Here is a 126,785-nt window from a genome sequence, read left to right on the forward strand (position 1 = left end):
AGTGTGCTGGAAGCTACTGTAGGTATTACATGGGAAAAACCACTTTGAACATGCCCAGAAGCAATTTAGGGCTCCCACAATCCACTGCAAAGTTCTTAAAGAGTTTTCCATCTGCTATTGAAACCCAGTTACAATATTTTTCCTCCAAAAACTTGTCCAATCCCCTTTTAACGGCATCCAGGCCAGACGCCATCACCACATCCTGTGGCAAGGAGTTCCACAGACCAACCATACACTGAATAAAGAAATATTTTCTCTTGTCTGTTCTAACTCTCCCAACACTCAGTTTTAGTGGATGTCCCCTGGTTCTGGTGTTATGTGAGAGTGTAAAGAGCATCTCTCTATCCACTCTATCCATCCCCTGCATAATTTTGTATGTCTCAATCATGTCCCCCCTCAGGCGTCTCTTTTCTAGGCTGAAGAGGCTCAAACGCCATAGCCTTTCCTCATAAGGAAGGTGCCCCAGCCCCGTAATCATCTTAGTCGCTCTCTTTTGCACCTTTTCCATTTCCACTATGCCTTTTTTGAGATGTGGCAACTAGAACTGGATACAATACTCCAGGTGTGGCCTTACCATAGATTTGTACAACGGCATTATAATATTAGCCGTTTTGTTCTCAATACCTTTTCTAATGATCCCAAGCATAGAATTGGCCTTCTTAACTGCGGCCACACATTGGGTCAACACTTTCATCGACCTGTCCACCACCACCCCAAGATCTCTCTCCTGATCTGTCACAGACAGCTCAGAACCCATCAGCCTATATCTAAAGTTTTGATTTTTTGCCCCAATGTGCATGACTTTACACTTACTGACATTGAAGCGCATCTGCCATTTTGCTGCCCATTCTGCCAGTTTGGAGAGATCCTTCTGGAGCTCCTCACAATCACTTCTGGTCTTCACCACTCGGAAAAGTTTGGTGTCATCTGCACCTCACTGTTCACCACCTCACTGTTCACCCCATCTCCAGGTCATTTATGAAGAGGTTGAAAAGCACCGGTCCCAGGACAGATCCTTGGGGCACACTGCTTTTCACCTCTCTTCATTGTGAACATTGTCCATTGACACCCACTCTCTGTTTCCTGGTCTTCAACCAGTTCTCAGTCCATGAGAGGACCTGCCCTCTAATTCCCTGACTATAGAGTTTTTCAGCAGCCTTTGGTGAGGGACTGTGTCGAACACCTTCTGAAAGTCCAAATATATAATGTCCATGGGTTCTCCCGCATCCACATGCCTGTTGAACTTTTCAAAGAATTCTATAAGGTTCATGAGGCAAGACTTACCCTTACAGAAGCCATGCCAATTCTCCCTCAGAAAGGCCTGTTCATCTATGCGTTTTGAGATTCTGTCTTTGATGAGGCATTGTATTAGCCTCATTCTCAATAGTTTCTGAAATGAACTTTCCCACAGGAAACTGAGAGTCTACATAGCATTAACTCTAAAAAGCATTCAGAAACATCCATGAAAATGTTGCTGGTCAAAGGCACATATTACTCCAATGGTGTTTCACCTGTACTTGTTACCTCTTTATTTCCAGGCTCAATATAAAATGTTGATCCTTATGTTAAAGGCCTTACACGTCTTGGGCCCAGGATACCTTAAGGCAGTTGTTCCCACTGTAAGCCATGGTTCCCTGGAGAACTGCAGAAACCAGCCAGGAGAGCCATGGAATCCTTGTGAAAAACCTACTGTGCCCTATGTGTTGGACTGCAGCCCTAAATGGGGAGCCGCACCCAATGGCCCAGTAGGTCAAGGGAGCCACCAATTGAAAAAGTTTGGGAACCACTGTCTTAAGTCATTTCTGCTCAATGCTGCATATACGCAACAGGGACCAAATGTGTACACCTCTGGGCCGGGCAAAAATGGATTAAGACCTTACACAACTGATTCATATTTCTGCTTTTCTCTCTCTCTTACACACACAACACACACACCCCGCAGTGTGAAATTCTAAAGGGTGCAAGAAACAGAACTTTTTCTATTGTTCCTGTGCTGTAGAATGCCCTCCCAACACTATGCTTTTGCCATACCAACTCTTTAGGAGGACTTTCAGAGGACACTAAGGGCCCAATCCTATCCAACTTTCTAGCACCAGTGTAGCCACAATGCAGACCTGAGGTAAGGGAAGAAATGTTCCTGTACCATGAGGAGGTCTCTATGGCTGCCTCCCCCCCACAGGATGCAGTGCACCTCTCATTGGCATGGCTGCACCAGTACTGTAAAACTGGATAGGATTGGGCCCATAATCTGCTATTGAATTTGTGACCAATTTTCTTCCTGATGCTGTTGTTTTTATGGGTTCCTGCGATATTCATAGCATTTGGTTGATCCTTGCAGAAAAGCACATATATGCAGACACTTATTTGCAGTGATTTTTGTCTGCCCTTGGATTTCATCTCCTGAGAGCAAGGTGGGACATAAGCTTTTCAATTAAATTAACTGGGCTGGTCTGTGACTGAAATAAAGTCTTATCTAATTAAATTAATAAATACAACAAAGAGGAAGATATTCCTGAGGTGTTTATTTAATTTCGTTCTGCTCAGTGGCGTTACAGTCCAGCCCTGTGAAAAATGAGGGATGAGAAGATAAAATACACAAGAACTAATTTGTAGTCAAGATAATCATAACCACATTCTGCAGAGAATAAATGGTATCTAGTTGTGGAGTGCCATTTTTTCCTGCCCCACCAGAGGAGGGAAACATAAACATCAAAATGACTTGCACATGTGAAGTTATTTCTCACTAACACATAAGACGAAATCAAGAGCGTTTTATAGAAAATTGATTTTCCATTCTGGGAACAAGGAATCAAAGACTGCAATCCTAGACACACTGTTACCTGGGAATAAGTCTGCCTGAACTTAACAGGACTTACTTCTGAGTACACATGCGTAGGATTGCACTGTTAAAACAATAAAACTGGATTTCTCCATAGTAAGGATAAAATGCAACTTTAGAAAAAACTCTTGCTCCCAATTTTCATTTCCGCCATGGGTCTTCCTACTCCCCACTGGTAACTCACAATGGGCCCAGGAACAGGCAAGACGGCCATGCACAGATCAAGACTACACTTAGAGGTTAGTGGAAGGAGCAGGAGTCTGAAATGCAGCAGGTAGAAGATAGCATCTATGACATCACCAGAAGACTATCAATTGCAGGGGGCCAATGTTACATACCCCTATGTGCTCCTGTGATAGTACCCCCGGGATGCACAGACCATAGTAGCCTGGTTCTGGCTGTGTCAGGTTTCCTGCTCAGACTATGGTGCTTCTGGTTCAAAATTCCAAAGAACCTGCTAAAAGTGATGTAGAAGCTGAAGATTAATCATTCATTTTGTATAATGTTTTGTTCACCACAGCAGTTTACCGACAATATACCAAGGAAAGGGTGAGAACTCAAAAGATGATTCTGACTGTACAGGTTGAGACTAATCATTCGCGCAGGTTCCGTTCCAAGCACTCACGTGGATTAAAAAAAATGAACTATCGCAAATCAGTTTAAAAAATGAAGTTTCTTTGCTCCAGTGATTGAAAAACAGCCTTGGTGACCTTTTGACTCTAAGATAAGAGTCATTAAGAAGACAATCCATCAGCAATTCACTCAGTCCCTCTCTTCACCAATGCAAAATGATCCCTTTCTTTCTTGCTCAGGGGGAAGGGAGGGGTCCCAAGGAGAGAGTAGGATTGATGGATTGTTAGCCTGCTGCCCTCTCTCTCTCATTAAGGAGGCTGTTGTTAAAGGACTGTTCAGTTTTTAAAAACTGATTTTAAAGGGATGCATTTTTCCCCTTCTCCAGGGATCGGCACATTCCTTCTCATTCGCAGGGGCCATTCGTGTTGAGTCAAATCCGTGTATAAAAAATCTGTGTATAAATAGGCTGGACCTGTACAACCTTGGAAGCAAATGAAATGTGTATAAGACACAGGACAAATTTGTGGGGAAAAAATCATAACATGACTTCTTGGCTAAAAGAAGAGGAACTTCTCTCTTATGTGGTCCAACTCTTCACTATTTACACTGAAAAAAATGTTGTTTTAGGCTGCAATCCTATTCATAGGATTCATGCAATCCTATATTCATTTACACAGAAGTAAGTCCCACTGAACTCAGTGGTGCTTACTTCCAAGTAAACATGCAAAGGATTGTGCTCTAAATGACTGAGGTTCTTAAGGTAACTTACATCCTATTTGTGAAGTAAATTACAATATCCTATTAAGTTTTCGTTGTAAGTTATATTAGATACCCAGAATATAATATATACAGCTAAATATAGTGGAACGAAGGCTCCATGTACACTATGCAAAATACATACAAGGAGTGCCATTCTTTATCAGAAAAACATACAAATCTTTTTGTTTTAATTCTACAAAGAAAACTGCACCACTAAGGTTGAATTCAATAGCCAGGAGTCAAAGTACTCTCAGCTAGTTCGGCAGGCCCATGGAGGTTTTCAGCTTGTGTTTCTCAAAGAGCAGCCTCCTTCCCCATTAATGCCACAAGCACAGCTAGCTCCCCCCCCCCATTAGCCCCCTTGTAAAACCCTGAAGCACATGGTGGCACAATGGTGGCAGCAGCAGCAAGCACCATCCTGGCCATTCCACAATTACTAGTGGTAGCCAAAGCTGCCACCACCAGCTGCTCCTTTCTCTCCACCAGTAGCCACCATTTCCCTGGCCACTTCCATGCTTACCTGGAGGCTGCCAGCTACTCCAGTCTAGCTCCTGGGCACCTGCTGATGAGGACAGGGGTCTATCTGACCAAATGCAACTCTTTATTCCAGTTTGCATTCCCACCCTATGCTTGACAGAGCAAGGATGGGAAGGAGAAGAAACCATGTGGTGGCAGCACATATTTCTACAGCAGCAGGCAGGGTGCTGCCATTGAAAAGGATGCGGCAGCAGCAAAATTTCTCAAGAAAAGAGGTGAAACACCCTGAGTCTTGGCGCATTCTGCACAGAAAAGAAGGGAAGGAAAGACTGGAGTGAGGAAGTGGCACCTTGCCTTGGGTCTGGCCACAGGGCAAAATTACCTTTGAAATGGAGAGGACTTTAAAAAGCAGATATGAACATTTGCTTTTTAAAAATTAAAAAAAAACCATAGCACTCAAGTTCTTAGGCACACTGAAAAGAATTCTTTGGATCCTCGCTAACATGTTGATGTATGCAATGCGTGTTTACTGACTACAAAAAAAAAAAATTAATCTTATCCGCTTTGCTAGTAGTTAGACTGGGCCACTGCAGTTTTAACGTTCCAAGGCAGTTAAAAATTGAATACATACAACTCAATTACGATGATGATAATGATAATGACAATGTGAGAATGAGGCATACAGAGAACTAGAGCCACACTATATGTAGACTTAGGGTGTGTACAGACAAACCCACCCAGCCACCCCCAATAAATAAGTGTGCAAATTTCACCAATGGGTTGAGCCCAGGTTCATACCACATTTGGAAAGCAAGTAACAATTAGCAACCGAGAGCCAGTTTAGTTGATTATATAGATTCCATTGTTTTCTTCTTCTTTTTTAAGTCCATTTTTAAAACGTTCATTTTGAAAAACTGCTCAACAGAGGACACATGGCATCTAAGGCAGTCAACGCTGTGCACAGCTTCAGTTCCAAACAGAAAAAACAAATCTTCCTTAGCTCAACACTTCAGAAGAGTCAGTATGTGATCCAAATGTCACAGTGGTAAATATCCCACAGTGGGCTCCCTGCTCAAATTATGTACACCAGGACACAGACTTTATGTGTCTCTGTTTGTAGCATCCTTCTTGTGCTGGCTCCGAAAGTGGCGCTCCAGATTCTGTGTCACTTCCCTTTGCAGGTTTCTGCTGCTGTTTTTCCCCGCGGTCTGGATCCATAGATGCTGAAGAACTTGCTGAGCAGTGTAACGCTTTTGGGGATCCACCACAAGGAGTCTGCTGATCAGGTCTTTTGCGGCTATTTCAGGCAAAGGCAAAAAAAACAACAATTATGGTTGACATGACTTTGCTTAGGATAGCTTCCCGAGCAGGCGGAAAACAAAAATGGATAATTGATGCTCAGTGCAGGACAGCATCATGAAACACATTGTGGATTTATAAATAATAAAAGTATGCCACAGATGTGGTGGTTGTAAAACGGCACTGCACACACAGGCAGATCTCAGGAGTCATTTCTGTTGCCCATTCTAACTTCAGGATTCAATAACTGCCTGAAGTTTTAATACAGGGTACACTTCTTTGAGATTAAGCCCACTGAGCTTAAAGGGACTTTAACAGGACTCCTTAGTAAATATGCACAGGAGAGTGTGCTGCATGAGTAGTTTGGAAAATGCAGAGCAAGATCTGGCAAAACTGACTTTCAGAGTCAGTGAAAATGGGAGTGGAGAAGTTCTCTCTCTCTCTCTCTCTCTCTCTCTCTCTCGCACACGCACACGCACACACACACGAAATTTGGGATATAAAATGCTGGGTAACTATTGCAATGTAAATATATAATTCAACCCTGTGGTACTCCAAACACAGTACAATAAGCAACTGTTAGCCCAATGGATCAACTTGGCCCTGCACCAGCAATATCGGCGGTACAAATCTGTGTGTACCCATGAAGGCAGTTCAAGCCCAGGAAGGGGATTTTGGCAAATGCTCCTTTCCCATTCCTGATCCAACCTCTTTTCCGCCACTGTTGCCACCCTGGCACAGGCACAGGGGTTGGATCCAGCCTTGGCAAGCCTGCACAAGCCTAGCCAACTCCCAAGTCATTACAAATGTGTCTTTTGGCACATTTGTGACATTCAGGAGCTGGAGTAGGCAGCCTGCACAGGCTCAACACTGGGTCTGGATCAGGCTGTCTGGCAGCTTCAAAAGAACTTTAAAAGTTAAATCAGATTGTCAGCATTCTTTATGAGATACCATATTTCACATTGCTTCAGTCACAGAATTAGGAATACATACAGCCCTGGTTAGCAAATTCTCAAACTGTTTATATGCAGAAAACTTACCTGCTGAAATATTGTCCCAGTATGGCGAGAGAAACTCATAATGCCCACGTTGAATGATTTGAAACAGTTCCTCTTGATCTCGTTCATGGCTTCGGAATGGCGGAAAGCCACAAAGCAAAATGTAGAGTATCACACCTGTAGCCCACATATCCACTTCTAGTCCATAGCCTAGGGAAACAAGCGTTGAGATATTATTATTATTATTATTAACAGTATTTATATAGCGCTTTTCAACTAAAAGTTCACAAAGCTGTTTACAGAGAAAAATCAAATAACTAAATGGCTCCCTGTCCCAAAAGGGCTCACAATCTAAAAAGATATGCAAATACTCTGTAAGGAACAGGTATTATTTAAAAAATTGAATAAAACTGGATTTAGAAAAAGAACTGGCAACATCAATTTACATTTTAGTTTTCACGAAAACCAGAAGTGCTTTTCTAAGGCATCCAGAATGCCTTCTAAGGACCGGGAGGCCTCACATGGCCTCCCCAGGCCTCAGAAAGCCTCCCTGATACAAGAGATGGACACTATCTGCGGATTCAATTATCTGCTGTTTCAGTATCCACAGGGGGTCTGCAACAGAACCCCCACAGATACCAAGGTCGACCTATAAATGTTCCTATATTAGAAAAAAAAAATTGGTCAAGTTCTTAGGAATCATATGAAATTCCCATATTCCTTCATCTCAAAGGAATATGAAAGAAAGCCTCCCAGACATGGGGAGCTCATGGGAGCCCCTTCTGGACCTGTGCAAAGGTTCAGAAGCTGCAGTGAGTCAAATCTGCAGGTTCTGAACCCACAGATAAAGGGGGTCCACCTGTATTGGTTTTCTAAACACACACCCAACAACCCCAATACAGCACATACCCCAAATATGCTCTCCTCACAATCCTATTTCAAATATCTGGGAAACCTTTATAAGAAACTTCTAGAATTTCAACTCTGTCCTGTTTCTTTATCTTCCCCTCCCCCCCCCCCAAGTACTGGAAAATATGGATTCTCATGAACAGTTCCAACTCATTAAATAAATAAAATGGTGAAAGACTAGCAAGGGAAAGATAAGGTAAAAGGAAGCTGGGGGTATTAAGTTCCTAGAACAAATTTACACATTTTAACAAATGCCATCTGCCCTACATAGATTCTCATCTGGATGCAAGCAGAGCATGGAAAAACAGTGAGATGTTTAATGAAATGCCACTTGTTAGACAAGGCAAGAGACAAATATTGGACAAATGTTTGCATAATTAGACAATGCACAAAGCTACTTGATGGAAATAAAAAGAGTTATTTATATTCACCATTCTCAGCAAGTATTTCGGGGGCAACGTAAGTTGGAGTTCCGCAGACAGTAAATATAGGTTTTGTCACCTGTTTTGCTAGACCAAAATCTGCCAGTTTCAGTGTAGTCGTTTTATCTGGATTCCGCTGAACCTATGCAAAGAAACCCAAATTCAGATCAAATTATGCCTTAGGAGTATAAGAAAAGGAAGAGCTGAACATATGTGAACATAGCCGAACATAGGTCTATAGGTGAAGACTGAGAACTTAAGCACAAGATTATTATTTTTTCCTAAATGAAGTATACTACATATTGGTAGCATTAAGCAGATCCTGGTTGTTGTCAGCCTGTCACCTGTGAGTCTAACTTCACTATTTTATTTATTCTATTTTATTTATTTATTTTATAAAAATCTCTATTACTACACTAGACATTCGCTGAGCTACTGTGATGTCATGGAATGCTTCAAAAGATTTGAACTTGCTGAGCTGTGTGCTAGAACTCTATATACCACAAAGCTCCACTGTCAATACAGACCATCTCCCCTAAAGACCCATGTCTTCTTCCCTGGAATGGTGCATAAATGGGTAAATGATTACCCAATTCAAGTCGGGCTTTGAATAGCAAAGGGAGAGGGGATAATTGAAGCCATTGTCACACCATAGTAGTAAAGTAGATGCTTTGCCTGCAAATCCTAAACTTGGCTTCTCCAGTTGAAAAGAACTTCATAAGGAGGACTGGGATCCTATCTGCCTGGGATAATGCAAAGATCAGCTTCAGTCATAGTACACTGCTTCCCCGTCCAAAAGCAACAGTTCTCCCCGTCCCCCCTTAAACTGCTTCCTTGTCTGGCCACATTGACATCATAAGGCAGGTCGCTTCTTAAGCATGGCCCAATAGCCCATTTGGGAGCAGGCCCGTGGCTGCATGTGTGGCTTTGGTTCCCCAGAGATACATCAGGCCCCCAATCTGAAAGTTGGCCTTTCTTATTAAAAAAACAAACAACTCTCTAGCCCAGTGGTTCTCAAACTGGTGGGTCGTGACCCAGCCATTTGTGTAAAGGGTCCCCTGTCTCTTTAAGGGCAGGGGAAGGGGCAAGGGCAACAGCACAATCCCCAGGATTACATTGCTAAGGGGAGCATGGAGGTGTTCATACTCGCTTTCACTTAGTTAGGGCCGCTGGAGCCTCCAGGAGGTGCGGGGAGGTCAGCGCAGCTTTCCACAGGGCTCCCCAAGGCTTTTAGAATCTTCAGAAAAGGAGCTCAAAGCAGTTTGAGAACCACTGCTCTAGCCCTTTTCCTTACAGAGGTATAAGAGAAGACATACAACCTGGATTCTACACCATTACTCCACTAAAGGGGGGAAGCTGCAAGACAGCTCTGAAATTGGCATTCATCCTGAACTACTTATCCCTTATGAAACAACCGCATCCACAGGTACCCTGTAGTGCAGAATATGCCTCAGAAGTAAGTCACGAGAAGTGCCTTTCACTCGCCATTGAATAACTATGGCCTCTGACCTCACCTCTTCCAACATCTGGGATTAGGGCCAAAGGACTGAAGAGAGCCAAATGTTTAAAACTTTTGTGAAAGAAAGAATAGTGAAAGTTTCCTGTCCACCAAGACATTATCAGAGACTCTGCTTCTCATCCTGTTGCCATAGGATTTGCAGTTGGCCAGAATGAACCTTTCCAGCAGTGGAACTCCCCACCACAGAAGGCCTGGTTGCCCCCCCCCCCCACCTTCTTAGACAGCATGCCAAAGCACCAAGATGCTTTTTGCTTCTCCACATATTTGGTTTGGTTTTTTCTTCTTCCCCATTCTGTGATTGTAACATCTGGCTTCTGGGGTTTTTTTTTTTGTTTGTGTTTGTTTGGATCTTCATTTAAATGAGACTGTTTTTGCTTTATGGAGTGTATTTTGTTTTAATTGTTTTGTGAGCTGCTGTTGGTCCATGGAAGATCAGGAGGTGGGATATAGACATTTTAATAAACAAACAAATAATGGCATGCTGTACCAGGCTAAAGGGCTGAGCCAAGGAGCTCTTTTATGCTCTTTTATGTTCTTATTAGACACCTTTAAAAGGGGATTGGACGAGTTTCTGGAGGAAAAATCCATTACAGGGTACAAGCCATGATGTGTATGCGCAACCTCCTGATTTTAGAAATGGGTTAAGTCAGAATGCCAGATGTAGGGGAGGGCACCAGGATGAGGTCTCTTGTTATCTGGTGTGCTCCCTGGGGCATTTGGTGGGCCGCTGTGAGATACAGGAAGCTGGACTAGATGGGCCTATGGCCTGATCCAGTGGGGCTGTTCTTATGTTCTTATGTTCTTAAGCCTTGCTCTCAGTACCAAGATTACACAGAGGTAAGGTGAGTATCCCCATCTTTGCAAGGATGCAGGCATCCAGCCACACAGAAATTACTGCATTCTGGGAGCCCCTGCATTTCCCTCTGCTATTATCTCTTTGCAACACAAGATGGCAATGTAACATTATTGTTTCAGGACATTTGGCTAGGAGGAACAAGATTCCCCAAGTGTTTCCAGGGTCACATGAAAACCAAGAGACAGAACAAAGGCTGCAATCCTAACCACACTTTCCTGGGAGTAAGCCCCACTGAACAAAATAGGACTTACTTCTGAGTAGACCTGGTTAGGATTGTGTCCAAAATCAAACTCTCAGGACAGCTATTTTTTTCCTTCTTTTGCTAATTCTATGTAAATATTCTCCACTCCTAAGCAGGCAGTTTGCCAAGAAAAATACAAATCTCTCTTTTTGATTTTTAGGGCTGAAACTCTCTTCTTTCAAAACTCTCCTCAAAAACCCACCTTTTCTATGAAGCCTTTGGTAGAAAGTCTTGGTCCTCATATCTTAAATTAAGCCTGGTACAAACAGAAACAGAATGCATATTCTTCAGCTGCTTGTCCTCTCCTATACAGTCCTATCCCTTTATTATTTGTCCAAGTTTAGACTGTTAACTGTTTACAGATCTGTGGTTTTTATGTTGCTACTCCCTAAAGAACAAATGGAAAATTTATAACGTTAAGGCCCTAACCTGTCGTGCCCCCCCCATGCCAGAACAAGCATTTGAGTGATAGTGCACACTATATGGCTGTAGCAAACAGCCTTCTGAAAGTGCGTGGAGCCATGTGCTTCCAGTATGCCGGCAGCGAGGCCAGAGTACATGGAGTGCCAGCCAACTCAAGTAAGTTGGGGGCAGAACAGGGCAAGTCAGGGGAGGGTGGGGTGGCACCCAGTGCAGGCAACTTGATCAGATATCCCTTCCAATAGCAGTCGGTATGTCCCTTTCCTCAGCAAGCCACCTGTTAGCACAGATCTGAGGAGCTGGCGCAGATCCGAGGAGACCCATTGCCAGTCAAGGGGCTTACAAGGAAGCAAGGGAAAATGTATGCCCCAAGCAATCTCTTTGGGGCTGGCCAAATTAGTATTAAGAATAATAATATTCTGTTTTTAGCAAAAAGTAGTTCACAGAGTGGTAGGACAAATCAGTAAATGGCCTCCTGTCCCCACAGTGCTCACAAAAAAAGATGCAAAAGGGGCATTAGCAACAGCCACTGGAAAAGACACCATGCTGGAGTAATGAGAAACGGCTTATCCCCCCTTGCTGGATATAAGAGGACACTATTTTAAAAGGTGCTTCTTTGCCCAGTTAACAAGATGAAGTGCAATCCAGTCAAGGTCGTCTGGCTAGTTTTATATGAATGTTAGTCACTGCACACATGATACAGAGGCAAAACCAAATTTGTCACTATGAACTATCAAATGTACCTATACAGTACATAATTGTCATACTAGTCACATGTATTCACACAAGACTAGTGGTTCCCAAAGTGCGGGTCGCTACCCACCACTGGGAAACAAAACTGGGTCATTCCACCTTTACGGTGAGTGGCCCAGGAACGGGTCCTCAATACTGCTGCAGCGATCGTGGTGCTGCAGGGACCCAGGGACATCCCCACATGGCTGCACCAAACTCCGTTCTGTTCTCGGAGCTCACATGTAGTTTGTGATAACAAAAACCGGAAGTGAGCTCTGAGAGCAGAGCAGAACTTGTTACACCCTCATGGAGGGTCATGGAGATGGCTGCAAGCCTCCAGGACCTCCAGGGAGGCTGCAGGACACCCCCAGGTACATGAAGATGTCCTGGGTCCCCACAGTGCCACTATCGCTGCAGCACTGTTGGGGCCACTCCCCCTGCTCCCACCCCATCCCCACAACAACTCACAGCTGTCCCAACATCCAAGAAGGACTTTGGGAACCGTTGCACTAGACATACTAGATATGCCCTAAAATGTGGGAAATGGCCCTTGAAAATAAAAATGTTATGGAAACAAACAAGCTTATCAGAGATCTTACAGATTTTCATTTTTCAACAGCTGGCTCAAAAAAAAAAATGAAGACTGGAAAGGAGGAGGAGCCAACAGTGGACGAACAGACATGTTCCCAGGAGCTCCTGGGAGACGGTTTATTTTCCCCCAAATACTGCAGGTCTGAAGAGGATCTGAAGATTTTTGTTAGGAGAGACAAGATCTTCATTGGTGCAGGTATCTAGGAAACTGAAAGCCCGACTTGGGGGGGGGGGGGCTTTCTTCTCAGAGGAATCTAACCATTTGTGACACTATTGGGGGAGGTGCCATGATCTGCAGTCAAGCTGCTGGCTCCGTGCTGAGATGGCATATGGAGGGGGAAAAAAGCGTGAAGTGTAAAGTTTAAGCTGGAAATTTAAGATAAGCAAGTGCTAATATTGTCCCCGGCTCTGATTGACTGATTTGGCTAAAAGCCCTGGATATATTGGAGGTGTTAACGAAATGCTTTTTAAGGAGGTTGAAAGTGCTCTTTTTCTCTGTCATGGAATAAATTAGTGGTGGATTATAATTACAACTATAACTTGGATATGAACTAAAATCCAGAATTATTCTTGGACATAATTGGATATAAATATAATTCTCATTAGATTTGAAAGAGCTTTGTTTTCTCTTCACCAGAGACGGTGAGACTGTTTTCTTTCGTTTTGTTTTTCTCTCCGTTAACGCACTGGACTGTTATCTGCAAGAGGTGTGTAAGGAATGCAGATGACAGAGTAGTAAAGACATGGTGGAAGTAAGGAGAATAATATTTTGTGGACATCTAGTGGACTAGAGAGAAACTGCAAAATGGACTCTGTTCCAGAAATTTGGATACAGAAAATCTTGATTAATACGGAGAGATTGCTTGTTATGGAGCGACAACAGCTGAATTGGTCCTCACAGATTCAAGCCAGTCTGGAGACTCTTTCCCAATAGATAGATGTCTGTAAGGAACAATTGGAAGATGTGAAGAAACAAGCTGAAGATAAACAAGGGAGTGAAAAAGCGGACAAGGAGGAAAATCAACAGGATGATCAACAGGACAAAGAAGAGGCGCTGATGGAGATCAAAAAAGATAAGATGGACAGAGTAACAGGAGTGCACAAATCATAAAATTTGTTGGAACAAGAAGGAGAAAATATATCCCAATTAACTGGAAGAATGAACACACCCTATATAAGAAAGTGTGGATTTATCAGATTCTGTTATAGAGATAAATTATTAAAGATATTACAGGAGAAAAAATGGAAAGTAAGAAAGAAAAAGAACCCTTAGGGGTAATCTGAGGGTTAAAGAAAATTGGAGGATTTATTCAGCTAATAACAATGGCCCAAATTTATTTGAAGAAGAAAAAAAAAGAATACATATGAAATTGATAAATATGAATTAGAATGTATTTTAAAAATATAGCTGGAAATGTAAACGTGTGGAAGAATTGTTTTATATTTGGTTATTATGTCAAAGAAAAAAAGTGTAATTAGATTGGAGAATTAGATTGGAGTTGAAATAGCTGAGGTGATAATTTTGGTAATTAGATTGTTTTAATATTAATGAGTAATTGAAGTTAGTTTACGCTTGGTAGAAAGTGAATATTTAGAAAATATAGTATAGGGCATTAGGGAAAATTTATTCTATATTATATAAATAAATGGATAAATCAATAAGAGGTAGAAATAGATGAGTAAGTAGATTAGGAGATATAGTATGATTAATTAGTAATGGTATATGGTATTTAGCACTCCTAAATGTATGTTATATGTTTGTATGTCTGTGTGTGTTAACAAAAATGAATGAATGAATGAATGAATGAAGACTAAGCAACACCTACAAAAGCAAACAACCCAACAGGTAAGTTCCAGTTTCTGGACATATATCATACAGATCTGCATCCTGGCAAAAATGGGATGGGGGTCTGAAAATGCAAAAGGCGAGTGGACACCAGATTTCATTGGTCTGCCCAGGGCTGGTCCATCTATGAGGCCAACTGAAGCAGTTGCTTCAGGAAGCAGATTGGTAGGGGCACCCATCTCTGTCCGCCTACTTGCCTCCACTGCTTCTCCTTCTCTTTCCACCCCCTGGACTGGGAAAGTAAAAGAGGAAGAGGAGACGTGGAGGGGATGGGAGGGGACAGCTGAGCTAGAACATTGAAGAGTGGAAGGAGCTGAGGCTGGCACATTATTGGGTAAGGGAGGCAGCATTTGACCAGCCCTGGGTCTGCCTTCTCCCAAGCTATTCAGTATTGGGTTCAGATTCCTTTGAAGTCTGGGTCAACCTGAACACAGGATCTATTCAAGTTACTCCAAGTAAACGCTTTTCCATCACTCCATTTTTCCTGCTTAAGTTTCCTAACAAGATACTTTAAGGAGAACGTGTAGCAGGTGGTATGGCAGGGCTTCCGTTCAACCAGTAGGTCAAATTACAATCAAATATTTGTCTCTTTTGAATATGTTCACACCTTTACTTCACAAAAAATAATAGCAGTAGCAATTCAACCTGAAGGGGGTGCCTAGACCTGCTGTCAAGTGACGCGGTATGAAACCTTGATATCTTCTTTGGTGCTCAGAAATGCTGAAATGTATGTGACTTCAATCAATCAGAAAAGGAGTTCCAGCAATGCAAAGTTCCCAGCGTGTTCCACATGAAAGGAACAAAAGTGAGGTAGGCATTGAAGAAAAAGCCCAGGTTACATGCCTGTCTGACAAGATGGATGGCAATTAGGTTGATGCACATAAGGAGTAATTGGGAAGAGGAAGATTCAAGAGGAAAGATGAACGGTCCAGGCATGGACACGTTGCGTCTAAGATGGCAATGAGACACCCTGGTAGAAATAGCAAGTAAGGGGGCGAAGAGGTGCCGTTGCCTCTTCTTTCTCTCACCCGCTGGTGTCACCACCACCTTCTCCACAGCCACCAGTTACACAATAAAAGGAACTTAGAGCAGCTGCCATTTAACCCTATCCAATTCCAAGCTGCTATGGAAGTTCTAACACAGCAGAGATGAGGGGAAACTACCGCCGAAGTCTGTCTGCTCTCCCTCCCTTCACAGAACACAGTTAAATCCCACTCATTACTCATAAGCATCAAGTGGGATTTTTTTTAACGTATTTCTTATTTGCTAGTGCAGAAAGTCTCCAGTCTGCGAGCTGTAAATCTGTTATTTTAAGGGGGTGGAAAATGCATGACTGTGGGTTTGGATGTGTGGGAGGAAAAGAGATGAAGCCATCCTCATACTTCAGTATCACAGACTAAAAAAGGGAGGGAGGGAGGAACAAGTGAGAAGCCAACATCCAAAGTGCCTATCAGTTGTATTAATTGTAGCTTCTTTGCAAATAATAGTTATCTTCTTGAACTTGTGTAATTTTTCACCAAACAGCCACACAAAAGGGCTTGTTCTGTTTAAGGTGCCAAATTACAGTGCAGCCTGTTGTTTAATGAATGGATGTGGTTCAGCTCTCCACAAATATACTCCCCAAATCCTCACTGCACACGTGCCACTCTCCTCACTAGCAGCACAACCTTCTACAGGTCTACTCAGAAGTAAGTCTTATCGAGTTGAATGGAGCTCACTCCCTAGTAAGGACCCAATCCTAATGGGGGCCTGCACTGGCAGAATGAGCGTTCTTTCAGTGTGTACTGTCACTAAAGCACTTTGCAACAGCACAAGGCCCAAGTGCGCTAGTGAGAAATCTGAAGCCTTTTCACTGGTGCCAGTAGTCATCAGGAGACCAGCCAGAGCAGGTAGGTTTGGCACAAGGGCAGGGGGAAAGGATTGAATGGGATGAGGGGGGCAGAACGGTGCAGTGACAGAGCAGGTGGATTGGGTCCAAGATGGAACAAAATAACTGGTATTGGACTGTGCCGTATCCAAACCACTTTTCCAGGCCTCATTGGCCTGCATGGATCAATGCAGACCTGTGACAGCAATATCACCGGCACAGGTCCATGTTAACCCATTGCGGCTATTGGGGCTTACCCTGGGGCAAGGGGAAAAATGTCCCCTTACCCCACAGAAATCCTCCAGCAGCCAAAAATCCCCCATAGGACGCCATTGGTAGCCACTGCCAATGCTGCTGCATCACCGTGTGGGGATTTATGTTGGATTGTGCTGTGTGATTAGAACTGCAGCCTAGTACTGCCAGGCAAGAAAAAAAAATAATGCCTGCTGGGGGATCCTTTTCTACATTATGGCCAGAAGGTTCAAGTCTCTCCATGTGGGTATACAAAGCAGGAAACCAATCAAGAGCTCCCTGTTGCACACACCCATAACATATTTGTGCCTGCCTACTTATCACGACATTTCTGTTGACAGGAGAGCAAATAAGGTTACAAACACTGGTAGCTTTTGTGGCCTTATTTGCTAGGCTGATTTATAAATACCATGCATTACATTTGGTGTGACTGATATAGACGCATGCTAAAAATGTAACCTATGACTTAGCCATGCACCCAGAATTTGATTCAAAGTCAGCATTTGTGTCCCAAATAGGCAAGGGTGTCAGGGGTGTTCAGGGCACTTTCCAAGCAGAGAAAAACACAATCCAGAGACAGACATTTGTCATGCCATCCACACATTACATGTGTCCAAAAAATAAGTAAAGTAGGCTACTTTATTGTATTGGCAACCTTCAGTCTCGAAAGACTATGGTATCGCGCTCTGAAAGGTGGTTCTGGCACAGCGTCTAGTGTGGCTGAAAAGGCCAATCCGGGAGTGACAATCCCTTCCACACCGGGAGCAAGTGCAGTCTGTCCCTGGTCTGTCTCCCTGACTATGGGCCTTCCTTCTTTGCCTCTTAGCCTCAGACTGTTGGCTACTAGCTGATGGCTTTACACAGATCTCTTTGTGACCATATATTTACAGATCTCTATATCAGAAAGAATAATAATTCATTATCTTCCTTTCTCTATTTCATAATCTTAACATTTTGCTATTTTTCTGCATTTGAAAGTCACCAAACTTTTCACTCATCGATTACACATGCAAACACAAAAAATATGTTCAAAAATTTCAAGTTATTAAAAGTCATAACTTTTTAAAGCACTTACCAGAAGGTTTTCTGGCTTGAGATCTCTGTGGACGATGTTCTTGCCATGAATATAAACTAGAGCTTCACATAAATCCGTCATCATAACGGCGGCATCCCGTTCAGTGAATTTCACGCTTTCTATGATGGCATCAAACAGGTCTCCGCCCGCAACATACTCCAAGATTAGATAGATCTCCGCATCCGTTTCAAACACCTCAATCAAACTGACAATGTTGGGATGAGAAAGGCTCTTGATGATCAAAATTTCGTTCTCTAGCATGTCTTCCTTTCCTTTCAGTTTGGACTTGTCAATGATCTTCATGGCGTAATTCTGATTGGTGCTGCGGTGGTGACATTCCATCACAACCGCAAAGTTCCCATCGCCAATGGTTCTGTCGATCTTGTAGCAGCTCTCCACATCCGCTCTACTAGAGACATGACGCTTCAGCCTTGCATCACTGGACCTACGAGACTTGCTTGCGTCTTTGTTGGCTTTCGGTTCTGCTTCCTTTTCATGTCTAATCTGCTCACCCTCATCACGCCTCACTTTCTCTTCTCCCCCAACAGTCTCCTCCTTTGACTTTCGACCCTCTTCTCTCTTCCCCTGTGTTTTTGGTGGTTTCTCAGCATCAACCTGAGACCCCTTAATCAGCCAACAGCTTTGATTCACTCTGGAACATTTCCGGTGTTCCTTTTTCAGTTCGTAAGCATCTCCTACTATCGTACGCTGACTTTCTATGGGCTTCATCTTCGTCCTGCCTAATTCTTTGTCATGATTCTCATGGCTTTCTGAGGTTTGTTCTCTCTCAACACTCCTCTTTTGCTTCTCTGGTTCTTTACTGACACTTCTGTGCAAGGTTGTCCGGGAACTCTGACAACCAGCATCACTCCAGGTTATGTCACTCTCTTCCACTGAGTTTTCTGAGAGTCTTCTGCAATTTCTCAGTTTGGCAGGCCTTTCAACACTGTATCTTTGACATGGTCTCACAGTCAAGTCTCTGCTCTCAAATGGAAGTTCAGTCTGTCTTTCCTTTTGCAGCTGCTGCCTGAGTTGCCTCTCTCTCTGGCATTTCTCACATCGGACAATCGTGTCTGAAGTCTTCTCTACTTCACTTTCAGGTTGCTTCTCCTGGTTATAGTATCGGTCAACTTGTCTAGCTTTTCTAGAAAGCTTCACATCTTGCTCTCCCTCCCAGTTGTCTCTGACCCACTTCTTTTTGGTTCTTACTTTCTCCTCCTGCCTGACCTTGGTTTGAGCTTTTACTTCATGCCTGTTGATTAGTTTAGGAGACACAGGATCTGTGCAGTTCTTGGCAATAATAGGTTCAAGGCTGTGTTCTACCTTTGCAGTCTTCTCATAGACCCTATTTTTGGATTTTTGAGGCTGTTCCCAGTTTTGTGTAGTTCCAGTACGCGGCGCATAGGGGTTTTCAGGAAAAAGTTCTTGGATTGCCATTTCAAGGTTCTTCAGCGTTAGCTGCTCTTTTCCCATAGCTATAAATGCATCACCCTCTCTAAAGAAATCCGAAACACTTCTGATTTCCCTTCCCTTCAAATTATACAGCTTTCGCACACGGTCATTCTTCCATCGTGGAAATCCCAGGGCTTCTGAGATGTCAGCCATCAGTTGTTCAAACGACTGAACAGAACGTCGATTGAGAAGCAATGTGATCTTTCTGACCGAGTGCCCACAAGGTTTTACTACAGTGACAATCCTTGGCTTTACCGGGCTGTTCTCAGAATGGATAGTGTGGAAACCAGTCCGAGAATTTATAAACGGGGAACTGAAACAGCTGGAACCAAAGAACGGCTTTCCAAAATTCCCACGGCCAATCGGTAGGCAAGTACCTTGCAATCTCCTTTCAGTTATACTTGAACTTATACAGTTTAAAGTGTGATCAAAAAATCCTCGTGGTTCTGCAAAAAAAAAAACACACATACACACACAAATTACTTTTTTTTTTTTTTGCTGTGAATCTCTGGGTAGAAATTACAGTTGCTCCAAAAGCCCATGTCAACAGAACAATGCTTTGCAGCACACACTGGAGTCATACAACTATTAAGTACCATGTAATAGAAATAAAGATAAACACCAATATAATTGCACGTGCTAAGTGTTGCTCGTGTCCTACCAGCTATCAGCTAAATTTAGCTATAATCTCCATTACATATTTGCTATAGTCTGAGAAAAGACGAAGGATATAGAAATAAAGAGATCTACCTAAAATATAGAGATCAGTAGTTCACTTAGCCTTTTTTTCTTGATTGGTATAGCAGTTACAAAAACTAGCATGACTTAGCATTTCAGTGAACAAAACGAAGACATCTTGAGTGACTGACAGCCCAATCCTGTCCAATTTTCCAGCACCAGTGCGGTCATGCCAACGGGGTGCGAGCTGCATCCTGTGGTGGGAAAGCAGTCACAGAGGCCTCCTCAAGGTAAGGGAATGTTTGTTCCCTTATCTTGGGGCTGTATTGTAGCTGCACTGGTGCTGAGAAGTTAGATAGAATTGGGCCCTGAGTCACTATCCATTCACTGTTCCCCAATAGCATGTTAAGTGACAATACCAGTCACTTAACATGGGCCTTTAGGTGTTCCAGAACAGATATTTCTCAAATGCTTTAGAGCCCGTGTTTTCAGGGAAGAGATTGCTGTATGTTGACCCTTACCAATAAGATGCCTACAGGCTCCTGGATACTGCAGAAACTCACAGATACACAAGTTAGGAAACTAGGTTTGTGTGGGCTTTTTTTTTTTTTTTTTTTATAAGAAGAGTTGATGACTAAATGCTGCTTTCTGGTGTTCCTGCCAATTTGACTTGCTGTTTGATTGTGCTAGGCCATTCACGTAAAAAAAAACCTGTAAAGCATGTGACAGCATATTTTAATATGAATGTCAACAAATATGGAACGTAGCCAATGCTGTCTGACAAGGGCTGCTGGATGAACTGTAGCTGTCATCCAGTCGGGAACAGAAAAGTTTGTTATGAAGCTAACATGGCTGAATCATTAAAAAAAAAAATTCTTTTTGCCATAACATACAATGTCCGCAAAGCAGCAACAGAAACATCTACCATCATTAAAGAAAATTTGGACCATGCTATTTACTGGCTCTGACAGGAGGGGTGATTCACAACTAGGTGAATAAGAACAAAATCACAAATAGCAACTTTTCAGACACAAACATGTACCATTCATTTAAATCAGTCACTGGAGGTCAGAGAGGGTACTGTGTCTTTTGAGTTATTTTTAGCTCCAAGAGACTGGGGAACGTTGGGGGCCGGATTTGTCCCCTAGGACAGGGTTTGGACACATTTGGTCTAGGGCAGTGGTTCTCACACATTTAGCACCAGGACCCACTTTTTAGAATGAAAATCTGTCAGGACCCACCGGAAGTGATCTCATGACCAGAAGTGACATCATCCAGCAGAAAATTTTTTAACAATCCTAGGCTGCAATCCTACCAACACTTACCCAGGAGTAAGTCCCATTGACTATCATTGATAAAAACATACACATGGTAGCCTGTTAAAAGTACAGATCTGTAACATTTCCCCAAATGCAGTCACATACCATGGCAGCATCAAGTCTAATATATTAAAAATTAAAAATTGAAATTAATGGGGACCTACCTGAAATTGGCTCGTGACCCACCTGGTGGGTCCCAACCCACAGTTTGAGAAACACTGGCCTAGGGTATCCCTAAACTTCCCTGAAAATCACTTCTTTTCCTACTTTGTCCCTTCCTCCTCAAGTATTAATGCAGTATATTTTCTTATTATATTCACTATATTTCCCATACTATTTATTTTTCACATTTTTATACCACCCTTCCTCCAAAGAGCTCAGGGTGGTTTACATAGTTCGTCCCCTCCTTTTATCCTCACAACAACCCTGTGAGGTAGGTAAGGCTGAGAGCAATGATTGGCCCAAGGTCGCCCAAGAAGCTTCATGGCTGACTGGGGACCTGAACCTGAACCACTACACCATCCTGGCTCTCAGTACTATACTCTCTGTACTATAATTCAAAGAAATTATTAGTTTCTTCAAACAAAAGACAGGTAATGCATGGACAAGCTTCATTAACTGAAATCCAAAATCATGCTGGCTGCTCAACATTTCATGGGCATCTCTAGCTGAAGGTCATCTGCACACACACAGGTAGCATCCATTCTTCTGCAAGAAAACAATGCAAACAAACGGGCTGAAGCCATTTTCCCAACACAGCATGACAAAAAATTTAACTTCCTACACCCCACAGTCATTCTGGTCTATTATTTATATGACTATAAATTATATATTAGGAACCCAAGAGTTCTTTGTTGTTTGATCAGCCAATATAAATTCAAATTGGGATAAAAGAAGCCTCCTAAGAAGGCAAAAGTGGAGGGACATGGCTGGCCTGAAGCAGGGCTATGATTATGCTACAGTGCCTAAGGAGCACTGAAAAGTTGTTGTGTTTTCATGTCCAAGTTTCTAGACCTTACCTTTGCAAAGAGCCACTTTGAATGCTGTGAGGGAGATAAAGTAGGGTATAAATTTGTAAGTAAGTAAGTAAGTAAATAAATAAATAAATAAAATGTGTAACCAATGCCATGCAAAATGACTCAGACGCCATAGAGACTGTTCAGTACATTTTTCTGTGGTTGGGAGAGGGTTTAAGGACTGCCATAGATCATTGCCCTTACATATGATCAGTGGCGTTCCCAAGGGGGGGCAAAATGAAGTTCTGCAGGCACCCCAACGCACCATGTGAGTGACCCCTCCTCCTCACCTTCAGAGACATTCCAGGTGGCAAGAGCTACAAAGTCCGCAGATACGAATACATTATTAGTATAATACAGGGGTGCTCACACTTTTTTGGCTCGAGAGCTACTTTGAAACCCAGCAAGGCCCGGAGATCTACCAGAGTTTTTTTTACAATGTTCGCGCCATCATAACATATAACATTTATGTGTACAATGTATGTTGGTGTACCTTGAGCCCCACTGAGTATAACAGGACTTACTCCTGAGTAGACATGCCTAGGATTAGGCTGTGAGGCTGCAATCCTAGCCACACTTACCTGGGAGTAAGCTCCATTGAGTACAATGGGCCTTACTCCCGGCGTTTCCTCCCAGAGGCACCTGAAGGGGGGGTCAGCACTCCGCGATCTACTCATTTTGCCTCGCGATCTACCGGTAGATCGCGATCCACCTATTGAGCACCCCTGGTATAATACTTAGTCAGGTTTTAGAAGGAAAATGTCGAACAAAATGGTCTTTGCATTTACATTTCTAGTGATCCATAAACTGCCAAATTATCATGCAAAAGACCCTTCACTGTTCGATTTGTGAGGCTGATGATTAAACTGCAAGTTGCTATGCTAAATTCCTTTGATCTTTCCCAAGAAACCATATTAATCCTAACAATACTAAAATTAGTTTCAAAAATACTAGAATTAAAGTACAGAAAGGATTCCATTGTGGCAGACTCACAAATCAATGCACAGAGTATGCACAAAGGCTAATGGAGAGCCACACTTTTGTTGAATGTACAATAGATGCCATATAACTGCGCTCCGTTCAGGGCAGTCCTTAGCGCACACTGGTTTGCATCGCAATAAAACCATCATTATCTGTAGGACGTAACTTGAATCTTTGAGAACTGTATTAAGGAGCTCCTATTCCTTAAAGTAAATTATTCACTGTGGCAACTTGCAAGGCCAATGTCTATGCATGAGACTGTACAAAAGGGAGAGCAAAGAACGTAAGACACTAAACAACAAGTGTATTAAATTAGTCAGATGGAAACAAAATGTGATCACGGGCATCCTTTTACACCAGGTGAATGTTACATTGGCATTAGAAACAGAAACCCGTCTTCTTACTCCAGCTTAGCAAAATGGAAATATATGCAGGCAAGGAGAGTTTTAAGGGATTAAAAATGATTGTAGAGTAAAAATGGAGGGAAATGCACATTTTACATGTGTTTTACACTCCCTTATCAGATACAAGAAATTGCAGAATATGCAAAACTGAAATTAGCAAGGTTAATTTACAGGAGTTTATGAACACGTCCCAGGTTTTTTTAAACTATTTTTTTTCTATTTTCAAAGGTCAGCTGAAACTTAAAGTGGGCCTTCTCACCTTTGCTAACCATTTTGCAAGCCCTTCTGTGTGTAGGGAAGGGCTACAAGCTCAGTGGAAGAGAACATTCAGTGAAAGAGAACCCTGCTAACTGGGTAAGAGGCACTTTTCAAGTGGGTACTCCTCTTTTATTTAACAGGGGGAGAGTAAATGGCGCTCCTCACCCCAGCAATGTCTTTTTAGTGGCTGTCGGTGTTCTTTTGTTGTTTTTTGTGAGCCCTTTTGGGACAAGAAGGCATTAGTTATTTGATTTTCTCTGTAAACCGCATTGTGAACTTTTCATTGAAAAGTGGTACATAAATACTGTTAATAACAACAACATATTTTGCATGCCCCAGGTCCTGGGTTCAATCCCTAGCATCACCAAGCATGACAGAGAAAATATCCTATCAAACTCTGGAAATCTGGTGCCCATCAGTATTGATAATGCTGAGCAAGATGGGCCAATGACCTGATCCAGTATATTGTCCTCACTCCTCATAAATGAAGTGAGGCTATGTTTTGAACACAGAGGATGCCTCCAGACCTTCTTTAGATTTCTGGATGCAGAGAAGAACACTGAAACTGCCAAAAGAGTTCAGTTCACTCAGTCTTTGTAAAGCACCATAACACAAAGATTTCTCTCTGTCTCCCCCTCTCCCTACACACACACACACAGAGTATAAGCAAGCAACAATTTACTATTTCAGTCTAAAATTATTGTATATGGGATTCTATCTTGCATATAAAGGTGGTACTGCTTTAACATAAAGGATCTCATCTGAATTTCAGATATCGGGAAGAAGCGAAGGAATGTGTATCCATTTCCACACTAACAACTTTAACCCAGTGGGTCCCCAACTCACCAGGTTGGGGTGTCCTTTGCACTCATGGGGTACTGCGCAACCTCTTCTTCCCAGCTTGTTGAGCCAACATCATGTGAAATCTTGTAAGAATACCACAAGACCTTGTGCTATTCGCACAAGATTCCGCATGATGTCAACCCAGTAAGTGGGAAGAAGAGGCTGTGTGGTGCCACACGGTGTACCTGCGAGTGTGCTGCATCACCCTGGGGCACCACAGCACACATGTTGCTAACTTCTGCCTTGAACTCATGGTTAAAGACATACATCTTGTTGAAGTTAAGGCACACCCAGTTCCTTGCTTAACCAGGATCCCCAGCCAGTCTCAAATCCTTTTCAGGAATCCTGATTCAGTAGAAACCTGAGAAGGAATTTGATCTGGAGAGAGAAGATGGTGCAAGTATGAAGCATAGAATTGCACAGCCCCACTCAAGATCTCTTAATCACAGTTGAGAGCCTTGACATTACACGTGTAGCAGCTCTCAGAGATAAATGCAACCACTCTTGCAATACCTGTGAAATACCAAAATTAACTCTTAAGAAACATCCAAAATTGAAGATTCCATAAAGTGGTAAAACTGTGGAGATACTGATCAAGTACCACTGAACAAGGTGGCTGAATACAAATGAATGTCAAATGTATGCGTTAGCTTGCAAAGTGGTTCTTTCCCAAATTGATCAGCTCCTTCCTTTCAATACAGAACTAGCGGTTTTTAAGTTGCAGACAACATGCAAGTTTGTTTTTTGTTTTCTTCCTACTCCCAATGGGCGCAGATTTTTACTAGATTAATAAAAACAGCCAGAGAGAACACATCTGCCAATAGGGAAAATGGGCTCCTACACAAAATACTTAACAAAATATGTTAAATATTTTTAGTCACCAAAATTATATGTTAAAAAAAGAGCTATTCATAAGAAGGCTTATTTCTGTAAGCCCTTAAATTCAGCAGCGTGATCCCACTAGCTAAGCAAATGACAGTTTAAAATGTATCACATTTGTACAGTATCCTGACTTTCTCCAAAGATCAAAAGACCTACAGCTTATATGGGATATTTTTGTCCTCCCAACCATTTTGTGAGGCACAGTGGAGTCACATAAGGCAAAAATTGCATATAGTCAAATTTACCCTTAACAGTAATATGACAACTATGACGATGAGGATGATGACATCTTGCATCTCACGCTCACTCCAAGACATACATTCATTGAGTGGAATGGTGGGCAAAATCACCCACACAATTTAAATTACTTTTTTCTTTCGGCCCAATACTGTTTCCCACTTGCCCTGGTGGAACACATACTCCATTGGCACAGGCTGTTGCAAATGTGCCATAAAGCACACTGTGACAACACATAAGTTAGTAGCAGGAAGACCTGCACCATCCCACTGGTTCCAATACAGGCCACAATACGCACTGGAGCAGATAAATTCCACACCAAGTAGCAGAAGGGTGGGGAAAGGGGAAGGAGGAGTGGAATGGGGCAGGGAAGGGTAGTGATGGGGGCTGGGGTGGGTGGATCGGGCCAGGAAGAGGACGGGATTAGTGGCAGCATAGCAGACCATACCTTATTTCCTTTCCCCGGCATGATCTGCCAACACAGAACAACATGAACTTGGGCCAGCAATAAGCAGGCACAAGTCCAAGTTGACCCATTGAGGCCCAAATCCTAACCAACTTTCTAGCACTGGCATAGCTGTGTCAGTGGGGAGTGTGCTGCATCCTGCAGTTGGGTGGCACTCACAGAGACCTCCTCAAAGTAAGGGAATATTTGTTCCCTTCCCTCGGAGCTGCATTGCCCTCATGTTGGTGCTGGAAAGTGGGTTAGGCTTGCGCCCTGAGACAGATGGGGCTCACTCTGGGGCTGGGACCTACCCAGCTGGTGCTTACCTTACCTTGAGGAGCCTGCCAGCACTCCAACTATCCCCATAGGCTGCAGCAGAGTCTGTGATGTCACTGCTGCGTTGGCAATGGGAAGGTTGGCTAGGATTGGGCTGCTCACTGAACACAATGAGTCTTACTTCTGAACAGACATGCCGAGGATTGTTCTGTTTTGCTGTTTTTTGCTAAGCACATAAAATTGAATTTGTGTAAGTTAAATGCACACATTATACAATTCCGCTGTACTTTAGGTTGAGAGATAGCATCTCATCCTCTGTCACAAATACGTTTCATGCCTAAGAAGGGATTTGAGCTTGGGTTTCCCACATCCAAATCCACCTGCATACATTGGTTTGGTATTCCATACTGACAACTCTAAAGGTAATTAATAATCCCAAACCACTAACAACCAGTCTGCTGTGGTTGGCACTCAGCACACCTAAAGGTATGTTTCGAATGCAGCCAGGATTGCTGCAAAGAGCTGTTTAATTCTGCAACCGATCTACCTGAGTGACAGAGAATGAGTACTGAACGCCTCCTCATATGCATGCAGGTAATTGCTTACATTAGCGTCATAATTAGACTAAATAAAATTACACTAGCAACAGAAGGCAACAGGAAATGTTCCCAATTTCAATTTACAATGAAGCAAGCCACTTTGGGGGAAATAAAGGATTTGCAGAAACTCAATGCAATAAACTATTGCTTTTCTCTCTTCCCCCCCCCCCCCCGCTCACCCCCAAGTAAAAAAGAACACAGGAAACCTGCGTTTGTGGCAGACAGTCCCATTTTGTGAGGCCAGCATTCATTGGGTTTATTTAAAAACAAAGCATGTCAGTGCTTCTAGCCTGTTTTGGGAAAGCAATCACCCCACTCTGTCAGACACCGCCATCTCACAGTGACTTAAAGCAGAGGCTCGTTCTAAAGGCGTCTGTTCAATTTCCGGCAATGTTCTACAACTAATTACACTGACAAGTGGAGACAAAACCACCCTTATGAGCGATACAAAATGATTTCGAGAGCATCAAGGAGAAGCCTGGAAAATGAGGCTGAGGGGCAAGATCATGCTTTGGTGCCACCAGAGACAAGCTTAGCAATTTTTTTAAAACCCTTTTTCATCATGTGGGAGTTAGCAAGATACACAAAGCAGTTGAGGGTCAGTGCTCTGGCTAAGTGGAAACAAGCAAAAGGACCCAAAGCCGAGGGAAACTACATATCCTAGCAATCCTTTTAATTTCTCGGTGACATTGGGAACATGCCTTGGGAACACAATGCTACTAACCACAGAGGATAATCTAAGACACAGTCCCTCATGGGCTTTACATTTACGTCAGCCTGGATGTTTCAGAGCCTGTTCACCTTGAATCAACAGCTCTTATTTACCCAGGTTAGGAGAATCCCATGTTACATAGCTCTGCTCTAATGTAGGCCCTGAAAGCACCTTCATGCAGTAAAGATAATGTCCATCTATTACTTGATCTTATAGGAGCTTTTCCTCCTTTCCTTTACTTAAGCCTCTGATCATGTAAACATAATCGGGTGCTAAGGCTATGTAGTGGAGGCTGCAATCCTATGTACACTTACCTAGGAGCAAGTCTCACTGAACATAGTGGGACTTACTTCTGAGGACACATGCAGAAGATTGCACTATAAGGTACTGCTATTTCAGTATAATGGATCAAGGAAGACAAATCTAGACAAATCTTCTGTTCCTTCAGATATTCCTGCATCTGCCTCAACAAGTCTCCAACACCCTCCTACTCATTCTATTATGTATAAATTGTCATTCTGCACAAAGAGTTTTCCAAAACAAAGAATATGCAGGCATATTCACCCACTCTGCAAAAGAAAGAAAAAAGCATTTTATGGAAAGGTGAAACAAACGAACAAAAACAGAGTAGCTACCAAAAACAACAAATGCACAAATAAAGCGTGCAGGCCTGGACCCTGAAATTATAGGGGTCCATGCAAAACCACAAAACACAGGTTGGCTTGTTATTTTAAAAATTGAATGGAAAACTGCCTTCATGGCTTTTTTACTTGACATCTACTTAAAAAGAAGAAAAAAGGTTAGAAAACCTTTTTTCCTTTTAATGAAAGCTAAAAACTCTGAAGAGAGGTTTGGAATATCCTTAAAGTGACCAGGCACAAGCGTCTCAGCCTTGCTGCTACTCAGCTACCAGCCCAAATGTCAACCAAAGCCCACTGCCAGGTCCAAAACTCAATTGTCCTCAAGATTCCACCTAATCAAACTGCTTCAAGAGAAGAGAGTCACAAGTGTGTGTGTGCATGGAGTTTGGGGGGGGGGAGCAGAATCAATTTTTTTAAAGGGAAGAAAATGTCTAGAGGCAAGGTGAGAGAAAAAAGCATTTAACATCTTCCACATGTAATGACAGGCATCATTATGCTAATAAGTTATATACTAATTAGCTTATTAACAGAGAGGCCTCATTATCCTAATGGAAAACCACAGTGCACATATATTAATTTTCAGCTAAACTATCTCCTTTTTTTCTTGCTCCTTTTCCCTTTTTGCCAAGAACTATTTCCTTGGAAACCATTAGAGCTTCAGAATTTTTTTTTTTGATTCGTAAATGTTCCTTCTAGGCTTCCAATTCAATAGGCACAAAAAGGGCCAATATGCTTTACTGGTTACACCAATTTACCTGGGCTCTTTCCATTTCTTTGTTATCGCAATATTTGATGACTAATTCATTCAAACTTTTCCCGCAGGAAATGCTGCACAAAACATATAAACAAGGAGCACAGTTAAGCCCAACTGAAAATTATGACAGAATAGCAACAAACACATGCGGTGGATCACCATTTTTGGTTGGCAATTAACTTTTAATAAAGTGACGCTGAAGTATATTACAAACCAACGCTTATTTCCAGGTAAGCGTGGCTAGGATCTCACCCAAAATAAAGCTAGGGGCCCATCTAGTTTACTGCAACCTGGTTCAGACCCCTCAAGTACTTAACTCTTACCTTCCAAGAATTTTGGTGTGATGGATCAACTTATTTCCATTACAAGTTCTCCAATCATCAGACAAAATGTTTGCAATACCATGTATCAGGTCAAGATCTAAAGAAACTGCATAAACGTAATGAAGTTCTCCTTGATCATACATAATTTCTAGTTCTGATCATATTCATGGGTCTTATTTGGAGTTGCATTCAAAGGTCACATGTTAGAAACAGCCTGCCTGGTAAGGTAGGTGCTGCAAACAGACCAGGGCCCTCTGATACCTCACTGCACTTACGGAAGTTTTTTTTGCAGCATTTTGAGGTCTGAACCAAGTTCCTAATTGTCATGATGCCTGAAATGATGCATGTTTTCAAAAGTCTTCTACATTCAGGGCCAGCCTTAGGGTAATTCGGCCGATTCAAACGAATTGGGCTCCGTGCTTGGGAGGGACCCTGTGCCACCGCTGCCACTTGCTCTATAGCTGATGCCTCAGCATGGAATCATCCATGCCAAGGTGTGGTGAACAGAGCTCCGTGTGAGCCCTCCTGCTCACATAATGGCCCAAAATCGGTCTCCAGGAAGCAGTTGTAGCAACATCATCCTGTCACCCTATCCTGTTATTCTGTCTACAGAGCAGCCCATCCACCCCCATCCAGGCTGGGCAGAATTTAGCTCCATGGTGCCACCTCCCTCTCCTTCCTTCCTTCCTTCCTTCCTTCCTTCCTTACAAAGAATCTCTAGGATAGAGATTTCTCCTTTCTTCTCCACTCCTGAAGGCTGTCCTGAAGAAGGAAGGCAGGCAGATGGTCAGAGGGGCAACCTCACAGAGTTGAGCCCTGTTTAGTAAGCAAGGGGGCTGGCAGATGGGCAGGGTTAACCGGCCACCCACACTCCCCACTGACGCAGGATAATAAACCTTTCACTGCACTCGATTTTCCTCGTAACCCTAACATTTAATGACAGTGTTAGAAAAAACCTCTCCCCCTCTCTTTTTCTTTTTCAGTAGGAAAAACTCTTTTAACACAACCTACACAGAACTGAACTCCATTTTTCTGTCAAGAAATTCCTCCACCCTTCATAGCAAGAGTCTATCACAAGTCTCCCCCAAAGTGTTGACCCCCTTCAAGTCCTAAAAGGCAGTAATACAAATAATTGGGGAAGGTAATTGGGAACACACAATGCTGAACATAAGCAGAACTTTGGTAGTTATTTCAAAATTATTTGTATTATGATTAATTAAGAAAATTTTAATACTGCTTTTCAAACCCCCCAAAAAGTTCTCAAGCGGTTTACACAGCAAAAGGAAAGAGAAGAGGTTTTCTGTCCCAAAGGAACTCGCGGTATAAAGGAACACAAAAGAGACACCAGCAAACAGTCGCTGACAGAGATGCTACATGGGATTGAATAATGTGAAAAAATGCAGAAGTGTCAGCTGGAGGCGGTTATCACCAACAAGGGGACAGAAAAATGAATCCTCTTCCACATTAACTACTTTGCTGAAGAACTATCTACATGCTTCAGCCCACGCTAAAGGAGCTATCAGTGAAAGCAACATCCGCTGCTATTGCAGAGATGGAGGGATTCAATCCTGCCTCCCTGTCCTGGGACTGGGAGAAGACAACAAAACAATTCTGCAGGAGAAGTGTGAGAGGAAGCAGCTTTTCCATAGAAATTAAACAATTCGAGAAGAGAAACCCATCTAAAGCAATTAAATTCCTTTCCCCACCCTCCCAAGATCTAGGTAGGCAAGCCAACCCTTGCAGAAGACCCTTAGGTTGCAATCCTATATGTATTTTTCTGGACGTAAACCTCAATGAACATAATAAACTTACTTCTGAGTAGACATGCCTAGGATACCACTGTTGGTGACCCACAATGGATTTCTAGGGAAACTGCCCCATCGTTCCATCCTCATTCACGAGACACCTGACCTACTGCTCTGTTCCAATGAAGCTGTAGATAGAATGCAGGATTTTTTTTATTTCTCAGATTTTTATACCACCATTCCTCTAAGGAGCTCATGGTTACTTCCCTCCTTTTGTCCTCACAACAACCCTGCAGGGTGGGTTAGGCTGAGAGATAGTGAATGGCCCAAGGTCACCCAAAGCTCAGCAGGGATTTAAAGCTGGATCTTCTGGGTCATCCAGAACCACTACACCATCCTGGCACATTTTAGGAGTGGGTCAGAGATATACTACTCTCTAGTGTTAGATTAGTGCTCTAATCCACAAATTCCACAAACAGAACCAGTCTCTGTGCACCAAGATCTCTGTATGTTCACCCATGCAACGGATAACTGATGCAAAATCAGGCAGGGGGGAAGAAGGTGTAGTAAATTTAGAAGGACGAGACCCCCTTCTTTAAAAATTTTGGGAAACATTTCACTAAGGGTCAGGCACCTACCCCACACCTTAAGTGTGAAGAGGTAGAAGAGAAGTAACCTACCACAGGAGTAGGCTGAGTTTCAGTTTGTTTTTCAACCAGTATCCCAGTGGTATAGCAAGGCATTTTAATTGTACTAAGTAAGAGTGCACAATCAGAATCTCCCTCACACTTAAGGCATAACTTATCTGTGTTAAGTAAAAGTATGCACCCATGTAAAAGCACATACATGTGCACTGATGGAAAAGACAAGCTCCACCTGATCTGACATTGTTTTATACGTAACAACCAACCAGCAACCAACCATGTCCCTACCTAGAGCCATCCCTTGGGTAGGGTAACAGGGTGGCCACACTTGGCCCCACGCTTTCAAGACCAATATATGGCCATAATAGGGGGGCCACCCACTAGTTGAGTTGCACTGGTCCCACACCCCGCCTGCACCCTTCTAGGGACAACTCTGACCCTACTACAACCATTTGAAACATGTGGTCAAGAGGGAGCAGAGCTCTGGGTCTTCTTGTATAGCAGGAGCAGTGAAAGCTTCAGCAGAGTGCTCAAACACTGCCTCCCAAACTTTTTTCAAAGGCTCAGCCAAGAAGAAGCATTCGCCTCAGTAGGAGGCAAACTGAGAAATTTGCCTAGGGGCATATATTTATGTCTAAGGCAGCACTTCTCAAACTATCTGACCAGCAATTTTTTCCCCATGTGCCAGGATCCAGTACGATATCTGTGCTATATGAATACTATTGTTCCTTTCCTGGAAATTCACCACGTATCTGTAGCCAATGGCTCATACGCTTTCTGTGGAGCACAACTCTGAGTACCACCAGTCTAGGGCATTTCAGGAGCTGCCTGAGAAAGAGTATGCAGCTCATGTATTAAAGATCCATTCCTATGCTAATTTAATTGGGAGTAAGCCCTACTGAACACATTGGACTAGGACTGTAAAATACATTTTCACAGTTTCAGTTTCTAGGCATATGTTTTGCAACCTGCTCCAGGAATTTGGGGTGAAATGAGCAAGATCTTTAAATGGTTTATACTACATTTCAAAATAGGCAGGAAAAGAAGAAAAGGTAAGGGGGGGAAATAAAGATGATTTTTGTTGTTGTTGCATAATCTTAATGGGATTATTTGGCTAAGTATGAGCTCCATCACTTCAAAAATTTACCACCATCCTGCCTCACCCCTAACTATCTGACCTACAATATGTACCAGCACTAATCAACAGGAGGAAGATGGATCTATTTGCTGTCTATGAATGATGAGAAGCTGGAAGGGGCATACTGTTTCTTGCATTCCAAGATATTAGCAATCTCCCAGGTCTGGAAGGGGATACCAGACACAGACAGACCTCTCCAGCCAACAGCACAGCACTGGAAGAATAAGAAAGCACTGGAGCAACTAAGTCTACAGTCCTATCCACACTTTCCTGGGAATAAGCCCCATTGACTATATTGGGATTTCCTTCTGAGTAGACATGCCTAGGATTGGGCTCTAAATGGCCACTTTCCTTTGTGCAATATGCAGGTCTCTGGAAGTATTTACAGTGTCATTTTAGGGTCATTTTCCCTGCCAAAATGAGGCAGGATTTTTCCTGCGGGGGGGGGGGGGGGGCGCCAAGATGGGAAACCTCAGTCAGGTCTCTCCATGTGAGGTCTATGTTGACAACCCAGGCAGGAAAAAAAGTGGAGCCCAAGGGTTGTCCAGGGTGGAAACGGGAACTCTGATTTAACCCATCTTTTCCCGGCCCACAGGTGTACACATCTGGTTCCTGTTGCGTATATGCAACGTTGGGCAGAAATTTAACAAGAGATCTTTGCCTTTCAAGATCTTCGCCTCCCAAGAAAGGGAGTCCAGTGATGGCAGAAACCAACCCCCCCTTCATTGCATTCCCACACAGGAGTCAAGCGCCCCATCAAATGCGATCGCCAATGTCTTCTCCCCTGGTTTCTGGCAAGATGCTGCTGAAGCCTTGCTAGGGGCTCCCCCATCTCTCGCAGCAGGAGTCCATCATCACTTCGGAATCCGGATGTCATACAGAAGGTGCCTTTGGAAAAGCGAGGGGGGGGGGACGCCTGCCAGCCAGACGAGACTCCGAGAGCGAGGAGGGGGAAGGCGAGGGAAGGGGCTGCGAAGCCATCTCGCAGGAGTGGGCGGCCGGGGACGGACTCAGACACGTTTTCCCCCGGCACGTTGTCATCTCCCCGAGCGCGGGAACCAGACCAGACAGAGAGCCCGATCCTCTGCACGCCTACTCAGAAGGAAGCCCCATCACAGTCAGCAGAGCTTCCTGCCAGGTCAGGGCGGGCAGGATTGCAGGCAGACAGCCCCATCCTCTGCATGTCTACTCAGAAGTAAGTCCCACCATAGTCAGTGGGGCTTACTCCCAGGGAAGTATGGATCTCTCTCAGCCAGAGAGCCCAAACCTCTGCGTGCCTACTCAGCAGTCAGTCAGTGGGGCTTCCTCCCAGGGAAGTGTGGCTAGGATTGCAGCCAGAGAGAGCCGACTCCTGGGTAGGGCAGAGCAAAAGCCACGCAGCAAAGACTGAGCCGAGAGGGCGGCCGGCCGGCCGGGGCCACACACACTCACTCACTCACCCGGGTGGTGCGCGCAGGGGCAGCCACAGGGTCCCCCCGGCCCCGCGGCGGGGTGCAGAGGCGGCGGCGGGGCGGCGGCAGGCATGGTCCTGGTCCCTCCCTGGACTCCTGCCTGGGTCCCGCAGCAGCTCTGGCGACGGCGGCGCAGGCTGCCGAGCCGAGCCGAGCCGAGCGACGCCCCTGCTGCCCGGTGAGGAGGCTGGTCCGCCGCTCGCCGCCCTCCCAGCCTCGCCCTTTGCAAGCCCAGCCCAGGCGCGCTCTCGCCCAACCGCGCTGCACCCGAACTTCCCCGCCCGCCTAAGCCACGCCCAGCCAGGACCCAGTCGAAGGCGCCTTTGCTCATCTAGTCGTCGCTGCTTGTGGCTACAAGCACGCCCTTTCCTGGGAGTAAGCCCCATGGGCTATAATGGGGCTTACTTCTGCGTACTCGTGCAGAGGATTGGGCTCTTAGAAGGGCATTGAAGGGGGGAGGAAGCATACAATCACTGGCACCTCGGGGCAGGGACCTGTCTGCTCTACTGTGATAAGGCACTCAGCATATAAACTCATCACCATCGTCTTCATTGACTTCTTATTAGAACCGTCGCTTCCAAGTTGGAAGAAGTTGGGGCTCTGCTTTTGCCTGCGTTGGTCAGACCTCCCCTGGAGTCCTGTGTCCGGTTCTGGGCAGCCCACTTTAAGAAAGATGCAGCCAGACTGGAGCAGGTGCAGAGGAGAGGTGGAGAACAAGCCCTTTGAGGACTTGGTATGTTCAGCCTGTAGAAGACAAGGCTGATAGGGGATATGATAGTGCTCTTCAAATACCTGAAGGACTGGCATATGGAAGAAGGGACAGATTTGTTCTCAACTGCCTCTGAGAGTAGAACCACATCCAATGGGTACAAACTGCAAGGGAAGAGATTCTGGTTGGACATCAGGAAAAAATTCCTGATGGTAAGGGTACTTCAGCAGTGAAACAGATTGCTGATGAAGGTGATGGAAGGTCATCTTCAAGCACCTGCTGGAGATGCTCAAGGTCAGGATTTCCTGCTACATGCGAGAAATGGACTAGATGACCTTTTAGATACCTTCCAGCTCTAAGATTCCATGATTCTATGACTCCATGCATTCCTAACCCGCCTTTCCTAACCTGCTCCAATAAGGTGGTGTGTGCCACAAGGAGAAAGCACAATAAAATCAACACAGTGTATTATAGTGAATCAGTGAAAAGCAGAGCAACACTCTGCTTCACAGTGGATAATCATCCAATATATGCATAGCTATAGCCAAACCAGTCCTTCCCTCATAATTTTCTTTAGGTTACTTCTTATTCCAGAATAAAACAAACCAGTTGCCGTTACTCCTGAAATCGAAGAGTGAAGTCACAGTTTATGTCCATTCATTGTTGCTCTCACAGTATCTGTAAGCATGGTGCACTTTACCTAGCCACCCCCTAATGCTGAGAGTTGACTTGCTTCCAGCATTTAGCACTTAAATTCAAATTAATAATTTCCAGTCATGAAATAAAAAGATTGCCAGTTAAACACCCAGTACGTTTACTCTGAAGTAAATCCCATTATGTTCAATGAGCTTATTCTCAGATAAGAGTGCATGAAATCACAGCCTCCAAGTACATTTCTACATTTCGAACAAGCTTGAACATAAGCAGAATTCCAAAATGATGAGAATCTCCTTGCTAAAAACTAAGCAGGTCTGGTTGTTGGCAATACCTGGCTGGGAGCAGCTATGCATCACTGTCTGAGTCCCATATTTAAAGTATGGTGATATATAAACACATTTATGTGATAAGATTGCCACATTTCCCCCATCTGTACTTCAGTCTTTAATAGCTCTATGACTAGTAGAAAGTCAGGATCTCAGAAGTGCCACTTTCCCCAGCACAGAGATGCAAAGGGAGCTTCACCTTTGAGTTTCCCCCCATTTTCCAGTTCTTAAAGGCAGGCATCCTTTCAGAGGAATAAATTCACTGTGGCAACGGTGAATTTAGCAGACAGAATAATTTAGTCATGCCAGGAAACCTCCTTGGGGGTGGGGGGGAGGTTGAAAAAGAGTTCATGTATTTAACAACTTCCAGAGAGGTAGCTGTATTGGTGTCTTGCAGATCAAAACAAACAAACAAAGGTCTTGTAGCACCTTCAGACTAACCATTTCTTTCAGTACAAATTTTTATGGACCCCAGTCCATCAGATGCATAAACCGAAACTGTCAGTGGGCACACACAGAGGGATAATGAAACAGAAAAAAAGTTATGAAAGGTGGGGTCAAAGGGCTATAGCAGGGGTAGCCAAACTGCAGCTCACAAGCCACATGTGACTCTTTGACATATAATGTGCAGTTCTCAGAAATATGTTGGCTGAGCTCCTTTATGTATCACAGTTATTATAAAAGGTAAATAAAAAATTGTCCAACTTTAGAATTACTTATCAGGTATAAACAGTGAGTGTGTTGGATTGAAACCTAAGTTAAAGGTTCATGGTGAGTAAAATATTTGAAAATGTAAAGCTTCTTCAATATTGTGGCTCTCAAACATCTGAAGTTTATCATATGTGGCTCAAGTTAAGCACGTTTGGCCACCTGTGGGCTATAGGATAGAAGAGGTGAAGTCAGTGACCAGTATTATGTATGGTCCAGTGACAATTCACAACAGCTGTAACAGCTCAAGCAATCACCCTGGCTATGTGGAGTTAATTGGAGTACTAAGGAGGAACAATAGTTACCCAGTAGAGCCAATACTATGAAATGTGAGAAATGCAGTGGATGATTGTTCTTTTCTTACATGAAGCCAAATGCATGAGATTTGGCTGAACTCAGTAATTCTACAATGCTGGGAGACAAGAAGCCTTCCTCTTTGTTCAAGCCAAGATTGAATGGAGTCAAGTTTAAAGTCAAGTTGAGTAGCTTAACAACAACAGGACAGGCAAGCATTTAGCAGGTGCAGCAACCCTTCCTTAGAAAGCCTTCCTTTTTGACAGCCTACCTGTTGCATCGCCATTAAAGATGGGTGGACTTAGGGTGAAAGTGCAACTCCATTTCTTCCCCTCCTTTGCACTCTTTTGTTCTCTAGCAGCCCTGTCATTTGGAAACCACATGACTGCCAAGATGCCACACCACAGGAAATCCTTGAGCCAGTTCATTAGAAATTGGATAAATGAATAAACATGATTGCCCTGTTTCAGGTTGCAGAGGTATTTGGTGCTTGAGATAAAAGGTCTGAAATGAAACTCTAGGTCAGGGGTGCCCAAACCCTGGCCTGGGGGCATTTCCAGCACTCGGGGACCCCCAATCCGGCCCACAGGGAGCCCCCAGTCTCCAATGAGCCCCTGGCCCTCCAGAAACTTGCTGGAGCCTGTGCTGGCCCGACATGACCGCTCTCAGCATGAGGGCAACTGTTCAACCTCTTGCATGAGTTGCTTGGCCAAGGACTCCTTCCAGTGCTTGTTGTTTCACATTTGTGATGCATTAGTGGCAGCAAAGGAAAGGCTGGCCTTGCTTTGTACAAGGCCTTTTATAGGCCTTGAGCTATTGCGAGACCTTTATCCATTCATATACGTTCCATCACTAATATATTCATTTATATAAATTTATGTAAATTTATTCAAATTTTAAACATAAATTAATTCCTTTTATCCTGGCCCCCAACACAGTGTCAGAGAGATGATGTGGCCCTCCTGCCAAAAAGTTTGGACACCCATCCTGTAGGTAAACACTTTGCATTAATTAAAGGCCAATCCTAACCCCACCCTCCACCCTGCTGGTGCAGCTGCACCCAAAAGGCGTGCAATGTATGCAGCAGGGGGAGGAGCAGGAAGCTTCAAGAGGCAAAGGGGATTTAAATCTCCTTTCCCCTTCGTAAGCTTCCTGCCCCACATTGGGTCTTCTTGGACCTGTGCTATTTCACTGGCACAGGTTCAAGGGAAGAAAGGGGGTGGGGAAGCTGCTGCCAGAGGGAATAGGATCTGATGTGCACAACCACCACCAGATTCACCTCCTCCCACAGCTTCCCCACCCCCATTCCCCCTTCCCACCCAGTTTCACCCCCTCTTTGCCCCATTCCACAACCCCCACCTCCCCTCTGACTATCTTACCTGCTTCAACAGGTAAGTGGACCTTTTGGGTCCACTGATGCTGGCAGGAAGGCTTCAGCCTTCCCACCGGCATGCGGGCAGTGTGCTACACAGCGCGCTACCAGAGAGTGCTTTATGGACATTTTATAGCAGTTGCCACCAGCAGCACATACATTCTGATACTCTTCAACCTGCTTCCTAGAGTGGGCTGCCTCACCCTGCCTAATGATAGGGCCAGCCCTGCTCTTGTTTGGCCTACATTGTTGCTATAGCGATCGTTATCTGCCATTCTTTCTCTGTGTAGCTTTTCACAGTCATTTTGTTACTCTCATTTCCTTTCCCAAGATGACTAATGACAGTTTTGTTACTCCCCCATTCTGCACTACACAGTCCAACAGGGAGTAATGTGATGACAGAATAATGTTGCCTTGTGCTTTCCTGCTCTTAAAGGGCTGGAATGAAAGCACCTGACACACTTACTGGTCAATGTCAGCGTCACCTGGTTAATTTCAACCCTTCAAGGTTCACCCTCTCTTTTCATCCATTCTTTGAATCCTTCCAATTCTCTTTGGTTATTTTCACCCATGGTTTGTTTTCCCACACAGTAGTCAGGATTTCCGCCCCCCCCCCCCATCACATCGTTTAAGTACTGGTTGTATTATGCACACATATTCCAAAGCAGACCTGAATATTTCCACAAAATTATTGACAAAGACAGGAGCAGGAACTGACTGAGCTTTCCCAAGGATGAACAGCTCCATTCTCTCAACTTTGAGCACACTTGCAGCGGAAGACAACCACACCCCAAATGAGGAAATTCCACACAAAAATTAAACATTTGTTCTGGCTCAAAGAAACGGGGGCCAAAGCTGGCACAGGACCTATCGTTTGCCAACACCATCACTGAGAGACCATAGGCGCAATCCTAACCCACTTTCCAGCACTGACATAAGGGCAATGCCCTTATGAGGTAAGGGAACAAACATTCCCTTACTTTGAGGAGGCCTCTGTGAGTAACACCCAACTGCAGGATACAGCACATGCCCCATTGGCACCACTATGCCAGTTCAGGAAAGTGGGTTAGGATTTGGTCCCATGTCAGATATCGGAGAGGCTCAGCCAGGAAGATTAAGAAGTATCAATGAAGCTATAAAACAGATTTACACCCTGGGAAGCTGTGACTGTCCTAATTCCTACTCCACTCAATTCCAACTACACCTCTTGTAAACAGTTATTTGGAAACAGAGAAAAAGCAGCTTGCCCAGATCAAATCTACAGACTTAGCTGGGCCCAAAATATGTTTATTTTTATTTGTTTGTAAAATACGCTGCAGCTGCCTGGGCCAGCAAGATGCTACTTTAAAGCTAGCCTATTTATTTTCAACCGCTCTTAGGGACTACCATCTGTCTTGCTGATTCAGAGACACCTGATGCATAAGAGAATGCCTGAACAAAAGTGGTCGTCATGTCCATAATATGTAGGAAAATCAATTCATACTATCTTTTACTATTTTACTCTTTTTAAAAAGAATATTTCACAGTGGGGAATTACATTGTTATATAACTGCTTTTCCATGCTTTCTGTGCAGTTGTCATGCCTCTACAACTTGTAATATAATATTATTGTCTGCTCTCATCCTTCTTGGTGCTGTTCCTCCATTGACCACAGCAGTAATAAGGTCCCCAATGGTGATAGCACATTGGTTGTTATTGACCTTTTGCAAATAATGTAATCTTCTTGTTCAAAGCAAATATAATCAACATGTTCACAGATGAGGTTGCAGCCAGTATGTAAAGTGCATGTCATATTATTAGGACTCATCATTCATTTTATGAGGAAAGGCTACGGCGTTTGGGCCTCTTCAGCCTAGAAAAGAGATGCCTGAGGGGGGACATGATTGAGACATACAAAATTATGCATGGGAAGGATAAAGTGGATAGGGAGATGCTCTTTGCACTCTCACATAACACCAGAACCAGGGGATATCCACTAAAATTGAGTGTTGGGAGAGTTAGGACAGACAAAAGAAAATATTTCTTTACTCAGCATGTGTTTGGTCTGTGGAACTCCTTGCCACAGGATGTGGAGACAGCATCTGGCCTGGACGCCTTTAAAAGTGGATTGGACAAGTTTCTGGAAGAAAAATCCATTACAGGTTACAAGCCATGATGTGTATGTGCAACCTCCTGATTTTAGAAATGGGCTATGTCAGAATGCCAATGCAAGGGAGGGCACCAGGATGCAGGTCTCTTGTTATCTGGTGTGCTCCCTGGGACATTTGGTGGGCCACTGTGAGCTACAGGAAGCTGGACTAGATGGGCCTATGGCCTGATCCAGTGGGGCTGTTCTTATGTTCTTACTTTAAAATATCTATGCCCCACCTTTCCTCCCAACAGATCGGATACCCATGTGGCTAACAACAAAAAATAAAATAAAAATAGTTACAATAAATACATTGAAGACAATTGCTTGAAGTAATGGATGATGACTTCCAAAATATCCCCGTAGAGACTGCTTAGTAAGTAGAAAAGGCCATTTTGAAGTAGTGTACAGAAATAATATTGAAGTAATAGTCAGCAATGAGATCATAAGGAACCAGCAGCTTGATAATAAAATTAGAAGAGAACTCTACGTTATACAGACAAATACATATTTTTAAAGTCACATTTTCCAAGGTTACACAGATACATGGGCAGAAAGATATTTGTAGGCATGTGTAACTCCTCCTTGCTTGCCAATTTTCCCCTGCAAACATACACGCCCTGGTCACTTGTCCGTCCAAGCTTATTTCCATTGTCAAAACCTAGATGTAAAACAACTGATGGGCACTCCAAGCTTGAGCTGCCCAGAGTGTGGGGCTGCCTCAGCGGCAAAAACAGCTGCTGTGGCATTATTTATTATTATTATTATTATTATTAACAGTATTTATATACCGCTTTTTATATGCCGCTTTGTGTGGCATCCAGCACACAACAGGGCAGCCGCCACTGCCTCCTCAGGAGACGGGAACATTCGTCCCCTTCCCCCACGTAAAGGAAGTAGCCCCACAATGGGGCTGTTTGATTCTACGGCAGCTCTGGAGCTACCACAGAATCTGAGAGCTTCGTGTCTGGCCATGGGGCCCGACACGGAGCTCAGGATCTGGTGGAGCTGAGCTCCTCCTGCCCCAATCCCTCCCCCAGCACACCTCCTCCTTTCCCTCTCCCCACCCTCCCCCACCTCCCCCCTCCCAAGAACACCTCCTCCCGGCCTCCCCCCATTCCCCACCCTACCTCTCCACCACCCAGTGGTTCAGGCAACCACTAAACAGCAGAGCATTGGCTTTCCTTTGGCACTGGGCTGGTGCTGAGGACTCGCAAACATGCTTTATGGCACATTTGCAACAGTGCGTGCTGTTGGTGAACTGGCACACTGTTTAGGATTGGACTCTAAAAACAGCCTGGGAGAGAGAGATTATTTGTAAAAGAGAAGTTGTGAATATGGGAAGGGTTGAGCATCCTCTTTCTCTGTTCTGATTCTCCCATACAAGTGCTTCCCCCCCATTTGCTTCATGAGAGCTTAGTGTTTTCTTTAAAATGTTTTAGTTCTGCCCTTAGTAGTGCTAGTGAAAAAAAAATACCTAGGTGAGCTCACCAAATGTGTTCTTGAACTTAAAAATAAAATTATTACATCAACGTCCCTTGCAGTATCCTTTCAATGACAAAAGGGCTTAGAATCAGGGCGGAAAATGATCAACTGTTATTTGATTGCCCACATCCACACCTTTACAGGAGCAACGCACCACTGTTCCTGGGTGCAGTACAGACATGCAGGAGCATGTAATCAAGCACATAATCAAGGACACTTATCACACAGTGTATACCCTTGTAAACAGAGAAGGACATACAGTGAATATGCTCTCCCTTCACGCTCTGTGTTCTCCACTGTGGTACACAACAGTGTGTACATGCATGTCTACTCCGTTAAGTATGAATAGGCTCAGTAAAACTGCGGTTTTTGCTGCTTGCAAACAAAGGGGAACTGTCAAGCACTTGGGAGACGAGAGGCCACACGACATACTAGTGGACTGCATTGGGGTCACACTGTACAGGCCTATACTAGACCAAACAGCTCCATGTCCTCCATTCACAGAGCAGTAACCCTCCTTCCTATACTTTAGTGGCACTTCAGCATGATCAAAACAGCCAATGGATTGGGATGAAAGTGAATTGGTGGTGGTGGTGGTGGTGATGATGATGATGATACATTTATATAGAGCAATCAACGTTTGTAGTGCTTTACAAAGAGTAAGAAGATATGCCCAGGGGTGGGATCTCAATGGCAAAAGAGAGCCAAGACCTCTCATGTGGTTTGAAAGAGCAGGAGTTCTGCTGCTTTCATAAAGTAACAAAAGAGAAAGCGGCCCAAAAACTGCATGGCACCAGAACCAACGTGACAAGAATACTACATTGAATACTACATATACTAATGATACATACATACAGTATCATTATCGTTATGCTGCCACTGCTGATGTACATAGCAACCACAGCACATTTGGCAAAGCCTGCTACACAGCAACAGCTTACATACAGAGGACAGCCTGTGTCACACGCAGATCCACAGCCATACACAGATATACCTGCAATAAAGTAAAAGAGCATAAGCGGAGTGCCAACAATATGCCTTAATACAACCTGGGAGAAAGTGATGCATTGACCAGGGAGAGACTGCAGAGGATGCATTGCCCTCATCATAGCATTCAGGTCAAAACTCATCAGGGTCTAGCTGAACAGAAGCAGATGAAGTAGCCTCCTACTGAATCAGGCTCCTAATCCATCAAGGTCAGCATTGCTTACACTAATTGGTAGCAAGTTTGAAAGATTTCAGAAAAGGGGGCATCCTTTCCAACCGAACCAGGAGATACCAAGTATTGAATCATCCGGCGCTTTCTGCATGCACTGTACCGCAGAGCTGTGGCCTGTCCCTCCTAGGTCACGAAACACAATCAACCCCAGTTTTGTGCTCACAGTGACAAATAGAACAAATAGGAGTGTTCATTTCTCTTGGAGCGAACAAAGTATGAGTGCAAATCAGGCCCATTTGGGTCCCATTTTCAGTCATTATGAAACAAATGGGAAAAGTTTCAAGTGGAACCAAAGTTTATACCATTTGGCTCTAGTGGAAATGTATTTTCATAATGGTAACCGCAGTGGTGGAGTGGTAAATGTTGAAGAGCAGTGGCTTTGCAACAACCGTAGCCCACCCCTCGAGGACTACGACGATAACGAAATTAACTTTCAATGTCCTCATTCGAGTGCTTTCTTCTCCTGCCACTTTTTTCCTGCTTTGAAACATCTTATATGTCATTTAAAAGCTCATACACACACACACTGTATATATAGAGAGAGATAGTATATAGAGTAACTCCTGTGATCCAAGGAGGAACAGGAGTAATAGTGTGTGGAATAGATGCATGTAGGATCTAGGACTCCTTAGCAAGAGGTATGAATTGTTAATACTATTAGCTATTGATGCTTGTGCCAGCCCTTTGCTTCATATCTTCAGTGGCTGAATGCTGGCATAGAAAAGTTGCTCTCCAGGTTACACAGCTCAAATTAGGCCTTCCAATGGCATCAACAGGATAAAATATCTAAAAAACACATTGAAGCAAGATCATCCTGAACAGTTATGAAGGATTCGTGCTTTATGAATTAAAGCTCTTGACCTTGTCAGTAACTTTTAACTAATTAATCCACATGAATGCCGCATAATTGGATGCCAAAATGCAGCAAGGTTGTCTTGATCACAGCTGTTTTATCAAGAGTGACCAGACAGTTACATTCTTTTTTAAAACGACAAGACTGTCATCTTCAAGAACCCTTGTCAGAGCAAAATGAGCAGAAATTATTACTGCTTAGCATTTTGCGCTCATTGGCATCGTGCATTTTATTATGTGTGATTCGTGTGGCGTTTTAGTCACTGCTTAGAACCGACAGACTGCACTTGCTCCTGGTGAGGAAGGGATTGTCACTGCCGGATTGGCCTTTTCAGCCACACCAGACGCTGTGCCAGAACCACCTTTCAGAGCGTGATACCATAGTCTTTCAAGACTGAAGGTTGCCAATATATATAGAAATGAAATGGTTGTGGTGTCCCATCCCATCCTTCCACCCCCCCCCCCACCCCAGAAAAGATGTGTCTACTTCAGGAAGCATGCCACAGATTAAATAGTATGGTACAATAATAATAATTTGCATGGACTGGGTCCTAAGACTTTTTTTTTAAAGATAGTTAAAGCACAAGTGAAAAGTAACATATTATACAGCCCTGCCTTTATATAGGCTATACAATCTATATATAAACTGAAAAAAATAAATGGAGCTCTTAATCCAGAGAGGTGTGTGTAGGTGCTTTAATTAAGTCAGACCTTTGTCTATCTAGCTCAGAATTGTCTCAACGGATTTACATCAGTTCTCTAGAATTTCAGACAGGTGGTCATTTCTAGTCTTACCTGGAGATTGCAGGTACTTCCCTGTAAACTTCTGTGAGCAAAACATGCACTTTTCCACTAAGCTAAAGCCCCATCTGAAATAGAATGTCTTACAGCCCAATCCTATTGGGCTGGCGGATTGCTTATTCCTCTAGCAGAGATTGCCATACAACAGTCACAAAAGCCTCTCCAGCAGCACAAGAAGCTATGAGCTGCCAGAACACCAGTGGGGAGGCCAAAGCTGCCTTGTTCACAGTGACCCACACTAGGTGGATCACGAACCAATTGCAAGTGGGTCCCCATTCATTTCAATATTTTATTTTTAATATATTAGACTTGATGATACCATGGTATATGACTGCATTTGGGGAAATGTTACAGACCTGTACTTTGAACAGGCTACTATGCATGTGCTTTTAACAATGATACTAAATGGGACATTCCTGGGTACATGTAGGTAGGATTTCAGCCTAAGATTGTTAAAAATTTTCATGCTCGATGTCACTTCTGGTCATGACATCACTTCCGGTCGGTCCTGACAGATTCTTATTCTAAAAAGTGGGTCCCAGTGCTAAAAGACTGAGAACCACTGCCTTAGAAGTTATCCCAAATATTTAGAAAATGAAAATTTCATAGGAAGACCATCAGAATTGTGAAGCAGTACGGTATAGTGGATAGAATGCTTAACCACTGAGAAACCGTGGTCAAAATCCTCTTTTGGCAATGAACATCACAAGATGATGCTATGTCAGTCACCATCTGACAGCTTAGGCAGCAATCCAAAACACTTTTACATGAAAGTCAGGCTCGCTGAGCAAAACCGAACTTCTGAGTAAACATCTATAACAGTTTTTCTCAAACTGTGGGTCGAGACCCATTTCAGGTGGGTCCCCATACATTTCATTAATATATTAGACTTTATGTTACCGTGGTATGAGACTGCATTTGGGGAAATGTTACAGACCTCTACTTTTAACAAGCTACTATCTATATTCTTTTAACAATGAAAGTCAATGGAACTTACTCCTGGGTAAATGCGGGTAGGATTGCAGCCTAGCATTGCGAAAAATTTTCCTGCTTACTGATTTCACTTCCAGTAGGTCCTGACAGATTCTCATGCTAAAAAGTGGGTCCTGGTGCTAAATCTGTGAGAACCACTGATCTATAAGATTGTGCTGCTAGCTGACCTCACAGGGCTGTTGTCAGGATAAACAGCCTGGGTAAACCTCTAAAGATAGCCAGAACCCCTTGCATTCTCAGAGAGGTTATCAAGGTGATGACTTCTGTTTGTCCCCAGTATCTGGTATTCAGAGGTGTACTGCCTCTGTACATGGAAGTTCAATTTATACCTAACATGAACTAGATATAAAGCTCTATACTAGGTACAAACCCTATAAGGATTGAGAGGAGTACAATGACAAGTACACTTACAATGACATGGAGGGCACGCTGCATTTGGGATAACTAGGAGTCTCAGATAACCAAAGCTCAGGTAACGGCCACTCTACTACTCTATCGGTGAATAACATGGTGGGGGAAAAAAACTGTTTACCCATGGTTTATTTATATAAACCAAGTAACAAACTCTGAGTAAGATTTATTATTTATAATGCATTGGTATACACAGACAACTCTCAGTTTCATTAAAAGTATCACAGTATTTGGGGGTCTCATTCTGTATGTTGTGAGCTTTAATTTGTATCATCAGTACAAAAAGTTCAAGTAATGTTGACACTCTGAAAATATATTTGTATGGGCTATAGACTGCATGAAGCCCAAGCCATGTGTACACATCTAATTGCTGTGTATCTGTTTACTCACTGCTCCAAGGTAGATGATAAAACATCCTTGGGGGAGCAGCTCATGGGAGAGATTGTTTTTCAGTCTTATTAATGATCTCAAAAAACGAATATACCTGCTAACATCATGAAATGCTGTTAGACACCAGCATTAGTAGAGATAAAATGAAGGTGCCTAGGATGATCTCCTCACAGATAATATTATCACATTTTCCCCATAATATTCAGGGAGAACATTTCTCAGTTTGTCTCACACCTTCATTCAAAGTGCGTACATTCAGTATCTGATTTGTCGCCATGTTCAACGGAGGCGAAATCAAATGGAAAGTCAGAAAAAGAGCTCCATAATCTTGACAAGGCTTATGTAAAACGAGCTGTGAGTCTGGCCCTTTCCACTTTGCCACCATTTAGCAATGCCGAGGCATTCTTCTTCCGCAATTTCCTGGAAGCAGGATTAATTGAGGTTCCACACAGAATGTAATAAAGCACTGTGCTCCCCATCAAACTCCCATAATATCTCACCCCCACATGCTAGATTGCAAGGATGGTTGCTCAGGAGTAATTGTCATTTAGTTCAATGGGACTTGTGCTTGGGATCACAACCTGCAATCAGCGAACACTTTTCCCCTTCTGATGCGATTTACAGTGGCTCCTACTTCCGCGACTGAAACGGCCCTTTCATTAGTTATTCTATGTTCTCTGCCAGTCACAGTTTCTTTAATTACCCTTCTCTTCTTTGCTGTCAGAATAACCGCTCACTCATTTAAAAATGCTAAAATTTGCACGTCATTAAAAAATGGTTTGGTTTGGTTTTTAAATTTAATTTAAGTCTGGGAATTGCTCCAGGCGGTGGCATGAAGGAGGACTTGCATCCATCCTGCACCTGGTTGCTGGGAGAGGTAGCTAGCTGGCATATACAGAAAGCATGCAGGGAGCTCACCAGTGGGAATTTTGCTCCTGCCTCTCCCCCCCCCCAACTGGAGCTGCGGTTGGTAAGCCCCAATAGGGAAAGAGCCTGCACTGAACCTTCTATGGCACCTTCACCTTCTTCCTGATGATGCATTGGAAGCTACCACTGCCACTGGTACTGAAGGTTCAGGTGTCATTCCAGCTGGGTAATCCCCAAGCCTTGGGCTCTTGGATCAATTTCCAACCTGGCCAACCAATGAAGCCATCACTGGTGGTGTCAAAGTCTGAATGGATGTTGTAGATTTTAAGGACAGTTAATCTTGCATAGAATGATTGTAAGAAGGGTTCTACATAACCTTTCTATGCAGTGTCACCCCATTATGAGGCCAACCAAGGGCATTGCCCCCCCTCCTCCTAGAGACGCTGTAGCCCACCAGTCTCTTTTCCTTCACACTCCTCTTCCACTCCATCCCTCTCTTGCTTTTCTAATGCAGGGAGTGGGAGTGGCAGGGGCTGACACGACATGTCACTGTTCTGTAAGGGGAATAGAATTTGGCAGGCCATTTCAGGTGCTGGGAGGCCTTGAGCAGTGCTGCTTCTGTTCGCTTAAGAACATGCATTGGGTGGCACCTTCAATGTTGCACAGGTAAGCAGAAATGAAAGACCATGATTTTCCAAACTCTCTGTCAAAGTCTGCTAAAGAAAATCCTTATAGATAGCAAGACAGGAAAGTTCCTGACTATCACTTAAGGTGCAGCATTCTAAAAAGGTTGTCTTCATTACCTTTTCTTTACCCATCCCCTTGCATCTGTGTAGGACTTTGTCCTTTGCTGATCTTACCTGTGGCAGTTACAAAAATCTCAAGGGAAGCTCCTCAGGGGCAAAAAGGAACTGGAAGGAACACCTTTCTGTTTGCGCAGGCAAAGCCCTAGGCCGGATTTGCCTTTGCCTAGCTTATTTTCTGCTGACACACACAACAGTAAAAGTATCACCAGCACCGAGTTCCCACATAACCAGCTGGAGAAGAACTTAGCAAGGAAGATGTCTATAGCAAATAGGTGAATGGTGACAGAAATGCAGCAATATTTTTTTAAAGAAAAAATGGTGACATAAGGAACTTCCTGTGCATTTTTTTTTTTCAGGCCGGGCAATGGCCTGGAAAAGGCACTGCAAACAAACTTCTATTCAGATAAATCATGAGAAAGTGTGTGCTCTTTAATTGGATACAATTTTATGCACATAATAAATAGTGAAAGGATTTCAGGAAGTTGAAGTAACAGGTGAGTGTGCTGTATTTAGCGGGGGGGGGATCGAAACATTTTGGAGAGGCAAGGGGAATTATTTCCACTTACCTGTCCATAAGCCTCCAGTCTCCACTATGGTCCTCAGACCTGTGTCAGCTCTGTAGCTGGGGAACTTCAGAGAAGAAAGGGGTGAGGAGGCTGCATAAAGAGGGGTTGGATCCAGCCCGTGCCATCGCTGCTGGATCTACCCCCTCCTAGCATGTCCCCACCCAGTTCTGCCCCTTCCCTGCCCCTACCATTTCCTTATTTTCTCCGGTGGGCACAGTGAGGTCTGGCAATGAATGCAGCGCACTGCTGCCTTTTGCGGCTCTGTTCCCAAAATGGCCACCAACAGAGCGCTGCACAATCCGTAGGCCGCCATTTTACAACAGTGGAAGGCTCTTCCGCTGTCGTAAAGCCCTGCCCCAACAGCTCAGTCTGGGATTCGACTGGGCTGTTACTCACCCACAAGGTTGTTTTAAGGTACATCAAGATAGCATATGCTGAAGCTCTTTGTACACTCAAAAATCACTATGTAAATCTAAGGTACTGTTATTAGCACTGCAATCCTATGAGAGTTTACTCAGAAGCAAGTCCCATAGTGGGGCTTCCTCCCAGGAAAGTGTGTTTAGGATTGGTGGCCTAAGGAGCTGATCAAGCTTGAACCAGTGCCAACTTTCATCTGCATCAGGGATAATAAGGCCGAAGGGGTGAAGTTGTGTTTACTTCACATTAACCTCTTTTCCAAATTTAGGCGCACCCAAAGGAAAGGAAATTCTGCAGATGCAGATTTCTAAAGGGCATCCTCTTTGATGCACAATGTTATCCGAAACATGAGTCACACAGCAAGCTTCTCAGGTCTGTCGCTGCCTCCGGCACATGAATTGAGAGCATGTGGGGTTTTGCTGCTTGAATCCATTTCAATGTGGCGCATTAGGGTTCATTTCACCACAGTGCCCCATCCCTGCTAGTTATGTTCTATAACAGATTTTTCTATTCATCTGGAGAAATGAAATGTTTTATACTGAATAAGAACCAACATTCCCCATGTCCCTACATAACTCTTCTGGGATGTATGCATATTTGCATACATACTTGAAGCTGGGGTGGGGAAGGCACAGACGGAGCAAAAAAAGCATTAATTTTTAGTGCACATTGTAGAAGAGCGGCTTGTCTTATTATACGGAAAATAGCATTGTATAGAAAAATGTGACTGAGGGCACAATCCTAACCCCAGGGTTAGGCCGGCACAAGTCACTTGCGCCAACCTAGGGGTGTTGCAAGCATGCCACAAGGCATGTTTGTTTCGATTCAGGAGTTGGGGAGGCCAGTGCAAGGAGTTGTGCTGGCCATCCTGCGCCAGAGCCAGGTGCAGCAGGGTAAGTTTGCATTGGCCAAGCTTGACCGACACAGGGGTCTGGGGGAGGCATGGGGAGAGTGGGCAGGAGCTGTTTTGGGCAGGGAGAGGATGAGTGGCGAGAGTTCCCAGGAGTGGGCGGGGAGTGGGAGGCGGGGCCAGGATCCGGCAGTTATGCTGGATCCTAACCCCGTTCCTGGCAGTGTGGAGCAGCCCCTGACTGCTCCATTTTGCTTGGATCTGCACCACCTCGTCAGGTGGCACAGATCCAAGTAGACCCATTGGAGCCAGTGCAGCATGACACGGGGTAAGGGGAAAGTTTTCCCCTTGCCTTGGGTTGTGCTGCTTCTGGCCCCAAACTTGCGCTGGATGCAGCACAGGCCCGCTGGCCCTATGTGTGTTCACAGAAATGGTTTGTTGCCCTTCTTGTACCCCTGCCACCACCCACCATATATCACAGCAGTAGAGAATTAGCATTCCGGGTTACACTGGATCACACTGCCCCTGCCTCAAAAGAGGGCAGCTATGTCAAACAAGCACACGTTTCTCCACTGCAAAAGTTCAAGCTCCTGTAAGGGCATTCACCATCTGGAAGGAGCCCTCATGCCAGAGGAGGGACTAGGATGCGTCTTTTATACATAATGTATAAAATACATTACACCAAAGTATTAACTTATAATAGGGTTTTTTTCCCTTCTTAAAAAGCCGAACCACCAAAATTACTGTTGTCACAGAAGGAAGACACAAAGAAACAACAGAAAAGTGTGTTCACAGAAACTAAGAACCCTTTCTAGTCTCTGTTTATGGGTCCACCATGCCATGGAGGATTCGTCATTAGGCAGGGAGCCTGGAGACTTAGCTCTGCTACCATGGTAACTTATCTGCATCATCTATAATGCCCTGTGGATAGTCTTCCTCAAGCCCTAGTTTCAGTGGAAAACAGGGAGTCAAGATAACTCTAATCACCTGTCTTTGCCATTAATACATTTTGTATCAAAACCAGCAGGGGGGTGGAGAGGGGAGGAAGGAGAATTATAATTAACAAAACATTCTTCAAGAAGGATTATGCTTAGAAAAGTCCATTTAGAGAAGGCACTCTAGGATTTTTTTTCCCCTCCAAGCATACATTTTTAGCATGAAAAGATTCCAGAAAGGGGCTCCATCCACAAAGCTTTTAAACATTTTGGCACCAGCTGGCTTGTCCAAACATAGCATCTCTCTCACTATTTGAACTCCTTTCAAAGTCACACAGAGCAATTGGTCTGTTTGTTAACCTCACAATTGCAGCCATAGCTCCATAGGAAGCCAGTCAGAGATCATGAAGCACTTTCCTCCCTGCTGCTTAAAAAGTCTGAATATAATGGTACTGCCACAGTTTGTTCCCTTTTGTTCAGCTTTTTTTTTTTTTTCAGTTTAGGTCCAGTGAATTGTAGAAAGAGAGATGGACCACTTTTGTCAACTTATTTGAAAAGGGGAGGGGGGAGAGAAACGGAAGCTTTATGGTCTTATAGCACATCTTTCACAGTCAGAGACCAAGAATGCAAAGGCCCATTTCAGTTTCAAATAGTCCATAAGGCCTTTCATTTGCCAGGTAAAATTTTTGAGACAGAAGAGTTCTTTGATTGACAGCCCAATTCTAACTAATTTTCCAGCAGTGATATAATTGCAGTGCAGGCCCAAGGTAAGTGAACCAACATTCCCTTCCCTAGAGGAAGGGAGGCCGTCATGATTGCCCTTCCACCACAGAATTCAGTGCGCACCCTGTTGGCACAGCTGGATTTGTGTTGGAGAGTTGGTTCGGATTGAGCTGTGAGACAGATAACAATAAAAGTTGATAAACTGTTGGACTGGCCTGAGTGCAGTGGGTTTATATTGTTACCCTTCTAGTGGACCATAAGTGTTGAATATGGTGGCCAACTTTTTTCAGACAAGGCTCCCATGCCTTTAACAAGTGCATGGGAAGCAGAAACTCAGCCCAGTTTTGCAGCTTTCAGATGAAGTACAGTAGTGGTAAAAGGTTTTGCTGCCCCATTTCTATTTGTATGTAGCCATTCAAACTACAGGTTGTATGTACCTGCTCAAGGCAGGTAGATATATTAGGGGCTTCAGGGTGCAGCATCAGTTAGGCTGGATGGCACAAAACATGGTTACAATCTAGCAACTAAACCCTCGTGAAAGCAGTAGAGAATGAATCTTGTGACTAGACTCTAGTCAAAGATTCATTCTCTACTGATTTCATGAGGGTTAAAAGTACAGGAGCTCTGCAAGAAAAGAAATTGCCAATCTTCATGCACACTTGGTTTATACATATGTCTATCTTTAAGGAAAAAACAAAACAAGGGCACCAGCCAAAGCTGCTCTGTATTTTTTGAACACATGCCCTTTTCAGAAGAGAAACCTAAGTTCACATGCTACAGGCAGGAATTGCCTACTATAGGCAGGGGGTTGGAGTAGATGACCCTGTGGGTCCATTCCAACTCTATGATTTTATGCTTTCTATGTTATGCTTTCAGATGGAGAAAGGTTTTTCAGAAACTTCAACTTCTGACCACCAATGCCACTGCACAGATTTAATGACATTGATAGTCCTATGCCACTATCTCTCAGCTTAACCTACCCACAGGGTTGTTGTGATGATAAGAGGAAAGGCAGAAGCTATGCCCACCAGCCTGAACTTCTTGGAGAAAGGGTGGGATGTAAATATGCAAAATAAATACACATGGACCATATGATATGGTAACCGCAGAGCAAGATAGCAACTGAATAATGGGCAAATGTGGAACACCTCTAGCCTATGCACTGCATAATTGGAAGCCTACCACCAAACATCAGTCCAAATGATGGCTTCGCACATAATCAGAAAAGGAAATAGAAGTGAATTGCATGTCTCTTCTTGTATTTCTGGGTGACCTGTGAAGAGGAGACCCATCTACCCAAGCTGACCAGATGCAAACAAAATCAAGCCTCCTGTACATTTAATACCAGTGTAGAAGAAAGACTTTCAGCCAGAACATCTCTTCTAAACCCCTACAGCCTTCTCTTCTGGCCCCATATTTCCCCCCAGGAGAAAATGTTTTGTTATTCTGATAAAAGGAGATGCACAAGTTCCTCTTCATGTGTTAGAGCAAAAGGCCAAAGTCAGAGTCCAATCCTATGCACATCTCCTCAGAAGGAACTCCCGTTATAGTAAATGGGGCTTGCTCCCCGGTTAGTGTGGATAGGGTTGCATCCTTAAGCAGTTGACATTCAGCTTTTCATGCAGTGTGCAAATAGTTTTAACACACTTGAAAAGGACACTGTAAAACGATATAACCATGCACTTGATGGTGAAAAAAGGAGACATTGATCAAGAAATAAACAGACAAAAATGACCTGACGTTGGCTCTATAGTCACTCTTTATCAGGCTGATAACCACATTATAGGATGTGTACTTAAAAATAGGCAGAATTATCAAGTGGAAGGACTAGGAGGCACTTAAAATCCCATGTGGAGTAAAAAAGACCTACTTTTAAGTAAACTGAATAAGCAGTTTATTTGTTCCTTGTGCTTTCCAGATGAGACACACATCACTGGCAACCTTCAATAAGGCTACAGAGACCAGGATTGTGCTCAGGGCTCTTCATCTCTGCCTATCAATCAGGCAAGTCCCAATGGGAGGATGTAAAGTAGGGCAAACATCCTTGAGGAAAGGAGATATAAATTGGATAACTGGGGAGGTAGGAAGGAAAAAAAGATGTTGATTTTTTTTCTTGTAAGTTAAAAATAAAATCTGTCCTGTCACTCAGTGTTTATGTTATGTACAGTAGCATCTCCAGTTTGTGGGTCTCTAACACATGTATGCCCTCCTATCTTACTGGTACATGCTAGTATACTAATACCAAAGTTAGGTGGTAGAGTGTCTATCAGATGGGAAGGAAAATGGGGCCACCTCAAAATATGGTAGTGGTTTCAATGTATTGTCACAGATTGGATCACTGACTCAGTGGGTGATCAAGCTATTGCTCTATGGCGGGTGGAATTGAATAGGAGAAGTGCAGAGACCACAGCAAGATTCTAGCTAAAATCAACTTAATTTCCATGAGCACAGTATGTAGTTAACAGTTATGGCTGCAAACTTAAGCAGTTGTTACATTAACAGCCCAATCCTAACTGAATTCCCGGGTGGCAATGCAGCCGCACTGGCACAGGTTACACTGCAAACTGCAGAGGAATTTAGGCTGCAGGAGGTCTCCTTGGGGTAAGGGGACGTTTTTCCCCTTGCCCCTGGGTAAGCTCCAGCAGCCACAACGGCAACTTGGATCTGTGGCAGTGCTATCAATGGCACAAGTCGGTGTTGATCTGTGTCAGTGGATCAGACCTGGGAAGTGGGATAGGATACAGAATGTTCCAGGGCCACTGATCCCACTCCCCCCCCCCCCAACTGATTCACCTACTCATTCAAACTGTAGTCTGAATACAGACTGTACAATATAATTTATATCGGGACAATATTAGTACTTTAGTCTTATTTTCATTAGCACAACCATTCAATTATTTGGTTGAGATGTATGTAAACCCCTAGCACAGTGGTTTCAACCTTTTTTGCCTCACAGCACACTGTGAGTACTGTCAAGGTACTAAGGCTCATCATCAGCTTTTTGACAACTTGGATTATTGTCAAGGCACATCATCAGCTTTTTGACAACTGACAAGGCACACCATGCTGCTGGTGGGGGGCTCACAACCCCCAAAGGCCCTACTAATAAATGACCCTCCCCCAAACTCCTGCTGCACACCTGCAGACCATTTGCAGCACAATAGTGTGCCACAGCACAGTGGTTGAAGCCTGTAGGATTCTTGAGGTCCTCAATCTCCATGATGTACAACTCATGCCTGGAAGCTTCTATTTTCCTCCTTGTCAAGCAGCACGTGAGGTAAAATTAGGAGGAAATTTCTCTATGGAGCAAAAACCAAAGCTCTTCAGAGAAAGACCTGGTGGGCAACTGGTAGAAGAGAAAAACAAACTGATAGAAGCATAAGTTTCCCCCACATCTAACATCTCTCTTGAGGGCCTCATTGTTTATCACAGATATTAACATAGTCAGCTTCATGGTATCTCTCTCTTTTTTTTTTTACACAAATGGTACAGTTAAGAACATAAGAACAGCTGTGCTAGATCAGGCCATAGGCTCATCTAGTCCAGCTTCCTGTATCTCACAGAGGCCCACCAAATACCTCCAGGAACACACAAGAGACCTCCATCCTGGTGCCATCCCTTGCATCTGGCATTTCCAGCCAATGAAATAAAGGAAGTGGCTCCTCTTGGGTAGATGGGGAAGATTTGTTTCTCAGGAATTTCCACAGACTGTCACCTGCTGCCACTAAATAATAGGACTAGGTGGACATGATGGCAATGACAACCATAACTGCTTGGTTCATTGAAATCAGGGAAGGCCACGTGGAGGCCTGACGAGGGAGCCAGGATGTGTGATGGAATACACTTGTGGCCTAAGAAACATCACCGGGTAAAATCCTTATGAGCTTTCAGGTGTCGGGTCAAAACAATTTTATTCTCCTGAACATCTGGGAAGATAATTCTGTTTTATTGCTCTATAATAATTCTATTACTCAAGCCACCTTTTTATGTGGCTGCTCTTCTTGTTATATTTGTATATGCGCTATTATAATAGAGGCATTACTGCTTGTTGTGAGCTATTTTGGGAGCACAAAGCTGAAAGGCTAGGTATAAATATTTTAAATAAGGTAAACATTGCTTGGAGAGTAGCCCTCTAAGAGAAGAGAAGCCAATGCATCAAGCCTGGAATGAACAGTGAACAGTCAGGGGAACTGAGGATTATTTGACTTCATGCTAGCACAGAAGAAGTCTGGAATTGAGTATTTTGCATGGAGCGTATCATCATGAGAATTCAGTTTGTAGGCATTACCTGGTAAAACCTCAGGAGCACAGACAACACTGGTTTCAATTCCCTGCAGAGCTCCTTACTACAACCCATAACCAATCAAAGCGGAATACTTCAAAACAAACATGGAGTCATGCTTCATTTGCATGTTGCAGAATTCAGCATTTTATTAACACAGAACTGTTTTCCTTTTTTAAATCTCAGAATACACAAACTGTGGATAAATAAGAGTGTCCATAAAAAATGGCACTTGGGGCTGGTTTGTCTTTTATACTTTAAGCCCATGATTGTGGCTACTGTGCTTGTTTTTATTCAGTAAGTAACAGTCAGACCAGGGTGTTAGGAGCTGCTATTTGCCCTGGGGGAAAGCTCCCATTGGTGCCAAGGGTTAACAGCCTCAGGGACTAAGCAAGACTGAAACTGTGGCAGGGAAGACACTTAACTTTTCTCCCACATGCCATCATCACATTTTGCCTTTGAAAAAAGATGACACGTTTAATGTGATCACAAGTTTAAAGTAATGCCTTTGACCCTAAGGCTGCAGTTCTATGCTCCCACTTTGGCCTATGCCTCATTGAACTAAACAGGACTTGCTTCTGAGTAAGCATGCACAAGAATGAAGACAAGGGCCCTCTTACAGTGCAGGTGAAAGTGCTGTTTGATTTCTATAGAAGACTTCTCAATAGACTTCAAGCAATTCTTCCCTTCATTATACCATTAGGCTTTTGCTTCTTTAGTAATATGCCATAAGGACACACCCCCTTGCAGAAACAACAAAAGACCAGGAATTATGACAGAATAGATTCCAAACTCTTTCCTCCTCCACCTGCTAGAGAGAGACACTTGATTTATTCTTTAAGAATATCCTGGCTGGTTAAAACCGAAAACCAGTTCTTATGAGGCAATCTTGTGTCCTCCTACACACATACACACACTTCCAAAGCACTTTGCTTCAATCACAACATAGTGTATTGCTTGTCATGCTAGATATGCATGCAAGAACAAATGGCTTCTTGCTCATTTTAAGTGGCGCAGTTAAAAATATAGTCAAAACCTTGGTTGGCATTCATTGCATTTATCATTTGCACATCTTCCAGCTCAGTGGTTTTCAAGCTGCATTTTGGAGAACGCTGGGGTTTTATGGAAGCTTATCATGAGCTTCTCACTGAGAAGGGCAATAATAAACTTCCCTGAAAGACAATTTGTGTCTTCCACACCTGATCTTCTCCCATAAGGTACAGTTGCTAATGGAGCATTGTGGTGTGTTCCAGAACAGACACACGCAAGCTGAAGCCTTCCATTCCTGCATGAACTAAGAATGGACACTTACAACAATCCTCCGGTACAATATGCAGAGCTTGGTGCCAGACAGACGCTCAGGGCAGATGGCCATTATCTCAGTACATAAATGTATGGTCAGTGGAGAAGGCTGTAGGAGTGCATCAGCAAATCACCATCTCCACCCACAAGCATATTTGCCTGCAGTGACAAATACTCAACTTTGGGAGCTCAGCATCCCAAACAAGCACAGCATTTGTAGCTGCAGATAAACACTGTACTTGTGGTGGGTGGAGCAGCTTGATCTAGCAAGACAATTCTGAATTGCTTCCTGTTCTCTCTTTCACTCTGCACTTTACTCCATGCTTCTTTAAAAGAGCCAGGCCACCACACACCCACACCTTGCCATTAGCACAGTGCTGCCCCAGGTCCCCAGCCATTGCTGCTTCCAGCAGGGTCAGGCCAGACAGAGCAGTCATGCAAATCCCGTGGGGCTCAGCAACGCCTGATGCATCACCGGTGGTACAAGTAAAGTGTTGTTCTGCTTGGAGCTGTATGGAGGATGCCAGGGCTTAACTATTTGTGCTGATCAGTGCACCAAGGTTTTCAAACATTCACAGCAGCTATACACAGGCTTACAACCTATGCACAGCAGCTATGGGGCACTGAAAACGCTATGCTCCTGAAGTATGAACCCATGCAGTTTGAACCAAGAAAACCCAGAGCAAGGCTATGCAGATAGAATTTATTCCCAGTAAATTTCATGGAACAGTGAATTGCTTCACCTAAGACAGTGGCCCGTGTTGGATGGCATGAGTAAAGGACTGGAACGCTCCATTTCCACCTGTCCTTTACAACAACTTTATATGTCGGGGTGTCCAAACTTTTGGGCAGGAGGGCCACATCATCTCTCTGATAGTGTGTCAATGGCCAGGAAAAAAAGAATTTACATTTAAAATTTGAATAAATTTACATAAATTTATGTAAATGAATATATTAGAGATTGAACTCATGAATATAAAGCCCTATAAAAGGCCTTGCACAAAGCAAGGATGGCCTTTCCTTTGCTGTTGCTGCTTCACAGATGTAAAAAAGTAAGCGGTGGAGGGAGCCCTTGGCCCACAGCTCACGTGAGAGGTCAAACAGTCACCCTTATGCTGTGAAGCAATTGTGCCGGACCAGTGCAGGCTCCAGCAAGTCTCTGGAGGGCAAGAGGCTTATTGGAGGCTTATTGGGCATCCCTGCGAGCTGGATTCGGGGTCTCTGAGGGCCACAAATGGCCCCCGGGCCAGGGTTTATACAGCCCTGTTATATGTTAATAAGAACATACACCCCTGGAATAAGCAATTTGTATGAAACCACTACCTCAGTTCCTTCCTTATTTTCAACTGTAATAAGGGCAGGAGGGTCTGGTCTAGAAGGTAGAGCCTCCGTTAGCCTGAACATCAGAAGGTCGCCAGTTCGAGGACACCGGCAGCTCCCTGAACTGTGAGTGGCAAGACCTTGAAGCAGCTGACAAGCCCAGCTGAGTGATTCCACCTGCTCTTGGTGTGAACAAGAAGCATCTTGGCTGCCCTCCATGTGAGAGATGGAGATGCTTGTCAGCCTGCTTGGGAGAACTGGAGGCCAGAAGTGAGACCAAACCAGGAAGATCAATTCTGAAATGTTGTTGGTTCTTGAAAGAGAGAACCTCTATGATTGTAAAAATCCCCTTGAGGGATTTAGAAACGCCTGCCTATGTAAACCCCCTTGAATAAAGTCAGAGGAGTAATCCAATGACCAGAAAGGCGGTATATAAATACCCAGTTAATTATTTATTATTATTATTATTATTAAGGAGACCACTAGTGGCCTGCTTTACAGGTTTGTTGCAAAGACAGAATAATGATGAATGTGAAGCACATTGGTCTTAAGCGGAACTTCCATCTATACTGGAAGGAAGGAAGGAAAGAAGGAAGGAGCAGAAACAGGTTATAAAACAATTTTTTAATTTCTTTTAAAAGTAATACAATATATTTTATATTTGGCAATTCAAACTTATAAAATTTTTCAATTTAAAAATGTATATAAAACCACAATGAAACCCTAAAGAATCTTTTTTGTATGTATATTGATGCATGTAAAGAACAGCTGGTATGAAAACAAATTAGGAGGAAAAAGGCAAATGTTGCCCCCCCTTTGTTTTTGAGAAAGCCCCAGAAAAGGACATGGTTCAAGCCTCACAGGTTCGCCATGGCTTTTCACCTACATAAACGATTTGCTCAGTGTCCTGTAAGAATAAAATGGTATACTTTTCAAAGAACACACTTCTTCTTTGCTCCTAGCCCAACCTGCAGATTGAGATACATACTACAAAAAAGTAAACAATGAAAGCAGAGATGGTGAAAATGGAAGGGGATTGATCTTCCTGCTCACCCTCAGTTACGTTTGCTCTGGCTTTTAAACACAGATCTAAGCCCTGCATAGAAAGCAGCAGGGGAAAGGTGAAACTTTAAGTGGATAAGTACCAGCTGCGATAGGATGGTTCTCCCCCCCCCCACAATAATGCAGCATATATTTGTCCAGAACATTAGAGGGGATGGAGAATGTAGCAGATATCCCTACCACAGCTAAACTCCTTCGAATCACATCAACTTCTGCCTGCTGCAGCGATTCAGCAGAGACTTGGAAATGTTTGCTAAATGTATAGTTCTGGACTATCCCTCATCACTGAACTGACTGTATCTGACTTCAGTCCTTTCAGTGTATCCTTAACATCTGACCCTACTTACTATAAATGGATATTGATGTTCTATCCATTTTGGGGGGAGGGGTAATTAAAACATTTAACTGGCACATTTCACATTAATTTTGGTTTTTAGATTTCAGGACTCAGTTTTCAAAGATTAACAACAGATAGCCCAAACCAGGGAAAAAGACAGATACTGACATTTTAAAACTTATTTTCTTCTACGTCTGCCATTCTTTTTTAAAGACTTCTTGGAGTGGAGTTCTTCAAATGTCACCTCTTCACCTTTTACATCACTGTCCAAGTCTTTGTCATGGTCAAACTCTAGTTTAGGAAGAAAAGGCAGAAAATGTTGAAATGGAAAAAAAAATTGATAAGAGCATGTATACTAAAAAATAAACAGCAGTTTTCTTCTAACAAAGCTGTGCCCCTGAAGCTAGTTGGTTTGGATTCACATGACCATTTTCTCCACATAGGCATTGCATTTTCCATCATATACGCCAGCTTTTTTTTTTTTTTAACCAAGCCTGGCCCCTATTGTCCGGGGGGGAGGGGGAGAATGTTCTTTGCTTCAAAACCCTTCCTTTTCAAAATAATTAAAAATCAGGGGATAGAATAGGAGGGGAAAAACAAAAAAAAATCACAGAGGGTACAATAAAAGTAGAAAAATAATGCTCTTTTGCCACTCTGTTCTCAAGAACAAAACAGGACTGAACTGGGATTGGCTTGCTCTCTCAGAGCAAAGTTCTGAGAGAACTTTAGTGATAAGGAGTGTGTGGGATGAGCAACCATGTCAAGGACACTCACCTCCTCACTGTGAGAAAAAATCTAGATTTGTTGCACCATCTGATATGAACATGGCCTAAGGACATTTGCCAGTACAAGCACAGCATTAAAGAATTCCTTCTTTTTTCCTAAACAACAACAAAGAAAACCTTTTATCCTGCCTGCTTTTCTTTCTTATGTTTCTTATGTAAACTTGCCATATAAAAGGACTTTGGTGTCATTAGCTTTTATCCTGCTGAGTTCAAGGAAGCATTTTGGAAGGGGAAAACTCCTGTCTCAGCACTGAAACTGCAAGCAAAATGTGCATTCAGCATCCCTAGTTAAATGCTAAGCCAGTGGTTCCCAAACATTTTTGACTGGCTCCCTTGACCTACTAGACCACTGGATGCAGCTCCCCATTAGGGCTACAATCCTACATTAGGGCTACAACTGATGAGGATTCACAGCTCCCCTGGCTGGTTTCTGGGGCTCCCCAATGCCCTAAGTAAAAGAGCAGGCATGACATACAGAACAACGATATTCTTGCAGGCCAAGGGACTGGTCATCTCCAAACAATAAAGGTTTTCACTTTGACAGACATGATATCATCTAGTACCAAGTTCTATGTGGATCTATGTAAAACTGCTAACATACCTTCCTCCTTTTGTAGATGGAACTCAGTTGTTTTCAGCCATTTCGAAGCATTGTCTAAATTAGAACTTAACTTGCCAGCCAACTTGAGTAGGATTTCTTCAGCTAGAACAAAACAGAAATTGAAGCAACAAATTAGAACTATGGTTGGAACAGGAATGGCCAAGGTGCTAATTAGCACTCTCAGGATAGTGTAACAGTAGATACTCGGGCAACAGGGGCAGAGAATTAGAGTAGTGGGGAGAAAACACCTGAATTGCTTAGGGAAAGGAGCCACTGAGTATGGCTTCCTGACTTTTATTTTTTTCCTTTGGGGGGAAGAGTTGGGTAAGCTACATTTCAAAGAAGTTTCAAATTTAAAACTACTATAAAATATACACACAGTTGTGGTTACTGTATGGATATAGGAGACTGCCAGGTTAAAACATTCTGTTAGAATGTTTGCGCTCAAGAATCACATTTGCACAAAAAAGGCTCCAAAGCTATTGCAAGAATGCCTACATTTTTTACATAACTTTGGTGGCTCTCAATTTCAGCCCTGGTACATTGTCATTTCTTATTTGTAAAGAATCACCCTGAGTGGAGAGATAAAAGACATGGAACCAATCAAAATGCCTTACCATCAGCCCATGCTTTTCTCTTGTAGATGTCCTCTACTGCATCAGAAATCTTCTTAATAGCCTCTTGGATTTTCCTTTGCTGTAAATTAGACTGTTCGCTGGATGCAAAGTGACTTTTGAGTAAAAAGTTTTCTGCAATGTTTTCTATCATATTCCTGCCATGATGTATTAATGGTTCAACTCTGTTTCTGAAAAATTCTGAATACTTCAAATAAGAGACATATTTCCTTTTATGTTCATCCAGGATAATGTGAGTGTCATAAGTTATGACTGTAGCAGCATTTTCATTTTTTTCCACATTCTCTTCCCAATCGGCCTCTGTTGGTGTTGTTGCTTCTGTGGGTTCTTTCTCAGAGTCCTCTGTCTGAGCGATAAAGGTCTCAGATCTTTGGAGAAATTTGACTCCACAGAGGTCACACTGTGTTTGATCAATATCAGCCCTTTTAAAGATTCCCGAAGCCACTTCTGCAGGTTCCGGTTTTGAACATGACATTTTTTTCCACCGAACCCAGAAGTAGACAAAGAGGAACAGGTGTTCCAGCTTCCGCTTGGCAAAAGCTTTCTGTTGTTGCTTCTGTTGCCTTATTGATGCTATACTGGCTAATGGATCCTTTCTCTCTTCAATGTAGATGTCATTTTCAAAGTCGATTTCCGGATCTTCAAAATATTCAGCCTGATTGAGATATGCAAATCTATCCAAGTCTGCATCCTTGTAATAAATGCCTCTGACCCCTTTGTTATCCCCACCCCAATAATTCCTTGTTGCTTTAGGATCCCATCTCCAACAACAGTCAGCTAAATACTCTTCATCTCGGCAAAACAACAGTTCCTTGAGGCCTGTGACTACTGTTTTAACATCAGACGCCTCACTCATCAGATCCACAATCTTAAGCAATCTTTCAGGCACTTTGGAAGGGCACTCTTTTCTCATGCCAAGAAGAGTTTCTCTAATGGTAGGAAAATGTACAGCCAAAATTTCTTTATATTTGTAACTAAGCACCTGATCTGCATTCACCAACATCACTAAGCAAAGTACCACAGTTCGCTCAGCTTCTCCCGACGTGATGAAATCATGGTCACCAAAAGCATCTAGAAGCACATTGAATTGTTCATATCCACACAGAACATCTGCTAAATACATGAGATGAAATTTAAATCTCTTTATGGCTCTCCTTACATCTTCAGGCCTATACTCTTGTATAATAGAAAAGGTGATGTCTCTGTACTGATCTCCCCTTCGGAATAAAAACTCCCAGTAGTGAAGGAGAGCAATGTAACTCTTGGGAAGGCAAAGAGTCATGTTTTTGCAGAGGCGCATCAGGACAGTGCAATACAAGATAAACTGGAATTCCAGCAAAGCCACTGTATTTCCAATGCTTGGGATCAATGGATCGATACACTTCTTGACCAAGACATTCATGAACCGGAAAAAAAGAAATTTACACTCCTCAAGGTTTCTGTGAACATAAAGCTGGTCCAGAGAATATTGCAAGAGTCGAATGAAACACAAGTGGGTGCTTTCAACATTCTCTGAGTATTTGTCAGGTATCAGCATGCCGTATCTGCCCTCTATACCTTTGGGTCTTCCTCCTAGCAACTTCAGTTCTCGGTCAAACTCTTCTTCTTCTCGGAAAACAAGCTTCTCAAACTCTTCAGGATAGCTGCAAGTCCAGGAAAAGACCAGTATTGTCTTCAGCCAAAGATCCGTCGACTCTCTTCTGCCCCGTGCAGTCTCGTTGTTAAACTGAAATCTGATGTATTCCCTCAGCACCATTCTGCAAAGTTTGAAAGTTCTGTGACTGCAACACAGGATTTGTCTACATGACACTGGATTGTTAGACACCATTCTCAGATGGAAATGTTTAGGAAAGAGGACATCGATAAGTGACTTGCACAAGGCATACTTATCAGCAGTCAGCATGTCATCAATGGCATTAGATTCATGAAGTAACTCTTTTGGGAACACTTGTTTGGCTTCTAACAGCAGCCCATTTATTGCAGCCAGATGCATTTTACAACGAAATACAGATTTTATCTCATGACGTGGCAAAACTCCATGGAAGTCTCCACAGGCTCTGTCTTCGCATTTCAAACCTGCCAGGAACTTCAGGCAAATATTGGGGAAACTGAGTTGATGCAAATGGCAGGTAATGGCAACAAGCCTATTCAATAAATGTTTATTCAGTGCAAATTTCACTTCTTCCAAACCCACAACGAACTGATCACTTGTTCTCTTCTCTCTTGGGCTTAAATTGTCAAAGAAAAAGTCTAGATCACATCCGGCTTCATTCTGGGAGACCTGACAATTTTTTGTGTCTATCAACACAATCCCGAAGTATTCAAAACATGACTTGACCATTTCTCTCTGAGCATTACTGTATGCCTTTTGGAAAGCTTTGACCAGATTCAGAAGCGCCTCTATGCCATCTGATGTTACGCTTAAAATAACCTCACTTTCTTCTTCACAGTGAGTTGCCTGAAAGAGAGCTTCTACCGCACCAGCAATGTGATTCACCTCCAAAAACATATAGAAAGCCTTCTTCAAAACATTAAAATCTTTTTCAAGAACGCCCATCAGATAGGTGGCCTCTGCACTACCAGATTTTTGGTTTGTTTCTTCATACAATTCAGCGGCTTCTTTCAAGATTGCCCTGAGGTTCTCCAGCTTATAGAAACCTGCCATGTTAAGGCGGGCCGCAGCCAGCAAACATGATGCTCGGAAATCCTTTTGGTTAGTGAGTTGTGCTGCTTCCAGCACAAAACCATGTTGTTTCATCAGCTTTGCAGCTTCCTCATTTCTCCCATCCCTCTTCAACAGGTCAGCTGCTTCAGAAAACTGTTTGTGTGCTTTCAAGAACACTAACTGGTCTTCAGTGTCAAGATGGGAGAGCATCTGCATCATTTGACTGATCTTGTTTGTACGCCAGTATTTGGCAGCAGCTTCCAAATAGAACTGGCTTGCTGTGTAGGAAAGCTTTGAGGTCAGCTGCCTTTCCTTCCTTAGAATTTTCTCATACCTGAAACAAACAACAAATGTCAAATCAGTAGAAGACAATCTAACCCTTAACTTACTGAGACAAACATTTTAACAGGATTGCCACGTCAAACGCCAGGCACATTAAAAAAGCCATTTTCAGCAGTGGTGTAGCTAACCCAGTTGCTGCCCAGTGCAAAGCAGATTCTGTTGCCCCCCTCAACTGCAATGACATAAAATTTAATTAATTGAATTGGGACTTTTTATTTGTTAAAGTGCGTGAGAAATGTTCGTTAATATTTTGAAAGAGCAGGTACTTGTTGAAAGTACTTGTTGCACTTTTAGAGTGCAATCCTATTCATGTCTACTCAGAAGTAAGTCCTGTCTACTACTCAGAAGTAAGTTCCACTGTGTTCAATGAGGCTTTCTTCCAGGAAAGTGTGTACAGGATTGCAGTCTTACAGAGTTTGCGAGGTGCCCACAAACAGGGGATCACATTATCGCTCCACTGCACGTAAGGGGATCACCAATGGGCATTCCTGTTTGGATGCCAGCATTAAATGATTCAATTGAAAAGATACATTCTAATTTTCTATACAAGATCTTAGGTGTACCGCATTGCGTTCCCTTTGCGGCACTTTGCCTGGAGACAGGCCAATATAGGCTGGAGTTTCTAGCTTGGTCCAGTTTCTTAAAATACTGGGCCAAAGTGTGCTTCAGGGCTGACCAAAATCCATTGTTAAAAGGGTTATTGACTGACTCGCTGTTGTCTCCTTGCTTAGCTCTATTCAATAAGAAAATTAGACAAATGGGTCTCAGAGGAAGATCTACAAGGAGCTGCTACACTTGAGACTTCTATCAGGCTCTTGATAACAAGACTAATAGACATAGAAAGGCAAGAGATTTTGGCTGCAGCACAAAAAAAATGTTCACCCCTAAATTTCCATCTAAACAATACCTTTGGTCTACAACCAAAATACCTGTCCTTCTTAGAGTGCCCCTTTGAAAGGAGGGCTTTTACATTAGCCCATGCAACTGTGTTGCCTTCTAATGACCTACTTGGTAGGTTTAGAAATGCCCCGAAGGAAGAAGATTTTGCAATTGTGGCCTCAGAGAGGTAGACTCTCTTCCACACATTGTTCTGCATTGTGCTTTTAATCAGGTGCTCAGAACCAGTATCTCCCCTCATTATCTGGAAACAAAAAAGGTCTCTCTGAGATCACCTCTTTACAACTTTTGCTGGCAGGTGAATTTGAATCTGTGACCCTTCCAGTTGCTAAATTTCTACATGTGAGCAACTTGAAGCGGGCTAAGTTGCTGGTTCTAAGCAACTTGGAGTAACTGTGTAAGCAAACTGGTGTGTTTTAACTCTTTATTTCCTATCTCTCTTTTAATATATACCTTCATACATGACTGTTTGGAGATATTAGTTGTAAAACTATATGCCTAATAAAGGTTTGTTGTATGTTGGGATCACCAATGAAAAATAAGTTATGGAAGAATCCCTCTGCTTCCCTGCACAGTTTCTCTCCCTAGAGCCAAGCAGCCATTCGCTGCAGGAAAAAATGGAAAGTTCAACCACAACTTTAATTTTCAAGACTCACTGAACCTCTGGATTTGTAGTGAGAACTGAGCCTTACCTGTGACTTGTGCAACCACAGTAGTAGTCTTAAAGGGAGACTGTGTACTCTTTGTGATGGCAGGTTGCTGCTGGCTGTGGGGGGGGGCACACATTCAGCTGCTGGACAAGATGAGTGAAGGCTCCCCCCCTGCTGTGTGTGTGAGTGCGAGAGTGTGGGGGGGAAGAAGAGAGCATGTGTCTGTGTGTGAGAAAGGGGGGCAGCATGTGTGAGAGAAGGGGGAAGAGGGCACGTGGCTGTGTGTGAGAGAGAAAGGGGCAGCGTGTGTGTGTGTCTTGTGTGCCAATCCTATCCATTTCTACCCAGAAATAAGTCCCATTTGAATTAATGGGGCTTACTCCCAGGAAAGTGTGGATAGGATGAGGCTGGGTGTGTCTGTGAGTGAGGGGAGAGAGTTTGAGTGTGGCTGTGTATGTGGGGGGGGGGAAGAGGGCATGTGTCTGTGTGTGAGAGAGAAAGGGGCAGCATGTGTGTCTATGCGTGAAAGACAGTGTGCTGTGCAGCAACTGGAGAGCCACGGCTTCGCTGCTGCCAGCCACCTGCTGTTGCAGGAGCTCTGGCGCAAGGCATGAGGGAGAGAGAATGTCGGAGAGAGGGGGACACTGACAGACCCACTGGGCTGCAGCACAAGGGGCAATGAAGGAGCCTGCCGGGCTTCCCAGAGGCTGTGCCCTGGCGGGGCATCCCTGGGCAGCAGGGGATGCCCAGCCGAGCTAGCTGGGGTAGGAAAGCAAGTGGAGGGAGACTCCCAGCTGGTTGCTGGGGCTCTGAGCATTGGCGCGATGGTGGTGCCGCCCTGATGAGGAGGAAGTAGGCCCAACAACAGCAGCCGCACTCACCGGCCTGCGTTTTCTGGGACCGGTGCACTTGGCTGCGCAGGCAGGAGGCTTCGCATGGGCGACTGTTGCCTCAGCCTCCTGCGTCCTGGCAGGGCTACAGCAGCCTGATGGAAGTAGCGCGCGAGGGTGTTGCTGTGCATTGTTGCCCCCCCCCAAGCCTGCTGCCCAGCGCATTTGCTATCCCCTGCACCCCCTTAGCTATGCCACTGATTTTCAGTAGCAACAACACACACATAATGAATCCAAGACTCTGGACTTGGTATCTGGAAAGCAGTTTCCTCATTTATATTTTTTCTCAGCTCATTTTAATTGAACGAATCTAGTCACTGTATAGCTCCCTCCACTGGAAACAAGTGGCCCTCCTGAATTCAAAACATTCATGTATTTTATCTGAGCACACAAAAGTTGCATCATTCTATACCAGCGTTTAATTTCATTAACATAGTTATGTTCTTGTACAATATTTAAATCCCTTTGTCATTTATTGCTTTTTTATTACACAGATTAACCTAATTCTTGCACTTCTGAAAAACATCAATCCCAACATTCATCTAAAAATACATTTCTGTTGAAATAAGAATTACTGCCCTTCATAAAGAAGCTTCATCTTTAAGGTGCTTCTCTTCCCTTATACACATCTAGTATAAACAGTGTTGTTGTTTTTTCAAAGTTGAACAAACTATCATCCAGAAGGTAAGACTGAAAACATTTTGTACCCAAGGTTTTTTGTATTTTGTGACTTTGCAAAACAAATTTAAAAAATAAAAGTATTATGTATTCTTTTTTTAAAAAATAGCGCTTTTAATTTTCTATTTTAAAAAGTGTGTGCATTCTAGAGAACACTTTAAGGACACAATCCCAACCTATGGCTGGGCCAGCACAAGTCCCTTGCGCCAGCCCACTGGTGTAGAGAAATTGCCATAAAGCACTTTCATGCCACTGGAAGAGCAAGAAGTCTAGAGCATGGACTTGGGGGTCTGGCGAGGAAGTGTTTTGGGTTGGGAGGAGGGTGGGTGGCCAGTGGGCCCATTGATGGGCAGCGGGTGAGCGGGGGGGGGCAGGGGCAGGATCCAGCACTTATGCCGGATCCTATCCCTTGAGGTGGTGCAGATTCAAGCCCCACTGGAGCTGCTGCGGCTTCACCCAGGTTAAGGGAACATGATTATCCTTGCCCCCAGGTCAAGCTGCTTTTGACTCCAACCCTGCTGTGGATGCAGGGCGGGCCTACCGGCTTGCCTGCACCAAAGCAGGTTAGGATTGGACGGCCCATGAATATTCAAAGTTCAATACTCAGCTTTCTTCCACTTAAGTACGCCATGCCAATGTCATATTTCAACCAACAGACTTGGAGTTTGCAAAGTTTCAAAAGATGAAAGTAATATTTTCTCTTAAATATATTTTAAAGACATACCTTTCTACAGATTTTGCTGCTTCCTCATAAAGTTCGTCCTGGCAACACATTTTAAGTGCAAGATCAAACTCCTGGATCTGTTCAAAACACCTGGATGCCTCTTTGAAACAGTGGCTTCTTTTGTAGAGGTACGCGGCCTCTTTCACCTGTATGATAATGAAGCATTACTATTTTACACTGAAATTGCACAATTACTGGCAACAGCAGAAAATAGGGTGCTCTATGGGCTGGTTCACAAGTCAATTTTCTATCACAATGTCAGCAATATTAAGTGATAACTTATATTCATCCGTGGGCCATCACAAACTAAATATCACAGACTTCCATATCACTCACTATCAGTTCTTAAGGCACAATATATTTCAGTTAAGTCAATTCATACATTAGGTACACACAAATGTGAAGCAGCCCTATATGTAGCAAATCATTCCTATTAAAAAAAGTTTTATGGTACAAGAGAGCCCGTTTCTGTCTCTATATGGTTCACACACACAACAGCACATGGGATAGGTAACAAAGTTTAATACAAGTTCCCTCTTAGTCTGCTTCCATAGTTGCCCCCAAATTAAATCTCCCATCAGTCATATACAATGTTTTATGCTTTCCCCTCCACAAACACGCACAAATGCTGCTGTGGCATCAGGTATTATTATTATTTTTAAGTACAGAACCTAGATGCATGAAAATTGAATGCATCTTGAAACTTGAAAATGAAACCTAGAACTTGAAAATGGATGCATTATGAAAACATTATCAAATACTGAAAATTTTAAGTATTTAGGAACCTCAGAAGCAGATAACACCCTGAATGCTAAAGTGAAAGATTAGACTACAGCAAGAATACATCAAAAAACAGTGCAAAAAATCTTAAAGTAAAAGTTAAATGGTGGAAATATCATCATCAAAGCCATAAATAAATAAGCCAGCCCAGTAATAAATAAGCCAGCCCAGTAATTAGATACCCAGTCAGAATAACTGAATGGACTCAAAGTGAATTAGAAAAGTTAGATTGTAAAACACAAAAATTAATGAACATGCATTGTGCACTACATCCAAAAAGTGAAATAGACAGATTATATCTACCACATAAAATTGGAGGTCGTGGACTTCTACAACAGGTAGTGGAAGAAAAAAGAGGTCTGAGTGATTATGTAAACAAAAACATAGAAAAACTATTGAAGGTTGTAAAAATGGAGAATTTTTTAAAAACTACAGAAACTAAGGTTGAATATAAAAAGCAGCAATTTGAAAAAGGTTGAATATGAGTAGCAGGAAAAATAAACCATTGTACGGACAACACTTGAAGAATATTAAAGGAAAAAGTGATAACAGCTTGCTTGGGGGTGCTGAAACTGGGTACCATCAAGAAAGAAACTGAAGGTCTGGTTTTTGCTGTAGTAATAATAATAATAATAACAGGTATTTATATACCGCCTTTCTTGGTCTTTATTCAAGACTTTATTCAAGGCGGTTTACATAGGCAGGCTTATTAAATCCCTTATTAAATAGGGATTTTTACAAGGTTCTTTCTTTCAAGAACCACTACATTCAGGTGTTTCATTCCGATCTGGCTTCACATTCTGGCCTCCATCCTCCCACGCTCAGAGCAGATGGAATAGCTCGGCTTCAGCTTGTCAGCTGCTTCAAGGTCGCACGGTGCCGGTGGCCTCGAACTGGTGACCTTGTGGATGTTATCTTCAGGCAGACGGAGGCTCTACCCTCTAGACCAGACCTCCTGCCCAAGAACATCCTGCCCAAGTGCCTGTACAAGAACAGGCACTGCAAACAAATGCTATGAAGTTTAAAATCCAGAAAATAGGTGAAAACCCTAAGTGCAGACTTTGCCAAGAAAAAGATGAGACTGTCTCATCTGATATGCAAATGTAGTAAAACTATGCAGACAGATTACAAAGTCAGGCACAACAGAGTTGCAAAATTAGTCCACTGTCATTATATAAAAAGTGTAATTTGCCAACACTGAAAAATGTTTGTGAACATCAGGTTGAGAAGATGTTGGAGAATGAACAAGTCAAGATCCTGTGGAACTTTAAAATTCAAATGGACCAACACCTTGAACATAATACACCTGATATAACAATAATAGAAAATCTGGTTAGTTGATATTGCAATTCCTGGAGATATCACAAATAGAAACAAATGACAAAATACTGAGACCAGGCTTTTGAAATCACACAGCTATGGACAAAACATACCAAAGTGGTCACCATTGTCATTGGGGCACTTGGAACAATCTTGAAATGTTTTGTGAATTACTTTAAACAACTGCAGCTGACTGAAATAACAGATCTGCAAAAAACTGTGCTTTTATTGTGCTAATACCAGGTTGATACTTAGGTCTCAGTATCAATTGCTCAACATCAGCTAATTACTGTGCTTCATGTAGTGTGAAATAATAATCCTTCTCATCAGCCATGTATCCCTTTATATAGAATGAGACAACAGGTCCCTGCCCTGAGGGGAATACAATCTATATAGAAGGGTAGTGATATGGAGAATTTTTATGGCAAAATATGCAGTTTTACAAGCCTACTAACGCTTTTGTGGTTGGATGAGTTTAAAGCATAATTTAACATGTTGCTCAAGTTTTTAAACCACAGATTAAAACGTGTTATCTAGGATCTAAGCAGTATATAAATACTGTTATCATCATCATCATCATCATCTAGTCCCAACATTTCACTTTCAACTGTGGAAAACATCTTCAGGGGTTGTAAAGAATTTGTATCCTATGTATCCTTGATTTGTATCCTTTGTATCAGTCAAAGGAGTTGTATCCTTTGTATCCTTGATACAAATTCTTTACAACCCCTGAAGATGCTTTCCACAGCTGAAAGTGAAACATTGGGACTAGATCCTACAATGCATGTTAATCTGTGGCTTAAGAACTTGAACAACATGTTAAATTATGCTTTAAAAATAGGCAGTTGTTTGAGTTATACATTCTTAAGCTTGCTAAAGTAGGGCTCTTTATAAATCAGCAGAAACATGTGACTGCTAGACGCATTTCATTGTATTCCAGGAACGTTGTAGCCAAATTCTAGTATTGCATTTGTTTTATTCCTCTCTCTTTTCAATCAAAAAGTAAAAATAAGCGAAGTTGTATTCACCTTCCCCAATTTTTCACAAAGCTGAGCACAAAGTTGGTATTCTTTCGCTTTCATGAGGCATTTGAGAGCCAGATTCGGTTCATCATATTTCAGGTATGTTTTAGCTAGATCCATGTACTCCTTTTGCTTTTCTCTATTAATTAAAACAAAACACTGATCACATATAAATAACTTAAAGCCCAATCCTGAACTACGTGGGGCTGCCACGGTGCCAAAAATGGCCGCCATGGGATCCCCAACGCACCAGGCAGTCACCACCAGCTCCTCAGGGGAAGGGGAGATTCAGCTCCTTTCCCCAGGTAAGGAAAGTAGCCCCACAGTGGGGTTACTGGACTCTTTGGCAGCTATTTAGCCAGTGCAGAGTCAAGACGCCTCCTGTAGGGCTGTGAGGCCCCCCTCCTGCCCTGCTCCCTCCCCGTCACGTCTTCTCCCTGTTTTCCCCCACATCAAAACGCCTCCTCCCCACTTCCCCTACGCCCCCACTGCTGCCTGGTGCTTTGCATGGAGCACCTGGCGGTGGTCCACAAGCCTCTGACTGGTGCTGGCCCAGTGCAAACTTGCGCTGAGCCAGCGCCTGTGCTGGGTTGCTGCTAATGGTTGCATGCATGCCTTATGGCAGGTTTACAACAATGCTGCCAGCAGTGAGCCAATGTGCGGTCTTCAGAATCAAGTCCTTATATAACAAGGTACAACTCGGTTCAAGTAGCTGTTGATGAAAGGGTCTGGTTCTGAGTAAGACAAATTTGTTGGTGGGTCCTATACCAGTATAGGAACTGCAGGCTGTCACCTATTTTGCTCATCCCAGCTAATGACTGGAAACAAATCTGAAGTACTTAATAAATGCTGCTGTTTTTGACTAGAGGAAAATAGGCAGCCAACACTCAGTGCAGTTGATGGCCTGCTGTCTCACCTGAGCAGAATGCACTAACTGTATCAGTGATCGAGGTTGCCTCTCCTTAGAGGTTAAACACAGAGGGGACTGGTGGAAGCTTAAAGTGAGAGAAGGAAGAACCACGTCTCCCTCTCTTGTCCACACTGGTTTGTCATGACTGTATTACATGGTTTATCAGTAATGGCCAACCCTACCTATGTAATCCGCCCATTATAACAAGCCATGGGAAATGCAGAAGTATCAGTATCCACCAACTGATTAAGTCTGACACCTCACAAAATCCACTCAATTTTGAGTTCTCTCGCTTCTTTCCCACATCAAAATTCTTCCACTGGGTAGTTTACCGTCTGGTTGCTCATTTCCTGTTCACCTGGAAGCCTTATCAGTCACTTTACTCACTCTTCAGTGTAAGATATGACAGACATAAAAATAAAAGCTTGAATGCCTTCCTAGCAAACTAAGGGCCCGATCCTATTGGGCCAGTGCTGGCCCTCTGCTGGCATCAAGTGTAGCAAATATGCCACGAGGCACACATGCAACATTCACCACCAGGGACGGCTCAACACGAGTCCAATCTGAGCCAGCACCAAGCAGATGCTGCTCGCAGGCCATCTGGAGCTCACACCAAGTACCAGGTGGCAGAGGGGTCAGTTGGGGCAGGGGGAAGGTGGGAGTGGGGCACTGGTAGGAGACAGCGGTAGGCTCTGTTGCCATATCCTAACCCCCTTCCCAGGCCAGGAAACCCGACACGGGTCTCCTCGATTCTGCGTCTGCTCAATAGCAGGCACAGATCTGAGGAGACCTACTGGGGCCGCCTGGCTGCTGCACAGTGTAAGGGAACACAAGTACCTTTACCCTGAGGAGATCTGGTGCTGCTTCCCTGTCCCACTGGATGCAGCAATCACCATTTTGGTGCTGCTACAGCCCTGAACGCTGAGAAGCACAAGATTGCACTGCTCAGATCCACAAGACTTCTAGTATACCAATCTAATTTTTAACAAATGTAATCATGCAATCATGTACATTATTTATCATTTGATTAAAAAAAATTACCACACAGTTCTGCTTTGCTGTTTTCTTTGCCAACCAATAGCTTTGTGACTAAAAGAGAAGAATGCTCCGTGCAGTTCTTCCCATGATCCAGATTAAGACCCCAATCCTATCCAACTTTCCAACATTGATGCAGCTTCAATGCAGGCCCAAGGTAAGGGAGAAACATTTCCTTACATTGAGGAGGGCTCCATGACTGCCCTCAAACCGTAGGCTTCAGTGCATGCCCTGTTGGCAAGACTGCATCAGTGTTGGTAAGCTGGTTAGGATTGGCCCTTTAGTCACATGTTTGCAAGAGGTTAGAGACTAGCAGCATGCTGAAGGGACACATGCATCCTATAGGAAGGATCATGCTTCCTAAAGGAGACAGAAAGGGCAATGACTGCGCGCGCGCGCACACACACACACGCACAAAGAAACTCCAACCAGGGCAGACCTTCTTAAACAAAAACCCAGGCATCTCAAGCTGAATTTTTTCCAAAGGACTTACTTGGGGCTGATTTTCTTTGTCTGCACTTTAAGCACAGCATCATGCGCCAAGGCCAGTTTTTCCTTCTTAATTGCTCCTCCCTTTTGATAACATTTTGCTGCCACCTGAAATAGGATAATCACATGTATACACAAGCTGCCACTCCAAAAATGCACCCACAAGAATGTGTGCAGGAATTCACATGGTAGCAATGGCATTTTTGTGCTTCTGGATGCACAACAAAGGAAACATCTTTGAATTTAGTTTTGTTTTTCTCATGCAACACATGCATGAAGAACAGTATGGCTCTCCTCGGAGGAGGAGGTACTTTCCACATACAGAAGGGTACATTTGAATACATTCTTGGAAGAAACAAAGGTTTCTTCAGTTCCTTCCCTCTTGGGGGCAAACGCTTCCTTGACTGACTCCAACCATAGTCAAGGGCTGCATCCAGACCAACTTCAATCAAGGTTCTCATCCAAACCAGAATTTGCTAAACTAGAGTTTAAAATAGACAACCAGAGCGCATTTGTAAGGAGGCCAAGGTATTATATCTGAGTAAACCTGGAGTGACCACCCGCAACTACAGTTTTGATATCCCTTCCCATGCACCCTGTGAATCTTTTTAAGACATTGCATTGATGGGACATGACAAAATTTTCTGGTTGCTGCTAAAAGCACAAAATCCAGATTCTTATGGGCTTGGAGACATTTAAAGCATATAAAAGCGAATGCCTGCTTTACTTAGAGACTCATGTCTTTTTGTAGTGCAACATAAAGGGTTTTTTGGTTGCCGTTATATGTACAGTGTCATCCGGTGAAACACGTTTAGCAAGATCACTGATTCTGAAACAAATTTTGAAAACATGCAAAAAAGCACAATTGTTTCTGATGCTCTAGAACAGGGGTGTTCAAAGTTTCTGGCAGCAGGGCCACATTGTCTCTCTGACACTGTGTCAGGGGCCAAGGGGGGGAAAGAATTAATTTACATTTAAATTTGAATAAATTTACATACGTTTACATAAATGAATATATTATATTTTTAGATTGTGAGCCCTTTTGGGACAGGGAGCCATTTAGTTATTTGATTTTTCTCTGTAAACCACTTTGTGAACTTTTAGTTGAAAAGCGGTATATAAATACTGTTAATAATAATAATAATAATATATTAAAGATGAACTTACATGAATGAATGAAGGTCTTGCAAAAGCTCAAGGCCTATAAAAGGCCTTGCACAAAGCAAGGTTGACCTTTCCTTTGCTGCCACTACTGCATCACAGACGTGAAACAACAATCAGTGGAGGGACCCCTCATCCCACAGCTAACGTGAGAGGTTAAATAGTCACCCTCACTCTGAGAGCAGTTGTATTGGGCCAGTGTGGGCTCCAACAAAGCTCCAGAGGCTCATTGGAGACTGGGGGCTCCCTGAGGGTCGCATTGAGAGGCCTCAAGGGCTGCATGTGCCCCCAGGGCCAGGGTTTGACACCTGTGCTCTAGAACAGCAGTTCTCAAACTTCTTGGTCTCTGAAGTCCTTTACACTCCAACAGGAATTTCAAGAAGCCCTGCTGACAAATGTTTGGAGTCTCAGGGAGCTCCAGAACTTGGAATAGCACAGCAGAACCCACAGCTCAGAATGACACAGCACTGGGCCCAATGCTAACTACCAGTAATGATCCAGAATAGGTTGTGAAAAATGGAAAGAGAATCATAAACAGGGGAGGCTGGAGGGACAAACAGGCAGCTGACAGTCACTTAATGTGCCAATGGAGTCCCTGAAGAAGTTTCAGGGAGCCTCACAGCTCCCACTTCTGAGAAATGGCTGTTCTAGAACATCAAAAACGGTTGAACTGGCACTTTTGGAGAAATGTCTAAAAGTTGCCAATTCATCATTTACTACTGAATCAAACACTCTAGAATGTGCTCACTGTACTTTAGTTTAGATTATAAATGCAACACTTTATGGACTACTTTCTATTAAAGACAGACACTTAACCATGGCTGCAGCTTAACATAGTATTCTACACAGTACGTGTCGGTATAACTCTCCTTCACTCCAACATTTTTTTTTTTAGCTTTACTGGATTTTCTGGCCCTTGAAGAAATTAAGACAAGTAATGGTTGCAAATCTAAAATGGGATCTGAGATCATCATCCTTTACCTTAAAAAAAGGCAACTTGCCTAGAAACATTTTCACAAAATGCTCCAAACTCGGAGCCTGGACCAGATATAAACTTCTATCACAGCAAAGCAAAGCAAATTTCCCACACCCCAAAATGGCTTTATGGCAACTTGGTTGATTTACCTTCCAACACTGGTGCTTAGCATAATATTCTCCTTGAGCAATCCATTCTTGGGGAGTTGATGTTTTTACAAACATGCTATCATCAAAGTCTAGGAACAAAAATAATGAACTATTTAATTTAATACATGAATCGAAAAGCTTCATAATATTATAAGCAGTTCATCTTATATTTATCATTCCAGCCTGTGATATAATGTCCACATTGGCCCCAAGACAGTCACAGCAAAAACAGATATGAAACTCAATCTTTCCATTTTCATTTATGTTGGGATCTATAAAACAAGTTCAGCTTTTGCAGAAACCACATATTTATCAATAGGGCTCCCATGAAAGTGGTATTCAATTCCACTTAGGGTCCTGAAGGAAAAAATTGTCAGGAGCCAAGAATGCTCTCAGTAGTTCAAGCACTGATGAAGCAGCCACTGTCCACAAAGGCACGGCAGAAATGATTTTTTTCTAAAGAACAACAGCCTCCAAGGCACTCGTTTGATCATTGCCCTCCTCAAAACCAAAATAGTAGCAGTAACAATGAAACAAGCCGCTTGAGGTTAGGCCATGACTCATGCCAGGTTTTGCCAGATAGGCAAAAAAAGCCACTTCCAGGGGCTTCTTCTCCAGACCTCACAATGCCTTAAAATGCCTTCCTTCGGGAAACCAAACTTGGCATTTTTTTTGCCCTCTGGGGGCCTCAGAATACCTTAGAAGGCATAAAAACGTCACTTCAGATTTCCTTTGGGAAACTGGAAGTGGCGTTTTTTCACCTCCCCGGACCCTTCTGAAGCCCACAGCGGTCACAGGCAGATGCAAGTGGTCTCTGCAGGTTTCAGAAAGCCTTCCAGTCCCCTTTGGAGGCCATGAGGGGCCAAAAATTGCGGATTCATTTATCCACAATTTTCAGTATCCACAGGGGGTTCGACAATAGATCCCCTGTGGATACCGAGGCCGCACCTGAATTAGGAGTCAGTAATTCAGTAATTGACAATCTGGGTTGCCAAGTAAGAGGCACTGTCAAGGAAGGAAAGCAGCAGTTAGTGAAATGGAACTTTCCAACAAGCCCATTTGGTAGCAGGAAATGGGACTTTGGCTCACCAACCACTCACTCCTCTCTCAAAATCATACTATGGAAAGTTAGCTGGCAATGGGATCAGGGACATAAATGCTCAGTTTTTTTATATATAACTGAATGGCTTCTTATATAACTGAATAGCAATCCTTTCCTAATACAGTAGAACCTCCAAAGTTGACCACCTCTCTATACTGACCACCTCCTTAAGTTGACCTAATTTTCACAGTATGGACAGGCACTGCATATACACTATGGGAGACAAACCTCTCTATACTGACCACCGTAAGTTTTATCTTGACCACTTCGACCACTGCACAGAGTATTAATTTACCCTCCGTAAGTTGCCCACTGAATGTGATACTGTGGGCCTGTGTTTTGTCTGGCTTGTCCCATCTTGGAAAAGCAAGAAACCACGCGATAATCCCTCCCCTATGCCTGCTAGTGCGTGTGCAAAAGTGCTTTTTAGGTGGGCACACTGCACATAGCCAACAAACCTGCGCTGGCTGCCAATTGTACCTGGACATGTACGAAGTTGTGAGGGACATGAGGTTGCTTGTGCATAGTGAAGCCACTGTCCTTTCACTTTGGTTCCCATCACAAGTGCATTACTTTACACTTACATGGAAACACAACTGCTATTTTGCTGCCTATTCTCCCGGTTTGGAGAGATCCTTCTGGAGCACTTTGCAATCCCTTCTGGTCTTCACCACTCAGAAAAGTTTAGTGTCATCCACAAACTTGTCCACCTCCCTGCTTATCCCTGTTTCTAGGTCATTTGTGAAGATATTGAAAAGCACCAGGCCCAGGACAGATCCTTGAAGCACTCCACTTTCCACCTCTCTCCACTTTTTTTATCAATTGCCCATTGATAACCACTCTGTTTCCTGGTCCTCAACCAGTTCCCAATCCATGAGGGGACCTGTCCTCTTATTCCCTGACTGTGGAGTCCTCAACAGCTTTTAGTGAGGGACCATATCAAACACCTTCTGGCATTGAGTGAATCTGAGGAGACCCAGTGGAGGCCAGGCAACCTAAGTAAAAAAAGTGTTGTTTTTTTTAGCTGTTGGGGCTATGTAACATGCTATATGCTGTGGGCTGGCAAGGGATAGCATGAAACCAATTACTTTTTTTTACTTTTTTTTTAAGTTTATGAATTTTCAGGGGTTTTTAAAACACTGATTGTGGGCTGTTTATTCTCTGTTTCTTGAAATAGATATAGATGATATAAATAGTAAGCATCACAAGAGGATCAATTCTCATTGATATTTGCAATAAAACTTTTTAAAAATTCAATCTAAATAATAACTTGGCCTTGCATTTATTGTCCTGGGAGCTAAACATGATAATATTTAAATGCCTTTCCCCCCCATATGTTGACCACCTCCCTATGTTGACCAATTTCCTCCAGTCCCTTGGGTGGTCAGCTTAAAGAGGTTCTACTGTAGTTTTAATGTTGCAGATATTTATAGGCTAATTTTATGGCTTCCCTACAATTATAGAAAGCAAGATAGCAAGAAATCAGAACTGTTTTAGAGATGCAGATCCTTTAAAGTTCATTAGACTAGACCTAACCCGACTGATGTCAATAGGAATCTAGGAATTCCAACAGGAATAGGAAAATAGAAATTTCAGGCAGTGAAATATCTGAAACTGACTAAGTTTTCAAGTTTAAGTATAAGATTATACAAGGTTGTTCCTCCTGTCATATTTTACAAAAAAATAAAAGAATAGTTCAGGCTTGACTTGTTTATAGAGAGATTGTACAGACGCCTTACCTTCATCTTTTTTGACAACTTGAACCAGTTTTTGCTTGACGAAATATTGAAATGCTGGTGCTCGTTTGTCTTCATTTTCATCAAAGATCCACAGATTGACTCTAGCTCTTGTAATTGCAGTATACAAGTGTTTTAACTCTCCATTAAGCATCTGTAAGTAGAGCAATTCAAGGCATGTGATATGTGCAGGAGACTATTAGAGGAAGCTATGCTATATCTAAACTCATTTGGACTGTTTCATAGAATAATAATTTGCTTTCTCTCTCATACACCAATTCATTGATTTCTTTAAAACACAGAAATCAAAATCTCTGAATGCCAGATGCAAGGAAGTGACTATAAGACACAAATATCTTGTTGAGTGCTCCAAGATTCATCTAGTGGGCCACTGTGAGATAAAAGAAACTGGACTAGATGGGCTTTTGACCTGTTCCAGCAAGCCTCTTATTATGTTCTTATCCACTATTAAAAATAATCTGCCTTGATACTTGTTGGTTGGGTGAAGCCAGGATTTACCTCACCCATTTACAATTCTTGGTTTGCTTATAGTATGACCACCTTCCATGAAGACTGAGATAGCAGAATGAGATTTAGTATACACGGTTAGGACATGTCAACATTTCAAGTGCAAAACACTAACTTGATACCCACCACTATTCTCAAATGGGCCAGGAAATAAAATAAACATAGTAGAATGCTGTTGTTTTTCTGAACACTGAGATACTGCAATTAAACTTGATCCTCAAGCATTAGCTAAACCTCAGTTTTAAGGGAACACAGAAAAGATGCAAAACACATTATAGTCTAATGTCTAAAGTAAGTCAAGTCTGAAGTTTTCAATTCAGTGTCCATTTTCAGACTTGTCCAACCATCTTGGGGCTGCTGGCTGCCTCAGCACAATCCTGGTGAGGGAGCAGCAACCAGCAAAGAACCGATGCATTTCTGGTCCTCCCACCATCCCCCAGGCCACTGAGGCATAGGGGTGGCTGCTCCTTGCAGAATGAGGGGGTCTGCACTGTGGGGCAATGCTGGCCCTTTAATCACAGGACTGGGCCAGGTAAAGCCTGGAGTGGTGACAGAGAGACAGACCAAGAAGGGGAGGGCCCAGGGCACTCAGAGCTGGTGATTAGAGATGTCTGAATAGCTGTCTAAGGGCTGCTCAGTATCTGCTGTCCTGTGGTTGGGGCTTGCCCAAGAAGGGAGACAGGTGGAGGAGGAAGGGTGAAGGAACCCCATCCTTACTGCTAAACTCTGAGGTCTGGTTGGGGCTCTCAGTTGCTTGGGCAGCAACTCTGTTTTCATCCCTTTTTCTCTGGAGCCACAAAGGTTCCAGACAGCAGCACAGCACACCCCTTTTGCAGCAACCTGGGGGCGGAGGATGAAGGAACTTACAAAAGGAGTTACTATTTAGAGTGTTGGGGATCTCTGCCACTTCATACAACTCCAAGAGCCTAGTCTTCCATTTCCAGTGCCATCCTACCAGGAGTTCTCCCCCATATGCCAAACTCCTCAGTTTCCATTATTCACATGCCCTCAGCCTACCCCTAAAAGTCTCTAGCTGATGAACAGTTCCTCACCTCTAACCCACAAGTGGACCTGTTGACCAGAGTGACACAATAAGTAAAAATATGAGGTTACATAAGGGCATTAAGGATTCTTATTTCTGACTTTTAAATTCGTAATCACCTTATACATTTCTGGGTTCAGAACCTTTCCTTGAGAATCAAGATCTTTCTCCAAGGGAGTTTCAATGATCAGCTTGGTTTCATAAGGCAAATGGGACTGGGGCACAAAAGAGGAAATTATTTTCCATTCTTTGCAAGCCTAAGAATACAAGAAAAACAGATGGAAAGTTACTTTATATAGTAGCATTATTTTGCATAGATACCTATAACCAAGTACTAGCAACTATGATAAGGGCTCCTTCCAGCTGGCGAATGTCCTCACAAGGACTTGAAACGCTGCAATGGAAAGGCCTGTATTTCACATGACTGCCTCTTTCTACCCTTCCTCTGCTCAAAAATGTATTCCTTGGATTCCTTTCATTTGTGTGAGTGGGATGAGAGGACTTGAATCCCAGTGCAGGGACTCCTAGCAGTTCTATGCATTTGCCCCTTTGCTGCTGACACCACTGTCATTCCAATAGGAGATGGAAGCATCTGTGTGCATGTGCGAGAGAGAGAGATCACATGGCTTGGAGTAGTGCTGTTGCAATGTTCCTCATTCCTAGCAGCTGAGAGGGGGATGTCCTCTAGCACTGCCCACACATTGACTCTGCACCTGCTCTTGCCTCCTGCTCAGTTCACCCTGGTGGCAATGAGTGTCAGGGCCGACTGGATGCAATAACCGGTTCTTAGAACATCACACCTATGACACACCACGGTCACAAGGATAATGTGCAGACTTCACAGTGATGACACACCAGCTTTACAGCAATGACACACAGATGTCACACCAACGACGTGCAAATCTCATGGTGATGACATGCTGTAGTCGGGGCACTATCCTTTGGATAACAGGCTGTGTAGTCCATGGATGCTTGAGGTGTTACTGGGAAGGGCTGTAGCAGCATTGTTTTGCCAGGACAAACTTGAGATTTTAGCCTTTGGTGCAAAATCTGTATGGTGTTGCCAAGACAGCCTTAGGATATAACAGGCATTGTGCCAGCATTAGTGCACCACTGGTGCAGTGTTTGAATATGATCAGGGTATAAGTGTTCCAGACAAGATGCTTGGGGTCATTTCCCTACATCGATGTTTCAGTTGAAAAGAACAGAAGAAAAAGGAAAGTCATCTGGATCGCTGGAGGCATCAGCTATTACAGATTCTCCACGTCTGATTAACCTGTGTGGATTTTGTCAAAGGAAGCCAAAATGGAAGATAAAGCATTTTACATACTTCTGAATCTGTGAAGAAATTGTAAAGAAGCACATCATCAAATTCCAAGCCTTTGGCTTCATAAATTGTCAGCACCAGAGCCAGACTAAGTTCTTCAGGAATCTTTTCCTTTGCCATTTCATTTGCCACTAATATCACCTACATTAACACAGAAGTATCAGGTTAGTATTACCAAGTATACTGTCAAACATTTCTTAACATCAGGAAGTTCTTCCTAATGGAAATCTTCTTCCTTGTAATTTAAACCCATTTGCCCCTGGAGGATGGGATGGATGGAGGTTCCATCCTCCAAAGGAACTGAGAACAAATCCATTCCATCTTTCACATGAAAGACCCTCAGATGTATATAGACAGTTATGTCACCTTTTTAACCAGCTCTGCTTCAGACTAATCATGCCAATTCCAATTTCCTCACAGGACACGGTCTCCCTCCTCTGGTCCTGCAACAGTGGGTCAATATCCCCCTTAAACTGCAGTGCCCAGAACTGGATGAAATATTCCTGGTGGAGTCTGACTTATAGCATTACATTACCATTACTTTAGCAATTTGGATCCTATGCTTCCAGGTAAAGCAGACTAAAAATCACATTGGAATTCCTTGCTGCCGTGTCACACTGCTGACTTAGGTTTAGCTTTTTGTCTAGTATAGCCTGCCTATGTAAACCGCCTTGAATTAAAGTCTGAGGAGAAATCTGACGACTAAGAAAGGCGGTATATAAATACCTGTATTATTATTATTATTACTACTAAAATATCCTAGAGTCCATTTTCCCATGTACTACTTCCCAGGCAAGTATTCCTAATCTTTTATTTATGCTTCTGATTTTTCCTATCCAAATGCAGAACTTTACATTTCTCCCTGTTAGTTAATTCTGTTTACATTTGCCCATTCTCCATACAGTCAAGATTGCCTTGGATCCTGTTTCTTCCCCAGGATACTAACTACCTCCCCAAATTTGGTGTCATGTCAAATGGGACTGCGACCTTCTTCTTTAAGATTTGGTTCTAATGCCATTATTCATGTCTTTGCAGCTGCCTCTGAGCTAGACAATTGTAATGTGCACAAGAGAGTCAACAAATAAGAAAAAGAACAAATAAGTATTCAGTGGAATTTTCAGATGATAAAAACTGGCACCATTTTAATTTTGAGAAAGCATTTAAAGCTAAAAGTTGGTCTTGAAAGCATTCAAGATTGCATACAGTCATTTACAAGAACCATATTAGAGAAGATTGTGAGAACAGTAAACTCTGACATATTGGACTGTAGATCATCATGAGCCAATAAAAGCATACCTGATGTGCTCCAAATTCTATTGGTTGGGTTTTCCTTTTGTTGCCTCTTAACAAAATTGCCAGATCGCTAACGCTGCAAGATTCCAATACAGTGGGTTTCGGTCCATCAAAGAGTCCAGAATCCCTAGGAAGACGATCAAAAGATTCTGGGAAATAGTACTGAAGCAAATCAACCACTCCGGAGGCCAAGCGAAGAATCCCTGAAAACAAAGAATTAACACATTCAATCCGTCTCTTAGATGAGAAACAGAAAAGTTGTAATTGGAAAAAACAATACTAATCTTGAAAAGTCAGTAGCTGTATGATTTAAAACTGCAACTGAGTCAGGCAGTCAATTCAGAGCTAAAATTGTTTCACTGAGGGGGACCACATGCAAGGACATAGAAGGAAAAGGAGACTGGAGTCCTAGATGCTCTTTCCACACTTCCAGTATTTTGTGCAAAGAGAAATGCATGCATCCTCTGATGGGCACAGACATACAGAAGTGCTACAGAACTACACTGTAAGGAAACAAAACATCCATGTGAGGTTTTGCCAACCAAATGCCAACCATATCAGCAGTCCTGCTGCTGTAAAGCAATTTTACTAGGCTCAGGTGGATGTTGAGGTTAGAGTGGAGAATGCCGTCTACAGCTCCTTATTTGGGAACCAAAACCCATCAGAGCAGTCTTAAGAGGGTTCCATGATTACCCTCACCACTCTCATTATGGTGACAATCCCATCACCTTCCTTTCCACCTTGGAAATGGAGAGGGGGCAGGGATAATAATCAGGCACTGCAGCTATGGAAAAGCTTTTCCCCCTCCCACCACCTCTGATAGGGAGGCTGCATCACCTGCCAGCAAAATGAATTCCAGCCTTTTCCTCTGGGTCCAGGTCTGAAGTAGGGAGGAAGTCATCCGAACAGTTGTAATGAGCTTCCCAGGCATTCTGCACTCCAGCTCAACTCTTTGGTCAATTCCCACCTACCCCAAGGGAAGCCAGACAAAGTCCCTAAATCTTTGCCGAAGCAAAGTATAAGGCCAGTGTTTAAGGCTGCAGCCTTATGAATGCTTATCTGGGACTAAGCACCAGTAGACATAGCAGGACTTACTCCTAAACATGCACAAGATTCTGCGGAAGGGAAGCAGGACGCTCTCAATGATCACACATTTAAGTTTGGCTATAAAGGCCAGCTGGAATATGTAGAACCCTAAAACCCAATTCCACTGTGCCCAGAACATAATGCAATTAAGAGGTATTTCTATGGCAACATGGACAAGGTTGCATGGATCTGGTTTATTTGCCAAGCACAGGCTTTTCACTGAATTGCAGCAGCACAAGAGTCTGTTTTTATTACAGCAACTGAAATGGCCCTGATACCATTTGTTGTTCACCCGGGCCAGAGTCCAATTTCCATGCACTTAGTAGGCTGCCTTTAGGCATTATTGGTTCTCTGCCTCTATTCCCCAATTCAAGACATGTGATCATCCTAAGCCCACATCACAGAGCTGTTACAACAACAAGCATGATAAAGTAGTATTATCTGCCCAGGCCTCAGAGGTAGCATAGCAGAATTACAGTGAAAGAGAAAAAAAATTATTTTTACACGTAACACAGGGTGTTTGCTTTCTAATCCACAGAACACATTCAGGCCCACCATGTATTTTAAAACAAAACTTCATTCTAGGTGATGTGGAGTTAGAACACCTTAATGGGTCTTTTCCTTCATAGAACATGAATAACTTCTAATATCTGTCCCTATCCCACTCCACGTAATGATGAAACATGAAATTTTGATACCTGAATGAGATCTGTAGTTCTGATAAAGCTGATAAATCCTTTTTGGTTTTCTAACAGTACACTGTTTCTTGTCAGTAGAGCTTTTACTAGCATAGTGGAAAAGCGATTTCAAGTCACTGAAACGAAAAGCAACTCCTTTCATGATACTCTGTGCCGTGTCGCCAGTCAAGAACATTGCATTGGGGTTGTCAATGCATTTCATTAGTAATACCAGCTCTGCCTGAGTGAAATCCTGAATTTCATCCCCATAAAGTTCATGGATGCACCATGGTAGATCAGTAAGATTTGAGAGTCTTTGAGACAACTTGTACAGGACATCTTCCTCATCAAAGTAACCTCCTTGTGATCTTATTTGCTGGTAACGAAGGAACAGCTGATAAATTTCACTACGGTCTTCTTTGAAGTTGGGTGATCTCTTTCGGCCTAGTTTTTTGTACTCTTGTTCTGTAAGGACACCATGGCGGCTGTTCAGTGCCTCAAAAGAACCTTTCAAAAAAGATTTTATTTCTTTCCAAACCAAAGCTGGATTGTAAGGGCATTTGCCTTTTACCATCTGGGGCCAGAATTCATTAGCAAATACACTGTAAGTGACAAAGGTTCGAGGATCACACTCTTTTTCATGAACTTCTGCAGCCTTTTCATCCTCATCATAATCTACCTCCACATCAACATCCTCTTCTTCCTCATGCCAATTTGAGATGACCTGATCTTCTTTAGTGGACCAGCCAGCAATGGTACGCTTCAGACTCCCATCTTCATTCCTAAGGAAAAACGGCTCGGGCATAGAAGCATCAAGCAAGAGCAACAATTGTTTCGATGTAAGAAAGAGGGGGAAGTTTTCATCTTTAACATCCTGAAGTTTGTAAACATTTGCCTCAAGTGGCTTGAAATGACTAGTTGGCTTGGAAGATTTACTAAGCTCAATGAAGTTCTTCTGAACTTCTTGGCACAGAACATGGTTTTTAGTGACAAAAATCTGGTGCAAGTGCTCCAATTTGTCAGAGTCTTCCGCAGTGGATTCTTCGTTCCCATCACTGTCATACACTGAATTTGTTTCTGGGTCCCCCAAGCTTGAAGCACACTGTTCATCCTCAAGTTGCCCTTGCTCATCGTCAGTGCTTACAGATGTTTCCAGTTCAACCGAATCAACAGAATCACTGCAATCAAGCTTCTCAGCACCGGGTTCCTCCTCCTCATTTTCCAACAGCATATCAAATTTGAGTCTGCGCCACATTTGTCTAACCAGCAATGGACCTTTTGCCATTTCTGCTCTCTCCCAGTAAGAGAGAAACTTTTTCCAAAGTCGGTATAAACAACAAGTGGTCTTTCCTGTTCCACTTCGTCCAATTAAGATTATTGGCTCCAAGGGTTTGGGATTCAAGTCAATGACTGCGTACTCTAACTCGCCCACTCTGAATGGGTATTCAACAGCAGAAGTCATATCATTTATTATGTTCAGTGCCATATTAGTACTGAAGCTGTGAAATTTCATTATATTGTACTCAGTTTCTACTGCACTAGCTGGTGGAAAATATTCAGGTGTAACATGATCTTTTGGTTTCTCTCCCTTGGTGTCTTCAACATAAATGCGAGGAATACGTTTTTGCGTTTTCAAGTTGGAAGACATCGGGGTTACGTTGATACCTTTGAGCTTTTTCCTCAAGATGCAAGAAAGCCCACGATTGTAGGAAGTACATATAGTTTCTATGGCATGGTCAAGTTTGTTGTGATCCAGTACAATGTCCCATATTCGAATGATTTCTGTGTAAACTCTCCCAGTTTTGTTTGTAGGATCAGAAGAAAGCTCGTTTTCTATTATCTTTTCCGCATTCTCGCTGCAACGGGGAGAAAATTCTATTGCAATCTCCCACAGCATCCTTGCCCCTTTGTCCAACTTTGCTTCATAGAGCTGAATGTTGCTTTTTGAATGTTTCAGTCGCTTTTGTAGACCCTGCGTCCATTCCCCATTTCCTAGTTGCTGAACTACAAACACTATTTTCTTCTTCATTATAGGAGAGATGCTTTTGCTTCCTAACTTCTTCAGCATTTCAGATGTACATTCAATTTCCCATGTCATGTTATCAAAGTCCTGGATGAATGCCTCAATCTCCTGAAGCTTCCCATCTTCTTCAACAGGTTCCTCCTCTTGTCCTTTAGACCCTTGGAACTGATCAAAAGCCTTGTCTGCTGTGTTCTCTTTGAGAAGGCAAGCAGTCTCTCCACCATTATAAGCCAAGCTCTCACCATCACAAGTGGTTTGCTGTTTGTTCTTTTCATCTTCAACTTTAGTTTCCAAAGATGGTAACTTCACAATTTGGGGTGTCACTAAATTTATTTGGGGTGAGACTTCACACAGTGCAAGTTTCTGAATTAACTGTGCAATTTCTTGCAAAAGGTATTCTCGTAGGGTTGACTTATTGAAGTTCCTAAATTCAGAGTTTTTCACTCCAGTACCTTCTCCCTCTTCCCAAGAACTATCACATTCTTTGGCCTCCACATCTGCTGGCAGCTTCCCAGGTAGCAATTCTGATGAAGGTGCACGTGATAACTTGGCTGAATTCCTCGGCTGTGATCTGTCACCATTTGGAGTGGGCTTTGGCATCTTAGCAAGGTGAACTGCTACATCATGTCGGAATTTCTTCTTGTTCTCGCCCACAGCTTCATTCCATGCTATGCGCATTGGATCTTCCTTTTTCCTTCTGTAAAACACATCTCTTCCAGAGTTATTTTTTAAATTGCAGTTAATGTCAAACTTTGCTAGCAAGCTTAGCATTTTCTTAACTTGCTTCGTCAGATTTTTCTGAAAAATAATGTGGAGTACCGTGTCCCCATTTTTGTCTCGGCTATTAGGATTAAGATATGGAAATGCTGATGGATTTGAGACATACAAAGCTAACAGGTCACTTAGGAAACACAATCCAATGTCATCTGGAGAGAGAAACAGAAGAAAAAACAGTAATTAGAAGTTTTACTCATGTTTATTTTAAAATGTTAAATCAACTGTTTTTTCCTTCAGTAAGGTCAAAAAGTGGCTGTTATCTGTTTTAGTAGCTCCCCCCAACCCACCTCAATAACTTGATTCTAAATGACATAACAGCCACAGGTAAGAGTACACAACAAGATTAAGTCTTGCCTGAGCAAATAGATGTCATGATGTGCAGATCCCCTTTCTCAACTGAAAGAAAGCGCCAAGACCAGAGATCAACCTCCGAGTACATTAAAACAAAACAGGAACTTCTATGGTCAATTGCTAAAGAACATTTTGGTTGTTCACCAGGATTTCCCTATTTTAATCCGTTTGACCCACTGCTGTTTGAGTTATAAAGATCACTCTAGACATTTCCTGAAACATCACAAAGGGCTTGTCAGGCAGCAGTTGGGAAGGGGTCAGGGAGACAGGAGAAAGGTGTCACCGAAAACTTCACATGCATATAAAATATCCCTACCTGCCCAGTTGTCTCTCATTTAATCTGCAGCCTTCGTGGTTCTGTCACAAATGCCACTCTGTGTTTGCCCCCAATTAACAAGGGTGACACTTCTCAAATCTACTGGGTTTTATAACAATTATTCAGGTAAAGTGTCTAAATGTGGAAGCTTTGCTCAAAAACAAGATGAAAAGAAGCAAGAACATGTGTCACACTTCATGGTAACTATTTTCTTTCAAATGTCTTAACTTAAAGCAGAGGTTCCCAAACTGTGGGTTGGGACCTGATTTTTGGTGGGTCGCCAACAGGTGATGGAAAGATCAGATAACCAATTGCCTCAAGCCCTGAAGCTATTCAAAAATCATATACTGAAGCTGCTAGCTGCCCTGCAAGGAGCTGAGCTCTTGCAGTTTGCAAACATGTGTAAATACAGGGAGATAAATGTTCATGGGCCTTTCTGGTTATTATTACTTATAAATAAAATATTTCTCTCAATCGCCTTTTTTAAAAAGTCTGGTAAACCTAGGTGGGTCCCAACAGTGTGTCATTTTAAAAAGAGGGTCCTGGTGCTAAAAAGTTTGGGAACTACTGACTTAGAGGAACATACAAAGCTGCCCTATACTCAGAAGCACTGGCTTACCAAGCCCAGCATTGTCTACTCTGACTGACAGCAACTCTTCAAACAGCAGCAGAGCTAGGGAGGGGCGGAGCTGTAAGTGCAGCACAGCTCCAAAACTTGCAGTGTAATTTGTCCTTCCCTCTCACTGCCATTCCATGGAGCAAAAGCAACAAAGAAGCATCTTCTCCACATTGTTTTCACCCCGGGAGGCTCTGAGCACAAGAGGGAGAAGTAGCTTACACAAGTTCTGGAGCCATGCAGCACTTACAGCTTCATCCCTGCAGCTCCACTACTGTCTCCCAGGCTCTCAGCAGGGATCCCTCTGCTTTTTTTTTTTTTTTTAAAGTTGGCTAAAATTGAACACAGAGCCTTGTGCATGTAACTCATTAGCAATGAATCATCCCCAATCTCTCTTTAATGGGCTGCCTGTCTTTGTATTGGGATAAGCTGGAGGGAGTTCAATTTGCATCCTTTAGGAAACTTGTTAATGGATTTCCCAAACAACAAAAAGCTACCCACGCCACATGCTTACCATTTTTATCAAAGCAGATAGACAGTGCTGCATGTAAAGGGGTGTCGCCTTCTACGAAAGAGATACAATGAGGATCTGCACCACTGCTCAGCAGCAAGTGGGCCAACTCAAAATCGTGGTTTTTTAAGCATTTCTGAAGTGGATTCTCATGCATGGTTCCAGTCCCCTCAGGTGATGCTTTGGAAACAGATTTGGAAACAGATTAGAATTATACTCATGTGGTACAAGGTAGGAGGGGAAGAGAAAAAAGGGAAGGAAATGGTTTGTGTAGGATAGACAGGCATCCCAATTCAACAGTGATTACAAGTAGCTAGAAACACATTTCATCTTAACAGTTAGAATTACACAATCAATAACCAGAGGAGGGCCTGCACCGTGGCTGCATACAAGGTGCTCTTGACTACTGGCTCTTGAGCAAGGGAGGATAACTTGCAGGTACAGTTTTAATAATGTAGTCTCGTGCTACAGTGCACTCACCGCCTACTGTAAAGTGCAACTTTGGCCTTAAAGATCTATCATTTGGAAAGCTGAAGGCAGTGGAAGGCTGTAATCCTTCCTGCAAATTTCCTGGAAGTAAGTCCCACTGAACACAATGAGGTTTACTTCTGAGTAGACATGCACAAGCTTGCACTTAAGAGAGCAGCACAGGCTGCACCAATATACTATGATGACTATGGGGTCATTTTCTCACTCATTCTAAAGCAAAAAAAAATGGCAACTGGAAGAAGCCAGCTGCCAGGACAATTATCAGTACTTCAAGCATTGCTAAACCTACCACTGTCCACAGAGACACTGCAAAAAGAAAGTCTGAAAAGCCACACCAATTGGGACATTGGTTTTAGGTCACCAGCGGAGACTGCTTAATGCCAACTACCTGAAGTGAAGAGGGAGGCCACATCATGCCTGCTCTTGAATTAACAGAACTGGCCCAGGATCACAAGACAGTTCACAGCATCAGAATTCAATTTAATTTATACAAACATACCAAGCTGTCTTGTATCAAGTCTGATCATTCAGAGACTACATGACTGCAGAGGCTCCCCAAGGTTTCAGACAGAGGGCCTCCCCAGCCTTACTTCTGGATCTGCCAGGGATTTGAATCTGTGACATTTTATATACCAAGTTTTAGCTCTACCACAGAATTATAGCCCCTTTCTTTGTTGAACTACATCTCCCTCAAAAAAACATCTGTACTGATTCTGTTTTGGTACCTCTAATCACAATGACCTCTGTCTTCTTCTTTAAGTCAGAGGTTCCCAAACTGGGGTGTTAAAATGCCCCAGCCAGGGAATCTCTGTTACTGCCTCCTTAAGAGGTGGGGCAATAGCAGCAACTTGATCGCCATGATCATACTGCCACAGGGGACAAAAGTGTTTTTAAAAACTTACCCGGGAGTCACTATGGCTCTCCAGAGGGTCCAGGGAGCCCATGCCCCCCCCCCTGCAGGCCTTCCTGCACCTCCAAACTGACGTAAACAGCTAAAAAAGCCACTTCGGTTTTCATCATGTCCCCTTTTGTGGTTTTCATTGCAACTAAAAAAACCTTTTATCTCCATGGGCAGCACAATTGTGGTGACGATGTCATCCTCCCTCCCTCGCAAGCACTTACAGTACAAGCTACCTTAAAACAATAACATGGCTTTCTCAACTCACAGCTCACTAAGCACAAAGAAAACACAAAGGAATATTCCCCCCCCCCCCAGGTAAAAAGAGACAGACTATGACATTTGTAAGACATCTGTTTTAGTCAAAAATAGACAGATTCAGCTGTTCTAGAATACTTCAATAAATGCAAAATATTACCTCCTCTGCCTATCAAGCATTTTAGAAGTTGTACTCGTTGCTTAACCGATTTGTCAATACACTGCAAGACAATGCCGATGTCAAGGTCTGAGAGATCGCAGCTCTCGATGAGAGCATTTCCTGGTGTCATCTGCCCTGTACTGCTTCGGGTTAGCAACAGCAGAACTTCATGCCACTTTTGAGCCTCCAGCAAAAGTTTTATGAAATTCTTGGCACAGGCAGGAGGAATGTCACAGGCTACTTCTTCAGGAATATCTGAAAGAAACAAAAATGTAAGTAGTTATAGCCTGATAGTGGCATACTCAGGGCTTCTGGCATCCAGGGCAACACCTGACGTCATGATTCCATGCAGTGCCATGACCTCATCAGTGCACTCGCACTCCTGATGGGGAAGCAGCTGGAGGGGAGCACGTGCTTGGCAGATGGCCAGGCAATTTTTGCCTGACATGCTGCTAACAGGGCACAGGTACTCCAACTGCTTCCTGGTGCGGAAACAGCTGGAGCGTCTGCTCTGGCACCTCCCTTCGATGACGCCCATGGCTTGTGCCATGTTACGCCTCACGGGCGATACGCCTCTGTGGCCTGACAAAGGTCACCTGACTTTTAAGGCACATTTGACAGACACATATTCACTTTCCATCCTGCAAATAGCATTCTTATGTTACCCTGTTCCAGTGGTAGTCATAAGGGGACTCTCTTGTACCCCATTATAATTTCCACCACATTCCCTTGCATCCCCTGGTAGCATTAATAGAAACACTAGTGCTGGTATAAATGGCGAAGTGGAGGCCTAATGATGACTTACCATGAAAAACCATAAAAGTCAGGCACCAACCTTGGAAATGCACAAAAATATCAGATGGGAATACCCCATCTGGTATATATTTTATCCTACCTCACCTTCTCAGTCTTAACACATAGAGAAAGAGAAGAAGAGAGGCAGAAAGAGAAAACAGAGATGGAAGAGGAAGGAAGGAAGGACGGAAGAGCTGCCCCAGCGCTTGAACCAGGACTTGTGACTGTGGCAAAAGGCAAAGGCAGCCAGGTGACACTACACTCCCCAGGGGAATTACCTGACCTGGGGTCCAGACTGACCCAGTACTGTCTCTCCTACAAGCCTTTCCCAGGAGCTGCTCACAGACCTTCTACCTGAGGCAGAAGACAGGGCTGTCTGGATAAGGTATTTCCCAGGCGGACCTGGAGAAACTATAGTTTGGTAGGGGCTGGAACCCAAAAGCCTACAGGCCCCTTTTTGTTTGTAGATTCTTTCCCTCCGTTTCTGTTCATCTAAGATAAAAAGTAAATCCAAGGAGACGTGTTATCCTCAGCTCTTGCTCACAACACCCCAATGTCTTTCCCGAGCCCACCAGAGGCACAAGTCAGACATTATCTAACTCAGGCTGTAATCCTAACCACACTTTCCTGAGAGTAAGCCCCACTGAACAAAATAGGACTTACTTCTGAGAAGACCTGGTTAGGATTGTGCCCTCAGATATTTAAAACAGCAAGCTGTAAGATTGGCAGTTTAAGCAAGAAATCTCCTTAAACAATGACGTTTCAACTGCCAATTTAAGATGGGAACAAGGTGATCAAAAAATCAATTGTTTTTCTCCTGGCATCTCAGGGGAACAGAGCCCTCTCCTGTTACTAATGTAACATAAGCTGCTAGTCAAAACAAGCCATAGGGACATCAAGCTTTCTGGCAAGTGTTGAAAGGCTCATAATGAGACAAGCACTACACCATCCAACAACAATTGTCTCCTTATGATAATCCAACAGTGTGGTACAACTCTTCAGTTCCTGAACTCAGCTGGTCACCTTTCACAGAACATCCGTTTTCACAACACATTAGAAGATGCAACTGCACAACTGTGTTGTCCAGGGGAAAAATCTAAAGGCTTTGCAACAAAGATTTCTGACTTGCTACACTGATAACAGTTGTGTCCAAATGTACAGAAACATCCCTATATTCAACAAATCAAGACAGCGTAAAATCATGCCTGCTGCTAAGAAAATCAAAGCAAGATGACAACTAGACAAAGCAATTGATGGGTTACTCAGTAATAAAACACTATAAAGAATTTTGAAAGTGTTCAAAGCATTGCGTGTCCCAGAAGTCCTAATGGCCAGCCTTTAGGATAGCAGTATTCTTACCCATATTTCAGACAGACACAGAGGCAGACAGAGAATGGCTTGCTTAGTCAATTCCTGCCAGAGGCATTAAAGCTATTTCAGTTTTGTTAGAAGATTGGAAAAACATACAAATCAATGAGAGAACCAGTTAAACATTCAAGGCTGAAAAACTATCAGGTGAGAATGAATTTAGACTATCAGGTTAGAATGAGGGTGTGTGTGTGTGTGTGTTTCTGGTCATGAATCAAGGTGCTGGTTATTTCTTTTACAACTCTAGACAGCTTGGGACCAAAGTATCTCAAGGTCTGCCTTCTCCCACAAAAGTCTGCCTGTTCTGTAAGAACTTCTAGAGAAGCTTCCCTACTTATGAACATTCCACTTAATGAACTTTCAATGATACAAAAATGCCTGGTCATAGATCCATTGCCTGAATGGAGCAATAGCTGTAAGTTCAACTGTCATGTAATAGATGGAGTGCACCCCATTCCCATTATTCCTGATTCTTATTCAGCCCTGTTAGCTCACTTTATAAGGTAAGATCACACAATATCCTAAATACTGTACTGTAGATATACTGGAAATACCTTTTTCCCCTTATTTTACATTACACGTTCACTACAAAAAATAGTAATGTTGGACTTACAACCAAAACGGATTATGAACAGACCTTACACATTCATAAGTAAGAAAGTTTCTGTACCAAGTCCTTCCTACAGCATGCCACATCTGACACCAAGCACATAAAAACTACATTTTGATATCATCCCACATAAAGAAAAAAATCTCCTCACAAGCTAGTTCTCTAGATGCAGTCTAAACTAGAAAAATTAAGATGATTCAAACAACTTGAAATGCTTTCAGCACGCAAAACTATGATTAAGAAAATGTAGAAGCTCTGCATTTATATACATGAAATAATATATCTTAATATGTACACTGATCTTTATAGCAATCCTTGGGGAGAGAAATCCAAATTCATTTTTAGATTTCAGAAGTTATACAAACACATTACTAGCACCTATGAAACAGCAAGAGGGAAACATACGGTACCTCTTACTCTAGACAGCAGCTTCAGAAGCTTCTGAGTTTTCTCATTCTTCAGCAGGTTGGTGTTATGTGCTTGGTTTTCCAAACGGCAAACTCCCACAAACTTCTCAAATGCATCCTGAAGTAAGGCAGCACAATCATCGGAGTCTCTGCTTTCAGTTTCCTCTGTAACTGGACAAAATAAAATAAAATAAACCAAAGAACATATTTGTGACACTTTTTGGTAGGGGAGAGAGTTCATAGATTCGGAATTATGAAAAAATGATACAAAGACTACTGATAAGAGATGTCAATAGATGGTGGTTCTTTCCAGTTCCATAAGCCAAATAATTCTACATATTGGCTTATAAATTTTTTACCTCCAAGGAAAATATGCCATATCAATCAGTCTGTCATAGAAACTCCATGAACCACAAAATATTCCGGTGAGCATTCTTGGGTGACTTAGCCCACATCGGGGAATGATCACGTCTGACAGGCAGGTTCTGGAGCAAACTCTATTCTACAGTTGTGTATTTCAGGCAGGGCCATTCTGACCATGAGATTAGCTGAAGTCGTTACTTCAAAGAGGACTGGCAAGAAGCACTTGTTGCTCGCCACTCCACTTCCTGCTCTCTGAACTGAAAAACAAAGAGGGGAACAGAATGGCAAAATGTGAAGGAAATGGGCTAGAGTAGTGGTTCCCAAACTTTTTAGCACCAGGAGCCACTTTTTAAAATGACACTCTATTAGAACCCAACTAGGTTTACCAGACTTTTTAAAAAGGAGATCTAGAAAGAAATAATTTTATTTATTTATAAGTAATAATAACCAGATAGAAAGAAGCCATAAACATTGATCTCCCTATGCTTGCAAACTACAGGAGCTCAGCTCCTTGCAGGGCTGTTAGCAGCTATAGTATCAGGGCTTGAGGCAATTAGTTATCTGATCTTTCCATCATCCTTTGGTGACCCACCAGAAATCAGGTTGCGACCCACCAGTGGGTCCCAACCCACAGTTTGGGAACCACAGGGCTAGAGTATCTCTGATGTTCAAAGACTACAACTCCTCTCTTCTCCACACTCCTGCTCTTTTCCTTTTAAAAACCTGGGACTGGGAAGATGAGAAGTAGGTAAGGCAGTTGGTGTGACAATGGGAGAGGGGACAGCATTTGGTGGGGCACTCAAAGGTTTTGGGCCAGCCCTGACTGCAACAGAAGGTCAGTGGGACAACTGTCTTTCAGGGAAGTCCATCAGGGAAGTCCATCAGCCATTATCAATTAGGGGAGGCACCAGGATGCAGGTCTCTTGTTATCTGGTGTGCTCCCTGGGGCATTTGGTGGGCCGCTGTGAGATACAGGAAGCTGGACTATATGGGCCTTGGGCCTGATCCAGCGGGGCTGTTCTTATGTTCTTATTCAGGGATTCTCTGCAAAGTTTCCAAGAACCCCAGGTGTTATCTCCCCCCCCCCCCCAAAAAAAATCCTGTCCTGGGTAAAAATATGCTAATGGAATCATAGGAAAATCACAAAATTGCACCTCTCCCCCCAAATGTAATCATATAGCCCAATTCTCAACTCACATAGTACCTACATACAGATGGACAATGCCAGCAGCCATAAGCCTCAAGGCAGTTGCACAAACATTCTTTCCTATATATGCTGGAATCATCCCTTCACTGATATTTATGCAAGTTTCATTAGAACAGCTTTTCAAGCTTTAGGCTGTAGCACACCATGTTTAGAATTAACCATGGTTAATGGCTGTAAAAACATAACCAGAAGTCATGGGCAAGGGTAGACATGGACAAAATTCATATACAAGGAGGTTGGGTGGGGAGAAATCACAATAATATTATGGCCAAATTCCTACATTATGCTAAAATTTATGTCTGCATAATGCTATAAAAACAAACATTCAACAAACATTTTTTCAATGAAGGTAACTCTGTCCTTGAATGGCTGGACGAACTGGACATTGACATTTGATCTAGTCTAATTAATATATAAGTCCATGTATTATATGCCATACGCTAAATAAATAAATAAATAGATAAATAAATAAATAAATAAATATAAAAACAAACAAAAATGTGGTCAATTACTGAGTAGAACAGGCAGTCCCATGAAGTACCTTGTGACTCCTCTGAGTGTGGTACAGATTTGGGTATATGCTTATTGATCACATCTACAGCCCTGAATTTCTTGTTCTTTTTCAATATATCCACAGCAGACCGCAACTGTGCATCACGGATTCCTGGATCAACCCCAGCACTGAGAAGCATCATCACATCATCTATTTGATCTAAATAGATATAAGAATATGATACCGTTTTGGTTCAAACTAGAGCAACACAACAGTCTGTATTTCATGTTATTATTATTAACAGTATTTATATTTTGTGTGAACAAAAAGTTCACAGAGCGGTTTACAGAAAAAAATCAAATAACTAATGGCTCCCTGTCCCAAAAGGGCTCACAATCTCAAAAGATGCAACACCAGCAGACAGCCACTAGAAAAGACACTGCTGGGGTTCAGCAGTGTTCAGGTTCGGGAGGGAACCTGTGGGAAACAAAAACTTCTGAAAACTGCCTCACACCCAGCTATTCTGAAAATGGTCTATTGCAATCTGCAATTTTTTATTTGAGTTGTATGTTTTTTGAATTCTTTTATTTATTGTTGTAAGCCACCTTGGGTCCCTTTGGGAAGAAAGGCGGGAAATGAATGAATGAATGAATGAATGAATGAATGAATGAATGTGTGCAAACTAAACACCAAACTACATTTCTTTCTCGCCTTCCTTTGGCCAATCACAAGGCAGATAGGGGTTAACCAGAAATTCCTAAAAGTTCCAAGGCCACTAGCCTGGGTTTCTAAGCAAGCAAGCCTCAGAAATAACAGAAGGCATACCTCTCCTCCTACTTCTATAAAAGCAGTAGAGTACAAGTTATTTCAAAGGTAACAAACGTTTTGCACGTATGTTTGGAATTAAGGTTGACCCATTACAAGCACAAGCATTCAGTCACAGAAGTAATATGCAACTTTTATTTCAAGTACGCAAACATGCTGAATGCAAGATAAGATGGTGTACTGTCCTGCAGTAAGCTGTGCTGTGAGCAAAAGGCAGAGACAAGCAAAAAACCGCCTTGCTTAGCCCCTTCCTTGCCCCTGCCTTCCCGTGGACTTTCCTGCGATCACTGTGAAAATTCTTTACATGGCCACCTCCACTAAAATAGCTCTCCCTCTTTCTACATTGCAAAACTTTAAGATCCAGCCACTTTACCTGTGCCGGGTAGTATGGGACTGGCTATAAGAAGTGGGTGGCAAAACAAAAACATGAAAAGGGTGCTATCTCAGATTTACCAAAAAGTATGCATCGGAGATGCTTGACTCCGTGCTGGGTTAGTAAAATCCACAAGACTACTAAAAACAATTGTTGGAGACGTGCGTGTGACAAAGTAAACTTTGTGCAAATTTGGTGGTACGGTCACCTCTTGTTTTAAGCGCAGCTGACTTGTGTGAAACCAACAACCCGTGCTCAGTGAACAAACACAAACCAGAGAAAAAGGCTTAAAGCAGGGGTGTCAAACATAAGGCCCGTGGGTCGAATCAGGAGCCTTTTTATCTACCTCCCTCCAAATGGTGCTTCTCCTGTCTCCTTCTCCAGCAGCATAAAAAACGATTTCTGTAATGGCCATCCTGGCCAGCAGGGGGAGCCAAGAAGGAGGAAATGAAGCTCCCAGCAGCAGCCACTGCAGAAGGGAAGGTGTGGCCAGAATGCAGAGCAAGCAAAGTAGATGCTGCTTTAAGTAGCACATGTGTATTCCCTCCTTTGTGGCTTGCTGATGCTCCTATCCTCATCTCTTCCCTGGCTCTTTCTGCCAGTCATGAAACAACCTGCTTTAGCTCAGCCCTCCTCCAGCCTAAGAAATAGCAAAAAGGTAGGGGGGGGGATAGGATAGAAGGCAATAAGCGCAGGGCGGGGCGGGGGGGGAGGAAATGAAGCTCCTAGTAGCATCCAAGGCACAAAGGAAGGGGCCTGAATAAGAAATAGCAAAGGGGAGGGGGTGAAGGATTAAAAGTTAAATAAATTAAATAATAAAAAACAATTAAGTTGAAATAATTAAAATAAAAGACAGCCAAGAATTACAAACTCATTGAAGTAATTCACCATCCAAATAATTCATTCACACTGGGATTATGCACACTAAAAGAACAATAAACAGTGCCCTGTTCAAAAAGGGCTTCATTATCCTGCAATAGTTTTAAATAACACGCAGTCCAATCTAGCCTGCACTGTATCCAGTGCAGGGTTGGAGGTGGACCTCGTGCAATTCAGAGTAAGAGGATTTCTGTCCCCTCATCCCAAGTAATGCCCCAACCACCCCAATGGGGCTACTTGGATCTGCACCAGCTTAATTGCTGGCACAGATCCAAGCAGCCTAGTGTAAGGCCGGGCTGCTCGGGACAGGGATTATGATCTGGCCTAAGTGCTGGAGGCCAGTCCCACCCCCTCCTAGGCTCAACCCTCCCACAGGTCCACCTGCCCCCTTCTTCCCCCCTGCACTCCTCCCCCCCCCCGGAGGAATATCCTCCCTTGCCCTCCCTGAATCCCTGCACTGCCAGCCCGCCACTGGTCCAAACTTACCTCTGCCACGGCTTGATCTGGCGCAGAGTGGCCAATGCGTGTCCTTGCACCAGCCTCCCCAACTTCCACAGTGGCACAAACATGCTTTATGGCACATTTGCGACACCCAGAAGCCGATGGAAAGGACTTGTGCCAGCTTAAGAGCAATTTAGGATTGTACTCTAAATCTTTGTGTGTGTCCCCACTTTGGGAGAAAGGACATTATATCTGCAGCACAGTCATCAGCTAAGAATGGACCTTTGCTAGGGGATTCTGATTTGTAAAGGAACTATTCTTTGTGATAGCTTTCTGGCTTTATAACTCTTATCTTTCCAGAAGCCAGTTTCTCACCAAGGAGTGAGTTTTTTAATCTAGCAACATTTCTGTGACTTGAAGTGGGCAGGGATCTCTTATATTATTCCAATTCATTTTTCATTATTAGTTGACAGAACAGGTTACAAACAGAAAAAAACAATAGTATGCCACAGAAAAAAAACACAGTGAAGACGAACACACATTTTTGTTGAACTCACTTTTCAAAGAGTATGAGTATGTGTGAGATGCCACAATGTGGAGAACTGTAGAGCCATCCTCATTTTGCTGGTTGATAAGATCCTTCAGCTCAGGTTTATGATCGAGCAACCATCTGAAAAGGTGGTTTCCCTCTAAATTATTTAAAAAGGCAGAGGTATATATGCCATTAATTAAAAAACAAATTATGTCCTAGGCTGGGTGAGTGTTAATTGTAATGTAGTTTACATCACATCGACGCACATTGCAACCATCATGGTGAAATGGTTGAAGCTTAGTGGGACGCAGTTACTATCTCGAATCTAACCTATCACAGAGCTATTTAAAAGTGAAAAAAACATCAAACAGCAATGTATTTTGCCCTGAACCCCATGGAGGAACAGCGGTAGATCAAATGTGGAAAAAATACATTTTTTAACTTAGCTTTACAAAAAGGCCTTGTAGGGCAGCAGCACCCAAACGTCTGGCAACTGTGCTACAAGTCAAGACCAGAATATGGCTGTGTGGCACTCCACAATGCCTACTCAAACTTGCCATAATTTGAAATTAGTTCTATCCACTAGTCTTTCTAATTAATTTAGAAATGCAGCCTTTCTAATTAATTTAGCTGACAGCAGTGTCTGAAGTTAGACTATGAGCCCTTCAGCTCTTCCAGAATAGAGAATGTTTTGCTTGATCTTTAGCCAAAAGGCCAAGAAGCGACAAAATGCCACAAACCTGCCTGTGCCACGTGCAGCACCTCAGGCTGCAGGTCACCCACTCATGCTAAAGGGCAGGGGTGCCCAAACCCCAGCCTAAGGGCCACTCCCAGCCCCTGACACAGTGTCACACTGTGTCACAGTGTGTCAGAGAGATGATGTGGCCCTCCTGCCAAAATGTTTGGACACCCCTGCTATAGGTCATGAACAGGTCAACTTCACCACACTAATCTTACATGATTGTTTTGCCTTGGGTGCTTCACAAATAGCATTCACTGTAAAATTAATCTCCACATTACAGGTAATGTCATTCAGATTGTCCATTTTTAGAAAACTTTTTTTGGCACTTACTTGCTTTGATACAGAGTTTGATGACAGCATGAAGGGGATAGGCTCCAACACTCCTTATATTTGCCCCAATGGAGATCAGCCATTGCACCAGTTTGGGTACCCTTTCCATTCTTTCATAATGGCCAAAAAAAACATATTTCTGGTTGAAAACAAACAAGAGATACAGAATTGGTGTGTTTATCTCTCTCTCTCTCTCTCTCTCTCTCTCACACACACACACACACACACACAGAGGAAACTGCCTTATATCATGTCAAATCACTGATCCATCTAACTTCACACTAGATGTACCTCACCAGTTTTTCATGTTTGGTAGTGCCTCTACAGGTTTTCAGACAAGGGACTTTTTCCCAGCCCTACCTGGATATATCAGGATTTAACCCAAAAACTTCTGCATGCAAGACATGTGTTCTACCCTTGAGCCACAGCCCTTTCTCCTACCACACAATTTTATAAACCAAGGATATAATCCAGATATACTATTGGCAGTTCTCTCACCAAACTCCACAACTTTTTTCTTTCAATTCAGGGAAATATGAAGTGTTTGCTTCAGGGAGTGGCTAATAGAAGAATTCTTAAAATAGCCTTGCATACTGTATACTGGCCCCTCTAGATTGAGCAAAACTTCTTGTAAAAGAGAGATACCGGCTATCTGAGATCTATTTATGTATTGTATTTTCCAAATGCTACTCACCCAGCTTAAGTTAAGGATTTCTATCAGAAGGTTTGAACTCACCTCAAACAGATCTTTCAAAGATAAATTGGTGACTCGCAGACTCCTGGGCAATCTATCTTTCTCAGTAGCTAACAATAGACAAGACTGAAAAAAAAATTCAGCATATGCAGATTTAAAAAGTTCAACTTCATACTCATTAAAGACAATCATTCTCTTGCAGATCGTTTTGCTACACAATGCTTGCAAAACTTAGTCCATGTTCTTAAAGATAATGATACACTAGTGACACTGGGATGATGAGGGGAGAGAAGAACTCATTTCCATAACATTTTGTTAACTTGGAAATCAAGCTAATTTCAGTAAGAAGTGCTGCTATTCATTTGAAAACTATAAGGCCTTAATCCTGCCTGTGAACATTCCCACCCTACCTTCCTATATCAGTGAGATGAAATGATTAAAAACTGTCTTCTCTGAGAGTACTAACCATTGATTGGGTGAGGGAGGCAGGTTCAACCCAGATCCCCCAACCCAGATCAACAACATCATGGCGCATCCAACTTTTCAGCATTGACGAAACTGCAATGCAGCCCCAAAGTCACAGAACAAACATTAATCATTTAACTGTTCTCCTGCCACAGGATGCAGTGAACCCGCTGTTGGCACAGCTGTATCAATGCTGAAAAGTTGGAAAGGACTGGACCCAAAGACATACAAGAGCGAAGCAGCCCCACAGTTGCACTGCCACCACACCACATATGGACAGATGCACGATGACCACATCCCTTTACCAGCAATGGCAGGTGATCCATGCAGACTTCCTTTGCTACATCAGTCTGTAAGACTGTAATTACTGAAGGATTCACAAAATAAACTGCAAACTATTATACTCTCTAGGTTATAAAGACTGCACATTCTACGCAAACACCCACACAGAGACTCATGAGTCTGTCTCTGTTAGCATCCTTGTGAACAAAAAAAAAAATCTGAATGATAACCAAAAGATATGTGCTAATTAAGAGAGCACACCTACAGTTCATATTAGTTCCCCACACTCCCTCTGATAATCAGAGTTTCATAATAACAGGATTTTGAACTTTTAAGCAAAGAGTCCAGAACTGGTGACAATTTTTTCTGATTATTTTCTTTATTTTTCTTTATTCTACTGTGAGCAAGGATGAGCTGGGATGCCAAGGTCTCAATACATTAAAATGTAAGAAGCCTACCTGCCACAGGCCTTTCTTGGCCAGCTTTTCAACGACCTGCTGCCAAATTGCTGGGCTGAAATTCCCACTCACAACATTCTTACAGATGATCAAAAATTGTGGCGTGATAACCCTTTCATCTTTGGAGGGGGGAAAAAAAGAAATGGTTTAAGAAGTGAACACGTTGGTGTTTTGCATTGTTATCTAAATGTTATTAATGTCTGCTCTGCCAACTCAATGATTCCCTCATTTGACAGCAGTGAAACAAAGAAGGTGAAATCCCAAATGTGTAATGTATTCACTTAAAGTTTAGACTTCTTTTCCAAGAGATCAAAGTGGCTCACAAAAGAATTGAGACTAAAAATCATCGCCACATAATGAATGCAACATCTATAAGCTAAAACATCAAAACCAAGAATAGATGACTACAGAGAAGGAAAGGTCTTGCCAAATAAAAACCTATTTAACTTCATAAAAACAGCAAGCGTTGAGAGCTGTACTGCTCTCTAAGAATGGAGTTCCACAACTTTGGGGCCACTACCAAAAGGGTCCTGTTGCCTGTGCCTGCCCACTGCATTTCTGTCAGTAGTTGGGCCACAGGGCTTCCGATGCAGATCTATAATGGGATAATATAGTCCAGTAAAAGCTAGTTTTTAGAATCAAAGGGTTGAAACTACAAGAAAGTAGATTTAGGATAGATAAGAGGAAGAATTTCAAAACTGTAAGAGCTGTCCAGCACTGGAGGAGTCTGCGCCGTGCAGTAGTGGGCCCTCACTCCCTGGTTTTCAAGCAGAGGCCAGGCGGCCACTTGTCAGAGATTGACTAGCTGCTGAACTGAGCAGGGGTTGGACTTGTCAGTTGCTGAACTGAGCAGGGGCGTGGACTAGAATTATCTCCAGGGTCTCTTCCAACTCTCTATGATGCTATCAAATGCTGTTTTCAGAAAACAGAATAGTAGGTTTTATTTTTGTTTAAATAATGGTCGGGGGCAGTGAAATGAGATAGAACTAGCAGGGAGACGGGGGCTTTAGAACTTTGTTCTTGTTGCAGTTCTGATCACAGTCGTACCTCTCCTTCACACTATTTTATACAGAGTTTTAACAAGCTTTCATTGATAACCGATGGATGTTCTCTTTCTACAAAAAAACAGACTGCGCAATCAGGAGTAGAACCAGAATGGAGGCAAAGTGCCAAGGTCTCTCCACCAAAGTTTTGCCTTTTTTTGTAGACCATGCAGACTGTGATTTTAAAAAGGAAAAACCACCATTCCTTACTATGCATTCTTTGTAAAGCATAGTTTCACCTCAAGGATTCTCTGAATGCTTCTCTAAATGCGACAGGCAGGCAGCAATAGGGTACATGGAGGAGGAAAACTTAGGCTTGAATAAACTGTCATTTAAACCGTTAAGAAGAAAAGCTACCATCAGTTTAAAGGTGCTTACTATTTTCCCTTATGTCCCATTAAGCAAGGGAAATTGGAAACTAAGGCCCCAGTTCTAGAGTCCTGCCTCCTGGTAGAGAGAGTAGCATTCCCAATGGGGCTGGGATGTCCCCCTTCCTCTACCATAGAACCACCCTCAGCAGCAAATTAACTCAACACAAGTTGAGACACTAGACATAAGCGTAAAGCTGTGCCAAGGACAAATTATCTCAGTACATAGCTTAGATAAAGCAAGACCCAGGTTGGAAGAAGGGGAGATGACCTGCCCGTGTGAGAAAGACTGCGTAAGTTTTTCATGTACTGTAAACTTACAGCAGGTTCTCAAAACTCTCCTAAGACTATATCAGACCTAGGAATGCAAATACCCTTTTGGATTCCACTGGTGGACAAGAAATAGCACAGGTATACCCCAGAACTGTGCCCTACACTGTGTGTCTACACTGTTGTGAACACTGTTGTGAACAGTGAACACTGTTGTGAGGATGTGGGATGCTGAAAGCTTTGTTGATCCAGTCAGGGCCTGGGGGGGGAGTTAAAGGGGGTAATTTGCACCCAGGTCCAGGGTCCAAAGGAGGGCCCAGGAGCCAAAGAAGGGGGCCCAGAAATTTCCTGGGATCTTATGTTTTCCTATCTACTCAGATTTGTTGCCTGCACAGGATGCTGGGGACACTACCAATGCCACATGGGTTGGTATACCTGGGCTCCAAAGACTTTTCCAGCTTTCTTTACCCTACCCTGTTTCGCCCCTCCCTGCCTCTGTTCTGCTTGCCTATCACCACCATCCCCATCTCTGTTTCACCCCTCCCTCTTTGTAAAGGGGCCCAAAAGAAACTTTGTACCCCCTGATAAAATTCCTCTCAGAGGCCCTGGGTCAATGTTAAAAGAAGCCATGATGTGCCACAAATGAACTGCTAAGAGAACATGCCATCAATGCCATGCATTAGATGTGTAGTCCCAGAGCATCCATCCAGCTGTGCTCCTCACAGAATTTTCATGGCACTCTAGAGACACTGTTGGCCTCAGAAAGTTGTCCTGGTTGACACTAACTGCTCACACCTCACCCAGAAGTTGTGTCAGCAACTGAAGGAACTGCACAGAGACAAGACTCCAACAACCCACACCTAGGCATGTCTACTCAGAGGTCAGTTCCACTGTGTTCAATGGGGCCTACTCCCAGGTAAGGGTGCATAGGATTGCAGTCCAATTCTTTCAAAACTGTTAAGCTAAACATCTTTCAGATCTAAACAGTCTGTATTAATAGCATGCCTACAAAGGGAAGGGACTCCATAACCATTTATTTTGTCAACTGATCTGTGGAACTTAGTGACATGAGACACAGTCATTATATAACTTTTGGTTATATTCAAGAAGAAACAAACTTAGATGGTATGTCTAAGCGGAGAGACAGAAGGGAACACTGAGCAATAAGGCTGCCCACTTAAAGTTGAGCCAGATAACAGGAATGGGTGCAGAGCATGGCTCACAAACATTTGCAAACTTAACCCAAAGCACCCTGATGTTTTTGTTTTCGTGATGGTGGAAATGTCTTTCCCAAACTATAGAGGCAAAGGAGACAACATTCTCCGTCTTCTGGTTTTGCACAGGCAGACAAGAATATTCAACGCAACTGAAAGCACGTAAAGATGCCAGCAACCTGTTGAAAAGCGGCAATCTTTCCTGCAGCCCGGGGGCCAAGAAAGCTCTTGCTTTGCCATTTGTTCACATGGACAGCAACGTTTGCTGGTGCAGGATAAGCTGCTGCCCCTGCAAAATTTCTGCCTGGATACTAATATAGTAACCATTTCAGTGTGGACTAAACAGCAATCCCCATAGAAACTGCATGGACTCTAAGAGCGCATAATGAACCAAACAAAGTGGTCCCAAGCCAAGTGAAGCCACGTGCAATAACGAGCCAAGTCAGAAATTGTTGCTAGAAGTGCTCTTTCCTACCACATGAAAAGCAGGTAGAAATGCTCTCCTCAAACAACCACACCATGCTAGTGGGGGAGGGGGCTTCCATTACCGATTACAGGGCTAAGAACACCTCATGATGCAGATACACATGAACCTGATCTCATCATCATGTGAGAAATTTGCTCACTTCTATGCAGGTACTCTTGATGGATGAGGCCAACTGTGTTTTTTCTTTCTTTTTAAAAAATGGCAGCAGACAGGTTTTATCACAAACTAGGACCACAAATCCATTTAGCAAAAGCTACAGTATAATAGTTGTTTTAGAAAACCCTTCTGCACCTACGGTTAACTCCCAAAGCTTTCCTTAGCGCAACAACCTCATGGAAATGCAATCTCCGACGTCACTTACTGTTCACAGTTGAAAAGATACCAACTAAAAAGTCAGAAATCAGTGCTGGGGATTCTGGAATTCGAGATGGATAAAGAAGCTGCAGCCCCTGTTGAAAAGTTCTAGCTGCATCTAGAGTTCTTGACAATTTAATCAGAGAGTAGCCTGCTCTGTAGTAGCCCTAAAAAGAAGGGGAGGGGGAAAGGACAGAAAGTCATTATTTCATCATATGAACAAATTGGCACATTCAAATAATTTAACAGTAATTATACAATGGCCACCTTCCAGGAAGAAATGTGGGGTACAAATAGAACAAACGGATGAATGTCTTCCTTAAAAGACGACTGAAGATTGTGCTGTAAGTAAACTTAAATGGCAGGGTGCTTAAAAATGTTAAACACTTTTGTTTAAATACTAACAGTTCATAAAATAATATGTGTATACATTAGGACATTTCAATCTCCAAAACAAAAAGACAACCTTACAAAAATGTCCACAGAGTTGCTAGTCCATTATATACAGGTGTGAGTTGCTTAATGATGGGGATACATTCCCGCACCACTGTTGTTAAGTGACACTGTCGTTAAACAATTCCACCTTTTCAAAGCCTCCAGAGCTCAGCGGAGCTGTGCTCCCTTGCCTCTGGAGGTTTTTATGAGCCCTGCAGAAGCCATGAGTGTCCACGAACAGCCTCTGCAAGGCTCAGAATGGCCAAAAAATAACAACTTTCAGTTTCCTCAGGGAAACCAGACATGACTTTCTTCATCGTATATGAAATTCTAAGGCCTCAGAATGCCATATAAGGCAAAAAAATAAAAAATCACTTCCAGTTCCCCCTAGGAAACTGGAAGTTGTGATTTTTTTGGCCTTTTCAGCCATTCTGAGCCTCACAGAGGCCACATGCAAATGCATGTGGCCTTTGCAGGGCTCAGAAAAGTCTCTGGATATGAGTGGAGCACAGCTCCCCTCAGCTGCAGAGGCTTAGGGAAGAAACAGGGATCAGAGATGGACTGTTGCATATGCAATCCATCACAGATCGGAATGTCACCAAGCAACATTCTCCTGTACCCCTGCATAGCATGTAGCTAATTTATGGCATATGAAGAGCCAGCAGGAAAAACAAAGACCACCATTCTCAGGCTGCAATAGTATCTACACTTACCTGGGAGTAAGCCCCATTGACTGTAACTTATTTTATTTATTTAAGAAATTTATATCTTGCTGTTCCCATGCCAAAGCAAATCCCCAAGGTAGCTAACAAAGCTTATAATCAAGTGCAAAGTATAGCAACAAGTAGAAACATTAAATAAGACATTTAAAAACATTAAATTTTCAAGCTACATAGTGGAACGTAACCAAAACAGAGCAAAACTAACAATTAAACTAAGTCCAGGGAGGCAGTCAAGTCACAAAAGTATTTCAGAGGCATAGAGGGCAAATATCCACTTAGCAGCCAAATGGCAGACAAAACAGGTATGCTTTGAGCCTTCGCTAAAAAGCCAGGAGAGAGATGCTGTAATGTGACTTACTTCTGAGTAGACATGCATAAGATTATGCTCTCAGGCTACAATCCTAACCACAGTTTCCTGAGAGTAGGCCCCATTGAACAAACTAGGACTTACTTCTGTTAGGATTGTGCCCTCAATCAGTTTATAGTTTCCATACTTGCTCATATGGACACAATTCTTATTCACCATAAGTTTTCACCAGATATTTTATATTATTCAAGACAGAGAATATCACATTCTACCATGAACTTTTTTCATGAAATCCCAAAAGGAATCTCACAAGCAAACTCTATTTATTCTGAAAATATACATGCAAGTATCTCTGGGACTTTCACTTAAGAAGTCAATAAATTTTTTTACACTTTTTGCCTGGCAATTAAGTATGTTAACTGATTTCACTGAAAACCATTTTGTTTAAGATAGTGTGTGTAGGAGGGAGAAGATATGAAACCTATGTTTGCTAATGAACTCAGCCTATCAAATGTCAACAATCTGAACTATTTTCTCCCCACGGCATTTGTTTTTGTAACATAATCAATAGCATCTAGGAACTTATCCTTGGAGGTTAGCTAGAGGGAAGCCTGGCTTTCATGGTTGGAAGAATATCTGAAGTTGTAAGATATTGGTCCTATGGACAGTAGGGAAAATTCAAAACAAGACACAGCATGAACACTCAAATGTCTGGAATTTTTCCAGATTCCCTGCCATTTATTTTTATAGCTCATCTTAGAACAGGGGTGCCCAAACCCTGGCCTAGGGGCCATTTGCAGCCCTCAGGGACTCCCAATCCAACCCGCAGAGATCCCCCAGTCTCCAGTGAGCCTCTGGCCCACCAGAGACTTGCTGGAGCCTCGCTGGTCTGATGCAACCGCTCTCAGCATGAGGGCCCAAAGTTCGACCTGCCGTGTGAACTGTGGGTTGAGGGCTCCCTCCACTGCTTGCTGTTTCACATTTGTGAAGCAGTGGTAGCAGCAAAGAAAAGGCCAGCCATGCTTTGCGGAAGGCCTTTTATAGGCCTTGAGCTATCATGAGACCTTCATTCATATATTATTTATTGGATTTGTAATCTACCTTTCTCCCCAAAGGGCACCCAAGGCGGCTAACAACACTTAAAAGTCATAAAATACATAAAATTATATATTCCATCTCTAATATATTCATTTATGTAAATTTATTCAAATTTTAAATGTAAATTAATTTTTCCCCAGCCCCCAACACAGTATCAGAGATATGATGTGGCCCTCCTGCCAAAAAGATTCAACACCCCTGTCTTAGAATACTGTTCCAATTGGCAATCGTGCTGTAAAAATTTATTTTCATTAAGGAAAATTTCTTTAAGTGGTCACCATATATACACCAAAACATGGAGTTGCCTATTATGATAACGCTACAAGCAAAGCTCAGTGAACAAACACAAACCCCAAGTCTCTCCTGTTGCAGAAAGATCAGTCTTGCTTCTCTCCATCAAACAGAACATTACAGGGACAATCTGTCAAATGTGTGCAAACTTGGTCTTCTTCAGATGTTCTATTTAACAACACAGCCACACAAAGCTTCAAAGTACTTGCTATTCAAAGTTCTAAATACTGATGATTTTTTTTTTAAATCCAAAAACAGGTTACAATATTTTCAGAGCATACCTTGACGTAAGTTGCATCAAACTGCAGGCTGTCTTGTGCTGACTGCCAGGCTTCTTCCCATTTATTTAGGTTGTAAAAGGCATTTGACCGATTGCACAGTAAAACTGCCATGTCTCGGCGAAACTCACTAAAAGAAGAAGATTTTAATGTAGTTGCTTTTAGAGAAAAAGCTTTAATATGGTAAACACCACTAACGAAACCAAGTACATAAATAATAACTCTTTCCCTTCCACTACACAGGGGGGGAAAAAACAGGAGTATAAGAAAAGGAATTTTTAATTTTACATTCCTTTTCCACAATTCCAATAGCTTTCCACTGTTTAAAAAATGGCTGAATAGTCTGGAAACTCTTAAGGGAGGTTTCTAGTACTACTTTCAACTATTAGTTTATTTAAGATATGCAATATAAAGAGATAGCCAGAAAGCACTTGAAGACATGACATACATTACCTTTCACTTGAGAGAATACAGTTGCAATTCTATGCATACTTTTCTGGGAGAAAGCCCCATGGAACACAGCGGGACTTACTTCAGAGTAACCACTGAATTATTAGGGTCTAATCCTATCCAACTTTCCAGCACCAATGCAGCTGCAATGCAGCCTAGAAGTAAGGGGGCAAATGCTGCCTTACCTTAAGAAGGTCTCTGTGACTGCTATTCCACTAACAGTGGTTCTCAAACTTTTTAGCACTGAGACCCACTTTTTAGAATGACAATCTGTCAGGACCCACAGGAAGTGAGGTAATGGCTGGAAGTGACATCATCAAGCAGGAAAACACCCCTCATAAGTAAGGAAGGTAAATTAAAAGTTTACAATAAGTTTAAAAAAAATTTAAAATGAAGAACCCTCCCAGCCCTCCCAAGCAGTTTCGGACCTGTTAAAAAAATTCCCCCCAAATCCCAAAGGTTACAATCCTATCTACACTTACCTGGGAGTAAGCCCCATTTACTACCATTTTTAAAAGCATATACTTTGAAGCCTGTTCAAGGTACAGAACTGTAACATTTCCCAAAATGCAGTTGCATGTCATAATAGCAACAAGTCTAAATTGTTAAAAATAAAATACACATTGATATGAATGGGAACCCACCTGAAATTGGCTCATGACCCACACAGTGGGTTCTAACCCACTGTTTGAGAAACACCGCACTACAGGATGCAGTGCATGCCCCATTGGGACTGCTGCATCAGTGATGGAAAGTTGGATAGGATTGGGACCAAAAATTGGATAGGATTTGTTTCAGAAATTATGGGACAACTGTATTTGCCATGGGCACATGGATATTTCCCACAGCCAACACACTGGGTAAGGCATCTGTTGTAAGCACTTTTGATAACAGTAAAGGTAAATGATGTGAAACCCAATTGGGCCATAACTACCTGATGCATGTACATGGGTGTTCAGAGAGCTGTTATTTATGTATTTTCTGTGGGAAACAACAACATAAAACTGCTCTCTTGCAGTGGGTCCAAAATACTTATTTACACTAACTGACGTTTCAGGACTGTGTTTTCTTTTCTCATAGGACCCCTATAGGATTCTATGCCTGCTACTTTATTCCATAGCTGCTATGCAAAGCAGTAAGTGCTGAATGCGTTTCAACAGCTGTAATACCACTCCAAAAAAACTTACTAGTACTCCGTGAAAATACTAGCAGTTCAGCCTTCCTCAAGTGTAAATGGGAGAAAATACATATACATCAATCCACCCTGAAGACATAACAGAGATTATGTCTAGAGTACATTTATTTTGCATTAGACATGTGGGAGTCATGCCTCTGATATCAATTGTTTGAGTTCATGTGGTGGTCATTGCTAAGTCCTTCAGCAAGGGAAGGTAAATTTTCTGTTTGACAGGGCTTAAAACCTTACTCAGGGCACAAAGAGGACTGGGGAGAGGACACTGGATAGAGGGCCAGTTTGTACAATACTGTATAAAACCATCTCATTAATAACATGTATGTGCCGTGATCACCTTTGCCCTTCTCCTTACACCAGGGTGAGAATGCTTAATCATGCGGGAGGGGGTAATTATTATTATACGGGGTTCCCATATCCCGTATCCGCAGATTCACTTATCTGCAGATCAGATCTGGCCCCCCCAGTGTGCACACCCCTAAAGGGGTGCCTTTGAGCTCAGGAGAAGCCGAGGACATATGACCCCAGCCTCTGACCAATGAGGCATTAAAAATGCACTTCTGGTATCTCTGTGAAACTGTAAGTTGCATATTTTTAGCTTTAGAGCTCAGTCTAAGTTCGGCAGAGGCTGGGGATGGATGTCCTCAGCCTCTACTGAGCTCAAAGGCTGCTCTGGAGATTGCCTCCAGGAGGGAGGTGGCCTCCTGGGACCACGGGGATGGGCATTTACCTATATCCATAGTTTCAGCTATCCACGGGGGGGTTCCAGAGCAGAACCCCTGCAGATAAGGGGACACACCTATACAGTATTTCTATATTGCCTTTCTCACTGACTCTCACAATGAATGAGAGGCTTACAGACCCAAGGCAGTTCACATAGGCAGGCTATCACCAAACCCCATTTTTACAAAAGGAGTTTTTACAATTAATCACTTCCAGACGTTTTCCTTCCTGTGTGGTCATCATTCTTTTGCCAGATATGCCCTCCAAGCTTCAGCAGGAGCAGCCACGAATCAGCCAGGTGATATTTGTTCTTGGCAGCTGACCTCCACCGACCTCGTGGCAGCTTATCCCAGTTGACTCCTTGTCCTCTCACTGCCCAGTGATCAACTCCTCATGGCTCTGTTCTCTGACAACAGCATAGCAACTATAAAGGTCTCCCATCCAAATCACAGCCAGAGTTACTCCCACTTAGCTTCTTTGGGCAAGACACAGCTTTAATCTTCAGATCACACCTCCTGCTCTCCTGGTTGGGATGGTATCCAAACCATCCCTCTACATGTACCACAAGTACTACTTCAAAAGGAATGGCTGATTTTTAACCCCCTCAAGCAATTCTGCTACCTCAGCAAGGCGCAAGGAGACAGGATGTGCATGACTGCAGCACATTCATGTCTTTACTTGTACAGGGCTTCAAGTATCAACTGAACTGGTCCATAGAAACACTAAGGGAAATATGTCCACAGGCAAGGAAGTTACGGAGTAAGGAATGGACTGAGGAAAAGGAACTCTAAAGAAGGGCAGACCAAGAGGACCAAGGCTTGAGAAAGGGGCTTAATAAGAGAGGGGGTTCTGAAAAACATCACAGTGTTTATGAGAAGGGTCTGTATACTACATGGTCAACAGACAATGACATGGTCAACAGGTGGTTAAAATAAGTGTACTAAAGTAGGAAATGGGATAAAAACCAGGAATGTGAGGAAAGGGAAGCACAGAGTTGAGAAAAGAAGGAGTCAAGCGGAAATTAAGATGGGGTAAAAATTGCACACAAGGTCTAGACAGAAACAGGGGGTGTTCTCTATTGACAGGAGGGGAGGGAAGAACCAATGAGACAATGTGTTTTGACTGACAGGGAGATTCTTCCAAACAGAGCTTCTATTGCCACTGTAGCAAAGTGACATGGCAACTAAGGGCCAAGTGGTGGGGGGGTCTGAATTCTCCATATTGATTTGAACTAACCAGCAAATTCCTTGACAACATGCTCATAGCTAAGGCCTTGGTCAAGTGAAGAAACAAAGACAAAGCAGAAACATCACATATGGAGTGTTACATCCTCATCATATGCCCCAAATGCTTTAAGTCTAGGCAGGAGGTCTGGTCTAGAGGGTAGAGCAGCTGTTAAACCAAAAGATAACATCTGAAGGTTGCCAGTTTGAAATCACAGGAACCTTCCATGAACAGTGACACCTTGAGAAACGACTGATAAGCTGAGCTGAGCTATTCCAGTTGCCCTTGAGAGAGAAGGAGTTGTTAGTCAGTGTTTGGATTAAAGTCAAAGGAGTAATCCAATGACCAAGAAAGGCGGTATACAAATACCAGTGGTTGTGGTTGTTATGTCAATAAACACTCCAATGTACCTTGGGGAGGATTTTGAGAACAGCAGGCATATATGTCATATGGCAGGTTCCAAGGGGCAACCACCCAAATAGAACTCCAGCCTGTGTTTCAAACTGCCCAGACCCCAATGAATCCAAATCCATTACTTTTATGAAAGAGGGAGGAGATAAACTTCACTCTTGGAGATGAGAGAGTGGTTCAAGGAGACAACAGGCTTCAACGACTTTTGTTGCGTGCAGAACTTCTAAGCTTAAATATCTAACTTATAAAACCTAGATATGTTACAAAATTGCTCCTTTGATATGCAACTTCCTTCTTTAAAATGAAGAGTTCACCAAGGATGCAGTTCCATGTATCTTCTGGTGCATGTCTTAGCTGGAACAGAGTCTACTCTAAACACCAAACCCCATTTTCACACTACTTCTGTAAACCTTGCTACAACTACGGGCAGAAAAAAATCACACTGCCATCCAATTGCTTGGCAACTGCTACCATCACACAAATAAAGAAGTCACTGGAATCCAACCACAGTTACCTTAGTAGAAAAAAGATTGAGAGGTTACCAATTCTCTAAATTGCAAAAACCTGTAGCAATTAGAGGTTCACAGTTCTCTAAAACAAAAAGCTTACCTTCCCATTTGGCATAAATAAACCAATGCACCTATTGCTTCATCATATTTTCTGATGGCCAGAGAATAGCTTCCATTTTTGAAGTCTTGATTTCCCTGTGCTTTCATAAATTCTGCATAACTGAAAGGATCCATTCTGATTTGAGAGAGAGAGAGAGAGAGAGAGAGAGAGAGAGAGAAATACTGAGTTACAAGTTCAACAGCTACCTCTGCCCCAAATCACATTTCCTGCTAATTCACAAGAAATTATACTATAACAGCAGCAAAAGCCATTTAAGGACTAACGGAATCACTGGATCATCTTGGATATAATCTGGGCTGACTCAGAAAAAGCAATTAGGTAATGAACTGGACCAACAATTTAACAGTCCAATCCTAAGCATGCCTACTCAGAATGACCATTATACTAAATGGGGCTTACTCGCAGTAAGTGTGGATAGGATTGCAGCCTAAGGCAACAATAGTCCTATACACACTTTCCTGAGAGTAAGTCTCACTGAATACAATGGGGTTTATTTCTGAGTAGACATGCAAAGGATTGTGCTGAAACTAAGGGCACAATCCTAACCAGGTCTACTCAGAAGTAAGTCCTATTTGTTCAATGGGGCTTACTCTCAGTAAAGTGTGGTTAGGACTGCAGCCTAAGTCAAGCAACTGCTTCTGTGTACACCATATACAGTATACATTTGCATTATAGCATAATAAATTTGGCACTATCCACATTTTCTTGAGATGCCCTATATATTCTGAAGAGATGAAGTCATGTGATAGATTTACCAAGTGCCCTTTCTAGACATCTTAATCAGCTTTGTTATCCTTATGTCTGAGTCAAAGTCTATACAACAATATGTACTCAGCCATATTGCTCAACTGTTTCAGAGGTTTCACAAATATTAACATATCAAGCAACATATTTAATTAAAAAACAAAACAGCCCACACTCCCCAGAAGGCAGCCATATGGTCAAGGGCTAGAATGAGTTGCCTATCTTTTTTTATTCACATTTCAAAATATTATTGAACAAGGAAACACTTATATTGCTCTTCCATTCAACACAAAGTCTAGAAAGAGAATCTGCTATCAATTTATTTTGGATTATATTAAAATTAAACTTATGAGATACATTGTTTTCCATTGGATGCTTCAAGTAAAATGAGATACATTTCAAAGCTCTGATCCTGCAAGCAACTTCTCATTCACTCCCATTAAGTCATATGAGTTCAGTTTGGACAATATTTAATAGTCTAACCAAGCCCACACAAAGATGTGGCCCCTCATGATTTGGTTCCTCTCCTTGCTTCACTGAAAGGCTTTCCTATTTGTGCGGGAAAGCGTTTGTCCCAAATATAGCCCCCCTACATAAGCTGCTAATTTGACTTTTAAAGGGTTCACATTTTAAAATGCCATCAAATGAGCCCAGATCCCAATGACAGATCTAAATGTTCATGTGTTTCTTTAACTGGCTGACCAAACAGGTTGCTTTGCCTGGATTCTGTACAAGCCAACTAGGAGCACAACATCCAGTACTGTTTACACCCTGTCCTCTAAAGAAACAAAACAGCAGCAGAACTCCAGGCAATGCAAATTTTGCGCAAAGGAGATCAGAATTGTGTACTTCATGGAAATGTACATTTGCAAGGCCAAGATCAAAAGAACAGCACCACTAGTATGATACACTAAGGAAATCTTCAGTTTGTGTTGCTCAATCCATTGTCCTCCATGCCATGTGGCAAACTACTTTGGAGAGAGTAGTTTATCACAAAAAGGTTATGATAAAGCACAGGGGACCTGTTTTAAATAGAGAGGGTGGGGGGATCAAAAACTCCACAGTTTTTCTTGGGCACATCTAAAGTAGCTCTTTGGCTCTATCCTATATAATTCCACATCTTATATCATTTTTTCTACTTCGGTTAGTTTTCTGTCTTGCCCTATAAATATGCAGTGCGCACAAACTATAGAAAATCCTGTTCAACCCCATTTCTGTCTTCAGAGTTCTTCACTACACATTTTCCACACATTTCAAAAACAGCAAAGATTCCCAGTATGATGAATTCTGTACTCACTAACACAATGTTTTCACAAAGAATCTGGGCTACCATGGAGCACATTAGTGTTTAGAAACACGGAATAACCAAGGTACAAGTAATCCCCCTTCAAGATAATATGAGAAAAGGAGGCAGCAATGGGATTGTGAGAACATTAACTCACTAACATTTTTTAAGGCAGTTCCTCCTCCACTATCTGATATAAGCCACTGCTAAAGATGGGCTATCAAGCCTGTGAAGATGAGTCCCACTCACGGACGCAATCTTCATTTTCTTGCAATTAGAGATTTTTTTAAATATAGTTTTACATGTCAACTGTGAAAAATGCATATAAAGGAAATTGGAGCATAAGGAAACAGTACAATTCATGTCATGTGACACTTGAATTCAAAGCAGAAGATTGTGAACTCAAATTTACTGCTGAGAAGGTCAGTGTGACAGAAGGTCTCTGGACACGGTGATCAGGCTCCAAACTGAAGCAAACAAAACAACAGCAAAGCTTCTTTTTTTTTAAGAGCGCCCTTGCTTTAGATAAGAACAGTTTGCTCCTACACAATAAGTAGGAACAAAACTGTACAATTTTGGCCTCCATGCCAGGATCTAGATAATATTCAACCCATAGGGAAACTAGTGGATGGTTACCAAGGCTGTCTGGTTTCACTTACTATTTTCCAGCACTGAGCATTTTTGATTCCTTATTTATTTGCAACAAGCTCAGATGATCCAGTTTGCAATCATACAAAAAGACTGAACAAATCATACAAAAAGGCTGGTTGATACCGTATTTGCTAATAAAATCATTAAAAGCTCAGCAAAGTTGGTGCAAGACAGAGTCAACTCTTTGGGAAATATTTTAAGAGGGATACTGTTTCAAGTATGGTTTCATACTGAGGCTACATAAAGACAATGCAATTAACAAATTCAGTTTCACTCTACTAGAAAAAAGTAACATTTCCAATTTTAATCAGAAACACTTAAAAAGAGGCCATCCAAAAGCCTTACACAGGAGCTTCTGAAACTTTTGCTGGAAAAAATATACTTCCCATTTTTTAAGAGTTTTTCAAAAGTTTCAGCAAATGACAGTGAGTGCAAGGAAGGCAAATTTACAGCACAATCCTATGCATATTTAATCAGAAGTCCAATTGTGTTCAATCCTACTCCATAGGATTGCAGCCCTGAATATCGCCAAAGGGACTTTATTATTTCTAGACTGGTTAAATGTTTCACAATGTCGAGAAGTCCTGAAGGGGATATCTATCTTTGTTTCAACTTTCACAGGAAGGGAGTAGAGTTGCCAACTAATCAGGGGAGAAAAATGGCCTGCTTTTGTGCCTTAAAACAGCCTGGTAAGAGAAATCAATTAAGCTTGGAATGGCACAAGTGTGACAATTTTTATCTGAAGAGCCTGCATCTCACAACCCAATCCTATCCAATTTTCCAGTGCCAGTGCAGCTGTGCTTATGGGGGAAGCACTGCTTCCTGTGTTGGGGGTGCAGTCACAGAGGACTCCTTAAGGTTTGGAAACATTTGTTCCCTTATTGTTCCCGGGGCTGCACTGCAGTTGCACTGGTGCTGGAAAGTTGGATAGGATTGAACTTCCAAGCAGCTATTAATGGCACAAGAGCAGGGTATAGTTTAAAAAGTTGACAACCCTAGGAGGGATGAAGACAAGAAAGGGGACAGCATAGGTGTGTCCCATGTTTGAAGATCTTAGGAAGAAGGGATCAGGGAAGCAAAAGAAGTGGAAGAAATGAAGAACAGAGGGAGCTGTGACTTGTCACAGTTTCCTCAGTGATTAGTCTGACAATGAACAAAACAGTGACACAGTTTCCTGGGATCTTTGCCCTCAGAGTTCTGGTAAAATACCCACTGAAGCCAGATGCTATTTTCAAGGGTATATTGTCACCCACTTAGGTGACAAAAACAGGCTCTAGTCACAAAAGCATACACCATGATACGTTTATTGGTTTTTAATACGCCACAGGACTTTGTTGCTTTCAAGACATCCCGCCTCATACTACAAAAAGTACTTCAGCGGTTTTTCCACATTTCATTTCTTAATAGACTTTCAGTGTTGCCCAAATGGACAACCAGAGGCCTCATACTTGCCAAAGCAAGAGTTGTGCTCAGTCCCACCAAGTGAGCCAGCCAGCACAGATACAGGGCTAATTTCTGAAGGAAAAGTCCATCATGGGTTACAAGCCATGACAGGTATGTGCAACCTCCTGATTTTAGACATAGGTTATGCCAAATGCAAGGGAGGGCACCAAGATGCAGGTCTCCTGTTGTCTTGTGAGCTCCCTGAGGCATCTGGTGGGCCACTGTGAGATACAGGAAGCTGGACTAGATCAGTGGGGCTCTTATGTTTTTAACAATGCAATCCCGACTGAACCAATTTCTTCCACGTTTGCAAGTGTGGGGGGTTCAACAGAGCTCTCCTCTTTCTCCAACACATAACTATGCTGCATTTATATTTATGCAATTCTCTACAAATGTAACCCCACTGAGTCCAATGGGGCATACTCCTAGGTAAGTGTGCACAAGCCAGCAAGCTCAGGAAAGACTAGTTGTCCTGTGTCCCCTGACATGGTTCTATGCATCTTTGCTCCAAAGTCAGCATCTCAGAGTCCAGTGGGGAAAGTCTAGTGGAAGTCCAAACCTACTGTGCATAGGATCACAGTCTCCCAGCACAATCCAGCCCACTTTCCTGGGAGTAAGCCCCACTGATTCTAATGGGACTTACTTCTGAGTAGACATGCATAGGATTGGGCTGTTCCTCAGTAGTGAGACCCAACTGGGGCGGGGTCTCCTGGTTAGTATGCTATGGCTTGCAACCCCTACAAGCAAGGGTTTGGAAGCAAGTCCCAGGGGTCTTCTCCAGCAGTGGCTCTCTAGTAAGTGCTGCAGGGTTGAAGCCCGAAGGCGGTGGGAAGGAGCAGACCCTCCCCAGCCCTGGACGATGCAAGCAAACAAGTCCTTGCATTGCATGCACGCCCACCCCAGAATTGCTTCCTACCCGCAGCCCCCAGCTTTGATCAGCTATCGGGGCGCCTACCTGGCCCTCTGCCGCTGGAGCCGCTTCTCGCGCTCTGCCGCTGGCAGCACCCAGCGAAGGCGGGCAGCGCTGCTCAGCTGCTATAAGTAAACACAGCCCCGCACCAGCCCGACTGCACGCGGGCTGCTGCACCTGGGCAGGCAGGCGCGCCAGCTCCCCTCCGAGCCCGCCCCGCCCCGTGACGTCATTTCGGGGAAACGAGCAGCTCCGTTCCAAAGCGAGGATTCCCCCCCACCGGGCGCGCGCTGGCGGCGCCTCCTGCCTGTAGCCGCTGGCACCCGGGCAGGCAGAGCCCTCCCTGCGAAAGCGAAACCGAGCGCAGCTTTCGTTTCCGGCCTGCCTCTGTGCAGCTCGTGACCGCTGCAGGCCAGGCGGCCCCTCCCTGCTCTCGCCCCATCTGATGAGCTGAGCAGCAGGGCCCCCAAGAGGCATTCTATGGGGGGGGGAAACAAGTTTCTTTGGGGCCCCTTCCCAAAGAGGGAGGCAGTGAAGCACAGTGGGGCGGCAGCACTTCTGCAGCAGCTGTAGCCCCACAGCTGTGTCCCTGAGCACTCATCCACTCCTTCATGGTCAGCAGATCCACAAACCAAAGAGCTCCTGCAGCAGGCCAGATGTGAACAGATGTGACACTGTTTCTATGCATTCCTCAGCCTGGCGTATGTGGCTTCTGGCAATAGTCGGTGCCATGTGCATCCCATGCGGGTAGCGGTGGTGTAGCTGGAGGGGCCGGAGCACTCAGCCTGGCAGGGAGGCGGGCGAGCGGCCTCTCCCTTCGGAGCCATTGGAGGGGGGCAAAACGGAGCCATATGGTGGCTCCGAAGGGAGGGGCCGCTCGACCACCTCCCTGCCAGGCTGAGTGCTCTGCCTGCCCTCCAGTTACGCCACTGGCAGGCAGTGGGTCTGGGTGAGATTGGAAAATGTAAGAGCCCAGGAACTTTCTGAGCCTCCTCCTTTGGCTCCTGGGTCCCCTTTCTGACCCTGGGCCCAGGTACAAATTACCCCCTTTACCCCCCTCTGCTAGACCCTGCTGAGCAGCCAAGGCTTCCCAGGCTCTAGCTTGCAAGTCCCCATTTTCTGTGCAATCCCAAAGTGCAGTCTGAATGAGGGTTTGGGTTTTAAAGGGGACAGTCCCCCCACCCCCAAGCTACTAAAAAAAAAAAAAAGATTCACACACACACACACCCCAAGCTGCAAGGTGTCTGATCTCTGGATGCAATTCCTATCCATACTTTCCTGGGAGTAAGTCTCATTGAACACAATGGAACTTCACTCTGAGCAGACATGCATAGGATCGGGCTGCCAACCAGCTATAGCATAAGTCCATTGAGGGCCCCATCCTATCCAACTTTCCACCTGTGGTGTAGCCAGCAGTCCCATGGTAAGGGAACACAAGTTCCAATACCTTGAGGAGTCCCAAGTGACTGCCCCTCCACTGCAACATGCAGCACACAACCCGCTGACACAAGTACATCAGCACTGGAAATTTGGATAGGATTGGGCCCACAGGCACCTTCAAGCAGAATGCCCTCCAGACCTTTTCATGTGGGAAGCAAACATAAAAATACAGGAAACTGAGATTCAAATGCATCTGCATCTCAAAATGCCCAATGGACCATGCTTAAGGCCGCTGCGAGATCATCTCTTACAAACTAGCATGCTGATGCCACAAATTTATTTGTGGACAAGAGGCTTATCTTGCAGGTTCTTTCATTCTTCACCCTGGAAACACAAATGCAAAAGGAATTTGGAACACAACTGCACCTCCGCAGGCAGGAGCACAAGCAGACCAAGGTCATATATGTTCTTGCATACTGATGTCCAGTCCTTGACAGACCAAGATCATATATGTCCTTGCATACTGATGTCCAGTCCAATGGTTTGCATGCAATAATAACAATAAATACATTTATAAGATAGTGTGTGTGCGCTCTCTCTCTCTCTCTCTCTCTCTCTCACACACACACACACACAGACACACACAGACACACACACACAGAAAAAGCAAATCCAATATGGGCCTGAAATTTCTGTAGCTCTGAAATTGACTTTATTCAGTCCAAGACAAATGGACTGACCAAACTCCCCAGTGTCTCTGCTTCTCGTGAGATCAGGCATCCACCTGAACCTCAAAGGAAAACAATTGCAAATAACAGAGACAAAAGGTACTGAACTGCAAGGAATAGCAATACTATGAGACATAATGGGAAACCATTATTCTCTACTATATGAATAAGGGCGCAATCCTAACCAACTTTCCAGCACTGGCATAGCTGTGCCACTAGGGCATGTGCCACATCCTGCAGTTGGGGAACAGTCATGGAGGCCTCCTCAAGTTAAGGCAGTGTTTGTTCCCTTAACCTGGAGTTGCATTGCCCTTGCTTCGGTTAGTATCGTGCCATAAATCTTTGGGTGGGTTTGGACAATATCTGTAACCCAAGACTGGCCCCCCCATGATAAAGAACGTGCTTACTCATGTTCTAGGCTTTCTTACTATCTGAAACCCTCTTAAGGGGCTTCTCATGGGACCTGTTCATTGTCCAGCCATAAGCAATAATAACACAGACATAGGGAGTAAAAATAACTGCAGTTATTTTATTTTCCAAGCAGAAGGCTGTCTGCTCACCTCAGTCCTCAGCAGCCCCCAAAATAGAACAGACAGCTCCTTGTATACTTGTAGGTACACACACATAATACCAGGGGAAAACTCAAGCAGGGTTACACTTCTTTTCAGATACCTTAGATATACAAAGAACTTTCTACATCAGGGGCTTTCCCTGATTCTATTTTAACCTTTAAGTTTCCATGGCATATGCTCCAGACACATCTCTGAACCTTGCCATTCTAATTTTATGCAGCTTCATAACTGCAAACATCTCAACAAAGCATTGCCATGACCAATATGGGGTCAATGTTGCTAAGCTATGGCATTTCAGTCAGCCTTGCTAAACCATTGCATTACAGCCAGCTGCTCCCAAGGTAACTGCAGATCCTTCCATATCACTACCTATCCAAGAGAATTCAGGACATTTTCTGTAATCATATGGGGATGCAGGTTGTTTCATCTGAATTGTTGTTGTTGTTGGCAACCTTCAGTCTCGAAAGACTATGGTATCACGCTCTGAATGGTGGTTCTGGAACAGCGTCTAGTGTGGCTAAAAAGGCCGATTCTGGAGTGACAATCCCTTCCACACCAGGAGCAAGTGCAGTCTGTCCCTGGTCTGTCTCGCTGGCTATGGGCCTTCCTTCTTTGCCTCTTTGCCTCAGACTGTTGGCAAAGTGTCTCATCAAACTGGGAAAGGCCATGCTGCATAGCCTGCCTCCAAGCAGGCCGCTCAGAGGCCAGGATTTCCCAACTGTTGAGGTCCACTTCTAAGGCCTTCAGATCCCTCTTGCAGATGTCCTTGTAACGCAGCTGTGGTCTACCTGTAGGGCGCTTTCCTTGCACGAGTTCTCCATAGAGGAGATCCTTTGGGATCCGGCCATCATCCATTCTCACGACATGACCAAGCCAACGCAGGCGTCTCTGTTTCAGCAGTGAATACATGCTAGGGATTCCAGCACGTTCCAGGACTGTGTTGTTTGGAACTTTGTCCTGCCAGGTGATGCCAGGGATGCATCGGAGGCAGCGCATGTGGAAAGCGCTCAGTTTCCTCTCCTGTTGTGAGCGAAGAGTCCATGACTCGCTGCAGTACAGAAGTGTACTCAGGACGCAAGCTCTGTAGACCTGGATCTTGGTATGTTCCGTCAGCTTCTTCATCTGACGGAAGCTTATTCATCTGAATAAGCACTAATAAATCTACAACAATAAACTTACTTTGACACTGTGGATGAACCTTCCTCCCCCCCATCATTATAGAAAGTGCTCAGAAAGTATGCATGCTCACAACTTGCAGAGGCTCATTCATGTACTGAGAAATCATGGTTTCCTCTTATTGACCGACACTGTGTCACATATTTACTATATACCAATGGATACTATACAGACACACCCAGCTCAGTGGTGGCTGGGGATCTCTCCCACTAGCTTGCCATCTTGCTTGGGGGACACAACAGAGGAATCCACAGCAAGTGAGGATGGAAGGAAGACAGTACTGCTGCTGCTGCTTTTGAACAAGAGCATTTGCCCTTGTCATTTCCTATATGATGTCCAAAGAGACTTGCCAGCAAAAACAACCACACTTCCATCTTTCAGACTCACCCTAACTTTTTGGTCCTGCCCATTTTGCAGATCTGCCAGCAAAATAGTTTTTATTGTTGTTTCTGTGTGTCATTCAACGACTAGTAGAAGCCATGTTGACTGGGATTTCGGTGATGTCTAGAATTTTTTGAAAGATCTATACAAAAAAAGCAGCAGAAGTTTACTCCTGCTTAGTGGAGGACTATGTAAACACAATATGAGTCAGTATTGTTGTCACAAGCTGATTTACTATCTGGGGGGATGGTTGCACTTTCAACTCCTAGTCTCTTGTTCCACTGAAGAAAAAGTCACAATGGCTCAACAAAAATGAAACTAGAAACTGGAAAAAACAGCTAGGAGGAAGCAGAGATGACAATAACAGCAGTTTAAAGGGACAGAATGAGGGCAAAAGTCAAAACAACACATTGGTGAAGAAGAAAAAGTATTAACAATGTCAGCTCAGGTGTGTCTTCTCAGAAGTAAACTTTACTGAGTTCAATGGGGATTTTCTTCCAGGTAAGTGTGTATAGAATTGCATCCTATGAATAGCAACAGCCATTTCCTTTTGCTGCATCTAAATATAAATAAGGAAGATAAGATCGGCAGTTATAGTTTGCAACTAATCAGGCTGCACTTTATCAAATGAGGGTTCACATTAAGGTTAATACCACACACTCCTTTCCAAAAAAGAATTAAAAATTGATTTTTCTTTCTAACAAGTAGTAGCTTTTGTTTATTGAACATAAAAGTTATCTTAGATAGCCTTCAATATCTCTGAATGATTTTCCTAAGTATTCCACAACCCCTTTACTGAGAATGTTAATGTTTAAAAGTGAAATGATGAATCAGGTGAAAGGGAGATGATTATTGAATTAAAGATTCCTTAATTTTGATAATCCTCTTTGCAACAGAGTACTATCAGATGAAGGCTCCAATGGACACGCTGCCCAAATAACTCAGGACTCAAACCTATCCAACTTTCCAACTCCAATGCTATTGCAATGCATTAGGTAAGGAAATGTTTCCTTACCTTGAGGAAGCCTCCATGACTACCCCTCAACCCCACCCAGGTTGCAGCACACACTCCATTATCACTGCTGCATTGGACTGAACACTGCATTGACACTGGAAAGAGAGCATAAGGAGAGTAGAGTGGTGTGCTCCACGTCCAATATAAGGAGTGGAAGGATGTGGAAGAGTGGGCAGGTGGAGCTGGGCACTTACCATCAATTTGCAGCTGGTGGCAACTACCTCAGGGCCCAATCCCATCCAACTTTCCCATGCTGGTGTAGCCGCAATGTAAGCCTAAGGTAAGGGAACAAACATGACCTGACCTTGAGGAGGCCTCTATGACTGCCCCCCTGCTGCAGGATAGAGCGCACACCCCATTGGTATGGCTTCATCGGTGCTAGAAAGTTGAAAAGGATTGGGACCTCAGTTGGCCTCATGAATGGGACAGCCCTCCAGTGAACAGGAAAAGAGAGTGATGGAGCTACACTCAAGCACAGTGATCAACCAGTGTCAGTACTGACATCCCGGGTAGATCTGGTACTCTGGGAGAATCCCTTTTCAAGTACAGTGCTCATTGCTGCAGACAAATGTGTCAGCCATGTGCTGAGCCAGCAGCTGGCTTTTAGGGTCCTTCAATGGCCATTTTGTGAAATGCAGAAGTATCTTGTGTGGCTCAGAAAGGACATGACTGCCTCAGAACTGATGTCTGGAGCTAAAAGTGACAATAAAACCTTGTGCAAGACTTGCATGTTATATTGGTTCATGTGTAAAAATAAATGCTTTATGTATACAAATCTGTTGCCAGTGTTACATGAGAAAGTGGTCAGAGTGTTTATGGGTCAGTCCCACTGTCCTTTTGCAAACCAAACAGACAACTTGTATCATTTGACTATCCCTTAAATTGCAGGTCAGCTGTTCAGCAGTTCTCACCTTGAAATGAAACTGATGAAATTCTTGCCAAAGCTGCAGAGGGATCTAAGGCTTCTGTAATCTCATAGGTGCAGATACTGTTGAATCTCTGAGTTAAAAACAGCATCTGTTAAAGGAAACGAAACTGATGTTGTTTCTCCCATTGGTAGGTCTCCTCTTTTACGTGAACCTAGCAGTATGCTATGTCCTTTGTAAACATTTTTCTTCTCACTGAAAGTGAAAGAAAGGACTGTCTTACAGTGCTAGGAACTTCTTTACATTTTGTGCTCTGTTTAGTAATCTCTTGCAATTCTTGACTTTTTGACCTCATGTTGGAAGCACACTTCCCCGTTTCTTCCTGTCTCTGCACTCATGGTATTTGTACATACCCCTTGAGAATCCCACTTCATGCTCCACTTCTAGCCCACTGTCACATCTGTAACCCTGTGCCCCAGATTTGGATGGCATGAGGCTATCTCACTGGGATTGCTGGGACATGGCATGCTCATGATGGCCTAAACAGACAGATTCAAGTAGTGATGCTTTACGGCACAATCCTAACCCCTTATGTCAGTGCTTTCCAGCACTGGCATAGCGGTGCCAATGGGACATGTGCTGCATACTGCAGTTGGGTGTCACTTATGGAGGCCTCCTCAAATTAATGT

At 43.2% G+C, this 126,785-nt stretch overlaps 2 protein-coding genes across 3 annotated transcripts; both read right to left on the bottom strand.

Moving 5' to 3' along the window:
* Positions 1-5,748: 5,748 nt before the first annotated feature.
* Positions 5,749-19,163, bottom strand: DCLK3 (doublecortin like kinase 3). The gene is made up of 4 exons (XM_066628680.1): positions 17,676-19,163; positions 8,286-8,418; positions 6,988-7,155; positions 5,749-5,945 (listed from the first exon to the last, which is right to left on the bottom strand). The coding sequence occupies exons 1-4, from the start codon at positions 19,146-19,148 to the stop codon at positions 5,749-5,751; spliced, it is 1,971 nt and encodes a 656-aa protein (XP_066484777.1). The 5' UTR covers positions 19,149-19,163.
* A 40,390-nt stretch (positions 19,164-59,553) lies between these two features.
* TRANK1 (tetratricopeptide repeat and ankyrin repeat containing 1) lies at positions 59,554-120,118 on the bottom strand. 2 transcript variants are annotated; one of them, XM_066628191.1, is made up of 24 exons: positions 120,024-120,118; positions 114,925-115,059; positions 110,319-110,445; positions 107,192-107,351; positions 103,449-103,567; positions 102,286-102,369; positions 101,550-101,688; positions 100,503-100,634; positions 97,476-97,646; positions 95,368-95,535; positions 92,185-92,439; positions 90,383-90,559; positions 85,807-88,734; positions 84,026-84,225; positions 82,733-82,870; positions 81,522-81,659; positions 79,836-79,986; positions 76,995-77,083; positions 74,713-74,816; positions 72,281-72,413; positions 69,153-69,298; positions 62,289-65,305; positions 61,672-61,773; positions 59,554-60,576 (listed from the first exon to the last, which is right to left on the bottom strand). In XM_066628191.1, exons 2-24 carry the CDS (start codon positions 115,056-115,058, stop codon positions 60,464-60,466), a joined length of 8,925 nt encoding a protein of 2,974 aa, XP_066484288.1. In that variant the 5' UTR covers position 115,059; positions 120,024-120,118; the 3' UTR covers positions 59,554-60,463. The 2 variants fall into 2 exon arrangements, with proteins under 2 accessions (XP_066484288.1, XP_066484289.1); XM_066628192.1 differs by lacking the exons at positions 103,449-103,567; positions 107,192-107,351; positions 110,319-110,445; positions 114,925-115,059; positions 120,024-120,118 and having other exon boundaries at positions 100,503-100,615; positions 102,286-102,367.
* Between the last annotated feature and the right edge of the window lie 6,667 nt (positions 120,119-126,785).

The sequence above is a fragment of the Tiliqua scincoides genome, chromosome 5, assembly GCF_035046505.1.
Source record: "Tiliqua scincoides isolate rTilSci1 chromosome 5, rTilSci1.hap2, whole genome shotgun sequence".
Classification (NCBI taxonomy): Eukaryota; Metazoa; Chordata; class Lepidosauria; order Squamata; family Scincidae; genus Tiliqua; species Tiliqua scincoides.

Excerpts from the sequence above, each read along its gene's own strand:
- DCLK3 (XM_066628680.1), bottom strand. The coding sequence starts at position 19,148 with ATGGGAAAAGAGCAGCTAACGCTGAAGAACCTTGAAATGGCAATCCAA. Across the intron at positions 8,419-17,675 it reads TCAAGCCAGAAAACCTTCTG|GTTCAGCGGAATCCAGATAA; the intron begins GTAAGTGCTTTA and ends TTCTTTGCATAG. Across the intron at positions 7,156-8,285 it reads CGAAATACTTGCTGAGAATG|GCTATGGACTAGAAGTGGAT; the intron begins GTGAATATAAAT and ends TTGTTTCCCTAG.
- TRANK1 (XM_066628191.1), bottom strand. The coding sequence starts at position 115,058 with ATGGATCCTTTCAGTTATGCAGAATTTATGAAAGCACAGGGAAATCAA. Across the intron at positions 84,226-85,806 it reads GAACTACAGATCTCATTCAG|GGATTCTTCGCTTGGCCTCC; the intron begins GTATCAAAATTT and ends CTTTGTTTTCAG. Across the intron at positions 77,084-79,835 it reads AGTTGTCAAAAAAGATGAAG|ACTTTGATGATAGCATGTTT; the intron begins GTAAGGCGTCTG and ends TTTTGTTCCTAG.